The 144179-nt window shown below is 35.1% G+C and overlaps 5 protein-coding genes, 1 long non-coding RNA gene and 7 pseudogenes across 12 annotated transcripts; 2 read left to right on the top strand and 11 right to left on the bottom strand.

Moving 5' to 3' along the window:
• Positions 1–542: 542 nt before the first annotated feature.
• Positions 543–8367, bottom strand: LOC143565847 (uncharacterized). Its single transcript, XM_077052701.1, has 19 exons — positions 8255–8367; positions 5749–5852; positions 5478–5564; positions 5327–5402; positions 5170–5244; positions 4957–5010; positions 4796–4855; positions 4610–4726; positions 4263–4357; positions 3974–4176; positions 3686–3783; positions 3077–3180; positions 2816–2981; positions 2591–2713; positions 2430–2512; positions 2189–2330; positions 1968–1997; positions 1565–1635; positions 543–1400 (listed from the first exon to the last, which is right to left on the bottom strand). The coding sequence occupies exons 1-19, from the start codon at positions 8291–8293 to the stop codon at positions 881–883; spliced, it is 2247 nt and encodes a 748-aa protein (XP_076908816.1). The 5' UTR covers positions 8294–8367; the 3' UTR covers positions 543–880.
• Positions 8368–22571: 14204 nt separating this feature from the next.
• LOC143565838 (uncharacterized) lies at positions 22572–23302 on the top strand. The gene is made up of 2 exons (XM_077052695.1): positions 22572–22968; positions 23078–23302. The coding sequence occupies exons 1-2, from the start codon at positions 22612–22614 to the stop codon at positions 23105–23107; spliced, it is 387 nt and encodes a 128-aa protein (XP_076908810.1). The 5' UTR covers positions 22572–22611; the 3' UTR covers positions 23108–23302.
• A 1663-nt stretch (positions 23303–24965) lies between these two features.
• Positions 24966–25552, bottom strand: LOC143565853 (short-chain dehydrogenase/reductase 1 pseudogene; annotated as a pseudogene).
• Positions 25553–47307: 21755 nt separating this feature from the next.
• LOC143565837 (short-chain dehydrogenase/reductase 1-like) lies at positions 47308–50277 on the bottom strand (annotated as a pseudogene). Its single transcript, XR_013141137.1, has 5 exons — positions 50255–50277; positions 49903–50146; positions 49689–49757; positions 47835–48021; positions 47308–47744 (listed from the first exon to the last, which is right to left on the bottom strand). The product of XR_013141137.1 is annotated as a short-chain dehydrogenase/reductase 1-like (transcript).
• A 21492-nt stretch (positions 50278–71769) lies between these two features.
• LOC143565852 (short-chain dehydrogenase/reductase 1 pseudogene) lies at positions 71770–77853 on the bottom strand (annotated as a pseudogene). Its single transcript, XR_013141142.1, has 3 exons — positions 77809–77853; positions 72285–72473; positions 71770–72195 (listed from the first exon to the last, which is right to left on the bottom strand). The product of XR_013141142.1 is annotated as a short-chain dehydrogenase/reductase 1 pseudogene (transcript).
• Positions 77854–81163: 3310 nt separating this feature from the next.
• LOC143565846 (187-kDa microtubule-associated protein AIR9-like) lies at positions 81164–91293 on the bottom strand. 2 transcript variants are annotated; one of them, XM_077052699.1, is made up of 37 exons: positions 90384–91293; positions 90141–90212; positions 89848–89913; positions 89319–89390; positions 89160–89225; positions 89011–89073; positions 88870–88935; positions 88665–88764; positions 87835–87936; positions 87321–87553; positions 87130–87244; positions 86936–87056; positions 86674–86849; positions 86442–86577; positions 86252–86352; positions 86076–86123; positions 85798–85982; positions 85594–85711; positions 85395–85522; positions 85137–85305; positions 84902–85020; positions 84611–84779; positions 84250–84334; positions 84073–84146; positions 83863–83985; positions 83562–83757; positions 83365–83486; positions 83070–83277; positions 82919–82992; positions 82687–82825; positions 82418–82596; positions 82178–82333; positions 81950–82081; positions 81780–81838; positions 81669–81701; positions 81441–81572; positions 81164–81341 (listed from the first exon to the last, which is right to left on the bottom strand). In XM_077052699.1, the coding sequence occupies exons 1-37, from the start codon at positions 91080–91082 to the stop codon at positions 81165–81167; spliced, it is 5013 nt and encodes a 1670-aa protein (XP_076908814.1). In that variant the 5' UTR covers positions 91083–91293; the 3' UTR covers position 81164. The 2 variants fall into 2 exon arrangements, with proteins under 2 accessions (XP_076908814.1, XP_076908815.1); XM_077052700.1 differs by having other exon boundaries at positions 83863–83982; positions 90384–91292.
• A 5263-nt stretch (positions 91294–96556) lies between these two features.
• LOC143565843 (multiple RNA-binding domain-containing protein 1-like) lies at positions 96557–101075 on the bottom strand (annotated as a pseudogene). The gene is made up of 15 exons (XR_013141139.1): positions 100918–101075; positions 100645–100752; positions 100399–100513; positions 99785–100191; positions 99578–99709; positions 99407–99496; positions 99198–99312; positions 98792–99115; positions 98626–98690; positions 98335–98509; positions 97950–98054; positions 97765–97866; positions 97525–97698; positions 97244–97375; positions 96557–96726 (listed from the first exon to the last, which is right to left on the bottom strand). The product of XR_013141139.1 is annotated as a multiple RNA-binding domain-containing protein 1-like (transcript).
• Positions 101076–102890: 1815 nt separating this feature from the next.
• Positions 102891–103590, bottom strand: LOC143565845 (uncharacterized). Its single transcript, XR_013141140.1, has 3 exons — positions 103573–103590; positions 103277–103411; positions 102891–103097 (listed from the first exon to the last, which is right to left on the bottom strand). It is a non-coding gene; the product is annotated as an uncharacterized LOC143565845 (long non-coding RNA).
• A 2187-nt stretch (positions 103591–105777) lies between these two features.
• On the bottom strand, positions 105778–108372 carry LOC143565851 (uncharacterized; annotated as a pseudogene). Its single transcript, XR_013141141.1, has 4 exons — positions 108324–108372; positions 106670–106777; positions 106447–106561; positions 105778–106250 (listed from the first exon to the last, which is right to left on the bottom strand). The product of XR_013141141.1 is annotated as an uncharacterized LOC143565851 (transcript).
• A 2100-nt stretch (positions 108373–110472) lies between these two features.
• Positions 110473–112179, bottom strand: LOC143565836 (pentatricopeptide repeat-containing protein At4g21065 pseudogene; annotated as a pseudogene).
• Positions 112180–115865: 3686 nt separating this feature from the next.
• LOC143565835 (vacuolar protein sorting-associated protein 2 homolog 2-like) lies at positions 115866–120149 on the top strand. Of its 2 annotated transcripts, none has more exons than XM_077052693.1 (11): positions 115866–115906; positions 116644–116688; positions 117927–117964; positions 118041–118088; positions 118226–118330; positions 118446–118517; positions 118603–118674; positions 118758–118838; positions 118924–118959; positions 119081–119139; positions 119978–120149. In XM_077052693.1, exons 1-11 carry the CDS (start codon positions 115873–115875, stop codon positions 120036–120038), a joined length of 651 nt encoding a protein of 216 aa, XP_076908808.1. In that variant the 5' UTR covers positions 115866–115872; the 3' UTR covers positions 120039–120149. The 2 variants fall into 2 exon arrangements, with proteins under 2 accessions (XP_076908808.1, XP_076908807.1); XM_077052692.1 differs by lacking the exon at positions 117927–117964 and adding an exon at positions 117553–117590.
• Positions 120150–120506: 357 nt separating this feature from the next.
• On the bottom strand, positions 120507–123718 carry LOC143565833 (putative serine/threonine-protein kinase PBL5). Its single transcript, XM_077052691.1, has 10 exons — positions 123643–123718; positions 123337–123507; positions 123148–123245; positions 122959–123056; positions 122652–122869; positions 121484–122149; positions 121250–121389; positions 120955–121167; positions 120728–120883; positions 120507–120620 (listed from the first exon to the last, which is right to left on the bottom strand). Exons 2-10 carry the CDS (start codon positions 123482–123484, stop codon positions 120561–120563), a joined length of 1797 nt encoding a protein of 598 aa, XP_076908806.1. The 5' UTR covers positions 123485–123507; positions 123643–123718; the 3' UTR covers positions 120507–120560.
• Positions 123719–136588: 12870 nt separating this feature from the next.
• Positions 136589–139377, bottom strand: LOC143565850 (transcription factor IIIB 60 kDa subunit-like; annotated as a pseudogene).
• Positions 139378–144179: the final 4802 nt, after the last annotated feature.

Below are 144179 nucleotides of genomic sequence, written 5' to 3'. Positions count from 1 at the left end.
TTTAATGGCCGACCCGATCCTCAAGGTAACTTTCCAAGGAGTGGATTTGCGATGATGATGACCCTTGGGCAATCCCCATTCATGGTTTTGCCTGGAAGAGGCGGTTGGCCTACTTTTCCACAACAGCAGTTGCCAAAAACTTGCCAGAATACTACTCATACGAAAACGGATCAGGTTGTAGCTGGCAATATACTGGTGACAGTGGCAAAGGTTGTATCATTTTCCAAATATTTCATATTTAATACAATATATTTTGCACGCCACTATTCACACACCATTGACAAGTTTTATCAACCATATAAAATTTTCAATATATCGTACGAACTGTATAACCCTATACGACTTGTATGATGTGGTGAAAATGTATAAACGAGCCTGAATTGTTATCGAGTAAGCAAGGATATATTTCTTTACTGAACTGTAACTATAAACAAATAAAAGTTGGCAAAATATGCTTGTCAAGTGTAACTATAAACAAATAGCATAATAATGAAACAAAAGCAGCCACCAAACATGTCAAAAAAAGTAAAGGGCTGTGCTGAACTCAAGAGCTTGCATTCATCTAATCAACAAGATGTATCTTATTTTTATCATTCAAAATGAAATTTAGACTTTAAGGAGCATAAAGCTTTTTAACATACAACCCATTTAGTAAGAGAATCTTCAAATAAGAACCCAACCCACCATCAGAAAACCAATTTCCCATCACCGGAGCTGGCAAGCCGACGTGAGGGAGAAAGAATCATTATCCCTATTTCCGACTGAATGCTCCGTCACTAATGTACATAATTAGTCTGAATTACACAAGCATTTTTTCCGTCCTACAAGAACAACAATGCTATCGAGCTTTGATTAAACCACACCCAACGGATTTGCATTATCACTCTGTTGGGTTTCCTGCAGCATCAGTTTTGCCGACACTGTCGGTCGCCTCCTCCGACTTGTTGATGGCGGCAGCTGGGGTAACCTCTGCTTTCACAGAACCATCATCAGCAACATCAGCCGTTGATGTAACTTCAACATCACCATTTGGGAGGCTATCGGTTGCAGCCGGAGCTGTTTCAGCAGACTCGGTGGTCTTATCCGATGGTTCAGGTTGTGCTGATTCTCTCCACTCAATCCATTCAGCTGGCTTATCACTCTCACTTGGTGTTGACTCATCAACTGGTTTCCTGATAGCTGTGTCATCAGGGCCCGGTTTTGACTCGGGGGTCTCGGTTGTTGCAGAATCAACCAAGCCTTTGTCATTTTCGGTGGAAGTAACCTCATCACCACCACCATCATTGCCGACAGTAGTACTGTCGATGTCTGGTGGCTGAGAAGCTACTGCACTGGTTGATTGTTCATGAGCCGCCCTCTCCTCCTCAAAAGCAAACCAGTTTGAATTTGTGAAAAGCGAACTGTCACGAACAAACGTTCAGATGGTTAAAAAGGTAATTTCATGCTATTACAGACCAGCTATGAATACTTTTCTACTTTGTGACTTGAAGAATGCAAAAAAAAAAAAGGAAATAGACCTTTTTTTGTCTAAACATCATATGAATATGACTATTAAATAACATACCTTTCTTGGTCATCTCCTAGTCGGAGTGAAGATATAACCACTTCAGCAGATTCATCATCAAAGTAGACATCCTGAAAAGTTTAGACGTCTTTCATTTAGCTTAAATTTTTGTTCACCTTCACATATTACAACTCCAAAAATTAAATTAATATGAAAAAGAAAAAAATTAATAATTGAGTATATATTTGTTATTATGAATGAGAACGCTCCAACTTTAGAAAAAAGTATCATAAAAAAACTAATAAAAAGTGTATCATGTATTTCACATTTACCAAAACAATCATTCATTTATCTTTAGATCTCGACAAAACCACAAAACTTATTAATCAACTCAATTAAGAGTCTTAAGAGTTTAACTCGTGACACAACAAATGACGCTAACAAGACTTAATGATGCACATACCTCATCATCTCTGTCCAGTGAGCCATGAGCCTGAAGACAGCAAAAGATTAAATCAAAAAGTGTTCTATTAGTTCAAAAATAAGCAACCTTACGCTTGCAAAAAGGATTTTAAGTATATGATTTACAGGTTTAGAATGAAACCAAGATTTCCCTCTCCAAACACAATTCATTTTTGGTCAAAAATGAAAAAAAGAAAAGAACAGAGACTAATTGAGGTATACCTCATCGTTATCGTCATTTTCATAGATACCATATCGGAAAGCTTGGCTTAGATTATTGGCTAAAGCTGCCACGTCATAGTCTCTATCTTGGTAATCATCATCATCACTATCTCTACCACGATCATGAAGTGTAGTAGGTCTCCTGTTAGATTAGTTGGATAGAGAAACAATTATCAATCAATAAGCAATTTAGCAATCACAGCAAAATAATATATAAAATGTATGTTCTTAAGATACCCACCCGCATGCCCACTGGTACACATTTTCAAGTGTGTTGCGTTTAGTAAGTATATCTGTATGCCACCCTACCCATTCACTGTCACCCTGTTGAAAAATCATTTTACTTTTGAACAAAATGCTAGGAAAGATACTTTAATATATGATTAATAAATAAACATGAACCTGCAAATATGACTCTATGTAAGCGTTATTAGCCCCTTGTTCAATAAGTTTGTTGGCTATACGTGTCATGTGCCCAAGATTTCCTATCCTAGGTGGCGTTCTTCCTTCTGCAGGGAGTGTTGGCTGCAACATTCACTGAATTTGATTAATGGACTAATAACCTTTAAGCATAATGAACATTTATTATAACAAAAATCATGATAATTTTAGTAATATGCACATTACATTCATTGGATTGGCATTCAGTACACAATTCTTCTCAGCATCAAGAATTTTCCTAACAAGATGACAATCTTCAAGAATATGTTGAATGAGTGAATCCTTATTGCTCTCAAGGCAAGAATCTATGATTTGTTCGATGTGGTGGTGAATGAAATTATTGTATGGATACCTAAAGTCAACAGGAAAAATTTGGGTTAAGATAAATCAATATTTTTTACACAAAATAATGTGAGAGATTATGAAAACAAGTGGAGATAAACTTACTCAAAAAATAATTCTAGAATACGTATTAAGGCGCCAAGGCGAATTAACTCCTTTTCAGCAGCTTCACTACTAACAGTCATAAGGACTGAGATGAACTCGATAATCTGAAATTTTCCATTGTTGTGTACCAATAGAATATTTTAAGTGACATCACTTTAATTGTTTATTTTGCCTTGCAGTTTTGGGGCAAACGTAAAACAAAAAACCTATGGATTACAGCTAAATCTACATAAATCCCTGGACTTTATTTTTTTCATGAATGATCTTAATTGATGCACTTGGTGAAAGGATCCTTTTAATAAAGTTTAGGCCTTTAGAGGGCAGAATCAGGCAAAAGAGAATCTAATCTGTGAGATATTACAAGTACAGAGACAATCGTGCTAAATAAACAAACTTAGTAAAAACAAAGTCCATGGACCTTTTCGATGGGTTTTTGTTAAGTTACAATATATAATCGTGCAAAAACAAAGGCCAAGGACTTTGCAAAATCACAAAAATCCAAGGAGATTTCTGGCATTTACCCTAACTTTAACACAATGTATACACAAGCAACCACAAAGTGGCCAACACTGTAACTAGTGACACCTAAAGCTAAAGTACAAAGATGACCTTAAGGCGATTTTTCCCAAGAGGTGGCTGCAGCTTTCCATATGTTGTAAACAAAACACTTTCTTCTGCTGAAACATCCAAGAGCTTTAACAAACTTCCTGTACATTTTAAAGACAGACTTATCAATATTGTTGTCCAACATCACAAGGAACTAGCTTATACTTGAACATAATGTAACAAAATCATGCACAAGTAACCGCGTGACAAAATTTTACAAAATCTGACTATACAATGTTATAAAAAATGGGACCTTATTCTAGTTTCAAAAGCTGACCAGCAAGACAATACCTAGGCTCTCCAACATGCCTTCAACGGTCTCAGGTTTTACTGTTATTAAAGATCCAGGGGTCGACTGCCTATTGTAAATGTAATATGTCCCTGAGGTCTGTCTCTTTGAATCCAATAAAGATATACACACAGACAATGAGTGGACTAAAACTGATTTTGGCCGTGAGTCCTCCAAACCATGACGAAACAATCTTGCTATAAAACTGTGAGACCAAAGATGAAAGCGTTACATTAATTAATTTTACACTGCAAACTGTCATTCTTCAAAATTAGCAAGTTAGATGCTAACCTTGGGCTGGATATTTTGGCAGCCAGTCCTGGGGGAGCATATCTAGTTATAGCACAAAGTGCTTCTGCCGCATTGGCATGCACTGCAGGGCAATCCTTCAACATTTGAGTTGTAAAATTTAGTTATTGGTTCATAATACTAAACTCCCTAGAAATAGAACTTGTAATAAAAAAAGACAGCCATAATTTTTGAGTTAAGACAGTGAGGAATATATGGCTTTAGCATGATTTGCAATTTGCAAAGTTTCCTACTGTAAGAGTACATAATATTAGGCCTTTTGTTTTAAACTTTGAAGCCACAAAATCATGGCTTATGTGACCTATTTATTGGATAAAAATTAAACTTACCGTAGAACTGAACTTGTCAACAATCATCTCCAACACGTCTGTATCTTCTAGCCACTGCATTGAATCGACATAGCTCGTGTAAAGATGTTCATCAGCACCAATCAGTCGAATAAGAACCTGTACTACAAATAAGAATCAGTGGGCCGCAGATACATTGGTAAAAGATAGTAACTTTAGAAAATTCACCTCCAGGATGGATGTAATTCCTATCAGGTCAACCAGTTTTTTGATAATATCCTGATGAGCCTGGCCACAAAATCATAAACAACTTACATATCTGGGAGAAATGAAGACATTATACAAAAAAAGTTACACTTATATAGAGTTTGAACTGATTCGCAACTTACTTGGATATAGTTCATTAAGGAAACTGTCTTCCGTAACAGCAGGCATACAACAACCTGTGGTATAAAAACAACACAACAGTTATCAGAATAAGCAAAATTCAAAAAATGATAATAATGCTTATATGAGAAAGAAACATTAAAAGTCACAATTTTCTCGAAATAACAGATTAATATGCTATAAAAAAGCTACAAATGACAATCAGGTGAACTTACTTTACTAAAATAGCCAGCCAGTAGAGTACTATGAAGGTGTTCTGGTTCAAGGAAGGAGAACAACTTGTTCATCAACTGCAACAATACAATACAGCTTAATTCACACATCCGAATTCTGATTTAATTTTTAAAAAAAAAAAGATCAATTCTTCTGTACCTCCTCATCCTCCACCAAGGCTTTGAGAATGATATCAACTTCACATGTAAAGATCTCACAAGCAATAAAAGGGAACCTAGAAGAACATAATACTTATTATATGATTGTAAATTCTTGTTACTAATTTCACATTATGACCCACAAAACGTACTTAAAAGTTCGTCCCTTTTCAGCATCTTCCGGAGGTTCTTCCACTATGTACCGAACAAGTTGTTCAACCTGAGTCCTTTCCCTCAAACTGCAATTGACAGTTAAAAGTACATTCTGCATGTTAGAAACTCATAACATGGTTGTTAACTGGCTATAACAAATACAGATTGAACTAAAAATCAAGTTTTTGAATACCACAAAAATATTACAAGAAAGCACTAGATAATAAAAAATTCCATGGAGTCCAATTTAACTCAAGTTAAGATACTTACAAATTGATTAGCCGATTATTAAGAGCTTTGCATTCTTGGATTACTTCATCCTCGTCTAGAAGCTCCTCCAGAGTAAAATTTTCCTTGTCCAAAATTGTGTCTACCTGAAATGATAAAAAAATCAGTATGATCTATTGATCTTCGAGATTATTTTCAAAGAAAAAGTGAATGGCACCAAAATCTTATCATTGATTAATGATTTGTAGGAGTGTTCAAAGGGTAAGACCCTACCCTTTTACCTAATACCTTGCCCGGACCCTTTACCATTTTAGGAAGAAATGTGGACTCGAGACCCTACCCTCTAAACAATAAAAGGGTCGGGTATAAATAAGGGTCTCAAAGGTCCAACCCTTTACCCTTTAAAGCAGTAATCGCAGCTTCTTTTCTGCATTTACTAGTTGCATATCTCATATTAACTTTAATATATGAATGTGTGTGTGTGTGCGCGCGTGCGTGTGTGTGTGTGTGTGTGTGTTTGCGATCAGTAGTATGACCTTTTATTTTTATTTTTCTTAGTAGTTAGGAAATTTATGATGAATCATATATAAAATACAAACCTCTCCTACATTTCAGATTAATCGCGAATCTGATGTATATCTATCTAGAAACTAGTAAAAGGGTCAAGGGTTTGAAAAATGGTCGGACCCTTGAAACCCTTTTACCCTTTAAGATGAAATTTAAATACCCTTTACCCGACCCATATTATATATTCGGGTCTAATTAAGGGTATTACGAGCCGGGTAAAAGGGTTTCAAGGGTATGACCCTTATCTTGCTCACCCCTAATGATTTGGATCACAAGTAAAGAACATAATACGACAATCACATCCAAGTTTACCTATTTCATAAGCAACTAAACCGTATCACGTTCTTTCAATATCCTTGGTAGTAACATAGCAAAAAAAACATATGTATACACACGCATACACACACATATAACCACAGAATTCACTACATTACAATGTAGATAAGTCAGTAAGATTCAAATATCCAACAAGGATTGTTTAGAGAAACAACTTTGTGGCCTAGGCATATAATGTGCCATCTCAACTACAAGTTCAGAAATGGTGACACGTTTTACTTCAAAACCTACAAAATTGGTTGTCTGATGCATCATAACCTAAACAGAAACCTTAAATGGATCTTCATTTGAAAACAAGATCCAACAGATCCATTCTTTGATTGCTTACTTTCCAATTTCCATCTCCCTTGTTTGCTTCAGTTGTTCCAACATACCACAATTTAAGAAAATTAATTAAAAAAAATTCATGTGCATCCATTAATTAAAGTCAAGACACTATGTCTTTCATGTTTACTGATACAAATTCAGTAGGGCATGTAGATAATGAAAGATAGATGGCACTGATAAGTAAATAAATTTACAACAAAAAACATAACAATGTGACCAGGAGGAAGAACACAGGTAATAAAATTTATCCTAAGATCTAGCTGTAAATTACAAAAGAATTATGTAAACTACACCAAAAAGAGAAAAGGGGAATTCAAGTGAAGATAACGTGAATTCGTTTACAACTGACTTAGAAAAAAGTCTCGTGGGTTGTGTGTTTCAAGGATGTGAGGAGCATCTGTTGAAAAATAAGCCGAAAGAACATCCTGAGAAGCAAGGCCCAATATAAGATTTGAAAAAATATGTAAGAAAAAGTAGATAAAGAAAAGCACAAATAAAGAAACTAACATGAAGCAGGACACATGAGTAAATTTCTCATCACCTATGAGATGAATTCAATCAAACTGTTTTGCTGAAGATAACGCAAAAAATACAGAGGAACTAGTTTGGAATAGAATTGCCTATAAAGTTTGCTACCTAGAAAATGTGAGAGTAAGACGGATATATGAGCATGCTTCTAGCCTTCTACTACTTTATGATACAATAGGTGCATATAACTGTTGCTGTAAATATCTTCTAATTGTGCTATAAAGAATGTCTCATAGCTGCAAAGTGATATCTTATGCTGCTATGATATATGCATGTTGAATAGGTGGCAATATACAAGTGCTACTTCCGGCTTGAATTAAACTATGAAACATTAATTTACATAAGTTAATAAAACATCCTCATCATATATTCATATTTTGATCTAAACTATGGTTTAGGTTATACCATAGTAGTCAAAAGCGCGCCTGGCGCCTTCAACTACCTAGGGTTATCCGATTTACAGTTCTTCATCATTTTCACACATGCATTCAAATTAAAAACATTATATCCACATTAATACACACTTCCTTCACTTTCTCCAATACAACAATAACAAACACAAATCCACAACAGATCCAGAACTCGCTACGCGTCAACACAACAGAGTTTTACACAACTCAGACACACGAAAGGACGAAACAGCACCATTAGTGAACAATTACACGATATAATCACGATTCAATTACAATCAATAAACAGACTCACTAATAATCAAAAACAGGATCTAACGATAATCAAAAGCATCGACCTAATTATAACGAATAGCACGAATACAAATCCAGAATGTTACCGGAGACGTAGTGGAGAGTCCGGTCATACGCCAAAACATGTTGAGATTGAATCGGAAGCGTTAGAATTCAGATCTGAGATGACGCCGGAAACGTAGGTCGAAGATCTGTGAAATGAATTGAAATGAAACCCTAGGATTGGAAATTGTACGAAATTGAAGAGAAAATAATAATGTTATATAATATAAGTGTGGATTTGAAGTAGAATTAGTTAATTGATTGAAGATTTAATTTGAAGAGAGATTGGAAGGAAGAGGGAACCTGGTGAGGTAGGGTTGGGTCTCCGCCTGTGTCACCATTCATCCATTTTCAACTTAAATCTGTGAAAAAATGTTTTACTAAAAAAATCGTTACATTTATGTCAGATCGTATTCTTTACTTTTCCCAAAAAATGAACATCAAATCTTCACAAAATTCATTAAAAACATATAATGAAACAATATATAATGTGTGTATGATATGTGAGAGGGAGATTTGGCGCATCTACCCGTCCGTTCACACTTTGCTGCAACCATTTTTTCTTTGACAAAATTTTGCACACACAAACGTTATGTTATGAGTACTCTAAGTTGTTGTAATTTTGACGTGAATGAGATTAAGCTTGTGATTATTTTAAACATTGGGAACATACAAGTGTACAATTCTTATCTATGTAACTTTTTTAAGACAATTAATCTAGTTAATATTTAAGTAGTTGTAAAGTATGCATTTTCTTGCATATTTAAAAGAAGTGTTTCAATTATTTAAATCTAAAGTTCATTAGTTTTCTTTAGAACTTATATATATATTTTTAAAACAGAGTTTTAAAAATATTTTTTTATTTTTAATTAAAAATAAATTTTTAGGAGTTTTTTTATAAGAATAGAAAAAAAAACTTCAAAAATTTTTTTTAATAAAAGTTAAAAATAGTTTTTTAAAATTTTTTAAGAGTTTTTAAGTTTCTCTTTAAGAGGAGTTTTCACTAGAACCCACCCATATATATATATATATCATGGGAACCAATACCATAAAGCTCATGGAATCCCGCTACTTTCGTGCTAACCACAACTTGTATTGATCAGATGATCTTTAGATATGTATGATGAAAACTGATTGAAACAAAATTCGAGCATGAGATGTCTATTATAAAAAACAAGTGCGTTCCTCTTTTTAACTTTGTTTTACAGTGTTAACTTAAATAAATTGTCTGAACTCTTAATTTTGGACTTTTAATAATACTAAATAAGTAAATTAGATGTAAAATGATGAGTAATTATTAGTAAGGCTTTGTATATTGGAAGGAGAGGGGCACCATCCCCATGGCAAACTAACATTTTTTAAAGCCAAGCCAAGCCCACTATACGGGCACCAATGAGGAGCGTCATCCACTTCTCAGCCAAAAGATTTAATATGAGTCGCAAAAAACAATCTAACAAAGCAGAAAAAATTCTCACTTTTTAAATACAAAAAATTAAGTAACTGAACCAAGTCAAAATTACTACACCTTTATAAAAGAAAGTGTCGTTAAAGCCCCAAACCCTCAATACATACATAGTGCCAATAATGTAACACTTTAACATAATAACATGTCCTTCCTTTAAAACCACTCATAGTCCAACTCAAGCCAAGATAAATCCAATAAAAGATGGACACCTAAATTTGACATGTAAGGTTTGTTGGAAACCAAGTGTTTATTCGGGCAAGGGGGGTTCAATTGTGGCCTCGTGGGCTGTGAGTTCTTTTATCACAACTTAAAATACAAATTGTAACTTTTCATCTAGTTACCAAAACAATCTAATAACCATAGTGTACGTCATAGTATACTTATAAAAATGCTACTCACATATGAAAATTAATGGGTGGTGCAGAGGTACGCAACTAATTTCTTTTGCGAGAAGTCTCATATTCAAATACTACTTCCACTAGTTTCTTATCATAATATATTGAAAGTCACATGTATGAAGCTAGTTACGATTTACGTGTCACGTTGGTTACAAGGTATTGACAAGCCTTGTAAACTTTCATGTAATAGTTCTAATAGTTAACTAAAAAATGTTATACAAGCATTCTTGTTATAATTTGACACCTTAAGATAACTTTTCATCTAATTACCAAAACAATCTAATAACCACTTTGTAGCGTACTCCAATCCACAAGGTTTGTATTTACAAACCTTGCAACGGACTTTTTAGTAGGACTCCTCTCTCACATCATCTCACATCACACATATATGTACATACATATATAAATACACACACATCATTTTAATAATTTTTTAATAGAATTTGTGGACGTCTGAAATGTGAAAGAAATTAGAAAATGAGATTTTTTTATAAATGTTTGGAATGAGGTAACGTTGATGTGAGTCTGTGATGGTTTATGAATGCCCAGCGTTGTTGATGCTCTTATGTTTGTAAACACTTACACTGTGTTTCCGAGTTCATTTATGAAAAGAAAAGTAAGGAAAAGAAAGTTTTCTTTTCTTATCTTTTCTTTTGACATCTCCTCCTTCTCTTCAATTTATTTTCCTTTCAAATCTTTCCAAATTGAAAAGATACAAATTCTCTTAGTTTACTCATCATTTCTTTCCCTTCCTCTCATTTTCTTTCTTTTAATAAAACTTGGGAATACCCATTTTATATTTTTACTAGTTTTAGAGTCCGTGTCACAAACGGGATAATTCAAATTATAAAATTATAAGTAAAACAAATAATTACATAGCATATATGAAAAAAAATGTACTACATCTATGTTTGTATCTATACAATGTGCACATAAATTGATTTTATTTATATATATCGTAAAGTGATTTTTTAAATAAACTTAATAAAAAAATGTCCGTGCAAAAACGTACCCGAGAATGCTTCTTTCTATTGAAAAATTCATTCTCGGTGCCATATATGTATAATTGAAAGACTTTTAGTTATGAACCAATTTCGAAAATAAAGCTTCTCATACGATATTAGTTATAACCACTCAGCCTAAATACAAAAGGAACATTACCTTTACTGATATATTTATCAATTTACCACTCATCAAAGGAAAATATAACATTAATTTGTAACAATGGATGTTCTTAAAGAGTTATATTTTTCTGTGCTACACCATGAAAAAGATTTTGATAAGTTCAGAGGGCTTATCGACTTTGTCATAATGACAACATAAAAAATAACATGTTAACCCATTCAATTTTGTGAATATTCATTTGAGCATAGTTTTGCATGACATGCTTTCCATACAACGTTCTAATCACCATTGAAGTAAAAATTAATGTTGACATAAATATTTCAATTTGATAAAAGTTAGAAGCATTGATAGGCATAGGGTGGCACGTCGAAAGTGTTCGCAATCTTTTCTTATATTTTAATAGTTGAGGGAAAAATAGTCAGTTTGCCAAATCCCGAACCTTTTGATTATATCAAAAAATGCCCTTAAAATAAATTTGAAGCTCGAATCATGTTTAAACTTCTAACTTTCATACTTTTGAGCCCATAACAAATTTGACGATAAATCTATTTTGCATTCTCAAACTTTTAAAAATACTAAAAATTTTCGTTTTTGACCCATTACAAATTTTAACCTAAATGCAGTTAACTTATACCAAACAATCTATTTACCAACTTTTGACCCATAATATCAAATTTAAGTTTCACAAAAAAACCCGAAACAAATTTTCATTTAAGAAACATGATTTGTTGTTAATTTTTGAAATTCATCAAGTATTTTAAAATATATAGTAAAATAATATGTTAATATTTATATTTATAAATATATATATATATATTATATAAATATAGTGTAAAAGGAAAGTGAATCATTATTGATTTATTACATATATTAGGGTATATTAGTTTTAGAGGAAAAAAATTATGAGAATTAACCAAAACATGACAGGTGTTGACATTTATTTTACTTTATTAGAATATGTAGATTTATTTTTCTTTCTTAAATGAAACTCGAGAACACAACATTAGAGATATGGATGAGTTCTGCTCCGAACCGATACTGCTAACGAAAATCAAGATATTATTTTCCCAAAATCTCGATACTGGTTAATTTATTTTATTATCATAAACCACTTGAAATTATGCTAAAAGCCCCTCCCAAATACAAACCCTATTTCTTTTCTTCTTCTTCTTCACCAGTTCGACTGCATCTCCGTCGCTAACCGTCAACCACCGCCGTCATGTAAGTTCTCATTCTCAACCGTCAAACCACCGCCGTTATTGTTTTATTTCATTCTCCTAACATCACTTGTGGAAAGCGGATAATAGATTTTCAATTTCATATTCGTTTATCATTTGGTTATTATTGGCTTTGTAATTGCTTTAGATTTTAGGTTTAATTCTTACTGTTTAGTGTTTTAGCATTAATTAGTAGAAAATGTCATGTGCAATTATTTTATTAGTGTTATTTTGATACCGAACGCCTTGCGTACGTGAAGCTCTTGCCTCATGTCTCGGCCTTAGGACCGAAACGCATTGGACCGTGCACATTATCTCTTTCGGCATGGAAACTAAGAAATTCGGTGACGAGCACGGTTCTTTTATTTTAAGTTTGATGTCATTAACATTTTCTTAGATGGCCAATAACACTACTGTAATCACACGTATTCATTTCCTTGTTTACGCGGTTATGTTTTTTTATGCGGTGCACATATTGACTTAACTTCCTAGCAAGTCATTCAAATGTAGAATCAACTTGGCTACATGTTAGGACGGTTTATTACTACCAATTAGTCATCAAAGGCATATTATTTACACTAATATAAGTTAAACGTGGCGGTACATGGTGAAAAGCACATTTTTATATATTATGAGTTATGTAACTGAAAATGAACATAAGGTGAAATCATTTTCTGTTTTTCTAGCTACAAGGATTATTATTAATAGAAGTAGGTGGTGGAAAGGAAAGCGTTTTTGGTTAGTGTCTATATCATCTCGTATGATATTTTGGGTTATTATATTAGGACCTGTCGTTTCAATAGTTATTTGGTTTTATGTTGGTATAGTTTAGGGGTGATCATTTGGATTTATGTTGTGCATTTTGTTGATTATTTAGGGCCTAGCATTTCAACAGTTTTTTTTTTAGGATTTTTTTTGCTATCTTTTGTTTGGATGTGCATGTCTATTTTCAAAATAATTAAAACGTAGGAGTGTTGATAACAATGAAGAAGGTAGCTACAGGCATAAGAAAGTTGATAGTAGAGATTAATTTGCAGATAAAGACTGACTTGTTTCTTTTTAGTTTAGTTGTTGCACAAGACCTAGAAGTAGGAAAGAGATGCCAATGCCTTTTTTTTTAAAGATTCTTCTCAGTCGGAGCAAATTCAGTGAATGTGAAACCCAAGCAAATTCAATGCTAATACAAACTCAATATTATCACCCGACTCAAATTATGATGAATCAAAATGATAGATGCCTTTTTAACCAAACACGCATATCCTACTCAACTGTCTTTTAATGACATAATATTGTAAGTGGCTAGTGTGTTTCTGTTATGTCTCTTTTAGGTCTAGCTTTATATAATCCTTGTTTTTTTTTTTGGTTTGTGATTCTTTGGAACGAGTAAATGAATCAAGGTACATGGTGAGATAAGAAATTTGTTTCTTTTGGAAAATACATTCACAAGGAGACTTGACTATCAACATGGCGTCTTCTTGTACAAGAAAATTGTTTCAAGGAAATAAATTTTAGATAGATAATTTCTTTCTTGTCTCATCACGCACATTCATTTGTTTATTACTTTCAAAGAACTGTAAACCAAGGAAAAACATGGTTTGTCTAAAGACAGATATGAAAAAAATAGCTTGATAGAAACACACAAGCCACATTAATATATTAAGTTTTGTGTTGATTTAAGTGAATCACAAGAGAAGAGCACTTACCAAAATTCGTGCCATTGGTAGCTCTCAAGTAGGATTATCTGCATCTGGGTCTGCTTGGTTGGAAAGTCGTGCTCCACATTTTAGTTCATCATCATTTGAGCTGATGGTAAGAGTGAAGTTTGTATTATGCATTGTTTAATAAGGCGTTCCGAGGCGCGCCTCAAGGCTTACGCCTCGGCAGCCTCGGTGGAAAAACGCATAAGAGGCTTAGCCTCATTAGGGTATACTGAAACCTAAGCCTCGATCTTTGCTAGGCGGTTTGAGCCGGTCCAAGGCAGTGAGGCGTCGAGGCTTAAGCCTCACTAGTAGTTGTGAATTATACCAAATTTTTTATTTTCTGGACTTTTTTTTTGACCAGTAAGTGCTTAGTTGACTTAATTGGTAAACATCATCGTTTAACTGTATAATGGTTAGGGTTTAATTGGTGTGTCTTTTTTCACAACAAGAAGCTGTTGGGTTCGTAGGCCTTGTTGGCCCGGTTTATTATATGAAGTCAAAAGAGGAGACAGGTGTGGGCGGTCGGGCCCAAGCCCGGCCCGGTTTAGATTTCTTGCATAATAATTTACTAACCCTAGTTCAGTCTCTATATAAACAACATTATGTACTTGTAATATTGGTCACTCAATAAAGATATACCTAGTTGCCACCCGTGGACGTAGGTCAGTTTAGACCGAACCACGTTAAATCCTCGTGTTCGTTTACTGCTTTCGTGTGTGTGTTCAGTTTCGTGTGTGCGTTTAATCCTAACAAGTGGTATCAGAGCTTAGGTTCAGATCACGCGAAGAACACGTTGAACCAGCCGAGTCGCCGCCAAACCATCCAGCCGCCGCCACCCTACTGCGCTAGGGTTCCGCCGCCGCCTACGGTTTTCCGATCGCTGTTAGGGTTTCCGCCGTCGTTTCGCCGCTACTAAACCCAGCCCGCGCGATCTGCGTTTTTTGTTGGTTCCGTTTGAAAGCTGTAAGCATCGTATTGTTTGATTCCAGGTTGTCTCTTTTGTTTCGCTAGTGGCGTTTGAACAGAGAAGAAAAGAAGGGTTTGTATTATTATTTTTCCTTTGAGATTCATGCCAGACTAGGAAAAGACAAGGAAAAACAATATTATTTTGTTGACAAGGGAGTTCAATGGCCACCAACTTTATCCAGATTGTTTAATTTTTTGAGAGGGCCTAGCACTTTAGACAATAAACAATTATTTGGGTAAAATTCATATTTTGCAAAGTACGAGCCAGGAACGCGTTAATCAAGATCCTATTTTAGTTGAATAATCGTTGTCAAGTCAGAAGAAGCGTTAAAGAAACGGAGAACCAGTGCCAACCGCGTTTGTCAGGTTTTATCGTTTCAGTTTAAAGTTTCAGTTTTCTGATTTTTAGTTCGTTATTCCGCTGCACGTTTAAAATAGGTTGATTTTTTAACAGAGTTCAGTAGAACAGTCGTTAAGTTCAGGTTCGTGTTGCTGTGTCTGTCTCTGTTTTTTATCCAGTTTTTCGTTTTAGTCATTGTTATGGCAGAAGACGGAAAGTTTTCGATACAGAAGTTTGACGGACAGAAGTTCGGTTGGTGGAAGATGCAGATTGAGGCACTACTTTGTCAGAAAGACTTGGATGTAGTGTCTGAGGATGAAATGTTGGGTTATGAAGGCCTTTGGGCCGGTTTTATTAGAAGGCCCGGTTTTGGCTCCTAATTATGTTTAACCCTAATCTTGTTTATTATATATATCCCATCATGTAATTGTAATCTTGGTTCTGAGCTAATAAGAAAACCTAGTTGCAGCCCGTGGACGTAGGTCCCCTCGCGGGGACCGAACCACGTTAAATTCTTGTGTCGTTTATATTTTCGTTTATGTGTGTTTATCGTTGTGCATGTGTGTGCTGTTTCGCTTCCGCGCGCCGCTTTGTTCCTAACAAGTGGTATCAGAGCTTTGGCTCGTTGTTTACACAAGGTTTTGCACGGGTATCGATCGAAAAAAAAAAAAAAAGGTAGAAGAGGCTGGTTTGAGAAGGGCTGCTACAGTGCCGCCGCTACAGTGCCGCGGTGAACAGTATCCGGCATGAACAGTGTTTCCGGCCGTGAACAGTGATTCCGGCGGTGAACAGTATTGTCAGAGATCTTCGTTTTTCTGGTTAACAGGGCTGTTCGGGGCTGTTTTTCAGGGCTGTTTGGGACGGTTTTCCGGGTGATTTTGCAATTAGAATTCCTGTTTTGGACTTCTTGGAGTTGCAGGTTTCACTCGGGCGTTGCAGGTGAAGCACCGGGTCGGGTGTTTCGGGTTTTAGGGTTTTTCTTTGGAGGTTGCTCGGCTTCAGGGAACCGGGTTTTGTGAAGACCATTTAGGTTCGGGTTCAGATTTGTTTGCAAGAGATTAGTCTGAGGTAACTTTATATAGTTTATTTACAGTTAGTTGATTTATCGGTTATTGCAAGAGCAAATCGGTTTATTTGGCAGTGTTCTGTTGAACAATCGTCAAGTTTAGGCCCGTGCCCTTGTTGTGTCTGTTCACTGTTTTCGATTTGTTCTCGTTTGTTATTGTTATAACTGAAGACGAGGTGGTTATGATCGGAATGTTTGACGGTTTGGATTTTGGTTGATTGGTTTGTCATGTGAACTTGGATATAGTACTGGTGATGGATAAACTTGGAGAAAATGGAACCAGCGGGTGTGCTGGTGACGGCATAAGTGAAAAAAAAAAAAATGAGGTTAGTGGCAAGTCATGTTAACTATTGCTCGTTTGGATGATCTTTCGGTTAGGGTTTGAGTTAACTGATCGTGTGTACGGTCATAGAACCCTTGGTACCGCTTGATTTCATGAAAGTTCTACTGTTGTTATAGCTGTTTGCCTGTTAGCTGGTTCGAAACTGTGATTATTACTTCTTGTTCGTTTGGAATTGTGAAGTTATATCTTGTTTGGTGGTGATCAGTGGTACACCATTTGAGAGGTTCATAATCTCGTGTTGGGTAAAGTTATTTGCCGGGATAGTACGAGTGGGGTTCATCTCATGGAGTGTTGGTGTGGCATGGGTTGGGATAACAGGAACAGTGGGAGCTGGGCATAGTCGACTTGGTAGGTTGCGTAGAGGTGAGACATTTTAAGAGTCGATGTCGAAAGGTTTGGAATTCTGCTTTTGAGAATGTATCTGGGGTTGATGCATTGAGACTCAGTGAAGGCGGTGAAGACTCTTGGGTTCAAGATTCTAGTTTGCTTTATTTCTTGTTACTCACTTCAATGAAGCATTTGTTGAATCTTTTAGTTAAAGACTTTTGGAAGATACGGTCTCTGTATCGTCGGAAGAAGTGAACCAACTTCCGAGTTATAAGGTCTTGGCTCGCTGAATCGGGTAGAGCTAAGGGGTTTCAGTTTGCAGACATGAAGCCTGGAGCCACAGTGATGTTAGCTTGAGCGTATTCGGAGGTCTGAACATGTTCGGGGTTTTGGTAACAGTGGGAGCACGCGGTGTGTTCTAGGTTTGTTTCCAAAGGGACGTTGAGTTCGGAAGACTGGGAAATCCGAATGTGAAAATCTCTCCTGGTATAGTCTGCTGATTTTTGGAGAGTGATTATCCTCTGGAAGTCTTTGGAGCCGGTAGTGTGAGTAAGTGAGGGCCGGTTAAGATTGAGGATGAGCCATTGGCGGGTTTTGTCATGGCTGGGTCTGTGATGACCGGATTGGAGCTCTCGGGAGCTTCAATGGGCCTTTCAGGTAACTGATGGGAAGGGGCGCTGCAACTGGTGTGGATTGGTAGAAATCTTAGTTTGTTCCTAGAGAACTGGAGGCTTGGAGAACTTCTTTTGTTGAAGTTTTAGCTTGTTCTTGGAACTGGAGGCTTGGTTGATTTCTATTACTGAAGATTACTAGAGTTACTGGATGAATGAGATTGTTATATTTACTTGGATGGCAGGCTGGAATTTATCGCAAGGCCTTCAAGTGGGAGATTGTTGGGTTATGAAGGCCTTTGGGCCGGTTTTATTAGAAGGCCCGGTTTTGGCTCCTAATTATGTTTAACCCTAATCTTGTTTATTATATATATCCCATCATGTAATTGTAATCTTGGTTCTGAGCTAATAAGAAAACCTAGTTGCAGCCCGTGGACGTAGGTCCCCTCGCGGGGACCGAACCACGTTAAATTCTTGTGTCGTTTATATTTTCGTTTATGTGTGTTTATCGTTGTGCATGTGTGTGCTGTTTCGCTTCCGCGCGCCGCTTTGTTCCTAACATGAAAAACCAGAAAAGTTGTCAGAAGCAGATTGGAAGAAGTTAGACAAGAAAGCTAGGGCTTGTATTACATTGTCGTTGTCGGAAGATGTGGCGTTTAACGTCATGAAAGAAACCACAGCCCGTGGTACGATGGACGCACTATCCAACATGTATGAGAAGCCTTCGGCAGCGAATAAGGTCTATCTTATCAGAGAGCTAGTGACAACTCGAATGAAAGAGGGTGGGTCAGTTACAACTCATATCAATAATCTTAATTCGATCTTGTCCCGCTTAGTGTCAGTTGACATTAAGTTTGATGATGAAGTTCAAGGCCTCTTGTTATTATCCTCTTTGCCCGACAGTTGGTCGCAAACAGTGACTGCAGTTTGTAGTTCGTCTACAAATATTACTTTCGATGGGATTCGAGATCTGATTCTGGGAGAAGATTCAAGACGCAGAAGTTCAGGTGAATCATCAGGCAATATGCTAGTCACAGAAGGTAGAGGTAGGGGAAAACAGCGAGGCAGTGGGAGCAGGAAGAGGAGTCAGTCTAAGACTCGTAAGGATATTGAATGTTGGGGTTGTAAAGATAAAGGACACTTCAGGAATCAGTGTCCGAATGGTAAAAAAGAGGTGAACGTTACAGAAGACGACACAGATGACGGGGTCAGTAGTGATGAGGCTTTGGTTTGTAGTGTTGAGAGTAGCGTTGATGCTTGGGTGATGGATTCTGGTGCATCGTTTCATGCCACTCACTATAGTGAAACGATGAAGAATCTTAAATTTGGGGATTTTGGAAAGGTTCGACTAGCGAATGATGATATTTTAGAGGTTACGGGTATGGGAGACGTTGATTTGATAACTTCAGCCGGTACTTCTTGGACTTTGAAAGACGTGAGGGTTATTCCAAGTTTGAAGAAACGTTTGATTTTAGTTGGGCAGTTGGATGACCAAGGGCACGATGTTAAGTTCGGGAATGGGCAGTGGAAAGTAGTCAAAGGGAATCTCGTGGTTGCTCGTGGCAAGAAAATGGGTTCGTTGTATATGGTCGATATGTCACCGAAAGGAGTGGATCCAGTTTTGGTGAAAGACAAAGTCCGGTTCACAGAATCTCGTGGGCAGAAGAAGGTTCGTTTTGCAAGTAACAAACCCAGAGCCAAAGTGAAGATTCAGGATGAACGAGCTAGGAAGGTTAAATCAGTTGGGGGACGTCGTGACAGTGGGAGCACAGGTCGTGTTTCAGTTACAGTTCCAGGTCGACAGTGGATTAAGAAAACCAGTATTCCAGCTGTAAAAGTCTCTCCAATGAATTACTTGCTGAATATGAAGAGTGTTTGTTCTCAGGTTATCTCAGGATCCGGTAGTTCGTTACAGTGGGAGCCGGTAGGGACAGAGAACGGGTCAGGGGCAGTTTCAGCCATGACTGACGTGTTGGAGCTCCGGGGAGCTTCAACGGGCCTTCAGGTTAATTGATGAGAAGGCGGTGGCAACTAGAAGAAGTTTAATGTTCAGATTACAGAAGTACAATCAGGAGTGCAGACGAGAGTACTCAAGGCCTCCGAGTGGGAGATTGTTGGGTTCGTAGGCCTTGTTGGCCCGGTTTATTATATGAAGTCAAAAGAGGAGACGGGTGTGGGCGGTCGGGCCCAAGCCCGGCCCGGTTTAGATTTCTTGCATAATAATTTACTAACCCTAGTTCAGTCTCTATATAAACAACATTATGTACTTGTAATATTGGTCACTCAATAAAGATATACCTAGTTGCCACCCGTGGACGTAGGTCAGTTTATACCGAACCACGTTAAATCCTCGTGTTCGTTTACTGCTTTCGTGTGTGTGTTCAGTTTCGTGTGTGCGTTTAATCCTAACAGAAGCAACACAAACGCAATCACAACAACAAAAAACTACTTTATGATGTTTGTTTTTCGTTGAACTATTTGCGATGTTTGTTTTGTATTAAATTAGGTTGTTGAACTATTTTATGATATTTGTTTTGTATTAAATTAGATTGTTGAGCTATTTTATGATGTTTGATTTATTACTAAATTAGGTTTTATAATATTCACAATGTTTATTTTATGTTAAAGTGTGATTTTTTATAGATTATATAATTTTTTAATAATGTTTTGAGGCTTACGCCTCAGTCCGCCTCGAAATTTACGCCCTGAGAGTCTAATAGAAAACGCCTCGAGGCTTGTTTCCGCCTTTCTAAAGCTTGGTATTATGCCTTGTCCACATTCAAGTTGAATGGGTCTTTTCCAGTCAAAGGTATCGGCATATTCCTACTTCTATTTCTTTCGCAACAAAACCTAACTTAGCAGAATCATGCCACAACGCTTGATCTTTAGCAACAAATTAATCTTTAGAATCAACTTCCTTATGCTTGTAGTTTAGAGATGAACTTTTTCATCTTTGTGTGGATTCCTATGTATAGCTGTTTCATAAATAAACATGTACATCCAAATAAAAGATACCCTGAATCATAACAGTTGTTGTAAGTCTCCAAGTGATCGACAAAATGTAGGACATAAATCTAGGAATAATCGACGCGACAAAAGGATAGACCCTAAATCGACCCACATTAATAAAACAACTGATTGGATCCTGAAATACATAACCCAAAATACTTTATGAAATGATGTAGAAAAACTTCCTGAAATGCGTTTCTGCTCCACCACATAAACGAACTTTACATCCAGAGAAAGTGAAAAACAGAAAATCGAAATAAAAAAATTGGATATTTCACATATTATGTTCATTTTCAATTTCATAATTCATAAAATGTCAACTTGCATAGAAGTGGGCATTTTACCTTGTTGTCAAAACATTAATTCATGTTATTGTAAAAAATATGTTCTTTGTGACTAATAGGTTTACTATAAACTGTCAACATGTTGGCAAATAGATTCTACATTTGTCTGATTGCTAAGGAATTAAGTCAAGATCTAGACCTCGAGAAAACATAACCAAACAAAGGTGCAAATGAAGCGGTCTAATTATCCACACAAACCACTGCACATAGTGTCTGTTGGGGTCGGGACACCAATGATTTTTAAAATTTATTTAAAAGCGATATAGAAAATTTCTGAAGGACCCCATATAAATTAGTACTTGCACCCCATAAACATATTGCATATCTCCTCTAGTGGGAAAGAACCTGGTTTTATGCCTGGAGTATCCCGGGTTCGAGACTTCTCAACACCGTTTTCACTCATTTTTTTACTTTTTTTTTGTTTTTTGGTCAAATAGTCAATATAGTAATTTGGGTTTTATAAGTTTATAGCATCAGACCACATTTAGAATAGAACCCTGATGATGCTCAAGCCTCAACTCCTCAAAGCTGTTCAAGCCTCCGCCGGACGCCCCTAGCCCACCTCTGCCGCCGCCGCGGCGCTTTTCCGCCACCAGCCACCCTCTCGGCACTCCTCCGTCATCATCGGTTTCTGATTTTGCCTCAACTCTCAGGTAATTTTAGGGCTAAAAAAACTTGCACCATAAAATAAAAATGCCCGATTGATTGATTTTATGCAATTACTCTCTGATTTTGCCTCAACTCGCCATTGTATGTTGTATATTATTGTTAGATTGTGACTCTGCTATGTTAAAAACTTGAACTTTAGGGTTAATTATGCAAGAACCAAGCTATGGAGTTAGGGTTTGAGGAGATTAGCACAGTTTAGATCGTGCAAAAATGGTTCATTTTAAGAATGCTTTAATTTGGCTCGGATTCTTTTTTCTACATTTTAATTTTGTTCGGGTCAAAAATGGCTTTGACCATTAGACTCTTGTTGAATTGAGTTGTTTTATGAAAGAAAACCATAAGCTAATTAAGCATAATTTAGATGGCCTAGCTATTTACATTTTGAGGTATCTTTAACGAGTATGAGGAATTTTGTGAGAAATGGGTTTAGTCATGTTCAATTATGGCACAAGGAATATTTAGAGCCTGCGTTTATCCATTTCAAGGCCGGAATTCTACTGTTTATAATGATATAGCCCAGTTTTTTATCGAGAAACTTCACACAAACAGAATTTGTAATGTTTTCTCTTATCGTTTCGAATGGCATCGTATTTTGTGTGTTTTATTATAATGATATTGTTTTCTATTATGTTTCTCGACCCGACCAAAACGACCGACACAAAAAATTTGAATGCCGAAAATAATGGGACCCCATTGTCAAAAAATCCTGGGTCCGCCACTGACTGCAGTTTATTTGTTTACATAAAATATGTTTGTTGACATGGTTTTAACAGCCCATAAATTTTGTTTTGTCATTGAGCAGTTGATAAACCATTTACACAATGTTGAAGTTCTTGTCAAAAGTGAAGATTGAATTCAATGCCCTAGACCCACGCACGGCGGCATGTATGGAATTCCTGGCTCAGTGCAATGCTCGAACTGCCAAGGAGTCGAACCCTTCGTGTCAACTGTTGGTCAAACGCCGCACCGATAGCTTCCCGCCCCAAATCTCAGTGACGTTTGTGAACGGGACGGAGGAGGTTTTTGATGCCACCTCAACACCTGCACAAACCATCCGGAAGATGATTCTAGAAAAAGGTCAACAGCTCGAGACAGAACAAATGTTTCGTGAAGCCGGTGAGAAGTGGCCCGTTATTATTCCGGCTGAAGAGCTCCATCAGTCATTCCCTGGGACCAAGGTTAGAAGAAATTAACTGATTTTTCTTATTATTTTTTTATTACTCTATGCATTTACTTGATTTAAACATATTTTTTGTGTTCATACTTTTTTTTTTAAATTCTTTTCAGCCAAGAAAAGCAGAAGATAAGAAGCAATAGCTGCCAGCAATCTTCTTATGCTCATGTTATGTGGTTGATGCTTGCTACATGTTTGCAGGTTAGTAACGTTCAAAAACCCTTCGTATTGGAATTGACACAAATGCCCTTCAACTTATAACTTGCATTTCTTGACTTTAATAATTAATAAACTTGCTAAATCTTGTTTGCTGTGAATTCACTTTATGCTTGAGAAATTGTTAACAGTTTCAGATTATGTATTTTGCTGTGCGTATGTGCACAACTGCACATACAATGAGTGTTATATTGTTCGTCTTTGATTTTATTAGTCAGCGAGTTTTTAAGATTTAAATAACAAACAATATGATAAAAGTTAAGATTCAAATAACAGACTGATGACGATAAAAGTAGAAGCAACTTTGTTACTTAATATCAATATCATTTCCTATGATAGTATGATATAATGCTTCTATATAACTGGTGTGTTTGTTAATAAAAACGCCAAAACGGAGGTATTTTGTGTTTGATTAAAGTAGACATCAGAAGGCCATTTACAAAGCTAGCGTTCGCAATGCTTTGGGATTTAGAGTGTTAGGGAAGAGGAATAAGCGAATCTGTAACCCTTTTGACCATAACACACAATGAACATCTCATTTTAAGGTGATTAAACATTCACAATTTGTTTAACTAGGCTTAAATTGTAAAACAGCATGCCCTAAAGGAAGTTTTGCCCATGACCAAAACAATGAATTTGAAGTGTGTTGAGTGACTAAGATCATTTTGAAACTCGACATTTGTAACTTGCACAAACATACTGCGCCAATCGACACATTATTCAACATCATATATTTTCAAACAATTTTTTATTTGCATATCATTACCTACTTTTACATTTTTTTTAGATTAAAATGTTTTTTTTTATAATAAGCTGCTTTTATATTTTGTGCTATTTAACACACATGCTTATCATTCAGGGTGCTGAGCGTGGTAGGCTGGTAGGTGATGATGGTTATGAGTAGGGGTGTTAATCTGGTCAACCCGATCGGGTTTCGGGTTAATCGGGTTCTTTTAGGAAAAAAAAGCTAACCAAAAAAGATTTGGGCTTGTCGAGATTCGGGTTACTCTATATTTTAAGGTCAAGTAACATGATAAACTAAACACATAGATTCATTAATGACATGATAGACTAAACACTAAAGATTTTGTATCAACAATTCAGCATGATAGCCTAAACACAAAGATTCAACATGATCGACTAACACACAGATTCAACAATAGCATGATAGAATATAGTATGAATAAACGAGTTATATGATCAACATTAACTCGCAAGTTGATGATCACATTTGACCACCTGACTGACTGACTGTATGATTAAATTATATGATCAATCTTTAAACAAGGTTTCTCAACCCAAACATTAAACTATAAACGTGTCATAAGAGCCACATAGGTAGATGGATGATCACATTTGCTTTCGCTTTTAGGGTGTTATAATTAGTGAAAGGTGAGGTGTTGCTATGTGATTGGGTCCACCATATAATAAATACTATTAAAAATTAAACCTATCTTCTTTCTAGGCCTGAGCTCGACACCGATACCAAAAATAATCGTAATCAGTTGTCGAACATATCCCAAGAGAGCTCGGATTGTATCTGTGATACCAAAAGTCACAAAAATGGGCATTGGTATCGAAAATGCTCGGTACGGTACGATACCGGTATCGTAGGCAAAAATGGGTACCATACCGAACCGTACTGTAACTATTCCGAAACTTAAGAAAATGAATACCAAATTGTTATCACGAAACAGCATTTCCCTCATATGGAGAAATAGGTAGAAAAGCACATTAAGATTGAAAAGGACAAACTGCTTTTATTAGAAACCGATATCATTTCCATCATGTACTGTTTTTATTTGTAAGCAAACCCGTTGATGAAAATGGAGCTATTTGGGTTTCATTGAAGTATACACCAGACGGCCCTTTTTCAGGCAACAAAGCAACCATTACTGGACCTTTAGCACCTTCTTCCGCTGTCATAACTCCAGTTTGAGATGTCATGTCTGTTTTAACATTTCCAGGATGGACACAATTCACAAGAATATTCTCATACTTCTTTGCCATTAGCCTTGTGTAAGCGTTAAGTGCAGCTTTCGAAACTTTATAAGAAGAGAGCGTAAGTGGCCATCCATTCTCTTGTAACTTATCAGCCTTGAAATCACTCAAAAACCATTCGACTATCTCATCTATCCTTTTTACAGTTAAATTATCAATATCTTGCAACTCTTCTTTCAGCCTTTCATTATGAAACCACTAAAAGTAATAAAGTAATAGCAGAGTTTGTTAATTATATACATACTTTCTTCGTTTTTATACGCATAAATGAGTTAGTTACTTACGCATAGGTCTGCGAAGAAAGAGGTAAGGTTCACAATTCTCGGGGATTTAGAGAGCTGGAGAAGAGGAATAAGTGATTCTGTAACCATTTTGGTTGCGTAGTAATTTGTTTTCACGCATTTTTCTCCCACTTCATAAGGTTCTTCTAAAATGTTAATATCCGGCTTATCACTGAGAACTTGCAACTAGTCAAATAACACATATTAAGTCACATTATAAGGCGGTTTATACATATAAACTCGATTTTGACAATTTATACGATGAGCAGCCAACTATGATTTTAGAAAACCGCAAGCCAATTGGTTGAGTCTAGTGGGTTAAAAATTAAAATGGTTCAGTTTGACAGTTTAAACTAGGTTTGCTATTTTTGATTTTTTTTTTCAGAATTGATAAAAATGTTATATGAATATTATATGTAGCATAACTAGATGTTCCAAAAATAAATAACAAAGGTAAAGTGGTAAATGGTTGGTTAAGTTTGGTTACACGACCGGTTTAAAGTTTCAAACCATGAACTGAAATGTTAAACGTGTTTTTTTTAAAGACGTTAACATGACACTAACACGATCCAAGTTCTGTCATTTGCGTGTAATCGTCGCCATCGTCGTCTTTGATTTTTTAATTGAACTTGATCGTGACAAGAATGTCCAAATGACCAAATCTTAATATTCATGTCTTTGACAACGTTTATAACTATTATAAGTTAAATGACATGTTTAATAATTTGTACATATAAAGAAATACTTACAAACCCTCCTCCGGCTCTAAATGCATCTTCATGTATGATAAGTCCGCCATCTCCTGCATTATTTATCTGTACCAAATCTAAGATCTGTTAATGCAAATGGCCTTTTTTTGGTTTGGTCTGACTTTAGTCTATTTTATTATATGTAATGCTTCAAAACTCCTAGACTGAAGATTTTTAAGGTGTTTTTTTGCTTACCAAGATATCAAGCTTCCCAAAGCGTGTTTGGACAAATTTAGCCAAACTCGCAATACTAGATGGATCACTGATATCTAGTTGATGAAAATCAAGGTTAGAAACACCAGAATCTTTGAGTTTTTTCACAGCTTCTTCCCCACGAATTTGATTTCTAGATGTTAATATGACCTCAACTCCATTTGAAGCAAGTTGACGACTTATTTCAAGTCCAATTCCTCGGTTTCCTCCTGTCACAACTGCAATTCTAGATTTAAAAGAATAGGCATTAAAACTTGGAAGGATTATTTAAAGATTTTGAATATAAACAGTTTGACAAAACAAATATAAAAATTTGATGGTCATGATGATGATGTACCTTTTCTCCTCCATTGGAAGATAGGAAGTGAGAATTGAGATATGTAGAAGCCACCTCAACTCTTTTATACTGTATTGTAAAGATATATTTTCATTTTTTATAATGAGTTAGATGTACTTTTCGTTCTTGTGGTTTGTTTAAATTTACGGTTTTAGTCCAATAGTTTTAAATTTACGATTTTCGTCCATGTGGTTTCATTTCTATTGCAATCAAAACAGACTCCACTAATCCCGTTAAGTCTGGTCGTCAAACTAATCAGCGTGCCCCTCACGTGAGGGACGGTTTTGTCCTTTCTCCTTAAATAAACCCAACCCTAACTCGCAAGCCCTCCCCACATGAGGGGTTGGGGTGTATTTGGGAAAAAAAGACAAAAATGCCCCTCATTTGAGAGGCACATTGATAGGTTTAACGACCGGACTTAACAGCGTTAGTGGGGTTGGGTTAATTGCAAGTGAAATGAAACCACAAAGACGAAAATCGCTAATTTAAAACTATTTGACTAAAACCGAATATTTAGACAAATCACAGAAACAAAAACCACCTTTTCCTCTTTTATAATTTATATTTCGTATGTAACTCATGTGTTATATTATAATAATTAAAGACATGTCAGCCACTGTCTATACAGAAATGTAAATGTTGGGTAATATCAATATCCAAACAAACCCAATTAGTGTAACAATTTAAGGCACCAGTTGTTGAAAAGAACATACTAATTTCTTATAAAATCTTCGGATTTCTATGATTTAATTTTATGATCTTAAAAATTTTGAAAAAAAAGTTACAAGTTAGATCTGAAAGTATAAATTTAAATCTGTAGTATATATATTTTTTAATTTTTTATTTATTTTTATCCTACTTTATAAACTTTGTAGACGATTATGGGTTGATTTAAGCACAAAAAGATTAGTCCCATTCTTTTTTTAACTTTTTTCAATTAGTTTGCTGTATTTGTTACTCTTGGATTCTATGAATCACTTGATTTGAGATATGTTTATATCTTAACCAACTCGTTTTTGGCTTGACTCATTTGTCCCCATGAAAATGTATCGTACGTCACTTTGATTAGAAACTTCACGCATGCTTTTCTCTCTTCTTCGATGTGTTTAAATTGATGTTTTGTTGACTTAGAGCATTCTCAACTGCCCCAAAACAATGCGAGAGGGTTTTCCAAATTATAAGATAGGGTTGTGAGTGGTTATGAGTGGAAGACAGAAAATTTAGTGATTTTTTGTAACTTTATTTGTATTATTTGTTGAAAGTGGTTGTTGAAGACAGAAAATTATAACTTTATTTGTATTATTTGTAACTTTATTTGTATTATTTGTCTTCTAGATTTCGAGTGTCCAAGACGAGTATAAAAGATGGACCTTAAATATTTTTTTTTTCTTTCAAAAGATCGATAACTGTAAAAACAATAAACAAAACAGTTATTGTAGCACTCCCAAAAGACCGAGTAGGAAAGATTACCTTTCTTAGCTTTGTTACTTTGTAACTAATTTCTCTTAAGCCCAGCACCATCGGGGCCGAACCTGGTTCTTTTTCGGTTTTATATATAACCTATAGGATTGAATTAACGATCGAACCCATTCTTTTTCGGCGAACGAACCCGGTATCGCTTTAAAAAAGTATATTCAAACTCATTGATTATAAAAAAATCATTTATATTTTTTAGTAGCGAACATTCATTTTATAAAATATAAAAACCTTTTTAAAAAACTAAAAAAATTATTAACAAACATTATATATGGGTCAATAATACCCTATTACCCCATATATAGATTAATAAAAAACCCAAAATACTTATAGAATGGGTCAATAAGCCTAACCCAATTAACATTCATAAACATAATATCTAAATAAAAAATAAATAAATAAACAAATAAAAACATCAGTCATCGACTCAGCAACCGATCAGCTTTTTTGTATCGACCAGATGACCATTGCCTCATCACCTTTGCCGTTCGCCTCAAGGTTTCAACCACCACCAACAACCAATACCTGTTGGTCTATCGTTTGAGATAAGTTTTTATTCAATGAAGGTGTGAAGTCGGATTTGCATAATCATTTGGGTGACGATTATATGAATGATGCTTGTATTTGTTAATTGGGAATGAGTTCTTTTTCAAAGTCGTGATTGAAGATATTTTTCAAAACATGAAAACACGTAAGGAACAATTATAATATAATATCTTTTTATTTAATAACTTCGTATTTTATTGAATGCTAACGATATATTTTTGTTAAGATGGTGATATTGCATTTATTTATCTAACCAAATGATCAACCCGATCCATTCAGGCCCGAAAACTTTGACACCGGAAAAAAATCAAGCATAAAAAAATTCCGAACCCATAGAAAAAAGTTCATGGCTCCGCCACTGCTTATGCCCACTCAAAAAAAAAAGTCGATTGGCGTTGCTGCTAGAATTGTCGATGCCCTAGTGATTTTAATATGTGATCATGGAGTAATTTTAATATATAATTATAATTGGGCTGATTTAAAATGGTTCTAGACATAAGCCCAATTTAAATTACTAGGCCCTAATTTAATTTGAATTATTTGTAAACAAATAAAACAAAACAAAACAAAACAAAAAAACAAAAGTCAAAATATGAGAAAGAACGTTTACGTAGAACCTAAAAGATACATCTTATATAATATATATTTTTCTTGTCTTCTTCAAATCCATTTTCTTTTGGCCGCTGCAACTTGATATCAATATTTCTTTTTCTTTGTTTATCCTTTTTACTTTTTTATTCTCTTAATTTCACTTGTAAATGCTTAAAAAAACAGAAATATATACGTATATATTTAAAAATAAATAAAAATTTTGTGTCATTCACCGAAACCGTGCCCTAAACAGTCGTTACATTGGGTCTAGGCCGGCCCTGATGAATAGATAATAGAGAAAATGTAATGATAATGTATAAAACAATATTATTTAATTAAAAAAGAAAAAAATTGTAGTGACTTTTAGTGTATTATAGAGAGAGATAGAGATGGGGATGAGTTCGGAATGCTCTTAGATTTTTTGAAAAATATTATTATTTATTATATTACCGTTTCGCCCCCACTTAGAAAAAAAAGGTAAACGAGGAAGAAAGGTAAAAAAGAAAGAAGAGTTTTTTCTGGCTATTAACCAATGTTAGGAGGATAAACGGACGTTCCCACGTTTAAACTTTAATTGTTTAAAGAGGAGGGGCCGCTTCGTTTATAATATTTCGAGTGGCCCGAGCAAGTATTAAGAAAAAGGCCTTTATAAACTTTTGAGCCCCTCTCGGTATATGGCCCTTAACGTTGAAGCCTGGCCCTACAACGAAGTATATTAAAAGAGAGATTAAAATTAAAAAGTTGGTAAAAAAAACCTATATTCAGTAAGATGTTTTAGAGCATTCTTAGCCCATTTCTTTAAAATATGTGAGGAAATTTGTAAATTATATGGTATGGTTATTAGTGGTTGTGAGTAGAGGAGAGAGAAAATGTTATAGGAGAAAGTTAAATTTGAGGATTCACTATTCATACTGTATAATTTTTAATATTTTCTAAAAGTTGTTGTGAGTGGAGGAAAGAGAAAAAATAATGATAAAGGTATAAAAAGTATTACAGTATTTAATTAAGCAGAAGAGAGAAAAAAAGTCAAAAACAGTGCTTTTTAGTATAATTATATGATATATATATGAATATAGGGTAAGGAATAAGTTGGGAATGCTCTTATCACCTAAGACCATCTCCAATGGTTGGTTTTTGTTGATTCAAACCAACCTAAAAACCATCTAAACCGTGGTTGGTTCAAACCAAAAACCAAGTTTTAAGGTTTAATTTTCAAACCATCAAAAACCACCTATTGTGGGTCCCAAACATCACATTTCACCCCCCCCCCCCACATATATATATATACACACCCATATTTATATTTATAAAATATATTAAAATATTATACATATACATATTTTTTATATTTATTTCAAAAATGATGTATTTTTTTACGTAACGGCTAGTTTAACGGTTAAATTTTTTAACGGCTAGTTTAACGGTTAAATTTTTTAACGCCTAGTTTTTTAAAAAACGCTAGTTTTTAATGATTTTATTATCTATTTTACAATGATTAATTTGAATGAAAAAAATGACAAGTCCTAGAAAAAACACGTTACAAAAAGTCTTAGACATTACAAAGAATCCTAGAAAAAAAAATTACAAGAAGTCCTAACAAAAAAAAAAAGGTTACAAGAAGTCCTACTCATCCAACTTGTGTTTCTCCATTATTTTTAAATAGAATTATAAAAATTAAATATTTAATAGTATTGCGAAATTTTATTTAAAATAAATGTAAAAGTAAGTGATGATGTGGAAATATAAACATGGTTTGAGAATGTATATTGTTGGAGTAAAAAAGGTGGTTTTTAAAACAGCTTATGTGGTAGTGACGTGGCTGGTTTGAAAAAAAAAAACTGTTGGGTAGCGTTTGGTATGCATGAATAAGAGGTGGAATGGAATGGACCTTTACGAAGGAATGAAGAAAAGTGTGTTTGGTTGGCTAAAGGAATGGAATCATCCATTACCTTGTCCATTCAATTCCCTCTAAAACACCCCAAATTCATTCTATCCACCCCCTTTGTTTTTATTTTTTTCATTCCATCACTTCTTTCACCCTACTCATCTCCACCACCCTCCCACTATTACCATCGATCACCATCCATCACTACCACCACCCACCACCAACGCCACCTCCACCACCGCCTCCCACCACCAACCCCACCCCCGCCGCCGGCGACCATTGCCGTCGCCGCCGACTACCACCGCCACATTAACCATCCACAACCACCACCTCCACCCACCATCACCGCAACCCACCCGCCACCTCCCACTACCACCACTGCTAAAACCCACCACCGTGCCTGCCGTTACCGCCAACCACCGTCACCGCCAACTACCGTCACTAACCACCGCCAACCACCATCACCAATCGCCTCCCACTCTCGCCACCGCCACCCGCCACCCACCACCGCTTACCTCCAATTTTATTTTATTCCCTCTTTTTTTTTCCCGGCTAACAACTTTAATTAATTATTCATTTCATTTTTAGTTTTCTAGATGATAACCAAACAAGACAATGGAATGGTAATAATCCATTTCATTCCTTTGTTCATTCAATTCCCTCATCTATTCCATTCACTCGTCCATTCCATTACCCATACCTGTCATGACCCGGGCCAACCTAAGGCGGAAATGCCGGGGCGTGAGCTTGATTGCTCATAGCTCGAGGTAACTATCATGCAATAATTGTGACAATATCTAATAATTAATTTTATTCCAAATAAAACAAAATATCCAAATATAGCAAATAAATCCAAAACAAATAATCCATGACAAAATAGAAATAATCCAAATTATAACTTAAATAAAGTGTTTCTTGATATAGCCTAGGGTCTCAATCTAGCAGTCTAATACTCCAAGTCTTCAATTTAAACGATAACCTACATATACGTAAAAAATACAATAGTTTTGTCAATAAATATGTTGAGTGAGCAAGTCATTAAGTATTGCAATAATATATAATATGAAAAGTAGCAAAACGTAAATAAAACGGTAAATAAACCAAACCAATGAGCAAATAAAGTGTCAATCGAACCATTGCCAAGCGAATCTGGCACCGGTTATAACTAGACGGTGTTATGATCATACTATAATGAGAGCATGGTGGACCTCTCCGAATGCGCAAATTAAACAAGTAATCAATTAGCAATTTGAGTCTAGCAATTCACACACAATACAACATTTGCTAATGATTAAGATATGTATAATATGAAATACTATAAGTACGTATACACCCCCAAAACGTTTGAAAATATGTGAAAACGGGGGAATGACAAAACTCACCTTAAAATAAGCGAGTTAATATGATATTAAGAAATAAACAACGAGTCTTCCGATTAACGCGCTGAACGAAGATAATCAACAGAACCTGAAACTTAATGGTGTGAAAGTATAAGTAAAAACAAACCTAACGCCGCTAGAATCAATTCAAACGGATGAGTAGAACTCAAGTTATGTCAATTTTAACGTTTAAACGAGTCGAGTCTGACAAGAATCTGAACTTCGAGTCGGGAGTCGGGTTTTGGTCAGAACCCTTAAAATTTTATTTCGAGAAGAAAAGTCTTCTGGACCGAACGTTGAATCCGACCAGAAACATGAGAAAACAAGAAGTCAAAGTTGTTGGCTGTTTTTACCCTTTATCGGGTTTTAAAGCAATTGACCAGTCAATACCTTTCAATCTCAGAAATTGATTGAAGGTTATCGACTAGTGAACGTTTAGGAATGAAAACTCAGTTTACAACTTACCCGGAATGTGCACGAATGATGAGATATATCGAGTCAACGGTCGTTAAACATGCTAAGTCAACCGTTTAATGAACGGTTCTTCAACGAAACACCAAAAACCGAAGAGAATTGAGAGAGGCAAAGAGTATGGACGACTGGAGGATGATGATTAGGGTTTAAGTAAAGTTTTGTGGCAGGGTTTAAGGCTTGCCTATATAATAAAAGGTTAACCCGAACCAATTATGGACGTTTTGGCCCGTTAAGCAAGTAAATAAGTCTTTTATGATCAAATCATTGAATAAAATCAAAAGATATAATCTTTGATGTGCCTAAAAGTGGTATATAAAAATATTGCAATTAATAACCTAGCACAACGAGTAATAAAAACCTAGAATACCCTAAACCAAACACTAGCAACAGGCAAGTGAACCAATCGGGTGTAGAATAGCTATGGGAGGTCCAGGAATATCGAACCCTAGAGACACTGATTAAATTAACAAACTTAGATTCTAAAAGCTAAGGTGCTGTTTGTTTTTGCAGACATAAACTGTCTGCAAGCTGATTTCATCTGTTTTCATGTCTGCAACTGAAGATGTGGTCTGAAGATCTGCAAGCTGAAAATATAAGACTGTTTGTTTTTATAAACTGATACTGTCTGCATAACTGTCAAACTTATCTCACAAGATAGAAGTCATTTATTCAAGTTACATAGAAAATATAATAATAAAACCAAGTTTAAAAACACAAATAGTGAAATAAACTCAAAGTACATTATTTTGCATTAATTCTTGTGCTATCTGATCTCGAAGTTGACTCATGAATTCACGGTCCGCTGCACTTCCATGTCGATCTACTTCTTCTTCACCACTATCTTGTGCATGTTCATCTCCATCTTGAAGGCGTACATTTGGGTGATCATATTCATCAAAAAGTTCATCACTTAAGCCCTCTTTCCGTATAAAATTGTGGCGGCGGACGGTGGGTAGTGGCGATGGATGGTGGTGGTGGACAGTGGGTGGTGGTAATGGACGGTTTTGGTGGGTGGTGGACGGTGGTAGTTGACGGTGATGGCGTCCGACAGTGGGTGGTGGTGGTGATGAACGGTTGTGGTGGGTGGTGGACGGTGGTGATTGGTGGTGGCTGTGATGGATGGTGGTGGTGGTGGTGGTGGCGGACGATGGGTAGTGGTGGTGGATGCTGGTAGTGGCGGCGGACGGTGGGTAGTGGCGGTGGATGGTGGTGGACGGTGGCAGTGGGGGATGGTGGTGGTGGCGTACGGTGGGTGGTGGTGGCGGACGGTGGTGGGAGGAGTGGATGAGAGGGTGGCTTCAAAGGGATAAGAGTATGATTTTTTTGCGAAGATGTTTTAAGCAAGATTTCTTTGCTTTTCTTTTAAGATGAAAGAAGATAACTTAAGATCTGTTTTAAGAAAAAAAAACAAACAGTCTTCAAGGGTAATGTCTGCGCGCTTGAAGATGTTTGAAGAAAAAACAAACACCCCCTAAATAAACTAATAATTAAGAAAAAGATTCTTTTTGGATTTTTATTTATTTTATTATAAAACTATTTATTACTTAGACTAATTTAAACTAATAAATTAAACTTAAAATTCTAAAACTTAGATTAAAACACTAATGAGAAAGACGTTACCTAGACAAGGAATCTGAATTGTGATGGCTCGGGCTTTTATCGGTTACGAGAAAATGCTACTGGAACCGGGAATCTAAAAATATGAACCCTAGGAAACCTAATGGATTCTTAATCACTCTCAAGGTGTCATCTAAGAGGAAATCCTAAAGATCATGTAAAAGCACCGGCTTATTGGCTCTCCTGTCAGTTCACCAATTATGATTAATTACCCTAAAAAAAACAGCTAACCTGTCAGTTTCACTATCTCAATGCACCTAAGTACATGGGGTGGTCTAGAAGAGATCTAAAGGACACGAGTAAGCAGTGAAACTAAGGAAAACTAGGCAAACTTCCTGTCAGACAGTTTAACCTAAAACCCTAATAACAAAGACAAACCCGACAACTTATCACCCGTCGGATATCTAAGCAAGTAAGAATATAAACTTCTAATAATATGCTAAAAATCAGTTTCTATGGTGAATAAGCTCAATAAACCATAAACAAGTTGCAAACACACAGTAAACAACCCTAACATGCACCTATAATCGAAAGACATTCAATCAAGCGACATGTGAAACATTCATTTAAGCACAAATCAAAAGTAAATATGCATAAATAACATCCAATAAATTTGATCGAAACTTTTAATTAATCAAAACCCAATAAACAATTTCCGAAAACCGTTTAAACCCTTAATCAATCACAAAACATTAATCCAAGCCTAGATAACTAAAAAGGTTTAGCCAATAATCATAGTCGTAAAAACAAAGACATAATTATTTGAATTCATGACAATAAATTGAAAGAGAAAAATAAACGAGCTCAAACCAAATAGATTAGTATGAGAAAAACGTTCAACGAACTCAATCCCCAAGCTGAATGAACTTGAACTGCTATTTCTTGCGCTCTCCTTTGGTGATGACCCTCTTTTAATGCGTCTTTTGACTTCTCCAAAATATGATAATAGTTTTCAGCCGCTAGAAGAAGAATTCCTTAATTTGATGATCTGCCCTTTTTTTTCCATGCGTTTTCTTTTATAGCTTTTTAGTGGGCCCTCCAATCCACACCGTCATTAATTTCAAATGGGCTTCAACGTTGTTTCTAGAGGCCTGTGGTATAAACCATAATATGTGAATGAATGAAATAAATAATTCAACTAGATGGAATCCAATTATGACATTAAAGTGGGAATTAAATGAATTATTTTGGTTTGCAACACAAATCCACCGCATTTTTGTATAATATGCAAGCCTCTCAAAATATTTATTGTTATTAACTCATATTCATTGGTCATTGCAAACTTAATTTGACATTCTTGTATTTTACTTCATGCCCTTTACTGAATTCAATTGAGTATTAATTAACAACCAACTAGTTTAATTAGCCACCGAATAATTAATAGAAACCATTTTAGGCACTTGCTAATCATTTAAACAAATAACTTCTTCAACCAACAAAATCCGAACATGACCTAGTAAAATGGAATTTTCACTAAAAACTCATCTGAAAAGCAACTCAAAGTGGAGGAAATATTTAGTTTATTTATGTTTAATTCATACCACATCAATCTTGATGGTTAAGAAACAAACTAGGACATATATTTCAGTTATAAAATAATTTCTTGGCCCTTAATTCTCGCGATTCATGCCGAAAATAACCGATTTTATATCAAAAACGAGCTAATAAACGAAAACGAACTCAGATTCTGTGAGAACTGACTGTGCAGCAGCACCATAGCGCCGTGTGGCCAGCTTCTGGACCACCACCGCGCGACGCTCCGGCGTCTAGGTGGGTCAAGTTGGCCGTTGACAACTTTAGTCCCTAATGTTTGTATTTTGGCCATTTTATGAACATTTTAAGATATAATTAGGATTTAAACAATGAGTAAACATGAAGGGCTTGATGTGAATATATAGAAACTAGATAACTCATAATGCAAGGTTTTTATTAAATATTAGGATCCGAAATAGGTTCATACAATGATAAAACGAAATAGCCGAATACGATAAAAAAAACCCGAAATGTTACAATACCAAACAGACCCTTGGAGATGGTCTAAGTCAATTCAAACCTGTTTTTGGTAATAAATCAAATTGTTTTTTAGTCAAATAACAAAAACAACAAATATCTTAAAGTTTTAGATGAAGAGCATAATGCAATTAAATATTAACAAAAAAAATTGTAATGCATTAGGAATATTAAATATAACTATTTATATGCATACTAGTTTGAGCCTCATGTAATACACATGAAATTGATGAAAATTTAAAATGTTATACAATTAAGTGAAATACAGTAAACAATACAATTATCATATATTGTTAAAAGAATTACGATTTACCTTCGGCAAAATCAGAAACAAAGGAGCCATGATTAGATATGACAGCAACTATTGTTGCTTTAAAACCAAATCTTCATGATTCATCGATTGAAATATCACGTGTTTCTCCAACTATTTTCGCATTATAAAAAGTTATAAAAATGTGTTACAACATCTTTAATGATTAATCACCAACTAAGTCCATTCAAATTAAAATATCTGTTACTTGAAGCTGCATCAGTGCCATGATCATGGTCATTGAGGTTTAGGTTTTGTTCAAAATAAGGACAATGCTCCACCTTTACTGAACTGTGATTATTTGATTCGTTTGATCATTTAAAATGTCTATTTCGCCCTTGCCCGTAAATCCTTTCTCGGTGTACCTTTAACTACTCTGGAGTCCTCCAACACTCATTGGCAAATCATTTGATGAAAGCTTTGGCATTGAACTGTCGCACAAGTGGCTACTTTATATATGACAAAACTGATAGGTCTAGTTACCATCTATGATCATTTTTTAACTGTTGATTTGAATTCCTGACTGAATCCGTGTACGAATTCTAGGGTCGTAAGTTGTTCACGTTTGCTTTTAAATATCTAATTGCAGCCTTGCAGCAATTGAAAGTAAACACTAATAAAAAACACCGTAAACATTCGGTTACCACCTAGAAAGATAAAGTTCGGAGATCAGACCTACAAGTTTTAGACAAACTTAACCGTTAAATTAAGCTAAAAATTTCCATAAACAGGTTGAAGGACCTGAATGATGACTTTAGCTCCATAATTTTTCTTTAATGCAGCCACTAACTCATGTAACAACCTATCAATTTCCTCTTTTTGCTTAGTATATAGAGTGGCTGATCAAATACAGAGTATTCTCTTTGCGGCTTTTTCAGTAGATAGCTAATAGTTATTTGAACTTACTTTTTTTTAGCACAGTGAGCATTAGAAGCACTTGCTGACATATCCTCTAAACTTCCATTAGCACTTTCTTTATGCAAATGTTCAACATTTTTCATTTATTTAATATGAGAAATATACAAGTTATTTCAATGCAAGTACTTATTTCTATAAATCAGTGATGCCCTGTACCACAAATCAAGCAGGACCTTATCATTTTGTTCATTTTGTTGAGATACAAAAGCAAAGTTGGTTGAACATTAATTCAGTTTCATTTTGAGCCAATGGATTTAGGTGAAGGTTATCTAATGTTGAGTCTAATCTCTATAAAAACCTATGATATGTTTGCTCGACAATTGATTGAACAAACAATATAAAAAAATAAAAAATAAAGTAAACTAAAAACATATAATCATACATCAACAAAATACTGATTACTGCTCATTTATTATAGTTGAATACTTGAATTTACTAAATTAACACCAAAATCCATGTTACAAAACAAATAATTGAACAACGAAGAAAAACCCTAATTTTGAAAACGTATATCAACAAATTACGTATCACCACGTTATAAACATACTAAAAAAACAAACTAAAAAAACAATTAAGTTAAAATTATATTAGACAGAAATACAAATTTTGTCCTTTAAACATAGCTGATTTACGGATCAGGTCCTTAAAAACTTTACTTTCAGGCGGTGTCGTTTAATCAATAAGTTATCTCGTTTTTCGTCCTTTTAACTAGCTGTCATCCAAATCCCCCGTTAAATCCTAGCATGTGAGAGTATAAAAGTAATTTTAGTTCACCTTTTTGTTAATAGATTATAATATTAATATATGTTTAAATAACCTAACAAAAATCAAAACCAAACCTAACTAAATCATCCATCTCTCCCTAATTTCTGTTGCAACCCACAGGCACCAGCCTCCACCAAATCACCTGCAACCACTCAAACCCCCTTCTTCACATCATCCTTTTCATTTTATAACCATAACCACCTCTTGTGACTAGTTGCCAACTCGACGGAAAACACAACCATTTCGAAACTAATCAAAGTGGGTGTTTTTCTCTCTACACCACCGGACCATCACCACCACACCTTTAAATGCTAAACCCGCCGGCCAAAGCTACCATACTTACTAGATCTAGCCGGAAAAATGGGGAAATGTAACCACCACCGTCCCTGCTAAGGTTTATACCGCCGCCTCCTCTAAAGAAGCCGGCATGAAGTTGAAATCCACAAAACCTACTACTTAAGTATTAAACCCTTGTTCCTTAATAGACATTCTTCATTGAATTCACAAAAATCCGACCATTCAAGACCCCTTCCAATGCCACAGCCTCGCATCCAATACAAATGCCCCACAACACTCCGTCGCCAAAATCTCAAGAAAATTGGGGGTTGAATGTGTTTAAGGTTTTTCAAATAACATTTAATTTGGGGGTTGATTGTGTTAAAAGGTTATACTTTGGATGAGAGAGAAGATGGTTATGGGTGATGAAGAAGAAATGGGTGTGAACTTGTGGTGATGATTTACAAAGAAGAAGACAGATGGATGTGGTGGTTGTGGGCCCATCTAGTTTTAAATAAAATTAGTTAAACGTTGTTCTTTTTTTCTTTTTGTTATTTAAGATAGATTTTAAATTACTTCTATACCCTCACATGCTAGGATTTGACGGAGGATTTGGATAATAGTTAGTCAAAAGGACGAAAAGCGAGGTAACTTACCGGTTAAAGGACACCGTCTGAAAGTAAAGTTTTTAAAGGACCTGATCCATAAATCAACTATTTTTTAAAGACAAAATTTGTATTTCTGTCATTATATTATTAAGTGATTACAATCAACAATCTCATGTACTAAAAATAATATGTTAATCATGCACTAAGAACCAAAACAACCAAAAATCTAAACCTTTATAGTATATATAAAAGAACATAGTCAGTGAATTATTTTATTCTAAAAGTCAAGGGCCAGCCCTCTTCTAATTGGCTTCAGCTTTATGATGAATTTGTTCTTCATTTACATTTATCCTAAGCAAAGAACACTTAATCTTTGACATAATCAAAAAAGGAAGTCGATATTGCCACTGGATATGACAATTTAGAATACATTTAAGTAATAAAGAGACCCACCCCTATCAAGTATGTACAATACTATGGTAAAAAAAAAAACTAAAAATACAATTTCTATTAAATATCATTAATCTTTGTCAACATGAATCAAAGGAAAAAATAAATGTTTCGATATTCCACTTTTAAACCCTATAGGTATGAACACGAAACCAAAAAAAAGATATGATTTTCACTTTCGGTTAAATCTTATGATTTCGTCTATTCGCAAAACAATAAATTATATCAATTATTACCTTAATTCGTGAATGATGAACACAGAATCACTAGTCGTGAGGTCTATTGGTTGTCCATGTTCATATGTTCATTATTCATTCTCATCATCTACAATTCGACAGAAGAGGCGTCCTGGGGTTTGTAGTTGGGGAGGGGCTATGATTGTGTTGAATGATAAAAAAGCAGGTTTTAACACTATATAGATTTGAAAGTCCATTGCTGAGTACTTGAATCTGGTAAGGCCCCTGGCGGGATCCAGAAAACGAATCACATCTTAAAAATAGGTCTAAAAGGTAGGAGTGTTATAAGATTGAGAAGTGGTAAAAATAAGTATTCTTTTACTAAAGTAGATAGACAGACGAGTATAATCAAATCATAAATTTGGTTATACAAACCCCATAATCAATGTTTGGAGGTTAAAACTAGTCACAATTATCTATATCTATATCTATTACATATAAAACAAACATTTAAGGTGGACAAAACGCATTTGAACACGCCACTAAAATGAATGGGCCGTTAAAATGATCACCGCCGGGGACTTTCAATTGATCTTCAGGTAACCGTTACTTTCCATTGCAATCGATATGTTTTCACTTTCAATTGTTTATCCATTATGGTGCTATCATAATCAGTAATTTGATTAACTCATTGGGGACCTTTCCTCTCCCCTGCACAGCTGATGAATATTGAAGACAACCATAAATCCAGAAATTGAATCCGATTACGTTTGTTATCTAATCAACATCATGTAGGTAATCCATTTTGTTTGTGAATTGTTGGTTACGAATTTGCACCTCAATTCAAGTTTTCCATTGTTGTAGTTACTTCTATGATTATCCGATTCATTTTTTTTAGTTGTAGTTGATCATCTGGCAGGATATATTGAATAGGGAAAGCCATTAGGAGGCTTCCTACTGCTACTTTTGGAATTGATTACAGTCAATTGCCGGATTTATAGTAGAAGCTAATGCATTCTACTATTCAAGTGAGTGAACTGTGTATGTTCATAATGGCTATTTGTCTTGGTTCATATAACAAAATAATGATGTTCAACTATGGCGCTTAAAAGGTTTAGTTTTAGTTTTTGATGCTTCATAAGCCAGAGGATGGTGGTTAATGTTTTTTGTTTGTGATTTGCTTGTATATTATGTTATTTATTAATTATTTTTTCATCTTACACTTTCCTGTGTATTTACCTAAAATGTTAACCGATATCCAGAAAAATGATGCGTCTGGTCAGCCTGTTACGGGCGGGTTAGTATATATATTATATGGTTACAACATACAACTGAGGTTTTAATTATGTTATTATGCTACAACCAGTAGAAAATTCGGATTATATTTACATTGTTTGCTATGTTAGAAATGCAAATCATCACAATCAGAATATGTTTTATTTGTAGATTTGGTATTTAAGACCTACTTTGTCTTTTTGATGATAACTGACATCATATCCTTTTCATGTTGCTCACTTGATATTGATGGTGGTTCTGCTTATCATATGCTGATATTGATGTTACATTGATGCTTAAAATGGTCAAAAATGTAGGTGGGACTGTTAGCAACAAAGAATCTTATTGTTTCTAATCTGAATAGCATGTCGGATCCTTGTGCAAGCATCACTTGTGTACAGAAAAGCAGTTTAGGTAATCCATTGAATCTGCATGCATTTATGCAAATAATAGTTTTTATCTCCAAATTGGTTGCTGATGTGCTTATGTTCAATAATATGATAACTATTATTCATATTGATTATGCAGCTCAATGGTTCTCAGCTCAACAAATCCGATGTGGGACGAAAAGCTTAATTTTTTTTGTCAATGAATTGCATGTAAAGGTACGTTTGCTTGCGATTTGCAACGATACTGTTTCCCTGATTGATCAAATACTTTACCCTTTTAGCAACAACTGAATGGGACAACATCTTGTGATTTAATGTCATGATATCCATGTTAACGTTAGTAAACAGATGAATAAAATAAATGTTCATTTGATTTTTTTTAATTGTTCCAATGGTGTTTTGGACATTACTGGCATGGAGTAATATTGGTATGTTGGTTCTTTGTTTGGAGGCATTCAAGTTATCTAATGACTGCAACTGCTGACATATTATCACGGATATACCATGCATTTTTTTTATCAAATCAAAAAGTTGGAAGCTTTAAATCTCTGGTTGGTGAAGTGTTTTCATGATATTCACAACTGCCATGGATGATGGCTTGGAACCAGTTGGTAAGCCAACATAGAGGTGGGACCACGAATCAACTTTTAAGACATGGACATGGGAAGAGAAGGCCAGAACACTAGAGCATCTTAGGTAAAACAGTTGTTCAGATCAATTTTAATCGTACTTTTTCTAAGTCTGTCTGTCTTCTGACTTTTCAAATTAATATTTGTAGCCAATTGTTCCGTGTGTTCGTGCCTGCCTTGGATAATTTTATTTACTGATTTGCCAGTTGGTTTCCGCTCTAATGTGTGTACTCTGTTGTGGGCTGAACTCTAATCAGGTTCTCTCAAGCCTGATTTACTTTCTATTTCATTGTGAATAATTCATTTATTGATTTTTATTGCAAATTTAGAAGACAAACTTATTATATTTGACTTTTTTAAAGTGAAAGCCAACTGTTGAAATGGACACTGCGGTTAGGTGTGGCTTTCTATTTGGCACAAGCACTTGAATTCTGTGGCAAAAGATCATAGCATTTATTGGGATTCAACTTCATTTGAGGAGAAAGAGTCTAAGCCTCCAAATGACTTGTTGGTGAGATTTTTACGTTTTAAAACTAATTTTTCGCATCTTTTTGTATACAAAGTAATTGGATTCACCAAGTATATGAAGCAACAACTGAAATAAGCACGTGTCGTTCTGAAAACAGAGTGACTGCCCTTTCTACTTGAAAGTAAACCAAAACGAAACACAACACTAAAACTGAAATTGAACCTAAACAAAAACTAAAAACTAAAACGATGTCGAGTCAAAAGAATACAACTGTTTTTCTAGAAAACTGTTATGGGTCAACAGACTGCATTTTGTTAATTATATTACAAACCGTTTGAAAATGTACATGTTAACAAAAAAGTAGTTTCATAATTTATCAAAACTAATATAATATAAAAATAAATAAATTAGCTGCAATATAAATATTTAAGAAAACTAAAATATACTAAAATTTTATGACCCCGTCCCAGCCCTATACAATTTAAAATTTTCGAAACTGACCAACCGAAAGTGTATACAAAAAGCCGACCGTAATCCCAAAACCAACAATCGGCTTGGGCGGTTTCAAGATTTTAAACTGAACCATGAACACCCCGAATATGAATAAACATATAATTTTAAAATTGTTGTCACTGTATTAAAAAACTCTGGACGCATTTTGGTATCATTTTTAAACGGATTATTTGCATGAGGGCAATCTAGGCATTTCAGATTCAAGCAAAATATAATTATAAAATGCTAACAGCAACTAATGTGACAGTAGTGTTCATATCAGAATTCAAAAAATTTTAAACAAAACCAAACCAATAACTGGAAAAATTAAAACCAAACCGTAAAATTGAAACCAACACCAAAAACAAAAAACAAAACGAAACCGAACAAACCAAAAGTATCATATGGGCTTTATGATGCCAAATCAACTATGCGCACCATAACCCATCACATCATACGGGCTACGGGCCGTATGATTGGACGAAAAATGGTCATATAGGTTTTATCGCATCATACAGAACCACTCATACGAGTTATATAATCATTTTCTCCCTGTCATAATGCCAGGCCCATATGGCCAGTATAGAAGGAACCAAATAATTAAAATTTAAAAAACCAGAACCGTTGATTCGGTCAACTGATCGAACCATAACCGGTCGGATCAAATGAACGTAGTTTGAAAGTACAAAACCGGAGCTGTTACCTATTTTGGTCTCACCCACTCAGAATAAGCTACTGTCAACCAATCTAACAAGATTTTAAGCCATGAGCTAAACATCACAATTACTTGGACAAAAAAGAATTGAAATCTTGTTAATGCTGATTTGTCTATACTACTGTTGTGATATGATTTTAACACAACAGGAAGATAAGTGAATAAGTAATTAACCAGCTGGAAGCTTCCGCCTCTTCTCAAAGTAAGTTCTTTTTTTCAATACCGTCTTATTTTCTTAGTTTTTTTATTCTCCTGATAGAGCAACTCTTATGCTTAAATAATTGCTAGATATGGAACTTTTGACCCATTTAACCTTGAAACATTAGTTTGGTTCGGGTCAAAATAGGTTTTGGCTAAATAAAGGTCGGGTTGAGAATTGTGGCATTTGAAAAAAAAATAAACCATACAAGAGCTGAGCAAAATTATATGGGATTACGGGTTAAAAGATGTAACCTAATATTAACGGAATCCAGGGGCCAAATGGTCAGTTTACTGAAAGGAAAGTTGAATAACGCAAAGGGTAATTTGGGTATATTGGAAAGTATGTTGTTGATTCGGTGTCCGGTCATTCTCTACTTTTTTGTCGAGTTTAACTCTTTTTTTGTCAAATATGCCTTTTCTTTCTAGGATCAAAAGTGATTTTGGTCAACTTAACCATTCTTTTCTGTTTTTCACATTGTTGACTTTTTTGGGTCGGAATTGATGAAGTAATTATAATTGAGTGCTGAAGGGACTTTTGTGTGCAGAATTATGAACACGCTCTCATGGAACTTCCTACTTTGATTGCTATTTAAGTTATAACTAAAACACATACGTCCATGGTTGTCTAAAGAAGCTGCTGCTGAGCTGAAAAATGGCTACGTTACAATGGAAAGAAGAGGAAGTTTTCCCGGAAGTAGTAAAAAGGTCCTTAGATCTTGTTACGTAGTTAAAATTCGCTTGTACAATGATAACGGCTACTCCTAGAGAACTTGAAAATGTTATGCGCCTCACTGAGGCCCTTGCCCGAATTCCCTTTTCAAAAAAGGTTGAAAAGAAAGATGTTTTAGAGGCTTTTAGGCTTCTAGAAGTTGCCATGTAGCAGTTTTTAACAGTTCCTGCATCTGGTAAACAAGATAAAGAAAATATGTGTTGGTGAGTTAGTTACCGGGCAAATATGTTTTCTAAATAGGAACCATGGTCGTGTCGTGGACCTGGTAACTAGCGAAAGAATGAAAAAGGACAATTTGGTTGCGTTGACTCGCAACATTATGGAAAAATGAAAATTCTCTAATTAACATGGTTTCCAATTTTTGTATTTTTTTTAATGTGATCTTTTTCCTTGTAGTTGTATGTACTTGGTGAAATACCATCATTCAAGGATAGAGTTACCACTGTTCGTAGTATTCATGTGGGTTTATCAAATTTGTTGATTGTTAATAGTTCTTAATGCAATTATGTAAGTGAAAATAAACGTAGGTTATGTTACTGAAACAAATAATTGGTTAGGTAAATGATAACATATCGAAACGCTGCCAATTGAATTCCTGTTGCGTCCCCGCGTTGCGGCGGACTCCTCTACTAGTAAAATTAAAGCGTTTAAAGCTCTCACGTCGCACTCCCCTTTTTCTCCAGCTACCACATGCCTCCATTCCCTTTTTCTCCAGCTACCACATGCCTCCATTTGAGAATAAACCCTCTCGATGATCCTAAAATTGAAAATTCACAAGCTATGGGTCGGGCTGCGGGTATGGCTATCTTAAACGGGTAGAATAAAAACATTTTAAAACCCCAATTCTATTCGTCTGATTCTTATCTCCCAGCACGTCTCCATCTCCGCCTTAGTTTGTTCATCTTAACAAAGACACTGTTGTTCACACCAAAAGATCCGTTGTACCACCAGCAACTAAGGTTTGTCGATTAAAGTCTATTTTAAATTACTAAATTAAAATAAGGCTGATCCTTTTAAATAACTATTATTGTTCATGAACTCCATAATAAATATATTAAGATCAAAAGTTAAAGCTTTAAGTTAACATGTTTTCGCAGGCTACCTTTTTTTTCCGTTTGTTCTCTCGTTTTACATGTATGATTGTGAGGTTGTGACAATGAGATAGTAATAAATATAAGGCAAATTAATAATTCTAACTTTTATGTATTGGCCGATAATAATCCCAACTTTAAAAATCACTACAAGCGGTCCCAACTTTCAACTATTTTGTCTCAATGGACCTCCGTTAAAAAACACTTAACGCCGTTAAGTTTTTTCCAAGTTTCAAATCGATGTTTTAGAGCTTTTGATCGGACGAACCATATGATTCGATCGATATAAAACTTATCTCTAAACGGTAAAGAAGATGGATATTGTGTGTGTGATGGTGTTGTATAGAATACAGAGGGAGAGAAAAGAGGAAAGAGAAAATTTAATTAAAAGAAATGTGATTAAAAGAAAAGAGAAAATAAATAAAAATAAAGGAAATTATCAAAGTACACCTGGTTTAACGGAAAAAATAGACGAGGTTAAAAAAAAGTACTATAATTGCAAGTTTTAGAAAACTAAAGTAGCCATTTGCAAAAAAATTCAAAAACGATACTAAAGTTGCGTAATTGAACAAACCACATGTACTAAAATGGCACTTAACTCTTTTCCTAAATATAATAAAGGACAAGAGTAACTCAAATTTTCAAAGGGATACATGTAAAAGAAGAGGATATTTGGGATTGAGTTTGAAAAATGCTTATTGACTTATAGGCTTTTTCAAAAAGCCATTTTGAAAAGCTAGGATTTGGGGCTTTTGAAAATTGCTTTTCAACCCTTTCAAAAATCTAAAATAAGAAAAATTTTTGTGATTGCCAAACACATTTTAATTTATTCGCTTTTTGAAACACCAATAAGCCAATAAACATTTTTCAAACTCAATCCCAAACATGCTCGAACTATAATAAAAATAGAAGCAACTTTGTATGATCTAATAATGTTATTTTGTATATGTAAGTGTATGTGCGTACGATATGATAGTGTATGATGTTCGTTAATCTTTAACTTTATTAACTATCACCATTTTTTATTTATTAAGTCAAGATTCATATAACAAACTGAAGATAAATATAGAAGCAACTTCATTACACACATCATTCCCCATGATATAATGCTTCTATATAACTGGCATACTCGACGAAAACGGAGCTATTTGTGTCTGATTGAAGTATACGCCAGAAGGCCCGTTATCTGGCAATAAAGCAGCTGCCGCCGGACCTTTAGCACCTTGTTCCACTGTAATAAGTCCGGTTTGAGATGTCATATCCGTCACAACATACCCTGGATGCACACAGTTCACAAGAATACTCTTATACTTTCTTGCCAACAACCTTGTGTAAGCATTAAGAGCAGCTTTTGAAACTTTGTAAGCAGAGACTGTTAACAGCCATCCATTCTCCTGCAACTTACCAGTCTTAAAATCGCTCAAAAACCACTGGATTATCTCATCGATTCTCTCTTCAGTTAGGTTGTCAACGTCGTGCAACTCTTCTTTCAACTTTTCATTGTGAAACCACTAAAAGTAAGAAAAAACATGAATGGTATGCAAGTTTGTAAATTATATGCGAATTTTCTTTGTTTTTGTGTAAATGAGTCGATTACTTACGTATAAGTCTCCATAGACAGAGCTTACGTTCACAATTCTGGGAGATTTAGAGAGTTGGAGAAGAGGAATAAGCGATTCTGTAACCGCTTTGGTTGCATAGAAATTCGTTTTCACACTTTTCTCCCAATTCATAAGGTTGTTCCATAATATTGGTTAAAAGATGCGCCTTTTCATCGAGAACTTGTAACTAATCCGACACATAACCACATCACATTATAAGGTGAATCACATGTATAAACTAGAAGTCATGATCTGGTTCAACAACTGAGTTTGGAAAAAAATATATATATGCTAAATTGTTAATTACAATTTCAAAATGGCAAGCCAAACCGACTGGGTTAGCTGGCTGAGGGTCTGGCACAACCCGTGAAAATGGTTCGGTTAGATCGTTTGAACTAGCTTTTAGTTCAAAGTTGCAAGATTGTTTATAAACATGATGAAGAGATTTAAGCATATTATACATATACATGAATGCAATCAACATATTCTAAAAGTTGAAACAAAACAATAAAGGCAACCAATTGTACAAATTTCAAACCGTGAACCAATTTGTTAAACCCGATTTTAAACCATAAACCATGAATCGGCTCGGTTTAAGAAAGGTAAAGTATTGGCTCGGTTTACAGAATTACAGAGTCAGTTTTTGTTCTTTAAACCTTTATAAATATTTGTTTTTTCTAACGACGAATGTTATCTTTATTATTGCTTACACTAATAAATCTAATTTACTCCCTTGCCAATTTGTTCTTTTTTTGGTTTAAATTTCAAGGAGAGTTAAATATATATCATTAGGTATATTGGTTTTAAATAATCTTAACTATTACCTTTTGGTCGCTGCCGGTTTTAACTAACTAAATGTCTTATTACGGTACCACATTTTAACATGTTTGCTTCCAATGATCCATGACTAATGGAACCGTAACTTCGTTAGTCTATGGTCGCTAGAAAAAAGTTTTTGAATGGAATCCTTTTTTTTTTCGACCGAAAAACTCAACTATTTCGCCCCAAACATCTTTGAAACCTTAGATCAGACCTTTAGGAATTTTTTTTAGCATATAAGCCCAATTATAGAGGTCGTCAGAAGTTTTCAGCCCGGAAGCTCCTTTTTCAGGTTGAAACCGTGTGGTGGTGTTTCGATAGTGGTTGTCAGCGGTGGTGGTGGTTAACGCTGGTGTTCAAGTGGTGGTGGTGGTGTTTAGGCAGTGGTTGTCGGTCGGCTGCCGTGGTGGTTGTGATAGTATTCAGGTTGAGTTTTCCGGCAAAAAGCGTTTATCTAGCGGCAAGAGACTAACGGGGTTACGCTTCCGTTAGTCATTGATCATTTGAAGCAAACATTCTAAAATGTGAGACTGTCACAAACTATTTTATTTTTATCGAGATTAACAACGACGAAAAGTTGATAGTTGGGACTATTTAAAACAAATATACTGTATTATTATATTATTATGAAGTTTGATTCATAAAATATTAATAGATATACATATTAAAGTGAATTGTTTTTATCGCAACAACCAACCGACAACATATGATGTTTGCTGCAGGGTCAAAAGGTGGGACCCACCATGAAATAAATGTTTTTGCAATAAGACAATTACAAAGATAAGAAAATATTGTAATAAGACAATTACAAATTTAAACATATCAAAATATTTTGTGTACATGGTGGTGTCATTCATCACGGGTGAAGATTCGAGTCTCATAGTAAACATTTGTATATCTTTACGAATACGATTAAGAGTGTGTGAGTTAATTGTTTCAAATAAAAAAAATATATGTGAAAATATTTTTAATGATGTAGTTATGTTTGAAATAATATAACGACATGGTTAATAATACTCATATAAAAACACTTACAAATCCTCCTCCGGCTGCAAATTCTTTTTCATGTATGATAAGTAATCCAAGTTCTGCTGCATTATTGATCTGCAAAATTTTTAAAAAGTTTTGAGTTAAAATGATATCCTAAACACTTTCTTATAATAATTTACAACCATAAATGTAAAATCCATTATCTAATGCTTTAAAATGTAAAAAAGTTTAAAAATATCTAAGCATGGGTTTTGCTAACCAAGATATCAAGCTTTCCAAAGCGTGTTTGGACAAATTTGGTTAAACATTCGATACTTGACGAATCATTAATGTCTAGTTGATGGAAAATCACGTTTGAAAGTCCGGAAACATTGAGTTTCTCCACAGCTTCTTCCCCGTGACTTTGATTTCTAGATGTTAATATGACCTTTACTCCAGTTAAAGCAAGCTGACGACATATTTCGAGTCCAATTCCTCTGCTTCCTCCTGTAACTATTGCACATCTGGATTAAAAAATAAAAAAAACAAAATTCGTGAGCATGCTATTAACTTTATTAAGTTTCGAATAAAATATGATCAAGATTTGATAGTGATGGATGAAACTAAGATACCTTTGCTCCTCCATTGGCAAATAGGAAGTAGATTTTGAGATATTGAGAAGTAAGCAACCTCTCCTTTTAATATCAAATTTAATAATAAATAATATATGTTTTCATGGGGGTAGTTCCGTATGAAGCTTCTCCTACCACCTAAACACATGTACCGTGCATTTATATCATGATGTACAAATACAACGACAAAAACGTTGGTTATAATAAAGTACTAGTCGAGTGCACGCATGATGTAGCGGAAATAATATTTTAAGATTGTTAGTGAGCCAAGGTTAGCTTGAATCGAACTTTACTCCAAGCCGACTCAGGCTAGCTCCAAATTAAAGGTGAAATCTTAAAGTTGAGTTCATCATGATTATTTTGATATTTATATAACTTTAGTACTATTAATCATATTGTTGTAAAATATATAAAATGAATAAAAAAAGAATAAAGTTAAGTAATATTTAGATATATATGAGGGGCCAAAGTTGTATATTAAATAGTGGAATATATTGATAAGTGGAAACTTTTTTAATTATAACAAGTTTATTTATGTTTTTTATCAAATAGATAAAAGGTCAGATATGCAATTAATTGAATGAAATTATATACATTTATCATTTGAAAACTTGTACATTCATGTATATATTCATGTAGTAAAACTTGTACATTTCAAACCGTCTATTTGATTTGAAAAAAATTTATATTTGAATGTTGACAAAAATAAGCCTGCTTAAATGGGTATGCTCGGATTTTTTTAATCATATTTTTGTAAAACATATAAAATCAAAATAAAAAAAAGGATATAGCTGAGTTAAAAGTGGGTAAATATGAGAGGTCAAAGTTGTAAGTATTTCTTAAATTAACAAAATTTGAGTGAAGTTGAGGTACCATAATTGTAATTATATTTGTTGAAATCAAATGAGCGTGGGTGGATTATGTTTAAAAGACCATTTTATCCCTTTATACACATGCACCTTCTGCATTAGAAATTATAAAACCCTTAAAACAAATGTTTTAATTTGCCTTTTACTTATGTATTATATATAGTGACGAAGCTTGGGCTTATTGAAATGGGTGACCGACATCACAGAAAAATATTTTAGAAGCGTTTGGACTCAATACCTATAAAAATTTTCGAATAAAATCGTGAAAATTTACATTACTAAGCGAAAAAACGAAGATGACACATAACACCCCGAGTCGCTCATAACCTTCCCATGGCATGTGTTATCCTATAGAGTGGTTTACTTAGGTTTTCATCTCTCTCTTTTTTGTTAAAACTGTATCTTATCATATCATATACAAAAGGTTTGTTAGATTTAGATAATCCTAATTATTAACTATTTTCCGTCACCGGTTCCAAGTAATGAAATGTTTGTTGGCGGCCAGCCCACCAATGAACATATTTTCGTGTTCCACCGATAGACATTAACTAATAGAATCCTAACGTTGTTAGTTCCGGTAGCCGGAAAAACGTTTTTGGCCAAAAAAACTAAGCCTTTTCGTCCTAAACCTCTTTGTAACCTTAGATCAAATCTTTAATTTTTTTTTCTAGTAAACACCTCCGTTATTAAGGTCGTCAGAATCCTAAAGCCACCGTCAAAGTCAGATGATGGTGCTCAAGTGGTGGTGGTGTTTAGGTGATGAATGTCAGCATTGGTGTTCAAGCGCTAGTGGTTGATTGGTGGTGAGTAAGTTGGTGGTCAGTGGTAACGTTCAAATGGTGGTGGTGGTGATGTTTAGGGTGAGTTTTCCAGCGGAAAATGGTTGAGTTTTTCGGGCAAAAACGTTATTCCGTCGTCAGGGTCCACTGGTGGAAAATATGTTAAAAGATGAGAACTAGCAAATATTTTGTTAATTGTGACTTGTGACTGGTGATGATGACCAATAGTTGATAGTTGAGACTATTTAAATTCAATAAACCTATACAAAAGCATATAAATCTTTATGGTATGACAATATGCAACAGTGCCGGCCCAATGGTTTTAATAAGCCAAGCTAGGGCTTGGGGCTCCAAACAACAAAAGCCCCCATTTCATTAACATGTTCTATAAATACTAGGGTTTTTTTTTTCCTGCAACATTAATGTTTAATAAGTTAAAAGGCCAAGAATTTAGACCGTGAACCTGATACAGGTGCCAAAACTAAAATTGCAATTAATCATCCATGAAAATAAGTTGCAATTAGTCATATGTCTAATTAAATTGCAATTAATTGAATTTGGAAATAAATGAAAATTGGAATAGGCAACTTTCCCAATTGCCTTCTAATTAAATTCCGGAAAATTTCTTAAAATGACCCATTAATAAAATGAGATTCCAAATTTGTCTTTTCAAATTCAAATTTCTAGTTTTGTCGCATATGTATCTCGTCGCCATCGACATGTTAAGGAATATCGACGACGTGTTACTAAATGAGTCGGAGAATGACACGTGGCCGGAATAGGTCGTCTACGAGGTGTTCTCTAGCCCATTTCATCGTAGACGATATGTTATACATGCTCTTGTTCACGACGTCAATGCCGGCTGCCATACCTGACACCCGTGTTCACATCGCCGTTGACGGCTTAATCTCATGGCTGGCGACTTGTTGACAAATTGGAGAAATGGAGTGTTGATTATATCGTTGAGACATGTGCAAAATATAGACCCTAATATGTAAATTCAATCATTAATAAGAAATAGACATCATAATACTATAACTTACTTGTATGAAACAAAACCTTAGAGAAGGAAGACGGTGCGATGATGATTCCTGAATCGGTTCCGTTATGATGTCACTGATTGATGGAGATCTTAGAGTGAAAATTATTGGTGTGTGTTTTTCTCTGTTGTTGTTATGTGACATCTAAGGTAAATCCTAATATATATATGGGTATGTCCATCAAATAGCCCATATATCTTATGGCCCAATTAGGTTATTTGACTAATTATAATATTTAAATGGTAATGATACCACATTATATGGGTTTTTCCAACATTCTTCCACTTGGCTGAATAACCATTTATGATGAGTAATTCGTTAAATTAGTGGCCAAGTTAAACACTCATCAAATTGTGCATTGAAACTATAGTAGATAGTTACAATCGTTCGAGTTACTGATAACTCGAGATCCCCAACAGTCATACTATAGTCTCAACATACAACATTTAAAACTTAGTATCAAATAACGGGAATAAACCCTTTAAGGTAATTAATTAATTTGCATAAATTTTGTCTATAGATCATAATGTGCACATAAACTTTATTATAGACAAAAAACAAAGCATTTGAGGAAATCATAATAATTCATACACACCATATGCTATTATACAATGTCTCTGCTTATACCCATCCGCGTTATAAGTTATCAGATACTTATGGGTGGGAGACCTTAAGTTTTCAGATCCTTATAGCATATTTATAGTGTTAGTGTATTCGATACAAAGGTTATTTTCCTCTACTCGTTCACGTGCGACTACGAACAAGTACTTTGCATCAAAACATAATGCAGCGCCACTCGAACTTTTACTGTTCGAGAAACTAATGGCAACTGACTTGTTAAAGTATATCTTCAATTTTCATGATATGGAGTTAAACAATTTTGAGTCCACTTATCAAATTTTCTAACAATATTCCATGGCACGTTGCATTGTACACTACAACATATTCAGCCATCATTATGGAGATTGTTAGCTGTCTCATAAGGATACGATCTCGGTTTATTTTGATGTCTAATACATAAGGAGCTTCTCGGAGATCTATCATGTCAAAATTACGCGAGAATGATCGCTTTGACCCATGCAATAAATCTAAGCTATTACTTGCCAGAAAAATATCTTCCGTGTAAATGACAAGTATAGTAAAATTGCTTCTACTCATTTTGAGGTAGGTGAATTGATCCACTTGGTTTTTATAAAGCATGTATTCTTCATAATTTCATCGAACTTTAAGTACCAATTGACGTTATATCTATTTTAGCCCATATTTGGATTTCTTTAGCTTACAAACTAATTAGTTTGAGTTATGAACACGTCTTTATGCAAGTCAATATTTAGGAGAGTAATTCTTGACATCAATCTAATGTAGCCTTAAGTCATAATTTGCTACTAATGTCATACCAATACTCAAGGAAACCTTCTATAATACAGGTGAGAAGGTTACCTAATAATACTCTCTTTTGGGTATAGCCTTTAGCAGTCAATCTTGCTTTATAATTTTCAACGTTTTCGTTCGGGACTAATTTAGTTTTGTAAACCAATTTACAACCTACGGGTTTTACACCCTCAGGTAATTTGACCAACTCCCAAAGGTCATTTTAATTCATGGAATCAAGCTCATCAATCATAGATATATTCCATTCACAAGACTGATCGCTACTAATGGCTTCATTATAAGAGGCTTGATAATTATACTTTCCTAAATTCAAATTATCTTCATCAAGGTAGGTTACATAAGCATCAAAGTTAGAATGCCTTTTAGACTTGTATGACCCTCAAGTTGATTTTCGGGTTCTTGATCGTTAATAGGGTCAGGTTTTTACTATTGTGTGTTTGAGGTGCCTTAACTCTCAGGAATATTTGAAGCATTATTTTCTAAGGAAACATTAGGTGGTGCAGTGTTATGTACAAGAGGTGTAATAGGAGGTAAAGTTGAAGAGCCCATCCCCCCTCCTCTTGCACTTCTTGGAAATCAAAGACTTCACTTTCACTGCTCCCACTAATCTTGGAGTTCTTTAGAAACTCAACATTACGAGTTTCTACTATGCGAGTAGTATACGTAGGGTAATAGAATTTAAATCCCTTAGAATGTTTGGGATATCCTATAGAGTAACAACTGGCAGCCCTCAAGTCAAGTTCTCGTTATAGAGTATTATAAAGTTTAGCTTTGGCAAGACAACCCCATACTTTCATATATCCTAAGCTTGGCTCCTTCTTGTCCTAATCTCAAAATGATTTTTAGGGACAAAATATTTGAACATTGTCTTCACGGCCTCAGTCCATAAAAAGTTCGGATGATTTGAGTTTGCTAACATACTTCCAACCATATCGTCAAGGGTTCTAATTCTTCTCTTAGCATTGACGTTATGCTAAGAAGTACCCGAAGTGGTAAATTCGTATGTTGGCCATAATAATTACCCCGTCTAACTGATCAGTTTACCTTTATCTTATGCTTAAGTTTAATTTTAACTTTAGACATAAAGGTTTTAAATTTGTCAGATAATTTATATTGTTTTTCTCTTTAACTAAATACAAGTACACGTAAATTATAGAGATTTCAATCAAGACAAGCAAAAACAAGAATTTAAAAGTTTAACAAATAGTGACTTTGTCACACCCATGCAAAACTTCATAACCATCATTGTCTAACTTTGGTAGTGATACTAAATTAAGGTATCATAAAGTGTAATAAAATGACAAGTTTTTCATAATAAATTGCATGGTTCCTACGACATCATTAAGTTCGTCACCGACACTCGTTCTAAAAGTTCTCTGGTTTCTTTCTAGTTTTTGGATTGTAAGAAATCCCTTTCTTAGTTAGTCCCACCTTGAATTTTGACAATCCCATCGCATGCGTCCTTTATTATGGAACAATTAGCATGTGATTGTCCCTTAGAAACATTATGGTTGAGAAAGTACTTGATTTAGATTTATGGACCGTAAAACTTTCCTCTTTGAATTTCCCCTACTTCTTATGCGAGTTACTAGTAGTGACATACGCAACTTTCGGTTTTTCTAGTTTTCAGTCGCTTTTCCTTTTGCACACTTATTGCTTATCAACTCATCGGTGACTATTTGTCTTTTATGAGTGTTATAGTTGATCTTAGAAGCATCAAAATGTGTAGGAAGAGAAGTTACGATTAAAAAAAAAACTAGAAAACATTTATCGATCTCCATGTCTAATCCATTTAGCTCTCCTGATGACACTTGATATGGAATTATTGATGATTATAAAAGACATTATGTTTGACTAGTCCCATTTATCATGCTCTAATTTCTAATTTGCAGTTCTTCAAGCAGTAAGAGCTACGAGGGCGTCATGTCTTCACGCATAATCAAGATCCATCATTCCAAGAGCGATTTTAACCATGTTCATCTAAGTGGCAAAGTTCGATGACAAGCCAAGGACTTAAAGTGGATACTAGATTGATATGAATAGAAGAGTTTAAATAAGCTAAATTAAGGGTAGTCAACAAGGCAGACAAAACAAATGTATTGAAGATAAAGTCAATTATGACATCAACATAAAAGACTGACTTAAGGTTCTATTTGAATTTTGGTTTCGCGTTGACTAAGACCAAAATTTAAATATTATGAACATACATAAGGAGTAAGGTTCTACTTGAACTTTGGTTCAAATATAATGAACGCACGTAAATAAAGTAAGGGCTCATAAACATAACACGTCACCTTTGGGCAGAAATGAAATGTCTATGTAAATAAGGCCAATAGTTCATCATGTATACCATCAAAACAAGTAGCCGCTGGGTTTATTTTGTTTTGACAAAACACATAATTACGTAAAATGGTTTCATTAGACTTCAAATTCAAATCAAATGATATCTTGTTGGTTCAATCACCCAATCCTTCATTAAAGTAACCATTAAAATTTTAACTTGCGCGAAACTAATGCGAAAGTTATGGTTTTAAATATAAATAAATTTACGTGCAGAATAATGATATTCAAAATAAGTGGCAGTTTTAAGTTCGTTTACTCGAAAGCTTATGGCATACGGAAATTAGACCATTCGTGTGTTCAATAAAACGAAAGCTTTGGCTATTCGTAATCTTGAGTCACACGAAAGTTTGGCCGCTCGCAAGTTAAGCCACAAAGTTTCGTTTATTTGAGTGAAACTAGGCCATTTGAATATTCAAACGAAAGTTACTAAGGTTTGTTTCAAGCGAAAATTTAAATAATGATGCGCGAAAGCAATTTCACCCAAAACTAATAACAAAATAAAAGTATAGATAAAACTTAGCTTGAGCAAAAACAAAATGAGCGAAACTAAATTGTCGTTGGAATTCAAGCATTAGAAGTTAGTTTGGATAACTTAGTGTCGTTTGATAAAATAATTCACGAAAACTAAGCAAAAGTAATTCACCAAAATTTAGTGAAAGTTTGATGAAATTTGTGATAAATTAATTCACCAAAAAATAAGTCACCAACTTAAATAAAGTTATTAATAAAATTAAACTTCCGATTGGAAGAAAATATTAGTGAAATTTAAACTTTCGTTTGATACCCATACTTAACATTTATTGGAAGTAGCATCAAACTTAAGCTAAATTGTTAAATGCATCCAGCAGCAAATTAATTGGCATAGATCGGTAGGTGAGAATGTATAAGATTTCATAAGGATTGCATATAAAAGTCAACTTTTCTTGATTATGGGAGGAAAAATAATGGAAACAAATATTTAAAATCATGGTCATAAACTTTATGCAATAATAATATGTCTTTCACCAATTTCTAGCAATCAATCTTACGCATGAAACAACCGATTAAATTTCTTAGTTTTGTAAGTAACGATATATTCAAAAAACAACCGATGAAATTTCTAAGGTTGGTAAACTTGAAAACATCGATGGACAAAATTGATTTTAATGATTGTTCAATTTTTTTATCTTTTCGGGACATTGGAATAAATAATATTTTGTTACGTGGAGAACAAACAAACCAAAACTTATATTTGCATATCTAAGTTTCACATACGCTATCATGATTCTAAGTTTTCGCTTAAATCGATTCTTAAGCATTTTCAGAAATTTACATTTGTATATAAATGGAAAGTTAATACTTTGTGAAAATAAGACAATAGCATCAAATTTAATTTAAAGTTGTGTGGATCAAAATTAATTTCACAATCATAAAGTCAGAAGGTTTTTGTTCGATTCACAGTTTTCAAAATCAATACAAATCCATGAAGTCATTTAACTTATTTGAAAACGCATTCTCACAAAGCATATTTGTTTCAATAGAAATTTTTTTTTTCGAACAACACATCAGACGATTATTAATTCATCTCTGTCTAAATAACAAGCTCATAAATTACCCTTTTCATTTGCTGGCAAACAAACGTTATGAATCGATATAATCAACATAAAGCTCTGATACCACATGTTGACTATATCATTGAGACATGTGCAAAATATAAACCCTAATATGTAAATTCAATCATTAATAAGAAATAGACATCATAATACTATAACTTACTTGTATGAAACAAAACCTTAGAGAAGGAAGACGGTGCGATGATGATTCCTGATTCGGTTTCGTTATGATGTCACTGATTGATGAAGATCTTAGAGAGAAAATTATTGGTGTGTGTTTTTCTCTGTTGTTGTTATGTGACATCTAAGGTAAATCCTAACATATATATGGGCATGTCCATCAAATAGCCCATATATCTTATGGCCCAATTAGGTTATTTGACTAATTATAATAGGAAAATTGGTTTTAAATAATCCCAACTATCACCTATTGGCAAATAACAGACCCAACTTTGCACTTGGCTGGTGGCGGTCCTAACTAAAGGGGTATTTTTAAGGGGCCGCGACTAACAGATGTTAACCCCGTCAGTGATTTGCTGACGTTGACCTTATTTTCCGGCCGAAAACCTGCCGGAAACCTGCAACTCACCTCCAGTCTCCCTAATATCATTACACCATCTCCCTCCCTCTTCAAAATACATCGGAAATTTGAAAATGAAGTACATTACATCTTCTTCCATGGCCAATCCCTATATACCAGACCCGATCTTATTTTCAAAAATTCGAAATCAATGTTACACGATTTACAAAATAAGCATAGGGCTTTTGTTAAGGGGGTTAAAACTAGTCGAATGAAGTGTCAATTACCTCGAATGACGCACAATTGACGAGGGTGGACTTCGCCGGAGACAACAACGGTGACACGCCGGTTAGGTTTCGTATGAGGGGAAAGATAGAGAGAGAGACGGCGTAACGATATTAGGGAGAATGGAGGCGAGTTGCAGGTTTCCGGCCGGAGAAGAAGGTCAACGTCAGCAAATCACTAACGAGGTTAATATCCATTAGTCGCGGCCAGTTAAGAACAAATACCCCTTTAGTTAGGATCGCCACCAGCCAAGTGCAAAGTTGGGTCTGTTATTTGCCAATAGGTGATAGTTGAGATTATTTAAAACTAATTTTCTATTATAATATTTAAATGGTAATGATGCCACATTATATGGATTTTTCCAACATGGAGAGGTTCAAAATAAAGGAATATCAAATATGAGATGGACAATTTTACCTCCACGTTTCTCTATAACCTGTTAGATTCTTGCAACACAAACATTGCTAGTATTGCAAATGGTCACTTGTTTGAATAGATTTGCGAACACAAGATTTGACGCTTTATTGCAATAAAAAACTTACGGGTGACGAGTATCGAACCGTGTTTCATCAGAAGATGACAAAGATTGCAGTGTATTTCGGAGCATTGTTGGTGAACGTCAACCCAGTATTTTGTCAACAAGTCGCCGACCATAAGATCCGGTAAGCCGTCACGGGTGATGTGAACATGGGTGTCAGGTATGGCACCGCGACGTTAAAGTCGTGAACAAGAACATGCGTAAGTGAAATGGGCTGGAGAACACGTCGTAGACTATGGAACAAAACTGGAAACTTGAATTTGGAGGGACCAACTTAAAATCTCATTTTATAAATGACCCATTTTAAGAATTTTTTCTTAAATTTATTATTTTGTGTTTGTCAAACTTCCAATTGTCAAAGGATTTACAGCCCTAAAATTTATTTTATTTGAAGTCATTTACTTCAAAGTTTGTTAATTTGTTCTTTGCTTTAGGGGTGAGCAAGATAAGGGTCGGACCCTTGAAACCTGATTATCCGACTCATAAAACCCTTAATTAGACCTGAATATATAATAAGGGTCGGGTTAAGGGTATTTAAATTTCACATTAAAGGGTAAAAGGGTTTCAAGGGTCCAACCCTTTTTCAAATCCTTGACCTGTTTACTAGTTTCTATATATATATTCATTAGATTCGCGATTAATCTAAATTTTAGGAGAGGTTTGTAATTCATATATAATTCATCAGAAATTTACCAACTACTAAGAAAAATAAAAATAAAGGGACATATTGCTGATTGGAAACATATATATGTGAATCACTGAATTTGTTTTCTACATGCAATTTGTAAATGTAAATATTATTTGTATCACTTCAATTGGTTAATAAACTTTCGAAGTTAGACTTTACTATGTTATTAAATAAATGTATAATTGTTTAGGATTCATATATTAAAGTCATTATGAGATATGCAACTAGTAAATGCAGAAAAGAAGATGTGATTACTACCTTAAAGGGTAAAGGGTTGGACCCTTAAAACACTTATTTATACCCGACCTTTTTATTGTTTCGAGGGTAGGGTCTCGGGTTCACGTTTTTTCCTAAAAGGGTAAAAGGTCCGGATAGGGTATTAGGTAAAAAGGTCGGGTCTTACCCTTTGAACAGTCCTACTTTGCTTAGTTGGAACTCTTGAATGTTACATATGAGGGGAAATTGACGAGGGTGGACTTCGCCGGAGACAACAACGGTGACACGCCGGTTAGGTTTCGTATGAGGGGAAAGATAGAGAGAGAGACGGCATAACGATATTAGGGAGAATGGAGGCGAGTTGCAGGTTTCCGGCCGGAGAAGAAGGTCAACGTCAGCAAATCACTAACGAGGTTAATATCCATTAGTCGCGGCCAGTTAAGAACAAATACCCCTTTAGTTAGGATCGCCACCAGCCAAGTGCAAAGTTGGGTCTGTTATTTGCCAATAGGTGGTAGTTGGGATTATTTAAAACTAATTTTCTATTATAATATTTAAATGGTAATGATGCCACATTATATGGATTTTTCCAACATGGAGAGGTTCAAAATAAAGGAATATCAAATATGAGATGGACAATTTTACCTCCACGTTTCTCTATAACCTGTTAGATTCTTGCAACACAAACATTGCTAGTATTGCAAATGGTCACTTGTTTGAATAGATTTGCGAACACAAGATTTGACGCTTTATTGCAATAAAAAACTTACGGGTGACGAGTATCGAACCGTGTTTCATCAGAAGATGACAAAGATTGCAGTGTATTTCGGAGCATTGTTGGTGAACGTCAACCCAGTATTTTGTCAACAAGTCGCCGACCATAAGATCCGGTAAGCCGTCACGGGTGATGTGAACATGGGTGTCAGGTATGGCACCGCGACGTTAAAGTCGTGAACAAGAACATGCGTAAGTGAAATGGGCTGGAGAACACGTCGTAGACTATGGAACAAAACTGGAAACTTGAATTTGGAGGGACCAACTTAAAATCTCATTTTATAAATGACCCATTTTAAGAATTTTTTCTTAAATTTATTATTTTGTGTTTGTCAAACTTCCAATTGTCAAAGGATTTACAGCCCTAAAATTTATTTTATTTGAAGTCATTTACTTCAAAGTTTGTTAATTTGTTCTTTGCTTTAGGGGTGAGCAAGATAAGGGTCGGACCCTTGAAACCTGATTATCCGACTCATAAAACCCTTAATTAGACCTGAATATATAATAAGGGTCGGGTTAAGGGTATTTAAATTTCACATTAAAGGGTAAAAGGGTTTCAAGGGTCCAACCCTTTTTCAAATCCTTGACCTGTTTACTAGTTTCTATATATATATTCATTAGATTCGCGATTAATCTAAATTTTAGGAGAGGTTTGTAATTCATATATAATTCATCAGAAATTTACCAACTACTAAGAAAAATAAAAATAAAGGGACATATTGCTGATTGGAAACATATATATGTGAATCACTGAATTTGTTTTCTACATGCAATTTGTAAATGTAAATATTATTTGTATCACTTCAATTGGTTAATAAACTTTCGAAGTTAGACTTTACTATGTTATTAAATAAATGTATAATTGTTTAGGATTCATATATTAAAGTCATTATGAGATATGCAACTAGTAAATGCAGAAAAGAAGATGTGATTACTACCTTAAAGGGTAAAGGGTTGGACCCTTAAAACACTTATTTATACCCGACCTTTTTATTGTTTCGAGGGTAGGGTCTCGGGTTCACGTTTTTTCCTAAAAGGGTAAAAGGTCCGGATAGGGTATTAGGTAAAAAGGTCGGGTCTTACCCTTTGAACAGTCCTACTTTGCTTAGTTGGAACTCTTGAATGTTACATATGAGGGGAAATTGACGAGGGTGGACTTCGCCGGAGACAACAACGGTGACACGCCGGTTAGGTTTCGTATGAGGGGAAAGATAGAGAGAGAGACGGCATAACGATATTAGGGAGAATGGAGGCGAGTTGCAGGTTTCCGGCCGGAGAAGAAGGTCAACGTCAGCAAATCACTAACGAGGTTAATATCCATTAGTCGCGGCCAGTTAAGAACAAATACCCCTTTAGTTAGGATCGCCACCAGCCAAGTGCAAAGTTGGGTCTGTTATTTGCCAATAGGTGGTAGTTGGGATTATTTAAAACTAATTTTCTATTATAATATTTAAATGGTAATGATGCCACATTATATGGATTTTTCCAACATGGAGAGGTTCAAAATAAAGGAATATCAAATATGAGATGGACAATTTTACCTCCACGTTTCTCTATAACCTGTTAGATTCTTGCAACACAAACATTGCTAGTATTGCAAATGGTCACTTGTTTGAATAGATTTGCGAACACAAGATTTGACGCTTTATTGCAATAAAAAACTTACGGGTGACGAGTATCGAACCGTGTTTCATCAGAAGATGACAAAGATTGCAGTGTATTTCGGAGCATTGTTGGTGAACGTCAACCCAGTATTTTGTCAACAAGTCGCCGACCATAAGATCCGGTAAGCCGTCACGGGTGATGTGAACATGGGTGTCAGGTATGGCACCGCGACGTTAAAGTCGTGAACAAGAACATGCGTAAGTGAAATGGGCTGGAGAACACGTCGTAGACTATGGAACAAAACTGGAAACTTGAATTTGGAGGGACCAACTTAAAATCTCATTTTATAAATGACCCATTTTAAGAATTTTTTCTTAAATTTATTATTTTGTGTTTGTCAAACTTCCAATTGTCAAAGGATTTACAGCCCTAAAATTTATTTTATTTGAAGTCATTTACTTCAAAGTTTGTTAATTTGTTCTTTGCTTTAGGGGTGAGCAAGATAAGGGTCGGACCCTTGAAACCTGATTATCCGACTCATAAAACCCTTAATTAGACCTGAATATATAATAAGGGTCGGGTTAAGGGTATTTAAATTTCACATTAAAGGGTAAAAGGGTTTCAAGGGTCCAACCCTTTTTCAAATCCTTGACCTGTTTACTAGTTTCTATATATATATTCATTAGATTCGCGATTAATCTAAATTTTAGGAGAGGTTTGTAATTCATATATAATTCATCAGAAATTTACCAACTACTAAGAAAAATAAAAATAAAGGGACATATTGCTGATTGGAAACATATATATGTGAATCACTGAATTTGTTTTCTACATGCAATTTGTAAATGTAAATATTATTTGTATCACTTCAATTGGTTAATAAACTTTCGAAGTTAGACTTTACTATGTTATTAAATAAATGTATAATTGTTTAGGATTCATATATTAAAGTCATTATGAGATATGCAACTAGTAAATGCAGAAAAGAAGATGTGATTACTACCTTAAAGGGTAAAGGGTTGGACCCTTAAAACACTTATTTATACCCGACCTTTTTATTGTTTCGAGGGTAGGGTCTCGGGTTCACGTTTTTTCCTAAAAGGGTAAAAGGTCCGGATAGGGTATTAGGTAAAAAGGTCGGGTCTTACCTTTTGAACAGTCCTACTTTGCTTAGTTGGAACTCTTGAATGTTACATATTAGAACTTTGCTTTGAACAGTTAAAATTATTACTAATCTACCTATTCTAATAAAGTAAAATAAATGTAGACACTTATCATGCTTTGGTTAATTCTCACCATTTTTTCCCTCCAAAACTAATTTACCCTAATATATGTAACAAATCAATAATTATTCACTTTCCTTTTACACTATATTTATATAATATCTATATATTTTTAAAATATAAGTTAACATATTATTTTACTACATATTTCAAAATACTTAGGTGAATTTCAAAAATCAACAATAAATCATGTTTCTCAAATTAAAATTGTTTCGGGTTTTTTATGGAACTTAAATTTATATTATTGGTCAAAAGTTGGTAAATAGATTATTTGGTACAAATTAACTATATTTAGGTCAAAATTTGTTACGCGTCAAAAATGAAAATTTTGAGTTTTTTAAAAGTTTGAGAATGCAAAATAGATTTATTGTCAAATTTGTTATGGGTTCAAAGTGTTGACTTTGAAATGTCAAAAGTATGAAAGTTAGAATTTTAAACATGATTCGGGTTTAAAATTTATTTTTAAGGGCATTTTTTAAAATAATCAAAAGGTTCAGGATTTGACAAACTGACTATTTTTCCCTCAACTATTAAAATGTAAGAAAAAATGCGAACACTTTCGACATGCCACCCGATGCCTATTAATACTTCTAACTTTTATCAATTTTGAAATATTTATGTTAACATTAATTTTTCCTTCAATAGTGATCAGAACGTTGTATGAGAAGCATGTCATGGAAAACTATGCTCAAATGAAACAAAATATTCACAAAATTGGATGGGTTAACATGTTATTTTTTATGTTGTCACTATGACACCTCTAAAACTTATCAAAATCTTTTTCATGGTGTAGCTTAGAAAAACATAGCTCTTGAAGAACACCCATTGTTACAATTTAATGTTATACTTTCCTTTAATTAGTGATAAATTGATAAATATATCAATAAATGTAACGCTCCTTTTGTATTTAGACTGAATGGTTAGAACTATCATCGTATGAGAAGCTTTATTTCTGAAATTGGTTCATAACCAAAAGTTTTTCAATTATACATATATGGCACCGAGAATGAATTTTTCAATAGAAAGAAATATTCTTAGGTATGTTTTTGCACGAGCATTTTTTTAGTAAATTCATTTAAAAAAATAATTTTGTGATATAAATAAAATCAATTTATATACACATTGTATAGATACAAGCATAGATGTAATACATTTTTTTTTCATATAGCTATGTAATTATTTGTTTTACTTATAATTTTATAATTTGAATTATCCCGTGTGTGACACGGGCTCTAAAACTAGTTAACTAATAATTCAATTGTTGGTACCAAGTTTGGGGAAAGATGAGGGTTGATATAAAAAAAACTGATATAAAGACCCCAACTTTTTAGTTTGATTGAGGCATCCGAAAACCTTAGGCCGTCACTGATATGCAAACAAGACACGATACCTCTGAATACTACTTCAAACCAGTGTATTCGGAATGTCAATTCGACCAAACGCTGCGTAGGCTTTTTTCATGCATTGATTTTTCCATGTGGTTAAATTGTTGTTTGTGGACTGTATGTTATTAATTATTATCATCTCGTAACCACTTAGAAAAAGGATACATGGGACCATAAAGAATAAAGAAAGCTATTTTGGATTTCAAACGGTGAGAGGGGATAACACACAAAAGAAGAAATTCATCCAAGTATTCAGTGACGGATCAATGAATTGTTTTAGGTTGTACACTACTTTTAAAGTCGATGTAAAAGTTCCGGGTCAGCTCGATAGTTCGGGCAAAGCTCATTAAATAATAAAAATGCGATAAAACTAGCAATCTAACAAATTAAAACTAAAATTTAACAAATAACTTAACAATTAACAACATCAAGAACAATTAACAAATAACAAGAACCATTAACATTTAACAAATGAATCTAAAACCCCAAAATTGATATAAGCCTAAATTAAAAAAAAAAGTTCTAAAAAATTGTAAGGTGCACAGAATTGAATCCGCAACTTCCAATTTACTAAGCTTTGAACTTACCGACTAGACCAACGCATGTTTTTGTATTTAGGATGGTCCCTTCTGTTGGGTTTCAGTAATGATCAGTTAAAATTTTGTTTATTAAAACTGGTTCAATAAACGTGGTTAATAATAATTAATCTTATTGATTATAGTTATACGCAGCGGAATATATATAATTAATCAACACCAAAAACTAAACCTGAAAGGATCCGGTTACAGACAATACGAGTACGAGTCAAAACATTAAATATAAACTAACAATATATTTAAGTTTACCTCGGTTAATAATTAACCGGTTGAGACACCGAAGGCTAACGAACTGAGCTAGGTGACACAACGAGATCCAACGACCAATCAGTGGCGGTGCACGACGGCAATGGAAGTGGTGGTGGTATCCGGATAGCGGCGGCGGCGACTGTGAGTGGCAACGGGCGGCGACTGCTGGCGCCGGCGGCAAGTGGCGGCGGTGGCTGGACAGCGCCGGTGGTCGGGCAGCGGCGGTGGTGCAGGTTGGCCAGTGATGGGGTGGAGGAAGAAGGGAGATGGACTTGTTGATTAACTTAGGGTTATGTCCATAACATCATGTGTTTATATAACCTATAATTAGGTTTAACTAACTTAGTTAGTTATATACCCAATGGGCCAACAAGTCCACTTCTTGCTCAAAAGCTCGCACCATGTAATTTCATCTCGTTAAAGTATCTAACCCGGTTAACTAACTTAAGCGGGTCAATGGCTCGTTACCTCACGGTGTAACTCTTACGGGTCATAACCCGGTTGGCCGTATTGACTTACCCGAACCGGTCCATAATTCCAACAGTCTCCCACTTGGACGTTTCTGGTTAAGTTACTCAATACTGACAGCCAGTGGTGCTCTAGCTACACATAGCTGCCCCCAACAGGTTATAACATTTTAAATTCATTAACCAAAATAATCTTGGAATACACTTTTGCAAGATAACAAATTTATGGTAATCGTTGTCATCTATCATTTCTGTATAAGACATCAATTGAACAATGAGACATGGATCAAGTTCAATCTCATATAGCGTTCAATCATTATAGTTCTCGATCTAGAATCAAAGTGGTCCAATCAAACACATAGTTAGTTTGGGTGAGGCCTCACACTTTACCAGTTTGAATCAACGAGGGCGCCAAGATGTCTAACTGTTACATATCATGTAAGAGTACAGAATCCTATCTTGAATGCATACAACTCCCACTTAACTTCAGATTATTCCCAACCAATGCCTTTATAGCTGGCAGTTACGCGACAGCGGTTGACACTGATCAAAGAATAACATTTAGTAAACGAAAGTTCTAATATGTATCTCAGGTCTGAGAATACTAAATGAGTATACCAGTATCAAAACATCTTATGACTAAAATCCATGAAGATGATATGATGCGAGTTACATCCAACGTCATTCATAACGAGGTCTGTGAGTTTGGAAGTCAACTCTTTGAGTCCAAAGTCAGAATATTAGATTGCTGATCTCTTCAAGGAGGATTGTATATTCGGGCTGAATTGTAGATCCAATGTAATTTATATGAATCGGGTTTGTTAGTAGGATTTATTCGTGTATTGTTTTGGTCCGGTTCCATTGGGCATGGACCCGTTTTTAATAAAATTCGTTGTAAAAATAATAAGAACAAAGGTTAATTTTTTCTATATCCGAAGGAAGAAAACTAGATTTTTCTACGTTATTTTTTTTTATTATTGTAACGACGTATATTAAAAATATTCCACATTATAAATGAAACTATGTTTTGCTATAATTGTAAATAGAAACGGAAATAGAGTTAAGCACCCCCCCCCCCCCCCTCCTCTTTCATTTCGATACTAGCCAAAATATCTTTCTCCAAACAAAAACATTTTTGTCAATAGAACACCACATTGTAACGTCTCTAACCGATAAAAGAAAAAGACTTATAATACAATAATACAAGCAACAAGTACAGAATATAATAAACTAGTAATTATGATCCGCGCGCTATAGCGGGTTGTTAAAACAAATATAAATTTTACGTGTTGAGTTGCTGGAAAGTTTAACGTCTTCGAAAACACGCCTTCTATGTAAACCTGTGCTTTACAGTGATGATGTTGATAATAACATTTCAAAGCTTAAGTGAAAAGATAAAATGCGTTTTTACGGGACCGTCTACTACGTAAATCTATTGAAAAAGATTTTTTATTTTGTTTGTGATCACTAAAACTCTAATTTCAATTTTGATATAGTAATTATCTTCAAAATGCACATTTAAACTATCTTTTGACAATTTAGATGCTTGAATTTTGTTATTGTCTTATGAATTTTTATTTTATTGGGTGCATTATACATAGTCGGAGAATTAGTGGGCTTACAACAAAAGAAAAGGTTGAAGCACAATTCAAACAACATCAAATACAACAGGCTAAAGCATACAATAGATACGTGAACATAGAGGCACAACACAACTAGCAGAAGGTGCAGACTGTAATGTAGTAGAAAGTTACAAATTGTATATATATAAATGATAAAAATTTAAATAGCTATAACAAATAATCATATACCGAAATTTTTTTAAAATATTAAAAAAACTTGATACAAATAAGATGATTGTCATTCAATTTGAGATCATTTTGTGTGAGTATAGGTGTGCAACAAGTTTGATCAGATTGGTCAATTCAGGTTGTGCCTATAGCCAACCATTTGGCGATCATTTGCATTCTTTGCCAACTCACCGATTATCACGTGTCTTTGTAGAGCTAAAAAAATGTAAATAGAACTGATCGTTAAATGGTTTGACAATCAATCCTTGCCATGTCACATCACCGGGTAAAGTAGCTTAATGGAATCTTGAAAAGCAAAAAAAGGGCACATGATAAATGGCGAGGTGCCAAAGAAAACAAACCGATCGCTAAATGGATTGGTGATAAGTACAACCCTACCCTGTACTGTGTTACTGACCACTTTAATCAAGCTTATGACACACCTACATAGAACCAAATTGATCTTCAAATGGATTAACGATCACCCTATATGGTAAAGTTTTCAAGGTTTTGCCCCGCTTGTGATTGTTTGGGTGATGGGATACCACTTATAAAAAAACATCTAATTACCAAATAGAATTCTTATAGAAGATGATCCTATGAAGTTGCAAGCCATGGATGGGTGTCTTTGTGTGTTGTGTTATACGGTGAACCACAAAGAAAATAATGTAAATTTTTCCACCCGTTTTTTTTTTATTTATTATTACATCATTGTGTTAACGATGAGGACACCAGATTAACATTGTAGCCAAACATGTCTTGCACGCAACCAAGTTCAAGTATCTAAGATAGTTTGTATAGATAAGACAATGATGATGTCCACCATGTGCACACATACTGGTACAAGTGGAGATCGAGCAACGCCACAAAAATATTGTGTGACAAGCCATTTCCAACAAGATTAAAGGGAATTTATTACATGGTTGCAATTTGGTCGACTATGTTATACAGATTCGATTGTTAGGCCATCAAGATGATACAAGAGCAAAAGTTGGAGGTTGCACATATGAGGATGCGAAGGTGGATAGGCTAGAACACGAAGTTGGACTAGATAAAAAAAAATGAAGCTTTTCAGTAAAAATTTGGGTTGACTTGTATACAGATCAGATAAACTAATGGAGATTGAGATGCTTTGTGCATGTGAATAGAAGACAGTCGATGACACAAGTAAGAACCGAGTAAACTATCATAATAGAGTAGTGGGGCAAAGACAAACCCCAAATGACATGAGATTAGCATGATTTGCTAGACTTGCACGTTTATAAGAACATGCTCAGAGATATAAGTTTTTTTCGGCATCAAGTACAAGTTATATTCTTTTAGTGGAGTGTATAGCTAGAGTCTTGCCCTTTTCTTAGCCTTTGTTTTTTCTTAGCTTTAGTTTTGATTACCTTGGCTTCTTAGCCTTAGTTTTGAGTCTGCGCGGTATCGACGTTTAGATTTGTTAGAGAAGCATATTAATAGGCCTGTAAACAAACCGAACGTTCGGTAAACATTCGTGAACCGTTCGGTGGGAAGTTCGTTTCTGTTCGTTTATTTAATAAAAGAACGAACTTGAACAAAAAACTTGTGTTCATTTAATTAAACGAACGAACATGAACACATGTTCCGTTCGTTCATTTATGTTCATGAACGTTCGTTTATGTAATAATAGAAAATAATTAAATATTATCTAGATAGGTCATCTGCTTAAAGGTTTTATATTTATTAATTTGTGTTCATTTTCGTTTATGTTTGTTTGTGTTCATTTACATTCGTTCGTGTATGTTCGTTTATCTTCGTTCATTTATGTTCGTTTAAATTTTAAACAAACGAACACAAATGTCCATTTTTAAATAAACGAACATAAACATAAATATTTGTTCAATTAAGTGTTTGCGCTCTTTTAAAGTTAAACGAAAGAACACGGACATGCCATTTTTCGTGTTCATTCGATTCGTTTACGGGCTTTCATTATTCACATTGATGAATACATTAGTCTAAATCTCTAGGCTTTTCCGATTTTATTTGTGTTCGTTTGTGTTCATGAATCGTTCGTGAACACATTAATTTCCTTAATGAACGAACACGAACATAAAATCTCATTCGGTAAGTGTTCGTGAACCATTCGTGAACACATTCTTTTCTTAACGAACGAACATGAACAAGGCCTTGTTCGTGTTCGTTCGGTTCGTTTAGGGCTCTAAGCATATAGGTACTTTTAGGGAGAACGTACCATTCTGTCTTGCTTATTCGAGTTAACGCGAGCGAGTCTTGTAGGGTTATCATGAAGAGAGAAAATGCTCAAAATGATAAAATTTTAATAACTTACAAAAACCCATATAATCTATATTGGTCCATAAGATGTAATAATGCATTTTATTTTCACAACGCCTAAATGGCAGTTAGTCTTTGAAGTTTGAACTATATACCTGTTCTAGCTTCTCGCTTGTAGAAGAGATCAAACCAATCACATTCTTATGGATAAAAATCGAACAAAAACGTATAATCTATATCGCCCAATGTGAAGTAATAACGCATTTTATTTTCGCAATGCCTAATTGGCAATTGTATTTTTGAACTCTATCCTTAATACTTGTTATAGCTTCATGTTTGTCTGCTTTAACCCTATAAATCCTTCATTGTTAAAAAAATAAAAAAAAATACTTGTCTAGAAACAAATAAGTAAAGTAAAATAAAAATTAAAAAAAAAATCCAAAGAGCAAGTAGTAGCAACATTATTATGTTAAACTTTAGACAAGTGAATCAAGAACACCAAACCTGATATTGCATAAAACGTTTATGCGACTCTTTTTATTAATAATAAACAAGAACGGAATTCATACTACTAACTAAAAATAAAACTTTTGATAGGTTTATATAGCATCCACAATTCTAATCCTACTCAAACTAGAAAACACAATCAAATTAAACTTCAAATTTATTTAATAATAAATAAAAGATAATTTTAGCAACAAGTTATTCAATTTGGTCCATTAACTTTAAATCTTCACCAAACCGCCCATTGAGATCTTCCGTACCACCCTTATACTTTCTGTATTAACCATTCGGGTCCTTCAAGTTGGTGTTGCTCCAAGTTTTACATGTTACATATCATATCGATATTACTTCCCCTCATAAAATGCTTTTACAAAACTAGCATATACCGTTGGTGAAAATGGAGCTATACGTGTTTCATGAAAGTATAAACCTGAAGGCCAATTATCCGGCAACAAAGCAGCCATTACCGGACCTTTAGCACCTTCTTCTACCGTAATAGCTCCAGTTTGAAATGTCATGTCTGTGATAACATACCCAGGATGCACACAATTCACAAGAATATTCTCGTACTTTCTTGCCGTCAGCCTTGTGTAAGCGTTAATAGCTGCTTTTGAAACTTTGTAAGCAGAGACTGTCAATGGCCATCCATTCTCTTGCAACTTACCAGCCTTAAAATCGCTCAAAAACCATTGAATTATCTCATCTATTCTCTCTTCAGTTAAGTGTTCAATATCTTGCAATTCTTCTTTCAACTTTTCATTATGAAACCACTAAAAAACAAGAAAATAATAGTAGATTTTGTTTATTATATGCAATTTTCTTTGTTCTTTCTATATACATATATAAGTTGATTACTTACAAATAAGTGTCCATAGCCAGAGGTGACATTCACAATTCTTGGGGATTTGGATAGTTGGAGAAGAGGGATAAGCGATTCACTAACGGCTTTGGTCCCATAGTAATTTATCTTTATACATTTTTCTCCTAATTCATAAGGCTCTTCGATAATGTTGGTTAAAAAATCTGCCTTCTCATCGGAGATTTGTAACTAATCCAATAAAGTATAACTTAGCACCTTATAAGTTGACTTACAAGTAAAAAGACGGGGGCCACAATCCCTATTGGGCTGGTTTATGCTAGGGACCTATTTATGCTAGAGAGGTCCCCGCATTATGGGGGCGAGGAACACAAATACTATCAATCACATAACATGTGTTAAGTTTTTCTTAAATAAAAAACTATAGCAATGTCATACTCAGATTAATGAGAATACAATGCTTATTTTTACGGTGTAGTTTAAAAAAAAGAATATTAACGTATGAAAAAAGTTATTGTCGTTTAAAAACCACAAAAGTTGGGTAAAAATAATGGGACAAAATTGTAAGTATTTTTAAGTACTCACAAAAGTTCGTGGATAATTGTGCTTAAACTATTAACCACGTCCATTAAGGGCCCCACAATTAGCATTAATAGTTGCATTAATTAAACTTTAAGATGCCATTTTGTTGTGCATTATAATATACTAGGCGGGTGCCCGCGCGATGCAGCGAAAAAAAACATAGATTTAGTAATCACGTAACAAGTTTATGGGTGTTCATTGTTTGATTTGAAACCGTTCAAACCGGCCATTGGTTTGGTTTCACGGTTGAATTTTTTCATTAACTTTTGGCCGGTCATTTTTAATCTTCAAAGTTTCAGTTTCAGTTTTTGACGATGAGAACCCATTACTAACGATTTGTCCAACGGTTTAGTTTAAAAACCATCAAAACCAGACCGCAAACGCCCTTAAACAAAATGTTATATTTTTTAACTGAAAAAAAATATAACAATATCATACTCAAATTAAAGAGGAAAATAAGCTCGTTTTTTTGGTGCAATTTCTTTAAAAAAATATTAACGTACGAAAAAGTTACTAATACTTAAAAATAATGAGGAAAGAGTTGGGTTAAAAGTGAAAATAAAAATCACATATTAGGGAAAGATCAAGAATCATAGTTGGCAAAGTGAAGGGGCTAATTTTGTAAATTATTGTTTAGTAACTGTATAACATTTTTATTGGACAAGTTTGTCCTTATCCTAGATGCATGGAAGGTTGTACCATTTATTACATAGATTGTAAATTCTTTAAAACTAATGTGTTTTAATTTGCCCTTCTTTCATACATTATATATAGTATAGATAATATAGCATAGATATACACACATACTGTGAGCATATGTGTGAGCGCATATGTTGTAATCATCAACATATGCGGCGCATATGTCATGCACCATAATATATGCACCTTATATTTTGATGTATATATACTTTATTTGTTTCATTTTGTATATAATAATTGATTCTGAAGCAATAAAATTCTCTCTCTTCTTCATTTCATTTTTCTTTCGTGTTATTGTCTTTGTACGATTTCACATATACAAAATGGTTGGTTATGATTTCTAGGCACCCTAGACCAACCGAGTTGGTTGGGTGACAATTAACACAGTTAAGTTGGATGGTTTTTACCGCCTTTTAAATTCAAAGCTGTTAGCTTGTTTTTAAATATGATGAACGATGGTTCATAAATGTTATACTTAGGCATAAATGAATCTACTTATGTTTTTTTACGACAAATATTGCTCATATTCTACTTTACACAAATAATTTTAAAGTGCTTAACTTTAACCAGGAACACTCCATAGCTCATTTATAACTTGATTTTATTTTTACCTTTTTATTTTTATTGTAGTTTTAGATGGAATTGTATTAATTAAATAACTAAATAAGTATTGTTTCTATGAAGTTTAATTTATATGGTTATTTTAGTGAGTTTGTTATTTTTTTAATCAACAAATTATATATGGTTTTGGCCTTTTGTAGTGGAAATTAAAAAATTTAAAAAATAAATATATATGAATCATATGACATTCCAAAAGTCCAAAACATGTCAAGTCATGCTATGGATAATAAAGCTGGGCCCACCAAAAATAAATAGAGATCAGACGTGTCACGTGATAATTTTAGTAAGAAATCTCTTCCCCTCGCCTCTTGTACCTCTAACAAGTTATTATAAAGGCTTTTACTGCTCCCATTAACCTTAGAAACCTTTAGAAAATTGGCATGCTTAGGGTCAATATTTAAAGACCAACATGTTCAAATAAAGAAACAAGTTAATAATATAAATGATTGCAGTTTCTCTTGGTGAGGATTATTTTAGTAAGAAATCTGAATATTCCCACATTTAAGTAACAATGAAACTTTCTGTAAGAGTAGTATTGAATTCTAAGTAGATAAGTTATGATGAAACAGTTTTGTGATGGAGCAATGTCTTGTACAGAGGTGTAATTGATTTAATATCAAGTTTTTCACTCCCCACCTCTTGCAAATCTTGCAAGTTATGATTAAGACACTTAATGCTCCCACTGATCCTTAAATCTCTTGGAAAGCTACATGGGCAGTTTCAATGATGTACGTGACGTAGGAACATTTCATTCATATATTAGACTTGGTTTGATTTCCTTAACGTCCATATGTTATAAGAAACTTAGGAACATATTTAGAAAAAATCAAATTAAATTAAGTATATATGAATGGATCTCTTTAAGATCGTGGACCATAGAAGTCATATTAGATACAAGTAAATAGTCGTTGAATGATAAATTATGTCTCAATATTCCATTTGGAATAAGTTCCACGAACGTGAGTGAAATATAATTTTGGTTGGACCCATACTTATTCCTTAAGCCTAGTAAGGTTTATAGCATCTAACACATGATTTTAAAATCACTTAGAATGAGATTAGTTGAAAAATCATCCTCATCAACCATGTCATGAATTCTCATGAAATTTTGGTTTCAATGGATGACATTTATAGGTCTCATTTGTCTTTTGTTAAGTTCACATTTGCATGATAACAAAAGTTGTGAAAGTTTATAGTATCATCTAGTTCTATCCAAATATTGATAACAAATAATATATGAGAGTTTTATGTAAGAGTGACTTTATGTTGGCTATGCAAACCTCACAACTGTCATAACGCAGCTTAAGTATTGATACTAAATTCTGATTAACTACCAGAATTTATAAGGTATCCTAAAGCATAACTAGAACAGTTTATTATGGTTTATGATAACTTGAACATTTAATTTTGTCACCAACACTCATGTTAGTTATTCATTGATTTTTGGTGAGGAAACATATAAAGAACTAGAATCAACCTATCTTGTGTTAATTGGAATATAGAATTAGCAGACTTAACTATCATGAATATGTGACTACTTATTTCAGCCACTTTTTCTTCTAAATTATTGAAAAAACTCGTTGCTTATGGCTAGTATAATAGCATATATTTGTAGTGAGGCTTCTCCTTAAAGAACTTAAAGCTTGAAGTTATACTTGTATTTTGTCTATAAACCTTATAATTATCCTCTTTTAGGTTTAGTGGTAGCGAGTTAAATAACATTTTATTTTCCAGTACTAGATATTTCTTTTCCTGTACATATATTGTCGATCAACACACTCATTTCCCTTTGGTACTTCTGAGTGTTATAGTTGATTCTTAAGGCATAAAATTGTACTATTGAAAATTTATTATTTAATGTACTGGAAAATTGTACTTATTTTCATGTGTGAGCCTTAATTTTATGGGTCATGTCATGATTTGTACATTATGATGCATTCAGTAATGCAATTGAACCTTATAGTTAGAATTTTAGGAAGTAATGCATGCAACTTAGGAGTTATTTTGTTTATTTTCTAGATATTAGATTAGTTTTAGGGAAAACTAAATCTAGAATAACTCTATTTGATAGCATGAGTTTATTGATTATCATAAGAGACATTATGTTTGACTCATTCCATATGTTATATTCTAGTTTTCAATAGAATAATTGTTATTAGAAAAAACAGTGGGTTGGTCATATCATGTCTTGAGATATAATTAAAACTGAGAAGAGCTAAATGTTTTGAAACTCTTTATGAGGCAAAACTAATATTTGTGTTTTAAGATTATAGTGAATGATTTGAATGAGAGTAATTTCTAGGAAGAAAATTATAGTGAGTAATGTAATGGGATATTAACGTAAGATAGATTAATTAAAATGATCATTAGATTAATGAAGGATCATTAACTGTAAGAATCATTATATTTTGTTGAAGATGTGATATGTCTATTATTAACATCAAACTAATAGACAACTTAAAGTAAAAGTTCAACTTAAACAAAAAATAAATCACCTTTGGACAGAATTAAAATTTATTTAAGTATATGTGCAAAACAATTGTAACACATCACCTTTGGGCAGAAGTGAAACAATCATTTTAATTATGCACGAGTTAGTTTTGCTTGAATTAAATGTAACTCATCACCTTTGGGCAGAAGCGGTACATTAAAATCATGTTAGGCTAAACTAACCCGGCTTGTATTAAGACTTGAATGATATGCTAGATGTAATGCATCACCTTTGGGTAGAAGATTACATCAACAATTTATTCAAGTTTAAGCATTTCTATGTTTTGTAAAATCAATCAATAAATATTTATATTATAAGTGTCTTACAAAACATTAATTAAGTAATAGCAAACCAACTGTTACCGCGGATTGTGTTTTCGGTTTTTATGAGACCTCGGAAATTATGAGTTCTCGGTTAACACTTGGGTTTTCAGTTTTTATTGTGTTTTCGGTTTTATGAGATCTCGGAAAATATGAGTTCTCTGTCAACACTTGAGTTTTCGGTTTTATGAGATCTCGGAAATTATGAGTTCTCTGTCAACACTTAAGTTTTCGGTTTTTATTGAGATCTTGGTTTTAACCAAGATTTCAGTTTTAATGAGATCTCGGTTTTAACCAAGATTTCGTTTTTAACCAAATCCAAATTATTTAAGGTAAACATATTTTGGTTCAAATTCTTTAGAGATTAATTTTATCTTCAAGATTTGTTTTAATTTTGAAATTCATATATTCCATAATTATTCAAAATTTAAAAATCTTTGAAGATTTGTTTATTCAATTATTTTAGGAAAACACAATCATAATCCGAATTTTAACCAAAATATGTAATATTCTCGAAAAACTCATGATGAACACGAAGAACACCACCGAAAAACCATAAAGTTTTTAACAGATATTTAATGTGAAATTGGTTATAACGTTGTTTTTTTAAACAGTTTATGTATAACCAGATTTCAATAAATTAATAAGAATTTAATGATAATAAAATAAGAAAACAGAATTCAGGTTTATCATATTTTAGTTTCATGTTTTCCGGTTTAGATCCAGATTTAGGGAAAACATAAAGAACTGATTAATCAACATCGCTCTGATACTACATGTTAATCAGTTCTGCACGTATGTAATAGAAAACATGAATGTTATGGTAAACCCACAAGTAAAATATACATGTTACAGCAGATAGAGTAGCCATGGCTGATGAGAATCCTCTTGATGACATGATAGTCAGCTTGGTCGAGTTCCCCTTTAGGATGTATGTTAGTGATGGAGATTAGGGTTCTTGAGAAAACCGAATATTGAGAGATATAGGGGGTCACGAATTTCTTAATGTGTGAATTATGTTTTTCTTATGATGTTAATATATCTCTTCCATTTATTTATAAGTATATACCCAAGGGGAAACCCTTGAGTAGCAAGTAACGGCAATATGGTCCATCAACAATTACCTAGCTATATATTTATTCTTACACTAGCTTGTACTTGGAGAGTGGATTCGTGTCGTAGCAATCAAATCCGCAACCCTAATTTATCAAGATTATTGTGTTTACTGAACTGAAAATAACTACACCGTACCATTTGTTTGTTTTGTTCGACATGTTAATAACATGAATACATGATGCATGGAGGGCATTTAGTACAAGCCTAACATTTGTACCACGTTCCAGTTATTAACAAAACCAATTAATGACTCAACATAAAATAACATGCCATGTTTCAACGTTTTTATCTTGTAATAATATGAAGGGTTTTTATAGTACGTACGGATTAGATATGGTTTTCATATGCCCTCAAAAAGAAAAGGACGAAAAAAGTTGTCTTTATCATGCACACACAATGGTATATAATGAAACCACAACCCCATAGAAAAATATTGACGCAAATTTATCGACTAAAAGTTAAATCCTAAGAACATTTGAGATATAATATCTCAAATGTTACGTAGGTAGCTTAGAAGAATCGGGGGCATGCAAAACTTTGATTTAAATCACGAAAGTGTTTATTCTTAAGAAACTTTTGCATTGATGCATGCATGGCTTGAACATTATGATCCACACCTCGAGCTTGAATAGAATTTACATCGAAAGTTAGAAAAAAGTAAACACGTTGCAACGGTATGTTCGGATTTTTTTAAAACATAAAAATTTAAAAGATATAAAAAGAAAACAAAAAATAAGAAGTGGTGTTGGTGTAAAATGTTTCATCATATTTTTGGTTCAAGAATGAAATAAAAAAAATGTATTTATAGATATGAAGGGGGCAAAAGTGTAAGTACTTTTTACCTAAATAAAAATTGGGTGGATGATATGTATAAAAAGGCAATTTTGTATTTTTAAACCATTAACAATCTCTGTTAATTAATGTGAGGCTAGTTTATTTGGTAGAGACACTTGTCTTTTAAAGAGAATGTCTCATGTTCAAACCTGAACAACTTAGTAGAATTAGTGTAAAGTGTAAAAGGATTAACATTTGATGTTAAAAAAAACTAATTACATTAAGAATTGTACCATATAAGAATAAATAAATGTTATAATTATTCAAATTTTAAGCATCTTAAAATGCCTTAAACGTATTATAAATTATAATATAGTATATACATACATATATATATATATATATGCGTGTGTGATCATGTTCAAAAAGAATATCGACTAAAAATTGTAAGAAGTCATGATGAGGCAGCACATGTGTAATGCCCAAATTTTGTAATAAATCGAGTTTATTAAATAAAATTGGGTATTTTGTAGATTGAAGTCAAAGTGTTTATTTAGTAATGTAGGGGTCATTATGTCATTAAGTTGATTATCTATATAAACTCTCACAAAGAAAATCTAGCGTTCTAGCCATTATTCCATCATCTTCGCCATCTAGTAAAGATACCGTAAATATAGAAAGTGCAAGAATCCTAAGATATATATGGATAAATCAAATACTTATTTAAGACTATTCTATCATATATTTTGCATATAATATATCGTCTGTCTGATTGATGGGTTACGTCTAATGAATTTTTTGTTTTTTTTACGGTAAATTACGTTGTTTCTTTTTGTCTAGTGTTTTTGTATATATTTGTTATACTTTGATTACTTAAAAGTTATTTTCATATCGATCGTTGGCAAGGAAAAAGAGTATAAAATACCCATTATAATAAACTCAAACAAGTGCTTGCTCAAGTCACAAACATAATTCAATTTTTCATATTCGTGAAACACGTAAAGAGTTCATACCAAACTTAAACCCAAGTATTGGTATCCGTTCTATTTGTCACTCGGGTTTCGGTAGACGCTCCACAGATATCAGATAAAGAAGGTGAGTCTCCTTCAGTTCGGATCTGTATCCTCGTTTCATCTCTACAGTCACAGAAGCCCGTTAGAGAGTCTACGAGCTCAAAAACCCCTTTAAACACTCTGACGCTCAAATCAAATAATCAAATAATGCCTACTACAAGAAAAAAAAAAGTATACTATTAAGATTGTTATTATGTTTTCATACATAAATAAACTATTTTGAAAAGTGAATATCTATACTATATATAATAGTACATAAGTCATGGGCAAATTAAAACACATACTTTTTAAGTAATTTATAAGTTGTAAAGCATAAGTTACACATTCTATAGCATGTAAGATAGGGGTAAACTTGTCAATTAAAAAAATGCATAGAAATAGTTACAACATTACGCCCTCAACTTTTGTAAATTTAAGAAATATTTACAAATTTGAACCTTCATTTTTACCTATGTATTCCTTTTGATTTTAGTTGTAAACCAATTTCCCACCAACAATTTTCCAACCACCGTTACATTTTCATACGAAATATATTTTTTAAAAAAATTGCACCATAAAAATGAACATTTTATTGTCTTTAATTTAGGTATGGTATTGCTATAGTTTTTTTCAATTAAAAAAATTAACACGTTACGTATGGGCGTTCACAATTCGGTTTTAACGGTTTCTAAGTTAAACCATGAGCCAAACCATTGGTTCAATTTTTTTATTATTGAAAACCGTGACTAAACCATTGAAAATTTAAACTGAATCATTACTAACGATTTGGTTTCACGCATTGAGTTTCAATAAGTTTACAGCCCTGTCCGGTTTTATATGGCCGATTTTCGTTATAAACCGTAAACCAAACCATTTGCTATGATTTAAACATTAGAAACCGGCTGACTAAAAGTGGTGATTGATTTAAACGTTTTCACTGTTTCAAACGAACCTTGAACATCTATAATTGTTACATGATTACTAAGATTTTTGTATCCCACCGCATTGCGCAGGCACCTTTCTAGTATATAGATAAAGTAAAATTGTTTTAAATAAATAATTTAAATCACTTATTTTTATAAATTGATAGAAAATAAGCATCCATCAAAACCAAACCACACAAGCAAATACATATAACACATGTATTCCAAAAAAACATACATCCAACATCGATAACTGGACATATATATACTTTTTTTTTCTTTTTCCAATGGGATATTTATCAAGAAACCGAAGGCAATAAATGTTCAAAGATTTGATCACTTGATCATGAATCAATCTTGAGGAGGGAATTGAGTGATGTGCTGTTAAACTTTTGAGCAAACCCACGAATCACTAGCACAATCACGTCTCTTAAGTGTCGGGTCTGAACCATTAAGTCTACTTCATTATCACTGTCCACAACAATCCGCAGCCGGTGTTGATCATTACCAAAAATCTCCACCTACACAAGTTCATTACATAAAAGAAATAGTTTATAACTTTAGAAACATGAAACCTAATAATTTACGCTACTACAAAAACGTTGAATGAAATCACATACATGGAATGGAGGGGTATAGCTTCCACGAATCTCGGTTGTCGGGAATGAAGTTTTGGAACCGGGTTTCACAACTTTAACTCGTTTTCTATTAACTTCCAGTATTCTTCGTTCTAGACCACCCACCCCAGAAACCTTTAAAGTAATAAATAGAAATAGAAGTTAGGATAATTGTAAAATGACAATTTTACCCCTTCACCGTCCATTATGTGTGTTAATGAATATTATAACCTTCTTTGAGGATTTGTCTTTGACACATAAAGCCTGGTAAAATGGCAAACACGTTATGACTTTATAAAGTACGAGTTTTTTTTTAAATAAATGAGGATTAAAGAATTCAACCTCAAACTTAACAGAACCAAGATCAATCTTCTGCTTTACTTCTTTAAGAACATCAGGTTCTGCAAATTAATACAATGAGATGAACAAAATCAGAAATTAAATAGAAACTTGAATTTATATTTGAAAAAAAATTGTAATCAAGTTCAAGAGAAATAATAATATTGGCTTACCGACAATTATTGGTTCTGTGGAAGCAGAAACTGGATGGCCCTCAACCCCGTCTTCTCTTATGGGAGTATAAATAGCAACCAAACGGTAGCCCACGTCATCAACATTTGCTTCATACATCCTTCCTGTCTCTCCTGCAAGAGAACAAATATTTTTAAAAAGGATATAGAATAATAGAATAAAATTAAAAATTTACTACCCATTTAAAGAAAATGAAAGTTAGAAGATACCTGGAATAGAAATTAGATCCGGGCTGCCAACCATTGATCTCAGCCATTGGATTTTACTCGTACCTTCCTTTCCTCCACTATAATTACCGCGAACTGAGTATAAATTATTATGATACCCCTTGCCTTCAATTTCCATCTTTTCTATTTTAGGAATTCCTAAAAGAATAAAAACAATATATTTATTCAGAAATCTGATCCCAGGAGATAATGTGAATATATAAAGAGAAATTTCTAGAATACCTGGAGAAACAGGGGTAACTACGTAATACGCCGGTTCACTAGATCTTCCAAATGCGTCTATTACAATGCACTCGCATTTGAAACAACAACCAATGTCGTTAAATTGAAGCTTATATGAGCAAGAACATTGTGATTGGATTGGCTCGAACTGTTCGCCTCCCGTTTCAGAACAAATATACCTGTTATTTAACATATGATGATAAAATAAACACCCTTTATTGCAAAAACAAAATAATAAAGCATAAAGAAAAAACAACCGAAAAACATACCACTGGTATCTGACATGTTTCTTGTACTTTTGCCAAACGTTTTGTTGAGCATCGCTTTTTGGGATAACTTCAATAGCAGTTAGTACTTCCCCCTCAACTGCCTTACCAGTAAGTGCAAGCATCTCAATTCTTGGAAGCTCTGAATGCCAATTTAATTATTAAAAAAAAGATAAAATACCAAAATAACTTAATAAAATACAGATAAAATACAGAAATAGCTTAAAAAAGGTACCTGGGAATATGACATCAGTTGGCTCAGACAACTTCAGCTCTCCAACAACTGAATCAGAACGAACGGGTGTATACCTTCAAAATGCACAAAACAGTTAATAAATACATGCACAAGTATTAAGAGTGGTCATAAACAAAGATGGATTAAATACCCAAACAATAATCTGCAATTGTAATCTGCATCTGTAACTTCATATGTTTTAGAGTTAGTATCATTAATAGGAACAGTTGTTCCCTCCACATCTTTTCTAAACCAACTAAAGATGCTTGATCCTTCACGACCACCAAAGTATTCTCCTTCACCAAAATAACTGCTTAATGACAACGCCTTCACACTAACTTTGGAAACTACAGGAAAACCTGCCAGAATATTTGGCATGAATATTTAAATAATTAATATCCATAAGTAGACATTATGCAAATACACGCTCACGAACATTAGTCTACCTGGAGCCACTGGATTGTTGCAAATTGACACCACGGGTTGACCAGATTTTCCATCAGCACAAGTCGGGACCCAATACAATGCCAAATAAGCACCCACATCTTCCAATGAGGGAGTGTATGTTCTGCCATGATATCAAAATAAACCAAATAAATAATAATTAATATTTATTATTTTAAACCACATTCACAAAACTTACAAAGTTTTCCCGCATGTAGTTACATCTTCACAAGAATCTGAGATATCCAAGAGAGCAGATGCATCAATCTTGGAGAGACATCTGTACCAAATATACTTTCCATCCCCTTCTTGTCCGCCAAAGTATGTTTTAAGAGGAATTACAGTTTCGTCCTCACAGCAATCCGGGATTACAAGTTCCACACCAATAGGGTCAGCTGTCAATCCATTGACAGGTATTATAAAAAAAATTATAGTAACATTGTCCACAATCAATTTGTGATTAAACATACTTGTATGCAATTCAAAATGAACCTACTCACCTGGAATGATTGGGCCAGATACAATACTCTTTGGGCTCCCTTTAAGCCCATCTTCACGCACAGGCGTATAAACAAGCTCCATGCATCCTCCCACATCTTCTAAAGTCAAATCTAGATGCTCTGCTATAATTGTATATTACTTGTTAAGCAAATAATTAGGGAAACCAACTGTACTATAAAGTTATGTACAAAAATTATTTAAAGCCTCACCACCAGAATGTAGTTTCTCCTTGCAACCATTATCCTTCACTCTAAACCATTCAAAGAAGCAATCTCCTTTCGCCCTAGAAGAAATAAAGTACATATTTTGATATTTAGATATGTATTCTTATGATATGATCTTCCTACCCTGAATATCTTTAGCAAAAAAAGAAAACTTGGTGTTACCCTCCACTATAAGATGCAGTAAAGGTTAAATGCCCTCCTTCGACCAATGACCCATCAAACTCGAGTGACTGGCAAGTCGGTGGCCCTAATGAACAGAACATTCAGAACTTTTATAACAGTTGTTTGACTGTAATCATGTCATCATCAAAGAAACATAAGCATGCAGGTCTAAACTAAATTGTGTTGTTTGATGTGCTAGGTTTGTCTGAGACTCTGAGTAGTTTCTTAATGTCTTGAAAAGGTTCTGAATATGCTGCTAATAAAAGTTTTGGTTATTTCTTGTTCAAGATTGTTCAATAGTAATTATTCGTTGATTTTTAAGGTTTTGTACAAAAATAAATACAAAAGATTCTGCAGATACCTGGAGATATAGGTCCAATCTGTTCAGATAACACAATAGGCCCACGGGCCAGATCCTTTCTCACAGGTTCACATGAAACAGATATAAAATAGCCAATATCATCGGCTGAAAGCATGTATGATGAGATGGCAGCATCTGCAACTTCCTTTTGTATGCCATCCGAGCTTGTCTACGCATAGAATTAACGTGACAATAATACAAACTTTAAACAACTTACAACAAAACCATATAAAAGAAACTGTTAACAAACAACAAATACAAGCTTTATATGCCAAATTATAAAAAAATTACCCTGAACCAACGGAAAACAGAGTTTCCCTCTTCACCACCCCAATATTGTTTGTTAATACATAATGTTGTGCCTTCAACTGCGGTCCCAACCACTTGTAGAGAAAGCAATCTTGGGCTTCCTGATAAAAATTAATTATGAGAAAAACCAACATTATAATTAAATTCCAAAGTACTCACACATACATAATAGTATTTTTACAACATAAACATACTACAAATGTGAAATTATTATTACCTGGCTGAATACGTTCTTGGCCCATGCAAGTTCTTGATTCCCCCATAATCCCATCATCACGTAAGGGAGTACATCTAAATGAGATAAATTTACCAATAGCATCTTTAGTGACATTATACTGAAGACAACCCGAAACCTCAGGTATCAAAATACCAGAGTCGGTTTCAACCTGCAAATAGCCATGCAATATAAATGGCAAAGATACAGTGATGATAAATAATATGATATAAAATTTTGAATATAGAAAATTAGAAATACCTCATGAAGATACCAGTTGTAGATACTCTTTCCCTCATGACCTCCTATGTACCCATAAGATGCTGTCAGTATACCACCTTCAGTGTAGTCGCCAGTTATGGATAAGAAATTTAAATTTGGAGGAAGAGCTGCAAAGATTTTATTGTGTTTAAGAACCATTTGCTACCAAACATATTTAAAAATTTTCAAATTAACGCACTTTCAACTGCTCTATCTGATATAATGTACCCCGGTTCACCAGATTCACCATCGGTGTGCACAGGAATGAATTTGGCAACAATGTAGTATCCCACAGCTCCTAAAGGTATGCGAAATGCCTGGCATGAACACAAATAACCTTTTAACAAGAATCGTGTGTTAACAAAATGTATTAAGGATAATCATATATGCTTAGACAACCAACCTTGGCCAATTTGGAAGTGCTCACTGCTTCAAGACCATTTTCACCGTCAAGAATTGAGGAATATGTTTTGAACCATTGAACTCTGCTAGATCCTTCTGTAGCTCCAGTTACATTACCGGTTACAGTAATCTTACTTCCCTCCTTTAAATCACCAATTATCTTCAGATTCGTTATTTTTGGTGGAGCTGAAATTTTTAGTAAGAAAAAAACAAAGGCATGGATGAATCAAATGGTTCTTGCAAATCTTTCAAAACATAATATCTAGGTAGTAAAAGTACCTCGCTTGACTATTGGCGACAATGCTGAGGTAGATTTCCCTTCCTGGCCTGTAAGTTTGATAAATTATTGCAATAAAGATTAATAATCAAGCTTGAAAATGACAGTATAGTTAAATAATATGTAGTTAAAGTAGCTTATAACTATTTTAATTTACAAAAAGATAGAGTAGCCTAACCCTGCAAATTTACAGGAAAATATACAAAAGCCAACCGCAAACCAACGTCTTCCTTAGACAAATTATACTCAGTAGTGCCGGTTAGCACCAAAACAAAGTCTCTGCCAATATAACATAATTGCAGAAGATAAAACACATGATAAGATAATTATCCTAATAGAAATAATAATAGTTGGAAAAAGGTGCAAACCCTGTATCTTTATTCTCACGCAACCATTCAAATTTGCTTGGTCCTTCTTTTCCACCAAAGTACGCACCTAAGCCTCTAATAGTATTTCCTTCAACAATATCTCCAATTATTTGGACATTATTAACTGACGGTGGAGCTGCCAATAAAAAAACAGTTAGAAATAATTAATTATGTGTATGTATTCCATCAAAATGCTTCATGATAATCAATTAAAAAACAATAGGGAACACACCAGGTTTTATATAATCCGTGATTGCATATTGAGGTTCTCCTTTGGTTCCTTCTTCTGTTACAGGAGTGTACATGTAAACCAGACATGAATCAACATCTTCTAGAGTCAATTGATATTCCTCATTTTCTGCACCAACAATCACCACTGGACTGCTATTCCATCTTCTCCTTAACCAACTGAAAATTAAAATGTAGTAATGAGTTTCGTAACAAAAACAAAAGGAAAAAAAAACAATTTTACTGCAGTCTATGAAAATGATCACCTTGAAATGCCTTTTGCTGGGGTCCCGCCACACCATGCAACCTCTGGGTGGCCTGTAATTATATTTCCCTCCACCAATTCTCCACTCACATCAAGCTTTAGAACCTTTGGGCATCCGGTCCCTATGCAAAAAGTTAAATATTAAAGATCAAATTTAGTCTAACTAAATATATTTGATATGTGAGGAATATGTACCTTGAGACACGGGTGAAGATATAGCAAAAATAGAGGGATATTTAGTATCTCCCAGTACAGGTGTACACTCAACCCTTAAAAACTTGCCTACGTCATCATGTTTTGGCCAATATACCTTGCAAATAATCAACTCATAAGATGAAATATAGTTGCATATACAAACATTAATGATAAGCAAAAGCACATGTTACCTCAGCAGTTGCATCTGGAACTGGGGTGAAGTTTGAAAGAGTTGTGCTTCCAATGAACCATTGATAATTCAAGACTAAATCTGAATTTTCGGTTATGGTTTTATCTTTGGTGAAAATGAAGTGGCAGTTACAAGCATCTTCTTCAAATGGTTGGTCAACTGAGGCTTCCATCAGCATGTAACCAGGAGGAAAATGGTCTTTCCATTGTTCGACCAAGAAATTAAAAGTTGACTCTGGTCAATTAGTACACATATTATTATTAGATTAAGGCGAATTTCATTCAAATGATTAAAAATACTTTAATAAAAGAAGACAGCCATCAAAGAGCATAAATAAATGTTGAGTTGTCGATTAATCAGATAATAAAGATTATGTCTGCCTCCCAACAAATGTGACTTTCAAGCTGATTTTGTTGACATAAATATAAATAATTCAACCTCCAAAAGGGTAATAAAAATTTGAATATTTCATTACTGGCATCATTAAACAAGGAAATAAAAATTGTATAGCTCACCTGGAGCTTGTTTAGAGCTGCAAAACTCCCAACCTCCTGCAATGCAAACTGCTGTATGTGCAGGGTAATGTTTTGCAATTGCAATTTCTTTAGGAGAAAGATCTAGCAAAAGTGCATTGCAAATGCATGTTAGAGAACAATTGATAGAAACTTTATAAGTTTGTATACAAATTAAATTCAACTTTTCTATAAAACACATGATGCCAAATTAAGCTGAATATGATAGGTAAAATGGTACCGCGACTTTCAGCAATGCTCAAATAATGGCAAAAAAAACTTCAAATACATCAAGAGAACAATATATAACATACAACAAAGAACAAACAAGCAAACGTACCCAGTAAATCCCACAAACAGCAAAAGCTATTGGTAGGTCTGGGGAGGGTGTGATGTAGGCAGACCTTACCTCTATCCATGAGGATAGAGAGGCTGCTTCCAAAGAGACCCTCGGCTCCAGAGAACAATACATAACGTAAAATTGTATAAAGAATAAATACTAGTACACATATAAGCAATATAAAATAGAGATTTATCAGATTGCATGTTACGCTACATTGAAGAACCGGGCATGTGTTAACTAAAACAATCATCAGAAAATATTAAGTAATGCAGTAAATAACTACCAGGGTGAATATACTTGTGCTTTATAATAGACAATCATCAGGTTGTAAACACAACTTAAAAATACTGTAAACTCTAACCAAGCAGTTATGAGGTTGCCCACATATTTCAATTAATAAGATTGGGATGAGAATCAGAATAAATTATATAAACAATGAAAATAAATATAAAATTTACACAAAAATTTAATATTAGAAAGATCATTATACCTCTATCATTGAACTTCTTCAGGCTTGGGCCAACAAGCAATATAGAAGCTGCTTCTATATGTGCCATCTCAAGTATAGGATTCTCCTCTAACCGTAAATGCTGCACCATATAGAAATAGCAAGTACATCAGATAAACCTACATTCAGATGGACCTCAAATTCTTTCAGTCTACACATATGGATGTGAAATATAAACTGAGCTTACCTCAAGTGATGGTAAGCATGGAAAGCCCTTCAGTGTTGATACTTTATTCTTGCTAGCAGCCAACACCTGTATTGAGCCAAAAGGTCAAAGATAACATAAACAAAAACACATACAAAAATCTAATAAGAAATAAAAAAGAACCTGTAATCGTGGCTGGCTTGCCATTGAAAGAGACTTTAACTTATTTTGTGCAACCGATAGGAACTGTAACAAGAAAAGAAATTTACAAGCACATGAAATGTTGGCAAAACAAACTTTGATATAATAAGAGCATGGACCAAATGCTATACCTCCAAATTTGGAAGTGCGGGAAGAGTCTTAAGTGATGTGATTTGATTCCCAGCAAGGTAAAGTTGCTACATGAGTTTAAAGAGAAAATTATATTGCTAATTTAAAACCGTTCGTTACTTATGATCATTTAGGAGACAAATTAAATGTGAAGAAGTAACCTGCAAGGATTTACAGGCTTCAAGTGGTTCAAACCCAGGCTCTTTGAAATCATTAAAGCTCAAATCAAGAACCTATAAATAGGACATAACAGTCATTTAAATTTACCAAGCTTAAGGGAAGCCTTAGACAACAGCAATACTCAAGCTTAAGGGAAGCCTTTAACCTATGAAGATTTTCAGTGACTCCAACGTTCTCATATGACTTCTATGTTAGTTTTTATATTTTGAGAAATTATTTTGATGCATTTCAGATCAAAATCGATGAATAATTAAGGTGTTCAGACACAGTGTCACACCAGTTCAGGTGCAAGTGCAACTCAGTCCAGTCATATTTATAAATTTAGCACGACTCAAATTTGAACTATCGATATGTAACATTTATAGAAGATTTTCATGAAATATAGAGTTTTAAATACTTATGATCAAATACATAAACTGGAAAATGTATAAATGAACTTATCAAACAGAAATCAACCAGATCAAGCATCCTAATTGTTTAGCTGGCTCAAAGGAAAATTCATGAACAGACCTTCACCCGGTTCAGTATTTCAATGCCTTCTAATGATGATAGCAGGTTGTCTCTGAGATAAACAAACTGTCACAAAAGAGCATCAGTTGACATTTCTCATTATCATCATAGTATAGTAACTGAAGGAACATGTTTGCATAGAGAATAAATAAACACTCAGCAAAAAGTCTTAAACGTAAAATGCACCAAGCATAAAATATTATCATCTTATTGCATAAAAGTAATTAACGATTCACGAACAGATAATGAACATAATAACAACGGTAACAATCATACTGTACATATCAGCTTACCTCCAAATTAGGGGACAAGTTGAGACCATTAGCTTTTAGACTACGGATTCTGTGACCCCTAAGATCCAACCTCTGACATCACAAGAGAAAAAGGTGACATCAGCATGACAACAAAAATTTTAATAAAAACAGGGGAATAGAAAGTAAAACTTTGAATTCAAAGATGTTTTTCGTGTATATAAAAAGCAAAAAGCTAAATAAACTACTAAATAGAAGATGTGATTATTAGAAGCAAATTTTTACCACATCATCACCAGCTTTGGTCTCAACTTGTGGAAGCATGATCAAACGAGAAACCCTAAATGTAGGAGTTACTGCTTTCCTCAGGCTCGATGCAGTTGACATTCGTTCTCGGGAAGATGACAAAGATCCGGATCTTGATCCACTAGAAGCTGCTGTTGAAGAAGAAGAGAGGTTTGACTTAGACTTCCTCTCTGTGCTGCTCTCAATGTTGTCAACAGATGTTGTAGGACCTCTTGATGATGAAGACGATTTGATATTACTGCTCACAGTTCTTGTAGTTCTAACAGCAGGAGAAGAAGGACTCGAAGCTTTTCCAGCTGGCGAAGGCAGTGAACTCCTACGGGGTGGCTCAGGAAGAGACCGCCTTAATGGTTCTTTTGTGGCTGAACTAACACTGCTAGTCTGTTTTTTAACGGAAGCTTGTTTTTCTTGTGAACTCCCAGTGCTATTCCTTCTAATTGCAGGAACATCAATAGAAGTAGTAACACCATGATTTATGGTTGGTTTTCTTGGATTCAGTTTGACTACATTAGAAACAGTCTTGGGTTCGGTCCTCTTTCGGGTGGGTCCAGTACTAGACCCAGATGACTTCAAAGATGATGAAACGGTTGGTTTAGTAACACTTCTTGTTGTTGCTTTGACATCTTCAGGAGTCGAGACCTTGTCTAAAGATCCCTCTTTCTCTTCCATTTCACTCATGAAGTAACAAACTTGACACCACCGGTGCCAATTTGGTCAAAATCAGTCGCCTGCTGGTCAAGAAGATATGAAATGAACAACAAGATACAGTCATAAGTCTTTCACTTTGTAAAGATCATATGAAAATGAAGCTTTTTGGGACAGTCGGAGTACACATTGCAAGTAAGAACACAATTTACCGACCTATGCCAAGTCATAAAAAAACATGTAAACTGTAAAGGAAAATGTGGTTAGATAACCATGTATCTAATAGGCATTGGGAGCAAAAATTGCAAGTAAAAACACAATTAATATGCATAAGAAGTAAAAAACGACAGCTAATCAGTATTATGAACATAAACAATGATCTATAACCTACAGGCAGACGGCAGTTATGTCTAAGTTAAAATAAACATCCATCTACGAAAAAATGATGCTAGTTCTTGAGCAAACACAGATAAGAATAATGTGAATACAATACTTGCTAAACTAGAGGGGCTGTGTGAGTGCAAATAGAGTGCATATACATAAAATGTAAAAAGTTACAACAGTTATCACTACAATGAACATAAACCACAATCTAGAAGTTAATCATGCTAATTCCTGGCCAGAAAAGCCTAAAGGGACAGTGCGAGTATAAATCGCAACTAAAACACAATTCGTATTCATAAAAAGTCAAAAACTACAACAGTTACCCCTACAAATCCACGATTAACATAAACTCATGACAAAAATTAAACTAGTTCTTGAGCAACATTATGCAGGTTTGATAGCTACACCTATTGTTCCAGAACTAGCACAAATTACAAGTAAAAAACCAACATGCATATGCATAAACCATTAAAATGTAACAGATGACAGCATAAACCACTACCAGTAACATAAACACCAATCCATCCCCAAACTTATGCTAGTTTTAATATAAGTAGGTTTAAATTAACAAATACCTATAAACTGCAGGCAAACACATAAAACATCAAAAATTACAACAGTTACCCCTAAAATTCATAACAAAAGTTATGCTAATACTCAAGCAACATTATGCATGTTTGATACCTATACCTGGTGACTAAAAAAACAGCATGCGTATGCATACACCATTAAAATGTAGCAAATCACAAGAATAAACTAATCCATCCCCAAACTTATGCTAATTGTAGGTTAAATTTACGAATACCTAAGTAAACACGCGAATCGTAAACGTAATTAGTAAGCAATTAGAGTAATTATTATTATTATTATTATTATTATTATTATTATTATTATTATTATTATTACCACTAGTAGAGTGAAGGCATAGAAGGATCCGTGACGACGAAAACTAAGCGAATGTGTGTTGATAGTTGCGTGTAGCAGAATGTAGTCAGAACAGATCTGGTGAAGCTCGGTGATTACAGTTGAGCAGACATTTGAAGAAGATAAATTAGGGCTAATAATAATAATAATTCTGGGATTAAATTGAAAAAGAGTTAAGTGAAAGTGATGTGTGGTCTGCAGGGGGAAAGAAAGTAGCCAAATTTTCCAACAAGCTTCTTTTCGCGCCTATCATTATTATTATTATTATTAATTTTGTTTTTGTCTTTAAACTAATGGCTTTTATATTACATGTATGTTTTAATTTTAATTTAATAATTGGGTGTCTATTATTAGCAAATAAACAATTGGAGGTAGATATGCATCGTGGATATTCATCTGACTTATTTGTAGGAAAGAAGCTTGAGTTTTTTCAATTGAGATTCAGATTCGATCTCCGCTTACGTTGTTTTTGTGGATGTTGTCACTTAAATATTTGAGCTAGATTTTGTAAGCTTGATAATTTAGGAATCTCGAGTCCACCCAGTTTTTGGCAATGTTTTAAAAACCCGTTTTTTACTCATACCGGATTAAACTAAAAAATGGTAAAACCAGGTTATACCGAGAGGTTTTTAATAGTTTATATTATAATTACCTATAAATGCAACTTGAACTCCAAAAATAACTCAAAAGTAAATGGTTCCATAATAAAAAATAATCCAAAGTTAATCGATATTAAAAAAAATAATACAAAAGCACTCATTTAAAAAAAATAATCCTAAAGTTTATACGTTTCAATGTTAATTGTTGGGTTAAAGGTAATTTTAAAAAAAATATAGGCTGAAAATATCAAAATTCTCTCATACTTAAAACCAGTTTGCCAGTAAAAACTGGTACTTTAGAAAAAAACTGCTGGTTCGATGTTCTAGCAAAACGTCCAAAAATATCGGGCTTAAAATACCAGCTCGTTGTGCGACATCTGGTTTAACCGGTTCAACCGGCCAGTTTGAACCGATTTTTAAAACACTAGTTTTTGGAATTTTAGTCAAATGTGTGATACGCCAAAGAGTTATGCTCTGTGGTGGCGCAACGGTAAATAGCAGCCAACGGTATTGTTTCCCAAGGTAACGTCTATCCAAACTCTGAAGTCAGTGTAGGTCCGGTTAAGACCTAAACAGCATAATCTGACAAAAATGGGACAATGAGGCTCTTCGTATTTGGGGAGTTCGGTGACCTAACACACAAAAAATTCATCGTTTTAAAAAAAACTAATGACTTTGATATTATCATATATTTTTTTTAATAATTGGGTGCCTGTTAACAAAAAAACAAGTAATGGTGAGGAAAACCCGTATAAACATTTGTATGTAATGCATGGCAGATAAAAAATATATATAGCAAGAAAAACTGTATAAACGTTTATATGTTTTGTTTTGTTATTGATACAAATGTCGGTATATCACTCTAAAGGATAATTTAGTTTTATTGTACCTTTTATTGTCGAATCAAATTCCAACCCACCAAACAACTCTTACATATATATGAATGAATATGTATTTAGTTTTAATCTTGACATTGATAGGAAACCAAGCTTAGTATTATCACTATTATTATTTATTATATTATTTTCATGTGCGTAGTGTAGCACGACTCTCTCTTCCATTTCTATGTACGTCTAACACATGTGAGGTCCTTGGATAATTGTCATGCGACAATATCAACAATGATTGCATTCCAAAAACACCTCACGTGCCACACTTCAGAAGACATTCAAAATATTAATTTTGTGTCTAAAATAGCAAGGTACTAATATATAGCCCATACGTTATACATGTATATTTAAAACCATCCCTTAAATAAACAAGATTGTATCATAAACAGCTGTTCAAAATAATAAATGATCTTTGATGATTATTAGTACAGAACAAGTAAAGTCTAAATAAAAGGTATAAAGAGCCACTGTATTTGTTTTACATAACTAGGTTATTCGACACGGGCGGACATATAAAAATCGTCAAACAAACATATATAATTTTATATTATATTGTAAGTTGTAATATATTTTCTGGGACAACAACATTATATTTAGTTGTAAATAATACTAGTAAAATAATGTATTTATCAGTGGATGCACGATATAAGTGTAGTGTTTATGTCATAACTAGCATAATAACATGTTGTCTTTACTTATGAATGCGATCATAAACACACAAAAGTTCTGGTGTATTCACTAAAGAGCATGCTACAGTTTACCTTAATTACATCGAATAAAACATATTCATAAAAGGTTTGGTAGTATAAGTAATCCTTACTTTTAAAATTTAATTATCAAAATTATTATATTTTATATATAATAATTAGGAAGTTTAATGCCGCTAAGTGTTGATTGGGCTACTTGGCGGCACCGTATTGGTCATTATCATTTTGTTTTTTGTTTTGTTTTAATTCCGGTACCGTAACGAACATAACGGACCGAATTCGCGTAGCCTTAACGACCGTAACCGACAATGTTCGGGTTTTACCAACGTACAAGTTTGCCGAGCGATGCCACCCGTTGGTCCACCTCAATTTTTATATTTTTACCATTTTTTAGCTTCGGTACCGTAACGAAAGTAACCTAAACCGACCAAATTTGTGGCGAGTTACCGTCTCAAGGCTCTAGACCGACAACGTTTGGGTTTTACCACTGTCTGGTTTTACCGACCAAATAAACATCGAACATTTAATTTTTTTTATATATTAATTTGATAAATTTATTCTATAGGGTTTACGCTTAGGTTTTACCAACAGTGTCTATACCTTAACGAGCATAACCGATAATGTCTGAATTCACGTCGATTTACCGTTGTAACACTCCGGGTTTACAACACCCGGGATTAAATACTAGGGTTTACCAGCTGTCCCGACGCAACGCATCGGGTAAACACTAGTTTTAGCTCTGCGAATTTATTTTATTATTATTATTTTAATAAAAAGGGAAAATTCCATGAAGACTTTTCATGTGATAGGCTTTTATCATGCAAGTAATGCTACTTTAGAAGCGTCACAAGAATCAATCTTTGTGAAAAAAGAAAGGAATAATAATGAGAGAGTTAGTGCCTTAGTGGGTTTCCAATGGCCACAAATTGAGCTTTATTTTCTTAATATTCTTTAAAAAAAATAATAACCTGTTTAATTTTTTTTGAAAGATAATAACCTGTTTAATTAACCTTAAAATAACGGTACTTTACATTGAAAACACTAAATTTTCATAACTGAAAACTATTTTAATAAGAAAAAGGAGGTAGCAGCGCAATTTTATGTCAATTTATTTTCTATTTCGATGTAATCACTTATTTTCATTTTTAATATATATTAGTTAAGTGATTCAACTTTAAAAAAGTAATAATAAAAACAATGTGCGTATACCCTTTACTTGACTCTTTATTTCAGTTAGGTTTGTATAATTGTGAAATATGTATGTTTTTTACATTTTATTTATATTTGTAAGTTTCATATATTATCACATTGAAATATACAATTAACCAATTTATTAGACCACATGTAGCGGTCACATTTTACTCCCGTAACATGGTCCACAACGAGTTGTACACTGCCCCCTCCCTCAATTCCTTGCTCGTTTTGGATGATTGCAAGGGGTTTTGAGGCTTTTTATCACTACACCATTTTTTTGTAAGACTCTCCATTGCTAACTGGGACGCCACGTGTCACAAACCCTCTATGTGCTTAGTTACCACTACGTATGGTCTTAAAACGAGTAATGCAGATTCGGGTTACAGTTTAAATGTCAAAACTCAAAACAAAGGATTTCAAAGCAAAGTGTTTATATTAAATTTTTTAATTTACAAATTTAAAGATTTTGATCCACAAATGTATGACATGACATGTTAACAAGACTGACATATTTCAACTTAACATTTGTATATAGTTTGTCCCTTTCTAAATAATTGTGAACTTCAATGCCTGCAATAATTGAAATGGGCCACAAAAAGTATTATTTGACTTTGTATGGTGATGGATTTTGAAAATGACAAGTGATTTTAATGACTGGATGTCACAAAAATATCAAATACCACAAAACATAAATATAGGATCCTTTTTCACCAGTGTTACAATGTGGTCATGTGGGTCCCACCCCTATAGGTACATACATAAATATATGAAAAATACAAATGACAAGAAAACATGCAAAATTGGCCCTTCTAAATATCAAATCGCTTCCTCTTTAGAGATAATTTAGTCTGGTTTGAAAACTGGTGCTCTCATCAACAAACCGAGCCGCGGTTCGAGCCCGCAACTCGTTTATTTGTCACACAATAGACCAAAACCGATACACCAAAGTGGACGGGTTTTCTTTTGCCACTCTTAACTTCTAATAACTCATTCAATTAAAATATTCTTTTATTTGTTTACATAATAATGGTATAGTGAACTGCGATTTTCCTGTGGTTTGCCCAAATATGCGGTTTTAGTACAATAGTTTCAAATTTGTGATTTTCGTCCCTGTGGTTTCATTTCATTTGCAATTAAACCCGAATTCACTAATCACGTTAAGTCTGGTCGTTAACCTTATGAGCGTGCCCTTCATGTGAGGGGCAGTTTTGTCCTTTTACCCCCAAATACACCCAAGCCCCTCGCGTGAGGGGGCTTGCGAATTAGGATTGGGGTTTATTTGGGGAGCAAATGGACAAAACTGCCCCTAACGTGACTGATGGGTTTAACAACCAGACTTAACGGGGATAATGAATTTAGGTTTAATTGCAAGTGAAATGAAACCACATGGACGAAAATCGCATATTTGAAACTACTGGACTAAAACCGCAGATTTGGACAAAGCACAGGGACGAAAACTACAGTTTACTCATAATGGTAGAAGGATATAAGCATACCAGATGACGTCCGTATAAATGCGTGTTTGATAGAGCTTGAAGAGCGTTTTTCATCTCTTGTTTGGTTGCATACTTGACAAAAGCAAAACCTTTATGCTTCCCGTACCCGTCAGGCAGCCTTAATTTCTTCAACTGTAAATGCATAAAATTGTTTAAACTCATGTGTAACAAAAGTATAAATAGCATATAAATATCATCTATTGTGACATAATCAAACATGAAACTTAATAAACTTTATTATTATTTTTTTCTGAAAGGCAAAGAACGTAGGAAAAATTTACCTGACCGAAAGGACTAAACAGTTGGCGCAACTCTTTCTTAGTAGCTTCAAAAGTTACATTTCTCACAATCAACTTTGTCGAACTTTGATCCTCGACCGCTTTCTCTTTCACCTTTTCATTCTTAACATGGACTAATTGTAACATAAGAGCAGCGTGTCCATCCAAAACCGTTCCCTGTAGCGAAAACATGTTAACATCACCATCCATTTAATCTAAATACAACATGATGCATTATTATACCTGTAAATCCCTGCAAACATGTACAGCGGTATCCACAGAATCAAACTCCAAAAATCCAAAACCCGATGACACGTTTTTCCTGTTTTTCATGTGCTTTTGTATCTGCAAAAAAATAAAATTAAATAAATAAATAAATAATTTAAAGCATATTGTTCAAGGCGGGATAGTGAAGGCCGAAACAATACCCGAACACTGTGTAGCTTTCCATTTTTTACGTGCTCAATAAAATGCTTCTTCAAACTCTCGTCTGTAGTTTGAAAGTTCAGATTTTTGACATAAAGTGACCGGCTCTGATAATATCATGAAGAACAAAAAAGAATATTAAGAGTTATTTATAAATACATCAAAATAGAAAATCTATATAAACAATCAGTGTCATAAATGATATCAAAAGCTATATTATCCCAATGATAGAAAATTTGTTTTAAATAAAATGAATCAGCATTTTAAAAACGGGACCACTTTCGACATGCTATTTCCATTTTTATTCCGCCCGTTGGACCCGTTGAGATAAACATAGCCCAAAATGACAAATTTATAAGTAAACAGTAAATGGGCGAAAAATACCACCTCAACTCGTTCTGTATCAACATCAGCATTCTCCGTTCCTTCCAGTTGTTGCTCTAATAATGCTCGTTTGGTATGGTGTTCTCCCACAATAGGAGTTTCTTTTTCGTTAGTTGCAGCAGTTGGATCTTCACTCAGAATATCAACAGGGGCCCACTCCAAAAACAAAGGAGCATCTCTAAATCACAAAAAATAATAATAATAAAAATAAAATAAATAAAAAAAATTGATATATAGTATTAAATATCTATAATACTATGCAGAAAATTCAATTAACAATAAGCATGAACTTACTTGTACTGTCTGTATAGCAAACCATTAAATGCTCGACGAGCCTCACCAGGTTCAAGAAAAACAACCTGATGGATTATGAAATCAAGTAATAAGTAATTTTAATTAACATAAATCCATAATAACTCGTTATATATAATTCAGATAAAGAAACAGCCTGATAACATACCAAACCGAGAGTTTTCGTTGAAGGGAGAATAACTTTGTCAATACTTCCAAATTTACCAAACATGCTAGCAAGTTCACTTTCAGAAGAACCGTACGGGAGATTCTTTACTAATATAACATGGTTACTTCTGTTTCCGCCCTCTGTTTTTTTACTGGCGAAATTCTCTAAAGCAGTCACGTTAACACCAGCATTTGCAAGAGCCTTTTTTGTCTTTGCAATCACTTGCGTTTCGGCTAATGCAATACGCACAGCTACATCCGAGGCTTCTCTGTCTAGTAATTCACTTTTACTTGTACCAAATTCCCTAGCAATGTTCTCAACAACCTATTACAAAATAAAAATCTAAAGTGTTGTCACATTTTCCAAAATTTAGTAACTAATAATAAGATACAAGTAAGAACCATACTGTATCTTGTCTCATTAATAAACTGTTCCAAGCTCTTGTATCTCCAGAAATTTCAGATTTCTTCCTCTTTTCTTTCCTTTGTTGCTTAAACGTCTTTGAGTTTTGGTCAATATTGCTGGTCAAACGTAAATAACTTTTACTTGTAAAAATAGAAAAAAAAATTGATAACTTCAGAAGTTGAGTTAATAGAAAAAAAAAAAAAAACTTACTCTTTTTTCACAGGAACAATTTTCGGCTTTGCTGGCATAATGTGCAGAAGTCTGCCTTGAAAAATAGAATGATCAAGATCTTCTAGTGCTCTATACATATCAGCATATTAATTTCAAAAACAATATCTTGAAATTTATAACAAGAAATGCACATTTGAAAACTATTAAAACCTGGCTGCAGATTCAGGGAGTGTATAGAGAATATAAGCAAATCCCTTTGACCGCCTCGTATCTTTATCAACCATCAGATGAACCTGAGACACATTGCCAAACTTGCTGAAATGCTCCCTCAAATCATCTTCCCTGTTTTTAATTAAAAAAATAATATCGTTATAAATCATAAAATGTTAGAACTTGAAGGAAGATTAAGAAACATACGTGGCAGTATATGGGAGGTTTCTAACAAAAAGACGACCGGTTTGTAAAACATCATCTTCATCTTCTAAATTTGACGATGGTTCCTCAACATCATCTGTTGCATTAGGTTTGTCAGATTCTGTTTTCAATTTCTTTTCGACTCGTTCTTGAACTTTCTTGCTACCATCTTTTTCTTCGGTGGCTTCCAGAAGATCATTTGACCATAACTTTGACTTTTTACGCGGTTGCATGACCTGAAGAAACTCCTGGAACAGAAGGTCACCATCCTCGGTATTATCCTTCACCTCTGGTGTCACTTTTTTACTTGCATTAACATATTCCTTTTTCTCCTTAGTTGACTCTTGTTTCTTAAGACTATGTCAGCTCCATGGACGTGACGCTTCTGGATCACCCTCTTTGCGCGCAATCTGCATATAAAACACACTCGTTTTTATTAAAATCTGTTAAAAAGTCGATCATTGTTTCAGAACAATAAGCACACATTTCTATTATTTTGGTTTGACTGAAAGGAGTCAAAGGACAATGTAATGTGTTATGTTACTAGTTTAAAAGAGAAACAAGAAAAACAATTTGTTTCAATAAAAAAACATGATAGAAGATGCATAATCACACACCTCACAAGCAATCCTGCAAGTATCCATGAAAGAACCATGGAAGAATTTTATAGCTTCCGCAGCTTCGTTCTCGCTCCGGAAACCAACATAACTAAATTGTCTGCTTTTACCATCTCTGAAAAAAATATTAAATCCAATAGTTAATTAATTATAACACAGTAAAAAACTAACAATATGCAGACACCAAACGGTCCAAACATATGGAGAAGTAATGATCGTAACTAAAGACTAGATGCGGAAAAGTACCTGGTTCGCATGAGTTTGGCATCAGTTACTTCTCCTTTTTGAGAGAAATAATCTCGTAAGCGTTCCTCATTTGCATGCTTTGGCAGGTTTTTTACACATATTCGAGACCTTCACAAACGAGTCGTGTTACAAAACCAAATATTAATGAATACTAAATACATTAGGCATATTGTAACTTGTAAGTAACTTATGTTAATTATGTCATAACACTGCTACTAATCTTCAACTTAAAAAGAGAAATATTGAAATAAAATGAATTAAGCATGCACTTACATAATTGCATATGATATCAAAATTATATTAAGCTTAAGATATGTGTGACTGTCTGATAGTGAATAACCTGTAAAGCAAACAAACATAAAGTCATTACTATAAAAATATTTTTTATAATCTCACAGAACAAAAAAACAACATAACCTAATTCATGAAGATAACAAGTATTGATATCATTATAGAGACTCATAAATGGCATGGTTACTAATCAAGAATAATAAAATAATAATAGCGGATAAACTAGTGGAATTACAGGTGTAAATGAACCGAACGGTTTGACGAATTTGTACGCTTAGCTAAATAAACGAACACGAACAGAGGCCGTGTTCTTTCAACTGTGTTCATGTGCGTTCGATAAAGTGTCCGTTTATGGTCACTAATGACTTAATAATGTTTGGTCATTAAAGGTTTGTTATATTATTTAACTTTTTAATGACTATTCTAATCTTATCATATAGAAGTAAGCAAGATTATTAGCTATGAACAGTACTGAACTGTTGACACTGACACGGACGAACATGATCAAAGCCGCGTCCGGTCCGGTCCGGTCCGGTTCGGTTACAACTAAATGTAAATTACCGCCCTAAACAGCAGAAAACTGCAAAAGCAGCTAATGGAAACAGATACTAATCGAACTTAAATAATCATGAATGCGAAGTGAAGAGAGAGCATGCCTGATTGCTACGAGATGATGAGATCACGTAGATGTAGAACCCTAATGCTTGCTGTGGTTGGCTTTCGGGTTTTTACCAAGGAAAACCAGGCTTTATCGTTTGTAGTTACAAACAGAAAAGGCTCGATCCAACCGAGCCTAAATGAGCCTGAGCCCGAGCTCGAGCTCGAGGGTTAGGTCATTTAATAAACGAGTCTGAATTAGAGCTTCAATTGTCGAGCTCGAGCCGATTCACGAATCTAAACGAGCCCATTATTTTTATAATATCTTTTAATATATGTTCGGTAACTATTATAATTAATATAATACATAACGTTACGAAAAAATAATTAAAAACTAAAAAAAATACATGTTATGCTATATATAAAGTTATAATTGAAATATATACATACACACACGTAATTATAAATACATAAAAGTTAATTAATAAATAGTAAACGAGCCGAGTCTGAGATTGAATAATTACTTACGAGCCAAGCTCGAGCTTTAGAAATAGATATCGAAATGAACTGAGCTTGAGACTAGTCGAGCTTGGGCTCAGCTTAGCTTGTTTACACCCCTAACTGAAACTCATGTAATATTTAACCTTTACAATTATTTACTTTCATAAATACTATATTGTCACTCATATTTATTTTTATAAACTAGTGACAAATTCACATGCTGTGAAGGAGACGTGAGAATTCGGTTGAAGTCGTTAAGCAGATTAAAAACTTAACAAAAACAAACCTAAAAAACTGATGAAAAGAGTAATAAAAAAACATGAGAGAAAAGAAAAAGAAAACAAAGGATGGAGTTCAAACATGGGTAAAAACCAATAATGTAAATTGATTACAGAAAAATAGTTATTAAAGTTTAGAGGACGTATGATAATTCTATTCAAATTCATGAGTATAACGTAATATTTTGAATCCTCTTTTCATAATTATTGAGCTCGCGTTTATTATTTAACCAAAAGTTGCTTAGGTTCATTGACCGAAACGGATCTGAATAACTAGACTACGACCGAAATTCAACGAATTAGATAAAAGTCATTGATACAAAATAATCAAGTTTTAAATTGATAAATATAACATGTATTAAATTGTTCAATACGAACATATATGTTTATTAAACCGTTCAACCTGAGCATGACTTGCTTCATAAACCGTTCAACAAGCATGTCTATGTTGTTGAACCTGAACATGTTTATTAAATTGTTTAATTCATTTAGATTTTGATACGGAACTGATCTCAATGACTCATGTCTCATAACTCAAGTATCAAATATATAAAATAAATATATTAATATTTCATGTGGGTCCACAACATAAAAATATATTAAAAAATACAAATTACAAGAAAACATGCAAAACTGGGCCTCCTAACTTATAATATCAAAATGCTTCCTCTTTAGAGATAATTTAGTTTGGTTTTGAAAACCGGTGCTCTCATCAACAAACTTAGCAGCAGTTCGAGCACGCAACCCTTCTATATCATCATCTCCTTCCTTTGCTCTCTCCAAAACCTGCAATCAACTTGGTTAGTCAGACAATAGGCCAAAACCGACACACCAAACTGTACGGTTTTTTTTACCAGTTCTAACTTGTAATTACTCCATTCAATAAAAATATTATTATTTTTATTTGTTACATGATAATGGTAGAAAGATATACTAAGTTGAAACTTTTTCCCAAAAAAGCATACCAGATGACGCCCGTATAAATGTGTGTTCGATAGAGCTTGAAGAGCGTTTTTCGTCTCTTGTTTGGTTGCATACTCGACAAAAGCAAATCCTCTATGCTTCCCGAAGCTTGTTGTTGGCAGCCTTAAACGCTTCACCTGTAAACACATAAAATTGATTAAAAAACATATTTAACAAAAGTAAATAACCTATTAATATAATTTATTGTGGCACAATTATGAAACAACAAGCTAGTTTTAATAGGTGTAGATTTCTCAATAACCTTTACCAAAACAAATAAACCTTGACAAAAGCTTACCTGACCGAAAGGACTAAATAAAATGATTCTTCAAACTCTCATCAGTTGTCTTAAAGTTCAGATTCTTGACAGAGTGACCGTGACTGATAAGATCATGAAGAACAAAAAGGAATACTAAAAGGTATAATAATAAACAATACATCAAAAAGAAAATCACTATATTATCCCAATGATAGAAAATCTGTTTTGAATAAAATGATATAGCATTTTAAAAACAAGGCCACTTTCGATATAGCTCAACCTATTTCCAATTTTAATCCACCGTTTGACCCGTTGAGACAAACATAACCCAAATTGACCGATTTATAGGTAAATGAGCCAAAAAGGTCACCTCAACTCGTTCTGTATCAATATCAGCATCCTCTGTTCCTGCCAATTGTTGTTCTAGTAATGCTCGTTTGGTCTGGTGTTCTCCCACAATAGGTGTTTCTTTTTCATCAGTTACAACAGTTGGATCTTCACTCAAAATTTCATCAGGGGCCCACTCCAAATACAAAGGAGCATCTCTGAATTACAAATATATAATATATAAATATTGAATAGTTAAAATTAGCAAACTATTTACAATCAGATAAGCATGTACTTACTTGTAACGTTTGTATGCCAAACCTTTAAATGCTCGACGAGCCTCACCGGGTTCAAGAAAAACAACCTGATGGTTTATGACATAAGCTAATGAGTAACTTTAATTAACATAATAGCTCATTATTATATATAACTCAGATAATGAAAAGCCTGATAGTATACCAAACCAAGAGTTTTTGTCGAAGGGAGAATAATTTTGTCAATGCTTCAAAATTTACCAAACATGCTAGCAAGTTCACTTTCAGAAGAACCGTACGGAAGATTTTTTACTATTATGACATGGTTACTTCTTTTTCCACCCTCCGTTTTTTTACTGGCGAAATTCTATAAAGCAGTCACATTAACACCAGCATTTGCAAGGGCTTTTTTTGTCTTTGCGATCACTTGCGTTTCTGCTAATGCAATACGCACAGCTACATCAGAGGCTTCTCGGTCCAGTAATTCACTTTTACTTGTACCAAATTCTCTCGCAATGTTCTCAACAACCTATTACAAAATAAATATCACAGTGTTGTCACGTTTTCCTAAACTAAATGATAAGGAACATAATATAAGTAAGAATCATACTGTATCTGGTCTCATAAATAAACTGTTCCAGGCTTTTGTATCTCCAGAAATTTCAGATTTCTTCCTCTTTTCTTCTCTCTGTTGCTTAAACGTCTTTGAATGTTGGTCAGACTCGCTGATTAAACAAATACAAATTTGACTTGTAAGATATAATAATAATGGATTTGATAGTTTCAGTAGATTAGCTTATGGAAAAAAAGCTCACTCTTTTTTCACAGGAACAACTTTCTGCTTTGCTGGCATAATGTGCAGAAGTTTGCCTTGAAATATAGAATTGTCAAGATCTTCTAGTGCCCTGTACATTTCAGCTATATACTTACAAAAACAATATCTTGAAACTTATCAGCATGGTGTCAGATTTAAAAAATTTGCAAACCTGGCTGCAGATTCTGGGAGTGCATAAAGAATGTAAGCAATTCCCTTTGATCGTTTTGTATCTTTATCAACCACCAGATGAACCTGAGATACATTGCCAAACTTGCTGAAATACTCCCTCAAATCATCTTCCCTGTTTTTCATTAAAAATCAATATGGTTATAAATCATAAAATATTAGAATTTGAAAGAAGATTAAGAAACATACGTAGCAGTATATGGCAGGTTTCTAACGAAAAGACGACCGGTTTGTAAAACATCATCTTCATCTTCTAAACTTGATGATGGTTCATCCACATCATCTGTTTCTTTAGGGTTTTCAGGGTCACTTTCATGTACTTCCTTCATTTCAACATCATCATCATCATCATTTTTAGAGAGAATTGAATACCTTAGGGCTTAGACTTAACTTATTTAGGTCACATACCATAATGGTATTTCCCTTACATATATTATTATTATTATAATTATTATTAGCTTTTATATAGCTGTTAAACTGTGATCTTATTATTAATATTATTATAATTAGTAGTAGTTTTTATATAACTGTTAAACTTTGATTTCCTTTATTTTGCTTCATACACATGTACTTAGAGCCGAGGGTCTCTCTGGAAGCCACCTCTTTATTCCTTTGGATAGAGGTACTGTGTGCCTACATCCCACCCTCCCCAGACCCTACTTATAGCTTTGCTGTCGGTGGGATTTTACTGGGCATGATATGATATGATATGACATCATCATCATTTTCAATTTCCTCTGCATCATCAGCATCTGAATCTGACCAATCTTTCTTTACTCTGCTTTTAAAGTAATCCATATCTGATATGTTTTATCGCTGATTTCATTTAACTTGTCAGATTCTGTTTTCTTCTTCTTCTTCTTGCCTTGTTCTTGAACTTTCTTGTTACTGTCTTTTTCTTGTGTGGCTTCCAGAAGATCATTAGACCATAACTTTGACTTTGTGCGCGGTTGCATGACCTGAAGAAACTCCTGGAACTGAAGGTCACCATCCTCGGTAATATCCTTCACCTCCGGTGTTACTTTCTTACTTGCCTTAGCAGGTTCCTTTTTAACTTTAGTTGACTCTTGTTTCTTAAGAGTGTATCGGCTCCATGGACGTGGCATTTCTGTATCACCCACTTTGCGCGCAACCTGTGTATGGAATACACTCATTTAAAAAAATATATATATTATAAGGCTGATCTTCATTTCAGAGCTATAACCACACATTTCTATCTTTTGGATTGATTAAAAATACATTATAAAGTGATATTTTACTAGCTTAGAAGAGAAACAAGAATAACAACTTGTTTCAACAAATAAATATGATAGATCCATAATCACGCACCTCACAAGTAATCCTGCACGTATCCATGAAAGAACCATGGAAGAATTTTAGAGCTTCTGCAGCTTCTTTCTCGCTCCGGAAACCAACAAAACCAAATTGTCTGCTTTTACCTTCTCTGAAAGAAAATTAAATCCAATAATTATAACAAAAACGAAACAATATGCAGACACCAAACATATGGAGAAGTCGTAATTATAACTAAAGACAAGACACGAAAAAGTACCTGGTCCGCACGAGTTTGGCATCAGTTACTTCCCCCTTCTGAGAAAAATAATCTTGTAGGCGTTCATCATTTACATGTTTTGGCAGATTTTTTACACATATTCGAGACCTTCACAAACGAGTCGTGTTATAAAACTGAATATGGATGAATATTAAATAAAATAGGCATGTTGTAAGAAACTTATCCAGCGTTCAATAACTTGATAGGAAGTGTTTGTAGAGTAACAGACTATAACAGTTGCATAAGAATTTGAACAAATCTTATAACAGGCACTAGGTTGTCTTTTTAGCATTTAAGCATAGAATGAAATTAATCATATAGAGAAGAATGAAAAATATGGCATCATCTTATTTATTTTCCATTTTTTGGTTTGAGAGTATAGACATGTGTCTGCAAATGTATGATAGAAAATACACAGCAAAGCATGAGGTCACATCTTTTCTGACCTAGCCAGTTCTATTTAAAAGTGATCAACATACAGACAGAGATAACAACAAAACAGTTCAAAAAGTTAAGTACGGAATCAGTGTTGTAAAAATCACAATTAGTCGCTATATGCTACACCGATTTGATTTCACCTAATCAGACTAACAAATCGTTCAAAGGAGGTCAAAATTGGACCTCGGTTTTAACCCATTAACCTGAGTTCCCGACCCGCTCCATGAACTAAAATGTTAATGTTTGAACTATACTATGTGAACTTTGAAGTATTAATGTAAACTTTTAAATGTAACTTTTCAAAATTATACAAATATAAATAAACGCACACAATATATATTATATTACTTATATAAGAGATATAAGAGTGAGTTCATTCAGGAACCACAAAAAAGTGGAAATTCAGGGAAACATTGACCAAACAAGCCCCGATCAAACTCATAGCGGCGGCATTGGAACCAGCTTGTCGAACCTTAACCAGAAATGCTAAACCCTAAATATATATAAAGTTTCAACAAGCCGGTTCCAACACCGCAATGAGTTCAATCGGAGTTTATTCAGTCAATGATTCCCAGGTTCCCCACCTTTTCGAGTTCCCTGATGAACCTTCCTCTATCTGGTGTTGTAAAAGTCGGATTCCGAGGCCTTGGAATCGGCGATTCCAAGGTCCTCGGACATCAACCTTGCCGCCTTTTCACAAGTCGGCCACCATTACTCGCCAAGGTCCAACTCGGTCAAACTTTGGAGTACTCGGGATTACTTGGCCTCCAAGGTCAACTTGGCCACCAATTTTTTCTTTTAAGTAAAAAGTTAAAAATAACAGCAAAACATGAACTTTTAATTTGTTTTTTTTTCATATGAATTATGTTTATTTTAACGCGAATTATGCTTGTCTTAACATATGTATAATATCCAATAATTATTTTATGTTATATTTATCATGTCTGAGTACAAGCCGATCAGCCGCCACTCTACCTAATACATATAAAATTCCAATATAATTAATCCATAGATGGTAGGACAAGCGCCTAGCGGTTTCTACAACACTGTACGAAATTATGTTATTACTGTGTTACAAATAGATGCTGATAATATACCACACACACTAGTACTACGTCTAAGTGTTAAAAATCACAATAAATTGTTTTTCATAGTCAATTAGACTGCTAATGCTAATAATGTTCAAATTAGAGATAAATAAGCATAATAAACTTACATGATTGCAACGAGATTGATGAGCACGAAAGCAAACAGAGCACGTAGAAGAAGAACCCTAAATGTTTAATGTAGTAATAATAATAATGGGTGGGTTTGAGATCGGACTGGGCTTATTATTAATCCGATAACGGCCCACAATATAATAAATCAAAAGGTTTTATTTTAATCTAATCTAACTAATATATTAAAGCAATACATGTTTTACACATATCTTTCAAATATGTCGGAATGCCAACTAATCAATTTTCATTTATATATATTCCACATAATTAACTAATTTTTTAATTATCACTCTTTCAATTTATTGCATTTTTATGTTAAATCATATTGCAATTAATGCATTCATTAATATTTAATACTAGATTTTATCCCCCGTATTACGGGGGGTATTTTACATTATTCGTTTTTAATATTTATATATGTATATTTGGATTTTAATTTTATTTATTGTAAGAAAGTTAATAATTAATATACTTGAGGTTTGATGATAAAATGGTTTCAAAAATAAATGATATGTTATAATCCGGTTTAAAAGCTATCTGGGTTTGGTGATACTCATTACCCGTTTATTTTCTTTATTATAAAATTGTTTCTTAATTATAAATATTAAATAATATCTTTTTTTAATAAAATAGGATATTAATTTTTAGTGTATCCCTATTTTATAGGATTTTCATATCAAATATTTGATGAGATTAATTTTTAATATAATGAGATGTTATAACTCGTTTAAAAGCTATCTGGGTTTGGTGAGACCTTTACCGGTGAATTCGGGTTAAATGCATGAGAAGCTTTCATTTACAAATAAAGCAATCTGATGGCTTTAGAGAATGGTTGTTTTACATTTTTCGTTTTTTAATATTTATTTTTTGGATTTTAATTTTCTTTATTGTAAGAAAGTTAATAATATACTTAGGGTTTGATGATGAAAGAGTTTCATAAATAAATAATATGTTATAACCCGTTTAAAAACTATCTGGATTTGGTGACCCATGACCCGCTTATGTTTTTTACAATAAAATTGTTTATTAATTATAAATAATATCTTTTTCTTTTTAAATTGGATATTAAATTTTAGTATATCCCTATTTTATATGATTTTCATATCAAATAATTGGTAAGATTAATTTTTAATTTAATGAGATGTTATAACCCGTTTAAGAGCTATCTAGTTTTGTTAAAACCCATATCCATTAATTTGGGTTAAATCAACGAGAGACCTCCATTTAAAAATCAAGCAATCTGGGTGGCTTCCATAAAAGAAGGGAGCGACCACATCGTGACACATAGGATTTTAGGGTTTTCGTTTATATATATTATAGATTTATTAATTAACTCAAATAAACTTGACTTTCTTAGAATTATATTATTAACAATTTCCAATTATCTCAAGTTAGTTATTACCTAAGAAATAATAACTGGTTTCCACATTTTGATCAATTTGCTGAATTTTTTTACAGAGGTATTACGAGTTTACGGGTCAAAAGTGTATAATTTAATATTAAAGCAATATGATTTTTCCACATGACATCATTCTAGGTCTTCTACATAAATGTCACGTAAATGTCTGTGAGCAACTTCCTATTTATCATCTCTTCTTCTAAGCATAATATGGGACACGAACCCTTTTAGTTATGTTATAACCCATGACTCAGTTTTTTTATTTTTTTAATCACCCATGTATCACACGGGCTCTATTCTAGTTAAATAATATAATATATTTTTTTTAAAACCAAAATACCTGTCTAATCACCCATGTATCACACAGGCTTATAAGTTCGATTACATCAATAAAATGCAAATGTAACTAAAGATTTACATGATCATATAAGTATGATCATGTAAACTTGACAAATGATCAAAAACGCGGTTGCGAGTCAATCCAACATGACCTGCCTCGGCCAGTACTAAAATGCGACTCGTTTGACCCATTACCCAACCTATCCGTTGTATCTACCTTGCAACCTCTAGTACAGTTGAAATATTGTTTTCTTGAGAACATAGATACAAAAGGACTGCATAATCTTATAAAATTCATTGAAAGAATGATTAAAAGTTGCATCATACAAAAAAATTAGAAAATAAAAACATCACCTTAGAAATCAGGTTGCATCTATAATTAACCAGAAACTATTAGTTTTCCTATTTTTATTGTTCCTATTACCAATAATCTCCACAAAAACACTCTCCATTCCTGAAATGATGAAACCGTATGCAATCCCTAATCAATATTTCTTGTCGGTAAACACCCGAAACATGTTTCATGAAAGAATGGCAATCCTCACAAGACCTTAAGTCCTTTACAACCCTAATTATGGTCCCAGGCTCAGTTTTTATCAACCCAAACGAGATTGCAAGCTTCTAGCTGTGATGAGGTAACTGCGAAGCCTTCTCTTCGTCATCGATTTCAAGCAACACCTCTGATAACTTCGGATCATAACCGTTAACCCTTAAAGCCTCCTCTACTTCTTCCAACTTCTTGTAAATACTCGCAGCCTCAATGTTACAAGTACTTCTAGCTGTAAATTCGTAAACAACACCGTCAAGTTCAATCCGACTATGCCCTGATGGCTTCACGAGCCCCTTTTGGTTCATTAACCGTCTCACATTCGCTTTATTCTTCCATTTTCCGTTAGTTGCGTACACGTTACCGAGTAACACATACGTTCCACAGTCGTCACACGAATCTGTCTTTGCGCCTTCAAGGTGTTTAATCAGATGGTCCACTCGCTCGGTATCCCCGTGAACTTTACATCCCCGTATAAAAAAATCTCCATAACACCGCATCGGGCTCGATGGGCATGGATTCGGTGAACTTTTGAGCATCGTCTAGTCTTCCGGATCTAGCAAGCAAATCCACTATGCACCCGTAATGTTGTACAGTCGGTCTTAGTTTATACACGTTCTTGATATTATCAAAATACGTTAACCCTTCATCGACCCAACCCATATTCCTACAAGCCGATAACACAACAGTCATCGTTTTCTCATTCGGCTTCAAACCAACACGTTCCATTTCCTCAAACTCAATCGCTTCCTTACACTGCCCGTGACTCGCAAGACCCGAAATCATCGTCGTCCAAACATAAACATCTCTATTATCGGCCTCACCAAAAAACCTCATTGCACCATCCAAGCACCCGCACTTTGAATACATATCAATAAACGCCATCACAACATTCTTCCTCAACCCAACCCCTTTACCATCAACAAACTCAGTCAACCTCATCCCAACACTCAACGCTCCGGTTTCCGCGCACGCTCTTAGCACCTAAATCACCATCACATCATTCGGCTCAAACCCTTCCATCTCCATCCTCTTAAACAACCTCAACCCCTCCACCGGCCGCTTATTATCAACCAACCCGTTAATCACACTTGTCCACGAAACGACATCTCTCTCAGGCATTTTATCAAACACCTTATATGCACACCCCATTTCATCACACCCGGAGTAAAAATTAATCAACCCATTTTGAATAAACACATCTGGACCCAACCCGGACTTTAAAACCAACCCATGGACCTGCTTACCGAATCTTTTACGCTTCAATTTGGCACAAGCTTTAATAACGAACGGGTAAGTGAACCTATCGGGTAAAGGGTGAAATGGGTGTTTGTAATTGAGCCAATTGAGGAAGAACGTGATGGATTGAAGTGGGTTTGAGTCGAAATAGGCTCGGAGTGGGTTTGAGTGAGTTGAGGATGTGGTGGGCGTATGTGAGGTTGCCGGAAAGTGATAGAGAGGTGAAATTGAAGATTTTGATTAGGGTTTGAGTGTTGTTGGGTTGTGGGTGTTGTTTGAGGAATTGGGCGTGTAGTTGGGTGGCTTGTGACATTTTTGTGATTTCCATGGTGATTGAGAATTGAGATTAGGAACATGAAATCAAGGTAGCGTTTGTACGTAGGAATGGAAGGTGGAATGGAATGGACCATTACGAAGGAATGAAGAAAAGTGTGTTTGGTTGGCTAAATGAATGAAATCACTCATTACCTTGTCCATTCCATTCCCTCTAAAACACCCTAATTCATTCCATCCATCCCCTTGTTTTTTTTTCATTCCATCATCTCTTTCACCTTACTCATCTCCATCACCCTCCCACTATTACCATCGATCACCATCACCACTACCACCCACCACCAACGCCACCTCCACCATCAGCCCCACCCCTGCCGTCGCCGCAGACCACTGCTGTAGCCGCCGACTACTGCCGCCACATTAACCATCCGCAACCACCACTGCCACCCACCATCACCGCAACCTACCCACCACCGCTAATACCCACCACCACCTCTTCTGTACACCAACCACCGCCACCGCCACACCACTTGCCACCGTCACTAACCACCACCAACCACCATCACCAATCGCCTCCCACTCTCGCCACCGCCTCCCACCACCGCTCACCACCACTACCGCCACCACCATCACCACTGCTTATCTCCAATTTTATTTTATTCTCTCTTTTTTTTACCTGACTAACAACATTAATTAATTATTTATTGCATTTTTAGTTTTCTAGATGGTAACCAAACAAGACAATGGAATGGTAATGATCCATTCCATTCCCTCATCCATTCAATTCCCTCATCTATTCCAAACAGAACCCAAGGGTTTAGGATGAGAATTTATACCTTTTCTAAGAAGTATAAGGGAACTCAGTCGGTATCGCTTTAGTTCGTTACTTGTAAAATGTTTTCTTACCAAAGTTGAAAATCCAAAAGTTTCTAAAAACTTTGTGTCGAAGAGTTGAAAGTCTGAAAATTTTTATTTTATAAGTGTAAAACTTTTGTGGTTAAAGTTGAAAGGCTAAAAGTTTTGTGGTCAAAATTTATGTTTTAAAAGTTAAGAGGTCAACAAGTAAATATATAAAATTTTTGTGACAGAAGTTTAAAGAACACCAAAGTTAGAATGACCAACGTGTAAAGGTGTGAAACTTTGATGGCAAGAGTCAAAAGAACACAACATTTATTATTATTATTATTATTATTGTTGTTGTTGTTGTTGTATTTTTATTCGAACAACTAAAATCTCGCGTACTTTCACATTTACATGAGTTGCTTGTGTTATAACCAATGACCTTCATTAAGGCCATGGGGTATGCATTAATCCATCTTAACTCTACATAAGCTAATTTTTCTCCCTTTCACTCTATCTCACCCAAAGAAAATGGTTAATCCATAATTAATAACAAACCAATTAGTAATTAATACATATTGTTCCTTTATCCCGTGAAAAGCATAATCTATGGACATTTTTAACAAACTCAACACTAGTGAGAAGTGGTTTAATGCATATTTAAAGTGTCATGTCATCTTAACTTATGTTGGACGTTAGAATACCCATGAGCCTTTTACCAAATGACATTTATCAATTTTATTAAACTAACCATTCCAATCTTATCTTTCTTAAAATTTGAAAATTTTATACACATCCATGGACAACAAAATAAAATAAAAGATAATTTGAAAGTTCACGTCATGTAATAAACGCAACTTGTCATTTAATGTTTATTGGTTTTGGTAAGCAACAATTTTTTAAAAGTAAATGTTACATATGAGACATATTCTAGAAGAAGAATGGATGACACATTGAAAAACTTAGGCACGATCAGTAGTTAAAGTGTCTCTATAGTTGATACCAAAAAAAAGACTTGGAGAGTTCATATTGAAATCTCTATATCTATAATTTAGTTAAAAGTTACATATCTACCTATTGTAAACGCGTCCTTTAATTGACAAAATGCCAAACATAAATAATTACCTAAGGCATGGTAAGCAAGGACGAAATTGGGTTCAACCAGCCTGACTTAACCGATGGATTGAAGTTTGAAGCATAATTGCATAACCAATGCAAAAACACAAGCAAGCCCCATGAAATCCAAAAGCGATCAATACGAATTTACAAAAGGCTATCATATACACCCAATGGACACGTTTGAAACAAAACCCCTCGTGGAAAGTTTCTTTGTAACATACGTGCTCGTTGTCCATAGTTATCAGTCATAATTGACTTAGCCTCCTTTTGTAGACCCACAATTCACCCGGTGAATGTCTAAGACAGCATATTGAATGGTGAACTAGTGAGGAGGGTATATATAGAACAACTTGAAGGTGTCATAATAAAGGACAAGATAATAAGGTTTCTAAACCTTTTAAATCTTTGATGGATTTAAACAACAATGACACTAAAGTTGTACATTACTATTGTTAGGTACTATCTAATTTATTTATTTATAAAAGTGAGTTAATTTTGAAAATGGTGGGTAATTGATGGAAAATTATATTTTAAAAGGAGTTAAAGTGTGTTTTGAGTTATAGAAAATACAAGGATCCACCTGAGAGCAACCTTTACCATTTCGAACCGAAAGACCACAAATTGATGTGATGATTTGCATAATGCTGACCAAATCAAACAAAAAAAAATGAACAGTCATGAACCCTTAGGTTGGCAAGTAAATATCGTGCTTGTTCAAAAGGTTACCATACTAGAAACTCCACAAGTTTAAAAGGGTGCATTTGCCCTATTTATACAACCCTCCACTTAATACATAATCCTTCCAAATCTCTCTTTTTTGTATAAAAAATTATATGAAACCTTATAGAAACAAGATTCTTGTAAACTGAAATCATTGTCGAACAAGTAGTTTATCTGAGTTATCTTCATCTCATGCAAGAGTTGATTCACGGATCTGCATACATTACTTCATTGTACCTTAACAGACAAGTCACAAAATCAATAACGCGTAGCTCCAATTACGAAATGAGGCGAAATTGACTCAAAATCCTCACTGATCCTTTCCTCTTCATCAAGTGTTTTGTGCAAAACGCAGTGGTGGGAGGGGGACTTTTTGAAGGCCAAAATGTCCCATGGGCAGTGTTCCCAGGCGTTTTGTTTTTTTGTGGGGGGGGGGGGATGGCCCACAGATAACGCCCGCTATGGAGGGCCTTAGATTTTTTTTAACAGTGACTTTCTATACGTTAAGCCACCACATTCTCCAAATTTGGAGAACCTCGGTGCCCCACTCTAGCCATACTAATTTGTTTTAACCAGGCTCACGATAGAGTTTGGTTTCGGTATTTCCTTGGAAAACCATACAGCCGGCTGCTACTTGACAGCCATTGTCGCAAGAATAGAACTCTCTAGCGTATCACACGGTTAAACGAAAATTCGAATAAGCTCGAGATTCGAACCAAGAACCTCCTAAGTCCTTAGATACAAACATGCATAATTTATTTTTACATGATTACTTTAATTGATCTTCTAAAAATAATCAACAACTTACTTTAAATAACTTATCATATTAAACCGACTATAAATATTATTATTTTTGGTCATAAACTCATTCTCAAAACTGACATCCCAAGAAACATGGTCAATGGGAACAGAACAGCAGCAATTTGTCCCATAGTGGAGAGTCTTTGCAATCATGGGCATTAAAGTAATTTCACAAACTGCAACGGCTACATTGGCGCCGACCCTGTTTAAGTAACCAGCTACACATCACTCCAAACCCCAGTTAGTTCTTCCAGATCTGCCTCCAACCATGAACCTCTTCAAGAAGAAGACTTCACCCAAAGGTTCTTTCTTTTTCCATTTCTTGCATAAAGTTCTTTACTTTTTGTTCAATTTTTATGTAAAAGTTTCAAGATTTGCCAAATGTAAACTAATTACAGTCTTTAATCTTGGAAATTTGAGATGGGTTTAGATTAAAGTTGGATAATTTACTTAATTTAGGTTAAAGATTATTATGGGTCGGAATGATTATGTTCAATTTATCTGTTAAGATTTTCCAAATGTAACCTAATTACAGTCTTGAATCTTCTTGTTCGAGATGGGTTTAGGTTAAAGTTGCTTAATTTAGGTTAAAGATTATTATGCTAAGTGCTTAATTTAATTTATGTTCAATTATCTGTTAAAAGTTTTAAAATTTCCCAAATGTACTCTAGTTACAGTCTTGAATCTTGGAAGTGTGAGATTGGCTTAGGTTAAAGTTGCCTAATTTAGTTACTTTAAGACGAATTTACCCTTTTAAATTGGAGCTTTTACCCTCTTTCTCAAAATAGATGGGTTTAGGTTAAAGTTGCCTAATTTTGGTTAAAGATTAATTTCTTTAGTGCCTGCCTAATTGACTCAAATTTGGGTCGGAAGGAGTATGTTCAATTTTTGTAGCTATTATCATTGTTTTTTCTGGTAATGTTTGATTCGTTTTGCAGTATTTTAGTTAAGGATTCTCTTGTGTTGTGTTTTTTAAAATGGTCAAACAGTTATCTTTTGATTTGATGACGAATTGTTTTGTTTTGCATCCGATTTACAGATGCACTGAGGGAGAGCAAAAGAGAAATGGCTGTCGCTACACGCGGTAAAGTTCATTTCTTTTTGTAGTTTCTTTTGTTTAAGAATTATGTCAGTAAAATATGTAGTTACTACATGTGTTTTAATGGTAGGAATACAATAGGGGATGATAGAATAAGGAAAGATACATAGTTTTTTATGCCAGTCTCCAAGTACCATAAGTCATTAGTAAGTTAAAATGTTTCCGTATATTAAGATAAATCTTAACTGCAACTGTATGGTTCTAGGGTGTATGTTTACTGTTGATTTGATGGTAATATTTTCTTGCACTACTTCAACTTTCACATGCTTGCAATATGGTTTGTGCTTATCTTTCTTTCTGTCCCATAAAAACTCCTCGTCATCTTGTTCTCTCAATTAGTCTTGACGGTGGTCACGCTGGTTGGTAATGGGTCAAACTGGGTTCATGTTTGTTTACCCATTCATTTTTAATCAGCTGAAACACGCCTCAAGTACGATCACAGAAACAGAAGTGTTACAATGAAATTATAAATCTTTGAATAAAAAAGTATGCATGGAAAATAGAGTTTGGAGGACTTTCAACTTGTTTGACCCCATTTCCCTTTTAGCAAAACTCACTAGCAAATACGCTTCAATTGCCACTTTTATGTAGGATGTAGTAAATTTGGGTATGCTTGACATATATGAATCAACTTGAGGAGTGTTAGTATGTGATTTAGCTAAATATTAACTTTTACAATTCCCATCTTACTTAGGATATTTTACCAATTTTGCTAATGAATGTTTATAGATAAAATTGCTAGCTTTTATATCCTAATTTGTTTCCATTTTTCATAATTTCTAACATAATATTTTCAAACATATATATTTCTTTTTTCGTTTGATCAAGCTTGATTTATTTAAATTGCAGATATTGAGCGTGAAATCGCATCCTTACAAATGGAGGAATTTATAACATTCTTATGCTACATATGATTTCTTTTTTTACCTCGATTAAGTTCACACATAATTTGAATCTTAGGAGAGGAAATTAGTTGCAGAGATTAAGTTCACACATAATTTGAAACTTGAGGAGTGTTAGTATGTGATTTAGCTAAATATTAACTTTTACAATTCCCATCTTACTTAGGATATTTTACCAATTTTGCTAATGAATGTTTATAGATAAAATTGCTAGCTTTTATATCCTAATTTGTTTCCATTTTTCATAATTTCTAACATAATATTTTCAAACATATATATTTCTTTTTTCGTTTGATCAAGCTTGATTTATTTAAATTGCAGATATTGAGCGTGAAATCGCATCCTTACAAATGGAGGAATTTATAACATTCTTATGCTACATATGATTTCTTTTTTTACCTCGATTAAGTTCACACATAATTTGAATCTTAGGAGAGGAAATTAGTTGCAGAGATTAAAAAAACAGCTAAAATTGGGAATGAGGTTAGTGCATCTTCTGGTTTTTGCATTTTTTACAACTATGATACCTTTTATGTAACATTTATGTAACATTAAGTTTCAGTAAAAGAACAAGTTAATACAGCTGTGAATTGTGATACTTTTCATATGAATATGATTAGGCTGCCACCAAGATATTAGCTCGCCAGCTTGTTCGTCTTCGACAACAAATAACAAATTTGCAGGGGAGCCGTGCACAGATTAGAGGCGTAGCAACTCATACACAGGTATTATTATATACACAGGTATTATTATATAAAAACAATACTGGGTATTATGTTTGCGAATGTCATCATCAAACTATACTATGCATGTTTACTGACTTTTGAGTTGTTTTTGCAGGCTCTTTATGCTAACACCTCTATCTCTACTGGAATGAAAGGTGCAACAAAAGCGATGGTTGCCATGAACAAGGTATAACTCAAAATATTTTACCGTCACAAAAGTTGCTTCTATCTAATTTGGTATTATTATTATTATTTTTTATTTTTTTTAACAGGAAATGGCCCCTGCAAAACAAGCTAAAGTTATCAAGAATTTCCAGAAGGAGTCAGCTCAGCTGGATATGACGGTAATTGCATTACATTATTGCTATTGAATAACTGATCATTGCAACTTTGCAATTAATATCAGCTACTACTTATTTGCTAACAGATTGAGATGATGTCTGAATCCATTGATGAAACCTTAGACAAAGATGAGGCTGAAGAGGAAACAGAGGAGCTTACAAACCAGGTAGATTATGCAACTATGTTTTCAAATATTTAATTTTTAGCATCTCTTGATAAAAATTAACATTTTTGGCCTGCGTGTTGTGTAGGTGCTTGATGAGATTGGTGTTGGCATTGCATCTCAGGTTAGTTTTAGGTTAAAAGTTCCACAATTTGAATACAATACAATTTTTCTACACGCAAATATGAATTTTTCCTAAGAAAATGGACAAATTGTTTATCTTTCTAATAACATTCTTTTTACAGTTATCTTCTGCACCAAAAGGCCGTCTCGGACCCAAGAAAGTTGAAAATACTGTCCCGAGGTAAACTTTTACCATATACGCATTCACTCCTACTTGCAGTTATTGCACAAGAAAACACAAGTTTATAACAATGATAACAACAACAACAACAACAACAATAATAATAATAATAATAATTGTTATTATGTGTGAAACAGAATTACTATTTTGCATAGTTGCATGTTACGTTTTTTAACTGCATAAGATTAGTTGTGTTACTTTTTCTTAGTGACGAAAGTTTCATCACTAAGGAAAAGTAACACAATAAATAATAATGATCGATGTCTGTTTATTTAAAGAATAATAATTTCCCTCATTTGATCGCATCAGTAACATTCATTATTATGGCTACAATAAACATTTCAAAATTCTTTTACTAAATAAATACTTACAATAAATAATTGATGACATCAGTAACTTGATTTTTTCATGAATAACCAGAGATCGATCATTTTGGTACTTGCTTTGGGTTTTCAGATGGTTTTGGTACTTTATGTTAAGGATTATGGTTTTGAAATATTTTGGTATTTGAAAAAAGTGATATTTTCCAATAAATATTTTGTTTTTGTTTTTTTATTTAAGCGCGCTTATTATATTTGAGGCCCACATTTTTTTGCCCCTAGGCCCTCGGAGAGGCCTATGCGAACACATTTGATAACTATGGACGAAACCATAAGCATGTTGCTGTTTTGCATAAAATAATAAGAGTAGATTGGGTGAAAAGAGAGCGCATTGCCTAAAATGACAGCTATTCTATATACAGAATGAATGATTTTCACCAGTCATGAATTGTTATAATTAGTTGTCCTTTCACATAAATAAATAACCTCGCTAAACAAATTTTTATATCTATGTGCAGCTCTGAGTCAAACGATATTGATGATTTGGAAAAGAGACTCGCTTCTCTTCGACGCATTTGATATGGGAAACACTGCATTGATGGGGATCAGAGGCTTTTAAGTATTTTTTGTGTATAGTCGTGTATTGTCTCCTTATAAATGTTAGTATAACAAACACTAAAAATTGTTTATTTTTCTTTACTATATGTAATCAAATTAGAACCTAATGCTAGTAATTACTGGATTTTATATAGTTCTTTTATTTTGAGTGAATTTGCCATGGTAGTTTTGATATATGTTATGGTACAATAGCACACTCATGTGGTATTAAAAACCTGGTAAAATGATCCATAATAGGATTTTAACTTTGCCTACATGTTACATGCATAATCAAAGGAACTTACAAACATATACAAAAGTTAAAATTAACCTTCAAATCCAGATTTTTAATAACTAAAACAAACATGAACATTCATCCATACTCATTAAACATATGTGGATGCCACATTCGAATGTATTTCACGATGAAGCATATACAATTCGGATATCCAACGATCTTCATTAGGTGTGGCTCTAAACCAGTTTATTTCAATTGGTTTAACATTACTTTGCTTCTGCATACCGTGTAGTTCCATCCTTAATGCATTCTAATTCCTGCACCACCTGCATTATCACTATGAATCAATCTAACCAAAAGTAGTTCACAACAAACTATACATAATTTATCAAAAATTTAACCATTATTACAAAACGGGCCACGTTAAACTTACATCTTCCATCGTCTCTCTTTTGGCAGGATCTTTCTTGAGACAACCTTCCGCTAATTTTACCATAAGATAAAGTTGGAAGACATGAACATCATGTGAATCAAGAATCTTCTCATCGATCAGAAGCGGATAATTCTTATCTTCAAGAAGCGGTCTTGCCTGCACATACAATTCCAAGTTTCAAACTTTATAATTCGATAACTTTGACGTTAAGTAACCGCTTGCCTTACCCATTCCACTAGAGTTTTATCTCCAAATTTGTCATCTCTTGTCTTGCATCCAGTGATGAGCTGCAACAGAACCACACCAAACGAATAAACATCCGTCTTTGTTGACACTTTCCCACACTCTGCATACTCGGGTGCTACATATCCAAGGGTCCCAACCACACCAGTTTCATCAGTATCAACACAGACCGTTCTTGCTAGACCAAAATCACCTAGCTGATTCACATCAAATAATAAGTTACTCACAATATGAGTATACGACTTGTAAAATCTTATTATTTTAAGAAACGTTCGTTACCAGTGCTTCGTAGTCATGTGTTACAAGAATATTATTCGGCCTCATGTCCCTGTGTATAATGTTTTTCCTGTGAAGATAATCTAACCCTCTTGCTGCTCCGAGTGCAATCTTTATTCGTTTGTCCCAAGTAAGTTCATGGCCTACATATTATAATAAAATGTTATAATATTATATAATCATTAAATCATTAATAAGTATATATATTCACTTATCACCTAATCTATTTATTCTTACTTGATAAGTGTTGATCTAACGAACCATTACACACAAACTCGTAAACAAGCAACCTATGTGTTCCTTCCGAGCATGATCCCAACAACATGACTAAATTCGGGTGTCTTGCTTTGCTGAGTACCTTAACTTCGGATTTAAACTCCTTTTCACCTTGATAACTTACATCTTTATGTTGTTTAACAGCAACTTTTAACCCGCATCTTAGTGTTCCTTCGTAAACAGAACCGAATCCGCCTTCTGATAAATAACTCTCTGAAGAGAAACCGTTAGTAGCTTGTAGCAGCTCGGCGTAAGTGAAGTCTTGCTTTAACCGAATATTGGGACGTTCGTTTTCACAAACCGAACAAACAGAATATTCAAATTCGTCTAGTTCTTGATCCGCTTCTTCATCAAACGATTCTACCTTGGTTTGATCTTTACTTTCAAGAATAATGTTTGCGGGTTGTGTGTTTTTAAAATCATATTCATCTGTAGTGGACAATTTTCTTGCATCAGTACAGCTTGAAACTTCAGAAGTTGTGAAGCTTGTGGTGGAAATCATCGATGCAGATGAAACGTCTGAAGTTGTGAAGCTTGAGGTAGAAACCATTGATGCAGATGACCGGTAACATGAATATCCACCTTTTGTTTTATGTAAAGTTGTTGCTTTTTGAGTATTTGAAGTTTCTGTTGAAAAAAAAAGATGGCAAAAAGATTATAAAACAAAGTAAAAGGTATTAGACACTTAAATATGCAACTGAACACAACCTGTTTAACCCATTATTTAAATGCATCAAAGGGTTGGCAGGTGAAAGTCAAGTTGTAAACGTGTCAATACGATTTATGAGTTTTCAAAAAAATGGGTTATATGGGTCGTAAATAGGTTAGTGGGACAACCTATTTAACTAAGCAGGTTGGCGGGTCGACCTGTTTAATCAAATAGGTTAAACACGTAAACCTGAACATGGCCCATTTAATTAAAAAGGTCAAGTTAACATGGCCCATTTTTTAAAACAAGTTAGATATGCCAACCCAAAACCTGATTATTTTTGTGTTTCAAGCTTTAGGTAGTGTCAAAAATTTCCACCCGTAATACGAGCTATATTCTATTGCTAATGGGTCATATACGTAAAATTAAATAATTTACTTGACTAATGTTGACCCGAGCTAAAACTAGTTAGTTACTCACTCTTTAGCGAGAGTTCTTGTTTTGACATTACGGGTATCATTTCACCATAAGTAACATGAGAAACATGATCACTACTTGTAGTCCTTTTAACCAGTTGTTGCTTCTTGTCATCAATCATTGTTAGCCCTCTAAGCTTTTCGATTGTTCCGTCACGTTTCATCCTTAGTATGCCACATGCCAGCTTCTCCATGAAGTACTTTCTGTCTTTCTTCATTTGCCTAAAGAAAATAATATAACAAAGGTTATTAATTAGTTATTAATTGGTTATAAGTTTGAATAATATCATTAGAGGTTTACTTTCATGTACCTCTCAAGTACCACCCATGTCGCACTTAAACTTTTTGCAACTTCTATAGCAACTTTCTTTAACGAAGATCCAACTTGCACGTCGACGTAGAATTTTATCTGAAAAACACATTTTTCTTTAACTCGTTTAACGAATATAAGATCATGTTTGAATGCTTGATTTAAATAGGAATTCAGTTAACACTTGAACCTTTTCGTCTGCACAAATGGTAGACAACCGGATCACATCCTCACGTTTACAATACTCTTCCCTCCTCATATGTTCGTCGTCTTTACTCTTGGTTTTCGCTACATAGAGTAAGTTTTTTAGATGCATAAATTGATTTTAAAATGCTACATTAAGTTTTAAAATTGTAATGATGAATGAAAGGTTGCACACATGGACTAGGATGGTGAATAACTACAAGGAGTGTGAGCTCGTCCCCTGGTCTAACCGGTAAGCTTTCAAAGGCCGATATGACCGGACTTATACCATCGTTCCTTGATGCATCATGAATTACCATTAATGTTTGTACTCCGGTGGACATGATGTTCTTCTAATTTGTATTAACTGCAATATTATGGTAGATTTATGGTTATTAATGCACTAGTTATTATTACAACATTACTCTAAATTTGTGTTCATTAATAATAGACGCGTGTATATCGTTAACCGAAAACAAGAAAAGGGATAGTAAAATCGCACCATGAAAGTCAAAGTTGAAGTTGTTCTTATAGAAGCAGCCTGCAGCCTAGTTTGAGTTCATTCCTTCGGATATCCTTTATCTGTGGTGACGGGCCTACAATCTTTAATATTGTTAGGAACAAGAAAAGATTGCGTATTTAAGTTACGTGTTTTCACAGCTATTGGACCTTGTTTTATCCGATAAACAGCCGGCTATGATGATGTCAAGTGAAGATATCAAAGCTTATTTTCAAATACTAAATTTGTAATTTGTATGGTTGTGTTGTTTCTGTACAAGTATTCATCTTTTATGATGATCACAATGTTGGTTCATGCAAAAATGACCGTTGAAAGTCGTTGGTTAACAGGATATTGGTGGGCCCTTTATTTACTGATAGTTGATCAAGATGCCAGAATGAGTAGCTTTTGGTACTTGTTACGTCGGGTTTGGTTGGTGTGAAACAATATTTAGTCCAGATGATTTTTATAAACGAACAATGTTTAGAATATTATTACAAAAATTATGTAAAATAATTTTTTAATCACATTTTTAGCATTATAATTATAAGACTTGGTGATAGTGACACAATTTCAAAATAGCCTAGAAATCAAACATAGTCAAATGATTTGTTTTGGATAATGGTTTTTGGTTGGTTCCTTGTATGAACATATGTAAAAATATGTTTAAAAATTTCATCCTGTCTAGCAATTATTGAACGGTTGATTCTCGTTCTGGTAACCGACAAAATTTGCAACCCGACAGTTAAGATATAACCCATGGAATGAATCACCATTTGATCACAATGCTATGCATAAATTTCATCTACATGAATGTTTTATGCAAAACTAATCCAAATACAAAGCCACATATATAGCAAAGAAGGGAAGTGGCAAGGGATTGAAAAGAAGAAGAAAGAAGAGAAAGTTAGTACACAGAGTCTTCCCCTGCCTAATTGATCTAATGATAAAGAAGTAGGCTAAGTAAAATAGAAAGTGTGTGTAAACAATAAGTAATGACTTGCTTTGTGAGAGCTCAGTTTCTAAGACGAAGGCTAAGAATTCTCTACTAGAGGGATTGAAAAGATCGAGGGTAATTTCTGAGTCTTGATGGACCTTTCTTATTATAGGCCAAAGGGATAGCTAAGGACTTCTTCCCTCATTCTCATCATGGGGTAGCTCAGTGAAGAAACACTAATCGACCCCGAGTAGATTATGGATAATCTGGGGGTTAAGTAATGTTTCCCACGAGGGTTAGGTCCGGCAAAGAAGGATGTTCTTCAGATGACCTGCAAAACAGACACCGTGAGCTCGTCACTGAGAAGGGGGGGGGGTTCCTCCTTGTGACCACCCTCCGGCATGAGAATCAGACTAGATTGCTCTGAATATAAGTGTATATTGAGAGAAATAGCTAGTGAAGGTAAAATACCGGATGATGATACCGTTCCAAGGTGTTGGAGTATTTATAGCCGAAGGTAGGTTTCCAAGCAGGTACAGCCAGCTGTATAATATTCCTGTTCTACCAACTATGGGCTACGCACGTGCCATGCTGGTTGGTGGGTAGGCAGCGGCTGATAGTGACCAGGCCGGCTGTGTACTATTCCTTTTCCACCAACTGCAGGCTATGTGCGTGCCACGACAAGGGTTGGTGAGTAGGCAGCAGCTAATAGTGACAAACAGTACTAGAGCATGCTCCTCGTACTGTTGTCGGTGAGCTGTCACCCTGTGATTGGTTCATGGGCTGCTTTGGTCAGATCTTGTCTGTTTTGTCCATACCTTGGCAGATATAGTACAAAAGATCTTCCAGAAGCATACGGACTGGCTCATTTGGGCGGGAGTATTCCCGCCTTGCTCATTCCTTCAGGTGACACTGAATTATTGAGTTAGTGCCTTGTGCGTGTAGCCTTGCTATCAGTGCAGGTAACCTTCCCTGATGGCTTGTATCCGCAGCTGCGGGGACAGGCGGGGTACTTCACCATTGGGAGGCTTTCCCTGCGGGAACAGCTGGCGTATTGCGCGTAAGGTCTTCATCTCTGAGCATGGTGGGTCCTGCGGAACCAGTTGGTCCTTGCGCAAACGTCCCTCTTCAAGGTGAGTCTTGCAGGTCCAACTGGGCTCTGCTGGGACCTACCTCTTCAAGTCCCCCCAGTCCAATGTTCTTCTCATGAATTGTTAATAAGTGAGGTGAACTTTGGACTTAAGCAAGGGGTTTTGAAAAGGATTTAGTTTTAAGGTTGTCCGTGGGGATTCTTCCCGCGGTTTCCCTAATGTCACGTGCAGAAATTCCCGACTTTTCTGCTTGATCTTTGGGTCTGATGCGGGTAGGTGTGTAACCTCCTCGCAAGTCAGGAGCGTTGAGTTTCACTTGTGTAGATTCTCCATGAGGTTTTGGTAGTTTTAAACATAGTGATAAATTATGTTAAAGAACCAATTCCATCCTGGAGCTTCAAACAATCTAGTTCTCAACGTTCCCACTATGCGGGGATGTTATTTCCCTTTCCGCAAGCATGGCCCAGAAGATCCTTCTTGGTTTCAATTCCCATGCGGGTGCTAAGTATGTGAAGGGTTTCGCCTTGACACTGTACCCGCACTCGTCTTATAGTTATCTTACTTCCAAGGTATTCTTGGCGTCCATTCCCTGCGGGTGCTAAGTATGTGAAGGGTTTTGCCTTGACACTGTACTCGCACCTGTCTTATAGTTACTTGGTTGCCAAGGTAAGGGGTATAGTCCCGCTTACTTTTGAATCTTTTTGAAATTCGAAGGGTTGGTGAAAGGATAAGAACAGTCCAAACTGTTGAAACGTCGTCCGACGGTTTCTTCGGACAGTGTCAGGACGTGCAGGAAGTTATGACGACGTGACAGTATATGGTCATTCCAGACGCTTTTTCAGGCGCGTGGGCGCGATTTTTCGGGCGCGTGGGTGCTGATTTTACGGCGCGCGTCCCGTCAACAGCTGTTGCCAGCTTGCTTTTTCCACGTGTCATAGTTTCATTGCACCAGCTCTTTTCTCTCTCCTCCGCATTAAATTCATCGCATTCATTGCGATGAGTATATAAAGGGGGAGAGGGTCCTTGGTAATCCACACTTTCACTTCTCTCTTCTCCTTCTAAGCGATTTCCGGCGAATACTCTTTCTGTCGAGCATTCTCCTGAAATCGTTCTTTACCTCCAAAACATGTCGTCTACTCATGATCCAGAAGCTATCGTCGAGGAGTCTGACTTGTATGTCGAGAACCCGACGTCTACGTCCGATAAGGACGATAAGAGCACTGCTGGCGAATGCCAGTGTGCTCTTCCCATCGAGCTTTACCGGTACATCGTCCGGAAGTTCATGCTCGAGCCGTTCGAGCCTGAGTTTCCGGAGCCACACCAGACGATGTACGATGCCCCCAAGGGCAAAATAGGGGTATATGCCGCCTTCTTCGTCTATGGGAATCTTAGGTTCCCATTGACGAAGTTTGTATACCGTGTTCTGGATAGACACGGTGTGCACCTGACGGAGGTACACCCAATGGCGATCGCCAAGATCCGCCATTTTGAGTGGGTGTGCCTCATTCTTGGCGTGGATCCCCACGTCGACCGCCTGATGACCTTATACTCCTGGAGGTGTATCCAAGGCTGGTACACCCTGGTCACCCGGATCAAGGGTTTGAAGATCTGCGCTACCGAGCGCAGTCTTTGGTCTTGGAAGCGGGAGTTCTTTTACATCTCTGCCCGTGTCGTCCCTATAGCGATGACATTTAAGAACGGGAGAGCTCTCCCCAGCCTTCACGCCTCCAACTACCAGGAGGCGGAATGGTTCTCCAAGATTTCCCGGATCCAGACTCCGGTTTACCGCTTTCCGGAGTCCGGGATGGTGATGCTCGGTATGAGCAGGGTGTGGAAGGATGCTGGGGCGGATGCGCCACAGATTCCCATCGTACTTTAATATGGTTTGAACTCTATCCCTTACGGTATGCTCCGTCTTCTTTGTTGATTTAAGGTTTTTTATAACTGTTTTTCTTTTTATTTCAGAGGGAAATGACTTGCAGTCCCTCCTGCATCCGGGGGAAGCTGACGGTCCTGCTCGGTTGGGTACTCGCGCTCTTGACGAGAACGAGTTGCCCATCCTTGCGCAGACTACGGATCGGTTTGTGGAGGCCTACCCGCCAGGCCACGAAATACTGAGCGCCACGCGGCCAGGTAAAAGACTATTTAACCCTCGCCCTCTGAATGCTGAAACCTCTGCCGGAATTCCTCTAATCTTGTCATCTTCTGATGAGGTATCCGCAGATGGTCCTTTTCTTACGCGGAAGAAGAAGGCTGCTGGCGGGAAGGGCAAGGCGAAGGTGGCCTCCACCGCCGACCAGGTGAACCGGTCTGAGTCGGAGACCGAGAGTGAAGAGGCGGCGGGGAACCCAGGTGGTGTTGAGACCACTGCTCCGGAGGTTGAAACGGCTGTCACCTCCGAGCAGCCCAGGACGACGACGGTTACCGGTTCGAAGAGGCCGGCTCCATCGGGTTCGTCCCCGCCTGTTCGCACCTTCAAGCTCAAAAAGACCCGTAAGTGTACATAACTTTAACTTCATATCTTTCCGCTATTATACTTATATATCTTGTCTTCGTGTAGGCGTGGATGCTACGGCATTCCAGAGTGGAGCGGGAGGGAGCAGCTCTGGACCCATGAAGGTAGGTTTGGTCAACCTACCCGAGGCGATGACCCAGGCGGCTACCCCTGCTTGCAGTACTGGTTCAGTTGCTCATCCCGTTGAGCCAACTGTTCCAGCTGTAACATTATCCCCGCCGGCCGTCAGTGCCATTTTCACAGAATCCATCACTGAGCCGGCGGTGATTTCTCTTGCGGGTTCTTTCCTCAGCCGCGACCACGGTTGTGAGTTCAACTCCGGTGAGTTCACCTCCGTTGGTTTCCACCGCGGCAGCCTCCACCATGCCTCCTCCGGCGCCTGCGACTACGGCCATTCCTTCAGGTACGTTTGGGGTTGGGGCGTCTAGCCAATCCTTGCCTCCTTCCCGTCTCCTTGACCTTTTGGATGGATATCCCTTAGGTTCAGGTGATGGGTTTGGTGGCTATCGGCCTGTTGTCGACCCTACAGGTGCGTAGGGTTATTTTGGCCTATATCCCTTTCATCATTTCTCTCTCTTAACTGTTTTTTGTTTTATTGCAGTTCGTGATTCCAACGAGGTGTACGCTCCTCGGTGGAAGATTTGCCGGGGAACGACTTTCCGGACTGCTGAGGAGTGCTTCGAATGGGCGCGTCACGCCGCCCCAAGCGGTGCGCTGGGGGAGGCCATGGCCAGCTACCAGGAAGGTATGCTGTCCAACGAGCTCCGAATCCTCCTCGCCCGGATGCAGCCGCGCGTCGAGCTACTTTGTCGTGAAAACGACAAGTTAAAGACGGCGCATAGCCTTGAAGTGGCTCAGGCGCGGGCTATCCGGGAGGAGAATGCGAAGCTTGCCGCCGTTGCTGCGGAAAAGGAGAATGCCTTCAAGGCCCTCGAGGTTGAAGTTCAGGCCCGGCTCGAGGCCCGTTCCAAGGCTGCCCAAGCTGTTAACGAACAGCTTCGGTTGGCTAAGGAAACTGCACGAATGCAACCGAGAGGGCCACCAAGGCTGAAGCTGTTGCTGAGCCTCTACACATCGAGAATGAGGAACTTAAAGCCAAATTAGAGAGGCTCCAGCAGGCTCATAATGCTTTGGCCATGGAAGATGCCAAGAAACTCCAAGAGATCTTGGACCAGAGGAGGGTGCTTGACCAAACTGAGCGTAAGCTAAAGGGCGTCGAAGAGGCTGCAGCCAAAGATGTGTTGCTTGCCAACCTTACAAAGAACGAAGCCGAACGCGCCCGTAATGAAGCTCAAGCTGCCCTCCAGGAGGCTCTGGTTACCAAGGAATGGCTTCTTCGAGAAGCGTTGTCGCAAGTATGCGTAGTTTCACAATTTCTTTACGCTTTTCCTTAGAAGAGTTTTTGATATACTTCTGTTTTTTAGGTTGTGCATCGGGTGTTCACGAACATATCATATGATGATGCGATGAGCGCAGCCCTCAACGCTTCTCATGAGGATGGGGAAAAGGCTGGCTTCCTGCTTGGTCTAGGGTTTGTTGAACAAGGCATTCCGCCTTCCAACTTCCCTCTTTACAATGTGGATACTGAAGCTGCGTATGACCAAGCAGTGAATCAGTATGCCGCCTTCCCGCTTCCGGTGGTGGAGAAGATAAATGAGATTGCTACTGCTGATGATGGGCTAGCTATCCTCAAAGCTTTCCTTGAACCGCCACACTCTACTGATGGTGCGGGTCCAAGTGGGAGTGGTCCTGAAGCTTGATACTTTAGATCCCTTTCCACCATTAGAGTAGATTTTTATGTTTGTAGACTTCTAATCTTGTATGCGGGTATGTACCCAGCAATTCTTGTAATGTTTGAATGTTGATGGAATAAAAATTATTTGTTAATGCCTTGCCTTGTTTATTTCGCTCATATTTTGCTTTAACTTAGCAATTTCTTTAGTACTTAGATAAGTTAACTTTTCAACGTAGCAGATAATAAGTTAAAGTTTTGCTTCCTCTTTCGTGATTGTGCGGATAAGACCGTCACTTTCACTTAGTATGATGGCTAAACTTTACCTATATCTGACATGCGTGGAAGTTTTCCTCATCTTTTCCTTTGAAATTTTCTAAGTGTTTTGAATAAGTTAACCTTCGACGCGTGGTTGCCAATAGGTCAATGTTCAGTTTCCTTTATCATGATTGTGCAGGTAGGACCGTCACTTTCATTTATTGGGATGACCACACTTCACCTATAGCTGACCTGCGTGAAGGTTTTCCTTAGAAATTTTTACCGTTTTATGTGTTTATGTGGGTTTTGCCGCCTTCCACACGCAACGACTTACTTCTTCCCATATTTATGCGGTGAATACCGGCATATCAGCGTGGGAAGTTCATAAGTATAAAGGTAAGGCTATCAACACAATGTGAAAGGAGAATCATTTCCATTAGAAGTGGCTCTAGGCCTTTTCTTTACAAGTTTGGAATTGATCTACATGTAACATTTGCGTAATTGAGCTCCGTTCCATGTTCTTGGGATAGGAGTGCCATCGAGCCTTTCGAGCCGGTATGCGCCTTTTCCCAAAACTTCTTTGATAATGTACGGTCCTTCCCAGACCGGTGCCAGTTTTCCTGGGCGCTCTTGGTTTGAAGCCTCGTTGTTACGCAATATGTAGTCTCCTACATTGAAGTTGCAGAGTTTTACCCGCGTGTTGTAGTACTTTCGCATTTGTCGCTTGTAGTTTTCTTCACGCGCTGCGGCTAAGTCTCTGCGTTCCTCGGTTAGCATAAGGTCTAACCGTCTTTCCGCATCATTGTCTTCTGGCTGAATCAAGACCCTTGGTGAGGACAAACCAATTTCAACTGGGACCATAGCTTCAGTGCCATAAGTGAGGCTGAACGGGGTTTCTCCCGTACTGGCCTTTTTCAGCGTTCTGTTTGCCCAAAGGACGTGTGGAACTTCGTCTACCCAGCCGGATCTGTGTTCCAGGAGTCTTTTCTTTATGCCTTCGACGATGCTTTTATTTGCTCTTTCCACCTCACCGTTACCTTGCGGGTGTGCCACTGAGGTAAAGGTGTGGGTGATTTGAAGTTCTTCTAGCCACTTTTGTAGCTTCTTGTCAGCAAAGTTGGTGCCGTTATCACTCACCAAAGTCTGGGGGATGCCGGTGATCATCGCTACACCCTCAGCAGTTGGCCATCCCATAATGCCATGGACTGAAGATACCACGGCGTTGAATCTTGCCATCCCGTCTCTCCCGAAGAGAATGTCGTATGTGTGATGTGGCTTCCTCATTACGACGAAGTCCACGTCTTCTGTGCAGGAGTATTTTCCGTCTGTGAGAATGACGGTGAAAGATAGGATACCCAGGGGTGTGTTTGTGCTGCCGTCGAACCCTTCCATTGAGGCATAAACCGTTTCCAGGCGTTCTTTGTCTTCGTCGTCTAGCTTGTCGAAGAACTGCCTGTACATAACCGTTGACGAGGTGCCGTTGTCAGCAAGAGTGCGGGAAGTTATGTAATGCCCCAGCTGGCTTTTGATGACGATAGGGCCTTCCTTGCTGGGTCCTCCTGGCACTCGCGGGAAGCGCACCTCAGCTTCCTTCCATTCGCATGGTTCTGTCGTTCGTCTTTTTCTTCCTCTGATGTTGCCATGAACCATGTGGATGCTGATGTCAACGGGCTTTCGTCTGTTGCCTTTATACCGGTTATCATTCCTTCTTCCATTCTTGATTGATGCCACAAGGTGTGCAAGTCTTCCATCATTGACGAATGTTTCAACAATATCCTTCAAGGATGTACACTCCTCTGTACTGTGACCCTTTGTCCCGTGGAAGTCACAGGATTTGCTCTGATCCGCATTAGGTCGTTGCCGGATCATTGGAGCTTTTGGCCATGGGAGTTTTTCGGTGGCAAATATCTCCGTGACGCTTTTGGTGAGTGGCGTCCACCGGTGTTTTCGGCTTGAAGGGTGCGTGTTATCCCTTCCGCCAACAAGAGGGCGAGAGCTGGATGAGGTGTCAAAGTTTACCCTTGACTGTCAAATACCTAGCTTCCTCTTTTTGTTCTGCCGGGCGATCCGAACATTGTTTTCTCTGGTCCTCTGCGTGTAGAGATGTGTACTCTGGGGAAGGTCCCTACCCAGTTGCTTCTCCGTCTCGGCAAAGCGCTTGGCCGCCGTCATGATGGCATCCCATGTGGATGGCATGCCGTCCTTACCCGTCAACGTGCGGATAAGCTCTGGGTATTCGGCGCCCTGGATGAAAGCGGCGCGAACAAGATCTTCACTTATGTTGCCCAGACTCAGCTTTTTGGAGTTGAAGCGAGTGATGAAGTCTAGTAAAGATTCATCTTCCTCTCTCACGCAGTTGAGGATCGTCCACTGCTCTTCAGTATATTTCCTCTGTTGACTGAAGTGTTGGCTGAACTTGTGTTGAAAGTCCGCCCAATCATAGATGTGGTGGACCGGTAAACGATCAAACCACGCCCTAGCCGCTCCAACCAGCGTCATCTGGAACATATAACACCACGTGGGTTCTGTCCAGTTACTGACGGTTGCCCCCGCTATGAATCTGTTCAAGTGATCGTCTGGGTCGGATAGACCATCATAAGTGCCGATGTTGGACATCTGTTTGGCACTTCTCGGGGCGATTGCTTCCGCAATGTCCCTTGCAAACTTGGATGTTCCCGCATTTGCAGCAGTTGGTCTAAAGGTTTTGGAGAAGTCGCGTGGGTTTCCCCCCGCGTTCCTTGGTTTGAAGGTTTCTCCGAAATTCCTTCTTGGTTGGAAGTCCGTTTCTTTACGCTTCCCTTTCGCCCTATGGCGAGGGTTCGCGTCAGTGTCGGATTCCTCCTGATCATCGTCCGAATACTCGCACTCACTGTTCATGTTGAGCTGTTGTCGAGTGCTCCCGAACTCGTCAGCCTGTTGGAGTGAACGCAAGCGTTCATCCAACTCAGCTTGGAATTCCTTCTGACGTGCTTCGGCCCATGCCTTAACTTGATCGAGTGTTTGGCGAGGGAGCCTCGTCTGTTTCTCCAACTGGGCATCAGTGAACCCCAGTGAAGTATTGTTTACTGCACTTGCCCCGGCTTGGGTAACCGGGGTAGTGTTCGTAAAATTTGTGTAACCGCCGGTGTTCCCCCCCAGTAGCTGGGGTTGTGGTTACCGGGGTTTTGTTGGTCACTTACTGGCCTTGGGACCGGAGTAACGTTAACCATTTTTCAGAAGTTTTGAAAAAACTGAATTAGTTCTAGCTTTTATGCACGGATGGCGCCAATGAAGAAACACTAATCTACCCCGAGTAGATTATGGATAATCTGGGGGTTAAGTAATGTTTCCCACGAGGGTTAGGTCCTGCAAAGAAGGATGTTCTTCAGATGACCTGCAAAACAGACACCGTGAGCTCGTCACTGAGAAGGGGGGGTTCCTCCTTGTGACCACCCTCCGGCGTGAGAATCAGACTAGATTGCTCTGAATATAAGTGTATATTGAGAGAAATAGCTAGTGAAGGTAAAATACCGGATGATGATACCGTTCCAAGGTGTTGGAGTATTTATAGCCGAAGGTAGGTTTCCAAGCAGGTACAGCCAGCTGTATAATATTCCTGTTCTACCAACTATGGGCTACGCACATGCCATGCTGGTTGGTGGGTAGGCAGCGGCTGATAGTGACCAGGCCGGCTGTGTACTATTCCTTTTCCACCAACTGCAGGCTATGTGCGTGCCACGACAAGGGTTGGTGAGTAGGCAGCGGCTAATAGTGACAAACAGTACTAGAGCATGCTCCTCGTACTGTTGTCGGTGAGCTGTCACCCTGTGATTGGTTCATGGGCTGCTTTGGTCAGATCTTGTCTATTTTGTCCATACCTTGGCAGGTATAGTACAAAAGATCTTCCAGAAGCATACGGACTGGCTCATTTGGGCGGGAGTATTCCCGCCTTGCTCATTCCTTCAGGTGACACTGAATTATTGAGTTAGTGCCTTGTGCGTGTAGCCTTGCTATCAGTGCGGGTAGCCTTCCCTGATGGCTTGTATCCGCAGCTGCGGGGACAGGCGGGGTACTTCACCATTGGGAGGCTTTCCCTGCGGGAACAGCTGGCGTACTGCGCGTAAGGTCTTCATCTCTGAGCATGGTGGGTCCTGCGGAACCAGTTGGTCCTTGCGCAAACGTCCCTCTTCAAGGTGAGTCTTTCATCTACATGAATGTTTTATGCAAAACTAATCCAAATACAAAGCCACATATATAGCAAAGAAGGGAAGTGGCAAGGGATTGAAAAGAAGAAGAAAGAAGAGAAAGTTAGTACACAGAGTCTTCCCCTGCCTAATTGATCTAATGATAAAGAAGTAGGCTAAGTAAAATAGAAAGTGTGTGTAAACAATAAGTAATGACTTGCTTTGTGAGAGCTCAGTTTCTAAGACGAAGGCTAAGAATTCTCTACTAGAGGGATTGAAAAGATCGAGGGTAATTTCTGAGTCTTGATGGACCTTTCTTATTATAGGCCAAAGGGATAGCTAAGGACTTCTTCCCTCATTCTCATCATGGGGTAGCTCAGGAACTATAGAATCTCTCAGGAGTTGAATAAACTCTTTTATGCTAGTGGAATTGGGAAGCATGATAAGTCCGTACTCCACATTCTAGCTTCACCTTGGTTTTCTTTGAAAGGAATTGACAGAAGAGAAAGGTAAGATAATTCTTTCTGGCCTTAACTGAAGCGGGGGAGGCCCTGGTCTACATACAGGTCTTGGATCAATAGAATCCTCCAATTGCTAGGGAAAGAATATCGGGATTAGTCTCCTTGCCATTGCTACTGTCTTTGAAAGTAAGAGAAATAGAATATAAATATTTATAATGTCTAGATGGGAATTAGATATTAAACTTTTATAAATCAATTTAAAACACGTCGACCTATCAATCCGTTTAAACTTTAAAGTTAGAATAATATGTATAAAGATCGACCCCAACTTGCCTATGATCCTTTCAATGCCTTTACAACTTTTTAATGGTCATCAATCCGCTTGACGTGTTTAGATATACGGGCTAACTATGTCGTGTCCGTGTTTTAAATGGATGTGAGCATAGATATATTGTTTGCACTTACATTTATTGCTTTTACTACATATTGGTTTGGCTACACTAAGATATGCTTCTCAAACCAGCTCACCTGGCCCAACGTTGCCCCTTCAACGTGGAATTTCGTAGAAATGTTTCAACGTTAGGTTTTTTCACGAATTTACGACCCTACGTTGCGTAAGTTCTTTTCACGATTTTACGCCCTGACGCAACGTGGGGGTCTTAATGCTAGTCTATACTAATCAATTGACCTTGGAAAGCCAACATCAAAGCTACGGGTAGTTTCATTATACTGTAAACTTGCATATTGCAAAGTGCATCCAGGGGCATTTCGAGTGTTATCGAGTTAACCTGCTGCCATAGCCATTCTAACTAGTTCATTTTCGAGTCCTATTGAACGGTTGATTCTCGTTCCAATACCCAACAAAACTTGCAAGCCGACAATTTATTTATGGAAGGAATCACCATTTTATCACAATGCTATGCATAAATTTCATCTACTTGTAATGTTTTATTCAAAACTAATTTATTACTCGAATATAGTGATGGCTAGAGATAGTAAGAGAAACAAATACAAATGTTTATGATGTTTAGATAAGTAACCGAATAGTAAACTTTTATAAATTATTAATTTAAAGCATGTTGACCTACCAATCCGTTTTGACTCCTTTATATAAGCGGGTTAACCATGTCGTTTTTGTGTTGCACGATTTTAAGTGGATGTGAGTTGGGGTTGACGTCTTTGATACTTCTTGTAAAATCATAAACATAAAACATGATAAACAAAATCCTAGGATCGAACCCGGGCAAATTGGGTGAAAAAGCGAAGGATTGACCACTGAGCCAGACAAAACTTTGTTAAGTCTATTTGTTTGTCAACTTATTCAATAAAGAAAATTATAAAGAAAAATTAAAAAAAAACAAAAAAAGCTTTCACACATCTCAGCATCTCACAACGGACCCCGTTTTAGTGTTATATGTATTACTTTATTTATAATCTATTATTATAATTATATAAAAAAACAATAACCGATTAACAGTTTGATTATTAATACTATAACTAACAATCATATGTTGATAACCAATTACTGTTTAAACGATTGGGTTTTGTAATTCAAAATGGGATAGCGGCGCAGCTTGTTACCGGTTTGACTTCTGTTTTGATGTAATCACTGCTTTTAATATTTGTGAATTTGAGGTTTTATTAAAAAAATAAAATAAAATGTTGATAACCAATTTATAGTAAAGGCCAAATTAAATAAACATCCCATATATTTCATTACCAGATAACTTAATTACAAAAGAAGTTGTGTTAATCATAATCATCCCCATTACCTCCAGTCATTTGTTGTACATTATCTCATCATATTATCATTATCGTCTTCGCTCACAGTTTCTTTCCCGTTGGCGTTGCTGCCATCATCGGCACGAGGTTGCTTAGGGCTCGGCTCCTAAACATAAAGAATATATATTAAACTTCTAACAAAAAGATTACAAGTTACATTGGCCCATTTGACCATTTCACAAATATTATTTTTGTATACAAAGTTAGAGGTGTAAATGAGCTGAGCCAAGTTGCTTATGAGCTATAGAAGTTGGCTCGCTAAAAGCTCGGATCAAGCTCAGCTAATACGAGCATGAGCCTCTGGAGCTCATTTAGTGAGCGAGCTTGAGCCCAAGCTTGACTAGGCTCGCAAGCCTAACGCAACTGTTAGTTGCATATAATGTTTTCTATATGTTATATATAAAAATTATAATTTTAAATGTGTGTAAAAATAGTTATATAAATAAAATAATTATAAAAGCAGTAAATAAAAGACGAGCCAAACAAAGAGCGTGAGTCAAGCTTGAAATACTACTCGCATGCTTGCTTTAATAAGTGACGGGCCGAGCTTTAGAAATAGAGCTCGTTTATGCCCCTAAGCAAATTAAGAAACCGAGATAAAAACATATTGCTTACCTCGTCATAAAAGAGACGTGCCAACGCATCTAAATTAAATTTTGAACCAAATCTCTGCACAAAAAAAGCAGCCAGTTAAGACAAAATAACAGGACAATCGGTTTATTGACTTATTTTGGTCAAAATTACCTTGTTAAGGTGTTGACAAGCAGCTTCTGCTGCAGTGTTTGGAGGCTTAAGATTCTTTCTCTAATTCTTTCTTTCTTTTATAATTCTGTAATGATGCATCAGCAAATAGTCAAAAACTACCATTTTACAGTTAGCAACTTATTTAAATTTCTTAATATAAAATAATATAATGTACCTCTTTTTTGGTTGCAGCAGCTTCCTTATCCGCTTGTTCCAAAGAAATCGAACCAACACGTTATTTTTGCCCAAAATTCAAACTTTAAATAAATATTAGATTGTTTTATCAAGCCCTTCATACTTATGAAGAGATTAGTTAATCACCTGCATACTCTCTTTTCCGTTAATTAGTTCCCAAGCGATCTCCTTTAAACGAGTTCCTTCCTCGTCAAGTAGGTAGCCAGTGATCTATAATAGACTAAATATTAACAGACTCGGATATAAATAGACTGGGAGATGAATAGACTTTAAGTTTAATGATTATGTTATCTCTCTCTCTCTCTCTCTATATATATATATATATCCTTGTAACTCATACTCAAACATACAATGCGCATATTTACCAAGTTTATCTATCTACACCACAAAATATATGTAAATATATTGCCACAAAATCTAACAGCATCAACCGTATTTGCATGAAATATCACTCTTAGTTTGTTACTTCTTGTTTGATAAATAGCGTAGAAGTCAAGATAAAAGAGTCGTATATATAGATGATAGGTTTATGTATTCGAGTGTCATTAATATAATTAAATAAAAGAGTCTGGAAAACGAATTTTAAAAATCGATCCACGTTTTAACTTTTAACATGTGTAGTACCGATTATAAGCTTCAAATGGCAACAGTTTTACTAACCTCAGAATCATCAATATCAGCAAGGGTATCACTTTCCTCCTTTTCAAGTTTTCCTAACAAACAGTAAGAACATGAGATCCTCTCAACTGATGAAAAAAAATAATAATAAAAGTCAAACTTACCAACGCATTCGACGTCTTCTATATTTTCAGTTTCTTTCATGTTATCCTCTGTTCCCTACATTTATAAATAAGTCAACAGTCAACAAACATCAAGCATAGTCAACACAATCAACACTTATACCTTGGATAATTGGGCACGTTGAAACGCTGGCGGTTCAAAACCATCAAGTCCCCCACAAAACTCCAAATAACAGTCCTTGCAAAGCCCAAAACCGGATTGACCCGCACTGCTTTTGTGCTGGCAAAACACTTCTGCCATTCCAGGCATCTTTAGATCATTAGCAGATTGTTTACATGACTGCATTTCCTTCTCGAAATCCATGGAATTTAGAGTGAACTCTTCAATCTACATCCAAAATCAGGCCATAAGAAAACACACAATGCAAAATGGTATAAGCTAATAAATTTTATAAGCGTAGTGCATATTCAAGTAATTCAAATGAAAAACCGATCAAATAATGATCAAACTGCACATATATTTGTTCATTTGGTCTGAGCAAACTCACTGTTAAACTCCCGGCTTCTGTGTTTTCAAACTCAATCAGTCTCTTTGTCAACGTTGCTTCACAAATGTGTACAGCTTTAACCTGACAATAAAATAGTGAAAATTTCAACTTCAGATAATTAAGCATTAACATGTCAAAAGCTAGATAGAAAACGAAACTCCAAACGTTTGTGTTACGTGTAAAAATATCATAAAGCAAGTGCTCATTTTACCCATATTCTATAAACAAATATTTATAAAATAATTTTCCTCTTTATCTGTTCACGAGGTTGTAAACACATAAGCGTTTCTCTTTTAGGTAGTTATTTTAACTCTATACATTCGACCCGTTATCAAGCAAATATACCAAATTGGCATGTTTTCACGAAAAAGAATACAATAATAGGTGTTACTGAACAAAAGAATCTTTTTTAAACAATTTGAAATAACCAATTATATCTGCATAAATTAAAAAATTTCTAAAATTATACTCACAACATCTGCTTTTGTAAAATTATATCCATGTAACACAGAAGATACATAAATAGCTGCAGCACATATCCCACTAGGTTTCCTTCCCGTCTGTGAAAACATTATGAAGAATTTTGACAGTTGTTCGGTGTTTTAACGTGGATGATATCAATTATCAGCGTCAAATAACTGTTTCACTTACCTCAGAATAATCAATTTCCTCAAGGATATCAAATTTATCAGCAGAGGCCTCTGTGTTTTCACAAGCAACGCATTCGACTTCTGTTGTGGTGCCTATATTTTCGTTCTCTTTAATGTTAACCTGCATTCCCTACAATTATGATCAAGTCAAATTCTGAAATCACACTAAGCATAGTAAACACAGTCATGACTTCTACATGTACACATATCAATGTTGGAATATTAGATCGAGCAATCATGCAATAACACGATTTGGGTAACAAATCACAAGTCACGTTTTAAACTTTATTAAAAACAAATGACCACCCATGACCCATAAACCTATATTTGTACTAAATCCAATCCAAACTGCATAGCAGAGCCACTGTTTTTTTTTTAATTTTCTGTTAGTTTAGCCAACTTATCATAAAAGATTCTAAAAATCCAGTTGTAGCGAAAAGTTTAATAAAAAAAATACAAGTGCTACTAAGTTGGCATGAAACACTAAATACTACCTGTTGCTGTTCACATCATTCCTACAAATATTTGTGTGAAATAAAATTAAAAACATAAAAATCATAGTATTTATAAAACCAACTTTGGAATAAAACTATTTCTTAAACTTTATTCCATAGAAATAACTAGATGGCAACTTTTGACATGTTTCCTTTTGGGCATTCTACATAGAATACAAAGGTACCATTGCTGTCATCACTAAGCCATTTATATGGGTTTATGTCCCATTTGGGTAATTAATTAAAAACTTTTTAATTAGATTTACAGAACACTTATTATTGAATATAAGTCTAAAATTTTCTATATAAGCTGACCCTTCTTGTCTGATTCTTTCTCTCTCTACCTTTATCATAGTCACAACTCACGGATACTTAAACGTGTAATTAGCGTGTTTCAGTCATTAGAGATAACTTTAAACTAGTTTTACCCGTTAAGACATAATCAAGCCTTTCATACATAAGTAACGAAAAATCACCTGCGTCATATTCTGTCCTCCGTTTTCTGATTCCCATATCATCTCCTTTAAACGACTTTCTTTCTTGTCAAGCAGGTAGCCCGCGATCTACACCACACAATATGCCATTAGCTATCACTAGCTTGAACATCATATTTGTATAAAATATCACTCTTAAGTTTGTAACAGTTTTACTTACCTCAGAATCATCAATATCATCAAGGGTATCAGTTTCATCAACACAGTCGATTTCTTCGAAATTTTCAACGTGTTCATGTTATCACCCTCGGTTCCCTACATTGATAAACAAGTCAATACTTAGGCATAATATAAACACATCTTATACATGTTACTCATCAACGCCCTGCTTGCGCTGTGCGCATATAATGCTTATATGTCCCGATGATTGAGTGCCTCATGTATAAGGCTTAATGCAAAACTAATATCGAGCCGGGTATGATGTTATATACATATATTACCGATTCCTAAGCCATTCAATGAACTTAAAAACTAGTTTGTTAGAAACAAACCGGGATTATAAGATAAAAGGTTAATTGATCACAGTAACATTAAAACAATCACTATTCTATTTCATCGTGCAAATTACCTGGATGGTGGCAATGGGAATTGAGAGATGTGAAAAACCTTAACTTATTAACCCCTTTTATTATATTATAACCTCCGATATTAACACCGACCTAGCATAAGGGATTTGCTATAAAAAATCCTATATACTAAATAAAAATATTCAATTTTTTAAAAAAAGTATTATATGTAATTAAAAAACAATTTCATAGTAAAAATATAAGCGGGTCATGGGTCTCACCAAACCCAGATAGTTTTTGAACGGGTTATAACATCTCATTTATTTGTGAAACCCTTTCATAATAAAACCCTAAATATATTATTAACTTCCTTACAACAAATAAAATTAAGGTAACTGGTATCCTAATTACATTATATAACTAACACGAAATTTGCTACTTTCCATGTATACCAGGTCAAAGACCGTTGCTTGATCACCCGAAGACTCGCACTTTCAGTTGATAGATCGTGGTATAAAAGGAAACGTGTTGATTAAAAGATTAACGGCTAATTAGATTTAGTCTAAGAGTTTCCTTAAATATATGGCATATTGTTAGACTTTGTTGATTATAAATAGAGCTCTAAACAAATGATCAAACACATACTCTAGCACTCGAGAATTTACTAGTACTCGCATTCTTTGTAATCACGATCAAGTTTGAGCTCCACAATTGTAATTACCTTTATTATTAATAAACCGGTGGTGATAGTTTTCACTGCCCCGGGTTTTTTGCTTGTTATCCTAAGGATAACGGGTTTTTTCCTCGCAACATATCCTCGTGTTCAAGCACTTTTACGTTCATTTCATACAAGCACGTAGTCCCGATTACCAATTTGGTTACGAAATCGTTGTTGTTAACTTTTTACCAAAACAACCGCCCCATTTACAAGACTCTCAAATTTATGGAGTATAATTAGAAGATGTTGATAATTTGGAAAAATTTAAAGAAGGTAATAAACTAGTAATGCTCTCATTTTTTTTACTATATGATTTAATCTTACTAAAAAGGTAATCGATTTATCGTTTGTTTGAATATATGTTATTAATATTATGGATTATATATTTTGTTGAACTATGTCATGTCATTTTTATTTTTTTTTCCTTTTTTGTAATATTTAGTACCAAAGTTTTAGGCTCAATTACATTGTTTTGGTCACGGTTAACCGACCCATAACCGACTTGCTATAACCTTCAAAACCGATTGACCGAAACCGCCATAACGGATCGGTTATGGTTAGGTTATCTATTAACTGACATATTGGTTATGGTTATGGGTTTGGCCAAAAACTGCCCCAAACCGACCCATGCACACCCTTAGGTGTCACCAAACCCGGATAGCCCTTAAACATGTTTTAACATCTCATTTATTTGTGAAATATTTTCATCAACAAACCCTATTTTAATTTCTCTCCTCCACATATTATCTGTCGTCAATCCATCCTCTCAATCACCGGCTAACTTCCTATTGCCACCCACTATCGTCAACCTCCCCTTTCATGAATCAACCACCATCATCACTTGCATCCACAACCCCTTTTTCATAAGACAAATATTTGTGTTTATGTTTATTCATTTAAAAAAATCAACATGTTCGTGTTCATTTATGTTCGTTCGTTAAAAAACTAAAAAATTTACACATCTCAATTTAAAGAGCCCAACGTTAAAAATATAATGAACGTAACAAACTAATTTATGTGTATTAAATCAAAACAAAACTAAGGTTAAAAAAATAAAACAAATTATTACAAATTATAAAATAGTAAAATTTAACAACAAAACCTAAACAAACCCTCATAACACGGGGACTCAAACTAGTGCTTTAATAAGCAGTTATTATATATTTTTAATATGTTTCTCTGTGTACATAGATAATAGATATTTAAACTTTTTAAATTGGGGCCTATTTTTTGGGAAGTCTTCACCAGTTGGCCTTACCTATCATTACCATTGGGCTAGCCGTGAACGTGACGGATACATTCTAAACATGGGAATAACTCTAGACAATCCTCTCCTTGTTGGAACGATTATAGTTTATATAAACACACACATACGCTAGGATTATAGATAACCGATGACGCTTCAAAAGAGCCATATACACAAAGCATTTCATCTATCGTGTCGACAAATGCATTTCAGTTAGTCAAGTTTGCTTTACTTGTTAGAGTAGTTTTGTGTAAATGCGGGGACCTAGTTGTCATATTTACAAACATAAGGTTTTTTGAGTTGGTTTTTGTTCTAGTTTAAATCCAATAAGGTTTTGTATAGATTAAGGATTAAAGAGTTATAAATAGGAGTTATTTGCGATCAAGTTAATCGTAATATCCGTGTTACCACTTTTATCGTTCTTGATAAAATTTTTATATACATGGGTTTACAGATCAACCCCCCCTCCACCCCCCCCCCCCCCCCCACCCCCAAGTTCTCTAGGAGCTTCAAGCATTTTTTCTCCAACTTTTATGAAAGGGTTTATTCATCTTTAGATGGAGATAAAAAGTAATGAAAATGTTGCTAGACTCGTGCAACATGGATCACAAGATTGGCGGCGGTCGGAATTGAGAGACATGCCCCTAATTTACTGACCCTTATGTATATACTTATACTCAAGAGATTTTACACCAACCTACCTAATTAATATTTTGACTACGTGATCCAAACCACATTGGAATGGGTGTATGTGATCCGCGTGATTAACTAATAATTGAGTTTGTCCCCGGCATAAGCTCTTGTATGATGATAACATATTGTTATATCTAGGATGAACAAGAAACAATTCAGAATTGTCAAAACCAAGATGCCAACACATAACGGCTAAATTGTGTTATCTTACGGTTTCCGGTTCTAATAAATTGATGGAGAATGGGGTGTAACTTTATTCATTTTTACGGCATTTAGTTTTTCTTTAAAAAACTTTTGTAGAAGATATTCAGGTGGTTTTTTTGTTTCAACCATTTCACTTTAAATGAGACAGATGTGATGGCAGGTTAAGTCGTTTATAGCATCGTTTCAAGCTAAGAACTCGTATCATCATTCTGATCAAAAGCCCTAAAAATCAATTTGAAATTCAAAAAGAAAACTTAACTTTTACATATCGACTCGTAACCGACCATCATACGTTGAGCAAACCAATTTACAGTAAGGCCAAATTAAATAAATATATCCCACATGTTTCATTACCATAATAATATAATT

Source organism: Bidens hawaiensis, unplaced genomic scaffold (genome assembly GCF_021521415.1).
Source record: "Bidens hawaiensis isolate Kalapana, Puna unplaced genomic scaffold, B.hawaiensis_p1.1 tig00022546_1, whole genome shotgun sequence".
Lineage (NCBI taxonomy): Eukaryota > Viridiplantae > Streptophyta > Magnoliopsida > Asterales > Asteraceae > Bidens > Bidens hawaiensis.
Note: the sequence above shows the minus strand (reverse complement) of the source record. Positions and strands in the feature narration are given on the sequence as shown.

What these genes read in the sequence shown, in the direction of transcription:
- LOC143565835 (XM_077052693.1), top strand. Translation starts at nt 115,873, where the DNA reads ATGAACCTCTTCAAGAAGAAGACTTCACCCAAAG. An exon ending in GTGTTGGCATTGCATCTCAG is followed by an intron (nt 118,960 to 119,080) that starts GTTAGTTTTAGG and finishes TTCTTTTTACAG; the next exon opens with TTATCTTCTGCACCAAAAGG. An exon ending in GTTGAAAATACTGTCCCGAG is followed by an intron (nt 119,140 to 119,977) that starts GTAAACTTTTAC and finishes ATCTATGTGCAG; the next exon opens with CTCTGAGTCAAACGATATTG.
- LOC143565838 (XM_077052695.1), top strand. Translation starts at nt 22,612, where the DNA reads ATGTTGAAGTTCTTGTCAAAAGTGAAGATTGAATTCAATGCCCTAGAC. An exon ending in AGTCATTCCCTGGGACCAAG is followed by an intron (nt 22,969 to 23,077) that starts GTTAGAAGAAAT and finishes AATTCTTTTCAG; the next exon opens with CCAAGAAAAGCAGAAGATAA.
- LOC143565847 (XM_077052701.1), bottom strand. Translation starts at nt 8,293, where the DNA reads ATGTTTTGGCGTATGACCGGACTCTCCACTACGTCTCCG. An exon ending in GAAAAGGGACGAACTTTTAA is followed by an intron (nt 5,403 to 5,477) that starts GTACGTTTTGTG and finishes ATGTTCTTCTAG; the next exon opens with GTTCCCTTTTATTGCTTGTG. An exon ending in TTGACAAGTTCAGTTCTACG is followed by an intron (nt 4,358 to 4,609) that starts GTAAGTTTAATT and finishes CAAATGTTGAAG; the next exon opens with GATTGCCCTGCAGTGCATGC.
- LOC143565846 (XM_077052699.1), bottom strand. Translation starts at nt 91,082, where the DNA reads ATGAGTGAAATGGAAGAGAAAGAGGGATCTTTAGACAAGGTCTCGACT. An exon ending in CTGTTTTCCGTTGGTTCAGG is followed by an intron (nt 84,780 to 84,901) that starts GTAATTTTTTTA and finishes TTCTATGCGTAG; the next exon opens with ACAAGCTCGGATGGCATACA. An exon ending in GATTGGACCTATATCTCCAG is followed by an intron (nt 84,335 to 84,610) that starts GTATCTGCAGAA and finishes TCTGTTCATTAG; the next exon opens with GGCCACCGACTTGCCAGTCA.
- LOC143565833 (XM_077052691.1), bottom strand. Translation starts at nt 123,484, where the DNA reads ATGTCCACCGGAGTACAAACATTAATGGTAATTCATGATGCATCAAGG. An exon ending in TATTCACCATCCTAGTCCAT is followed by an intron (nt 123,246 to 123,336) that starts GTGTGCAACCTT and finishes TACTCTATGTAG; the next exon opens with CGAAAACCAAGAGTAAAGAC. An exon ending in ACATGGGTGGTACTTGAGAG is followed by an intron (nt 122,870 to 122,958) that starts GTACATGAAAGT and finishes TATTTTCTTTAG; the next exon opens with GCAAATGAAGAAAGACAGAA.